This window comes from Lepidochelys olivacea (genome assembly GCF_965140295.1).
Source record: "Lepidochelys olivacea isolate rLepOli2 genome assembly, chromosome: 11".
Classification (NCBI taxonomy): domain Eukaryota; kingdom Metazoa; phylum Chordata; order Testudines; family Cheloniidae; genus Lepidochelys; species Lepidochelys olivacea.
In genome coordinates, this window is record NC_140421.1 from 38,692,734 (window position 1) to 38,803,954 (window position 111,221).

The 111,221-nt window shown below is 41.8% G+C and overlaps 2 protein-coding genes across 7 annotated transcripts; one reads left to right on the forward strand and one right to left on the reverse strand.

Annotated features, from left to right (window-relative positions):
* Window positions 1–4,770: 4,770 nt before the first annotated feature.
* ABCB11 (ATP binding cassette subfamily B member 11) lies at window positions 4,771–79,677 on the reverse strand. 2 transcript variants are annotated; one of them, XM_084643574.1, is made up of 28 exons: window positions 79,588–79,677; window positions 73,421–73,523; window positions 71,209–71,230; window positions 69,195–69,243; window positions 65,882–66,123; window positions 62,283–62,370; window positions 60,769–60,902; window positions 59,036–59,207; window positions 56,536–56,660; window positions 54,359–54,533; window positions 51,084–51,197; window positions 50,058–50,168; window positions 46,743–46,868; window positions 43,831–44,034; window positions 39,922–40,092; window positions 37,411–37,612; window positions 36,600–36,675; window positions 34,738–34,870; window positions 32,044–32,205; window positions 25,969–26,073; window positions 25,693–25,854; window positions 15,511–15,714; window positions 11,905–12,146; window positions 11,635–11,791; window positions 10,658–10,855; window positions 8,218–8,424; window positions 7,546–7,692; window positions 4,771–5,842 (listed from the first exon to the last, which is right to left on the reverse strand). In XM_084643574.1, exons 2-28 carry the CDS (start codon window positions 73,494–73,496, stop codon window positions 5,642–5,644), a joined length of 4,005 nt encoding a protein of 1,334 aa, XP_084499700.1. In that variant the 5' UTR covers window positions 73,497–73,523; window positions 79,588–79,677; the 3' UTR covers window positions 4,771–5,641. The 2 variants fall into 2 exon arrangements, with proteins under 2 accessions (XP_084499700.1, XP_084499699.1); XM_084643573.1 differs by having other exon boundaries at window positions 32,044–32,208.
* A 12,145-nt stretch (window positions 79,678–91,822) lies between these two features.
* DHRS9 (dehydrogenase/reductase 9) lies at window positions 91,823–108,848 on the forward strand. 5 transcript variants are annotated; one of them, XM_084643578.1, is made up of 6 exons: window positions 95,752–95,822; window positions 100,549–100,650; window positions 101,535–101,883; window positions 105,992–106,250; window positions 107,123–107,286; window positions 108,396–108,848. In XM_084643578.1, exons 2-6 carry the CDS (start codon window positions 100,645–100,647, stop codon window positions 108,620–108,622), a joined length of 1,005 nt encoding a protein of 334 aa, XP_084499704.1. In that variant the 5' UTR covers window positions 95,752–95,822; window positions 100,549–100,644; the 3' UTR covers window positions 108,623–108,848. The 5 variants fall into 5 exon arrangements, with proteins under 5 accessions (XP_084499706.1, XP_084499707.1, XP_084499704.1 ...); XM_084643582.1 differs by having other exon boundaries at window positions 107,123–107,272; window positions 108,396–108,623; XM_084643579.1 differs by having other exon boundaries at window positions 95,773–95,822; window positions 100,546–100,650.
* Window positions 108,849–111,221: the final 2,373 nt, after the last annotated feature.

Sequence of the window (111,221 nt, forward strand, 5' to 3'; positions counted from 1 at the left end):
TTTGCATGCTTTGGCAGCTTAGCTATGCCCTGGGTGCATGTATTTGGGATTAGCTTTGCATTAGCCTTGAGCCTTCTAGAAATTTCTCCCTCAGAGTCCTCCCTTATAGGCTCCCACTCCCCAAGGTTGGGGGATGGGGACTAACTGCCAGCGTTTTCTGATTCAAGCTGGGAGAAAGGGAAGGGCTGATTGTGAGCACTGATTCTCTCCCCAGAGCACTTAGGTCCCATTTCAGGATGCGGGCTGGGACCTGGAATCCTGCTAGGGTCTTAGCCATGGGGTCCTGAATTGCCCCCGTGCCAGCCTCATCCTTAGAGCAGCTCTTGGTTCTGCCCTATGTCTCCTGGTTGGGCTTTTCTGTAGTGGAGTCATGGTTTCTCGGGGCGGGTCCCAGCCTGCCTGTCTGCTCCATGCCCAAGCAAGATGAGGGTAGGCAGGATAACTGGCAGGACCTAATTTGCCCTCTGTCGAGCCTGTTAAAGCTACCTAAAAGGTGCTAACTTTTAAGCTTAGCCCGGTTCTTGCATGGCTGCTCTGCCATCCCTGAAAGGGGGCAGAGGCACTCGGCAGGGAGGCATTGCAGAAGGCATTCGGGGTGGCTTCAGCCACATGCTGCTAAATCCCTGGTCTAGGAGGAGGAGAGAACAAAGGCGGGGAAGCAAATGATAGGACGGGAGCAAAGAAAAACGTCTCTGACTGCTGCCATGGAAGCAGAAGATCTGGCAGCAGGCCAGAGGGGAGCATGCCTAGCATAGGCTATGCTATAGCTTTGATCTGCCTCTGGAAGCTGCAGACAGGAGGGGAATAGCCCATACCTAGCATCTCCCACAGTTCTGCTGGGCTGCAGAAGACATAGGTGTTAAAAAGTATTTGTCCATCGTAGCGTTTACTGACGAAATTAAGGTTTAAGTTTTAAGAGTTACAGTAGAATCCTGATTTACCAAACCCCAAATAGCCACCAGTCTAGACTACCTGAATGTTCTCAATAGAACAGGAGGCTGCAGACTTTATTTAGTAACGTTTCTAAGCTCTGCAGAGCTGAGCTAGGCACTTGCAGAGTTCAGGCCCTTCAGCACCCAAAGCCTCCCAATGGATGAAGACTATTGATCTCCAGAGTTTCCCCATATGCAAACTGAATTGGGGTTTTACAAGCAGTAGGGATAATCAAGCTTCAGCTGTGATTCCATAGCATGGCCATTTTAAATCAAAGGCCAGAACCTCAATTAGCATAACTAGATGTATCTTCATTTACTTCAGAATATTGCATGCTTGAGCTTTAACTAGTGCAGTCTTGGCTGATAATGTGTGCAACTAGCACATTATGATGGGTGGCCTACCTCAACCTACTTTGGGCCACAGGTCATGAACTTCCTGTTGTGTTTGTATTAGGAATAAAGAGATTAAAGGACTTGATTAATTCTCTCACGTCTGATAGTGAAAACTAAACAGGAAGTCTGCCCTCTGTGTCTATGGTGTTGCAAATGGGCCAGTGCAATTCAAACAGTTGGTTAGCTAGCTAGGGAACGCCTACCTGCAATGAGATGAACTGTAGTCACAACTGGTAGGGTTATATGGTGCCCTGACTGTAAATTAATGGAGCCCTCCTTGGCATAAGCCCTAGAGGGAGGGTGGCAGTAGTTCCATAGCCAACTCAGCCCCAGGAGTGAATGCTCCTGGACATCATTTAATCTGTTCTTAAAATCAATGGAAACTTATGAACATAAGTGTGATGGTGCCCCACCATAAGGCTTTATGGAAATATTCTTATGAATATATATATAATTGGAATATGTTTTATGCTACATATGCCATGTAACATATCTCTGTGAAGGTTATGAGCTACTGAATCTATTCATCTTATTTGTATGCATGTATCATTTTTGTATTCGAAGTTATGAATATTGGCTGTGGACTTGCTTGATTTCTAAGTAGCCTAGTAAGCATTTGGTCAGCTTCTTGAGAAAGAAATGTGCAAGTTAAATGCCCAATCAAGAAGCACTTAATGAACAATGGATCTTGAAGACGCCAATACACATCTGAGCTTTCCCAGGAATGTGGATTGGCTGGTTAAAAAACTCAGTCATACATGGACATGTGACTTGCCCATGTGACTCCAAAACTCCATGTTGCAGCTGGATTCTACACAGGGGGAGGGAGGGGTGTCCAGCCACAGGAGAAAGTCTATTTAAACCCCTGGGCAACCCCTCCATTTTGTCTTCAGCTGGCTCAAGAGACAGCCTCTCCACCCCCATGGATACCTGAAAGAAACTGGAATAAAGGACAGTAACTACAGGGAGTGTGAGTGATTGCTGGACCTAGACTAGAAGGAGACTAGTCTGTAAAAGAAATCTTACTGGGTGAGGTTTTTTAATCTGTATTCAATTTCTTTGAAATAGACTTGCGTGTTCTATTTTATTTTGCTAGGTAATTCACTTTGTTCTGTCTGTTACTACTTGGAACCACTTAAATCCTGTATATTTACTCATATTTGTGTATTTAATAAAACCACTTTTTACTTATTAATTAACCCAGAGTATGGATTAATACCTGGGGGGCGGGGAACAACTGTGCATATCTCTCTGTCAGTGTTATAGAGGGCGAACAATTTCTGAATTTACCCTGTGTAAGCTTTATACAGGGTAAAACAGATTTATTTGGGGTTTGGACCCCATTGGGAGTTTGGCATCTGAGTGTTAAGGACAGGAACACTTCTTAAGCTGCTTTCAGTTAAGTCTGCAGCTTTGGGGCATGTGGTTCAGACCCTGGGTCTGTGTTGGAGCAGACTGGCGTGTCTGGCTCAGCAAGACAGGGTGCTGGAGTCCCAAGCTGGCAGGGAAAGCAGGGGCAGAAGTAGTCTTGGCACATCAGTTGGCAGCCCTAAGGGGGTTTCTGTGATCCAACCCGTCACAATAGACATTATTATACCACTTCAGGGCAGGGGTCTGTCTAGTCCAGTGTTCTGTCATTGACTCCCATTGGATCAGAGGAATAGAAAAACTACCTTATGAGAGGAGACTCAAGGAGCGTGGCCTAACAAAATGAAGGCTGAATATAGCTAGGGTTGCCAACTTTCTAATTGCACAAAACCGAACACCCCTTCCCCCAGGCCCCACCCCTTGTCCTGCCCCTTCTCTGAGGCCCTGACCCCACTCACTCCAGATCCCACCTCCCTCCATTGCTTGCTCTCCCCCACTCTCATTGGGCTGGGGCAGGGATGCGGGACGGGGTGAGGGCTCTAGCTGGAGGGTGTGGGCAGAAATGAAGAGTTCAAGGTATGGGAGGGGGCTCCAAGCTGGGGGTTGGGGTGTGGGAGGAGGTGAGGGCTCTGGCTGGCGGTGTGGGTGCTGTGGTGGGGCCAGGGCTGAGGGGTTTGGGATGCAGGAAGGGGCTTCAGGCTGGGGCTGAGGGGTTTGGCATGTGGGAGGTGGCTCAGGGGATTGTGGTATGGGAGGGGGGAATGTAGAATCTGTGATGGGGCTCAGGGCTGGGGTAGGGTGTGGGGTGCAGGAGGGCATATGAGGTGCAGTCTCCGGAAGGGAGTTAGGGTATAGGAGGGGGTTCCGACCTGGGGCAGGTGGCTCCCGGTTGGTGATATAGCAGGGCTAAGGCAGGCTCCCTGCCTGCCCTGGCTCTGCACTGCTCCCAGAAGCAGCCAGCATGTCTGGACCTTAGGCAGTGGCACGGCCAGGTGGCTGTGTGCATTGCCTGCATCCGCAGGCACTGCCCCCGTAGCTCCCATTGGCCACAGTTCCTGCCCAATGGGATCTGCGGAGTTGGCGCTGGAGGCAGGGGCAGCAAGCAGAGCTTCCCTGATCACCCCTGCACCTAGGGGCTGGACATGCCGGCCACTTCCAGGGAGCTGTACAGAGCCAGGGCAGACAGGCAGCCTGTCTTAGTCCTGGTGCGCCGCCGACCGGACTTTTAATGATCCAGTCAGCAGTGCTAACCAGGGTCCCTTTTGACTGGGTGTTTTGGTCAAAAACCAAATGCCTGGCAATCCTAAATGTAGCTGCGCTGCTTGGTAATAGTGGCCGCAATGTAATTATGTAGTGGGGAAAGTAACAACGAAACCCACCACAGGAGCAATTTCAGAAAGGGGGATTATACAAAAATGAGACCGCTATTTAAATGGAAATTAAAAGAAACAGTCACAAGAGTGAAAGGTGTGCAAGCTGCATGGAAACTATCTAAAAAAAACATAGTAGAGGCTCAAACTAAATGTATTCCTCAACTGAAAAAGAAAACAGTAAGAGGACCACAAAAAAAAAAAAGCCACCATAGGTAAACAGCAGAATAAATGAGTCGGTGAGAGACAAAAAGGCATCCTGTGGAAGTCAATTTCTACTGCAGAAAATATAAAGGAGCATAAACCCTGCAAGTCAAGTGTAAAAGTATCATTAGGCAGGCCAAAAAAGACATTTTGGAGAAAGGTGTAATAAACCTCATAATGGAAAATTATAGCTTAACCTTCCTCCAGAGGAAGGCTGTTCCCAATCTTCGCTTAGTATTTGGCTTATGCCTTGAAGCATGATATTTTATATGTAAAAAGGTCAATCCAATCTAATCTAACTGTGAACATTCTCCTTGATTAACAGAAATGGAAATCTTTTTTATTCTTTAAGCTTTACAGAATTTTTACGTGCTCTTTAAAAAGAAATGGCATGATATGGTCACCAGTGATGAAAATGGGATATTCTCTATTTATCTAGCACAGTTTCAAGGTAAGAAAGAAATTAAATAACAGTGAAAAATAATTATTGTGTTCCTTGATTTAACTGAGTATTTATTCGTATTCAAATCAGTTAGTTGAGGCCATTTAATAAAGTGGATAACTAAGAATTAATCTTTACCAGCTTCTGTTCCTCTTCTCAATCTCTTTCGTTGTCACAGTGGAGTGAAGCTGACCTTGTAGTTATTATTTTTTATTTATTTCACAAGTAGCATCTAGATCCTCCAATGTAGGTCAGGGCCCCATGGTGCTAGGCACTATACAAACACACAGTAAAAGACAGTCCTTGCCTGAAAAAGCTCACAATCTAAATAGACAAGAGAGACAAATAATGGGGCAAAAAAGATTTCTATAACCACATTGAGAGTATCTATTTTAATTCTGTCTGTAAAACCTTCAAGTTAGGAAATATTTCATCCCGCCACTAAAATAGAATATAGTATCATACTTGGTTTGTGTTTTAGCCCTATAACTTGCCAAAAGAAGCAATCTGACATGCTAATATTCAGGGAGGATTCTTCCTTGACTAACATTTAGTCAAGCAAGTAAGGCACTGTGCAGCCAGACTACAAAGCCATTTTACAAGAGCTCCCCACCCTCGAATAGCTCCACAACTGCCAAATAAAGAGCTGTCTTACCAGGAAATTTCCTTCTTTCCCTTGCACAATAGGCTAGGCTATCTCCTGAACAAACCAGGCTACTCTGTAATCACCTTGTATGATCCTACAAGGCTTGCTTACTCCAGAAGGCGAGATACATTTTAGGCTCGATAATGTCCCATGTAACTTGTCATATGACAGAGCATTTTGTACCAGGTAATAACTCAAAGGGGTACCAACATTGCCAAACCAACTGTAGCATTCTCATTTAGAAAAATATCATCTTCCACGTTTACACAGAGCCTGTGGTAAATCAGCTAATTGGCGCTCCAGTAGTGACAAGTTTGTAATAAGCTCCTTCCCTGGCCATCAGTTCATCATGAGTGCCCTTTTCAATAATAATTCCTTGAGACATGACAGCTATGATATCAGCGTGTTGAATTGTAGACAACCGATGTGCTATGACAATGCAGGTCCGTCCTTCTCTGGCTTTATCCAATGCAGCTTGCACAGTCTACAGACAATAGACAAAGTATCAGAATGAAAATGTGCCAGCTGAAATGGAGGTCAAGATCTGGAAAATCCCTGATTATTCTATTCCAATTCTATTCAATGGCTCAGCAGTTCCAAAATTTACTGTTGGACATTTGAACCAAAACTGAATCAAAGGTGAAGTTATTGATGTGCTTGGCTGACCCATGAATTAAACTGCTAGTATGTAGGAGGGCTTAGCAAATATGAATAACTCTAGAAATTATACGAGTCCTTCCGTTACATCCTGAATGTCATTTTCGTGCTGATGTGGTTTAAAACTGCCAGTGCTACTTTCATCCCAAGGTGCAAGAAAGCCATGCAAATCCTTGCCTGAGTTCTCAGTCCCAGTGCTGTAGTCTTTAATTGAAGTTAAGGAAATTACTGCATGCTCAGGCCCTTTATGCACACAGTAACTCCTCACTTAACGTCGTAGTTATGTTCTTGAAAAATGCAACTTTAAGAGAAACGATGTTAAGTGAATCCAATTTCCCCATAAGAATTAATGTAAATAGGTGTGGTTAGGTTCCAGGGAAATTTTTTTTGCAAGACAAAAGACATTATATACATATACAGTATATGTTTTAAACAATTTTAAACAAACAATGTAATACAGGTATAAGTTTTAAACAATTTTAAACAAAATGTAATACTGTACTCAGCAATGAAGATTGTGAAGTTTGGTTGAGGTGGTGGAGTCAGAGGGTGAAAGAGGGTGGATCATCCGGCTGCTCCGCTTGATGGTCTTTCCAAAGTGCTGGGGGGTGCTCAACCCCCGGCTCTGCCCCAAGCCAGCCCCCCTTCCACCCCCACCTTGCCTCTTCCTGCCCCTGCTCCATCCTCTCTCCCCAGGTGTCCACGTCCTCCCTCCCTCCCCCCAGCCTCCTCAATGCCGTGAAACAGCTGATTGCTGCAGGTGGGAGGCCAAAGCCTCCCCCTTCATCCCCACACCTCCCACCTGCAGCAATCAGCCATTTTGTGGCATTCAGGAGGCTGGTGGGGAGAGGGAGGGTGCGGTGCGCAGCCTCCCCCTTCCTTCTCTGTGTCTCCCGCCCACAGCAATCAGCTGTTTGGGGCATTCGGGGGGGTGGGGGGATGCTGCATGCCGCATCCTCACGCCTTCCCCGTCCCCGAGCCTCCTGAATGGCGCCAAACAGCTGATTGCTGCAGGTGGGAGGCGCAGGGAAGGAGGGGGGAGTTGCTGATCTGAGAGGCCGCTGGCGTGCGGGAGGCATTGGGGGAGGTGGAGGGGCACCGATAGGGGCCTTAGTGACGTAACAACAAAACAGCATTAACTGAGATGACGTTAAGTGAGGAGTTACTGTACCTTTGTTTTAATTTATACTTTGCATGTGAAACTTGGTTATTGAATGCTTTGAAAATGGAACTAGTATGAACTAAGGTAACCTCTGTAAGGTCTAAGTCTAAGAGTAGCTATGGCTGGTTGGTTTTGTATTTTTACATATTAGAACGTCATAAATAGTGTTTTAGGACTGAATGTACTCAAAGAAAAAATACTGTCTGTGATAAGAGGGTATCTCTTTATCTAGTACTTTTCTAAGGTTTCTGTATCAGACAGAAACAAATTAAAATTAAATATTATTATTATTATGGACATTTCTTTTATGACAACACACCTAGATAATTATACTGAACCTCCCTCATTCTCTTTTATTGCACATTTACCTTTTCACTTTCCGTGTCTAAGGCAGATGTTGCTTCATCCAGTAATAAAATTTTAGGATCTCGTATGATGGCCCGAGCTATAGCAATGCGTTGCTTTTGCCCACGAGAAAGCTGGGATCCCTGAGCCCCAACATTAGTTTCATATTTCTGAAAAATATACAATACAGGAAATTTTATTCCTAAATGAGCATGTCGGCAATTACAATAATGGATAAACTGGGACAATATTGTGGTGCCCTGTGGGGAGTGGGCCATGAGTCTCCTTTCTGTTTGGTTATGCTGTTTGCTTCCTCTCCTTTTTGTTTGGTTACACTGGAACCTTTCCTTTCTGTCTCCTATCAGAGTTTGAAATTTTGAAAATATTGCTTTCTGATGGTTATTTAATTTTTAAAGTATTTGCCCAACAGTAGGGGGAAAAAATCAAACCCCAACTCCCCAAAAATAAATCACGACAAAAACAACATTATGCCACTCCTCTCCCCCCAGATCTGTGAAAATAAAATGATCAGTGTTGGCACATGAAAAGGTCCAGTTTGCTTTGGTGAGAAATCTCATTGCAAGGAATACCTTGCCTTTCTCAGCTGTCTTTTGTAGTCCCGCTATTTAGGCCCCATCATAGCATTTGTTTGGTTTTGGTTTTTAGTTTTTTACTGTCCTTGCAAATATACTTACATTTGGAAGGGACATGACAAAGTCATGCAGCTGAGCCTTCTTCGCTGCTTCTATAACTTCTTTCATAGTGATCTCTTTGCTGTTATCACCATATTTGATATTATCAGCAATACTACAGCCAAATAACACAGGCTCCTGAGACACTATTCCAATTTTAGATCTAAGAAATTGTATATTTACTTTCTTGGTATCATGGCCATCTATTAACTACCAGTAAAAAAAGACAAAATACGATATATCATGTCAGACTTGCAACATACAAAGAATGAATAGCTTTTGCTGAAACAAAATAGTCCCAACAACAAGGCTTTAAATATATGCAGCTTTGTAAAATAAAGTCTTCACAACATCACACTACTGTAAGTAACTGGAATAAGAATACTGTTTAGATTTATTTTTAGCAAATCAATATATATTGGGTGTGTCTCTGATCCAGCAAAGGACTTAAACCTATGCTTAACATTAGGCATGTGAATAAACCTGCTGAAGTCAACTGGACTGTTTACACACTGAAAGTTAAGCATGTGCTTGAGTGATTCGCGCAACCAAGAACTCTTTGATTACTCCAATTATTTTTTTTTCAAATGGAGAAGAAAAACAAGCTCAACTGTGCAGTACCTACAAGGGGAGAAGATTTCTGATAGCAGCATGCTCTTTAATCTAGCAGACAAAGGCATCAATAGACCCAATGGCTAGAAGCTGAAGCTAGATGAATTCAGACTAGACATAGATGCATATTTTTAGCAGTGAGGGGAATTAACCATGGGAACAATTTACTTAGGGATGTGGTGGATTCTTAGGCACTCACAATTTTTAAATCAGAATTCATTTTAAGAGAGGTTCTCTAACTCAGACGGAAGTTATGGGCTTGATGCAGGAATTACTGCGTGAAATTCTATGACCTGTGTTACACAGGAGATCAGACTAAATGATCACAAGGGTCCCTTCTGGCCTTGAAATCTATGGAATTATACAAGTCCAAGGAGGTAACAGTATAGTCCACATCCTCTGAGTGGCAAGCAACAGGCACAAAATATTTGTATGCCCATTGTGACCACAGAACTACAGTAGGCCAAATGCTAAAGTCTTTACTCAAGGCCATGTGCATTGACTTGTAAGCAGATTTCACAACTGATAGTATGATACATGGACCTTAATTGCTCAGTTCTTACTCAGGCAAAGCTCCTGCTGATTTCAATGAGGATTTTGCCTGCAAGAAGACTGAGCAAAAACCGAGGTCCAGCTCATTCCAGGAGGATCTTCTTGAAGAGCTAAGTCTGACTTTCCCTCCCTAGCTCTCTCAGATGTCTCTACACTTGGGCTATGTGCAGGGCCGGCTCTAGGATTTTTGCCGCCTCAAGCAAAAAAATTTTTGGCCGCCCCCACTTTTTTTTCGTGCCCCTCCCCGCCCCCGGCTCTGCCCCAACTCCACCCCTTCCCAACCCTTCCCCAAATCCCTGACCCCGCCTTCTCCCCCAGGTGTGCCGCATTTCCCTCCCCGCATTGCTTCCTGTGGCTCCCCCCTGCCCTAGCTCCCCTCCCCTCCACCTGGTTCCCTGAACACACCGCCGCTCCGCTTCTCCCCCCTTCCTCTCAGGCGAGGGAGAGGCAGCACGTTCATGGGAGCAGGCAGAGCAGAGGTGAGCGAGGGTGGGGTGGGGGAGCGCAGGAAGTAACAGGGGGGGTAGAGGAACCGCTCCCCACCTCAGTTCACCTCCACTCCACCACCGCCACCTCCCCCGAGCGTGCCACCATACTCGGCTTTTCCTCCCTCCCTCCCAGGCTTGCCATGCAAAACAGCTGTTTCGTGTGCGGCAAGCCTGGGAGGGAGTGGGGAGAAGCGGGGCAGTGGCAGCGTGCTCAGGGGAGCAGGCGGAGGCGGAGCAGAGGCGAGCTGGAGTGGTGGGGGCACATTTCTAGGGGTGGAATGGCCGGAGCCAGAATGCCACCCCTGGAAATATGCCGCCCTGAGCACCTGCTTGTTTTGCTGGTGCCTAGAACTGGCCCTGGCTATGTGGATTCTGGGGGGCAGCAGGGTGTCAAAAAGGGAAAGTGCTGCTCTCCATGACACCAGTCCCATCTGTGTGCCTGGATTTCTGCATAGAGGTGTACTACCTCCTTCTCGGGGCTCTCTGTGATTGTTACTGAGCGTCAGCAGAGAGAACCAGCCAAGGTTCACCAACTTAGGTTAGATCATTGGAGAACTTTAGACTGTAAATTTGAGGAAAGATCAAGAGAGCTATACCCTGTTGTGGATGGTGTGAAAATCCACTGAAGTGATCCTCAGCTGTGCAAATGTTACTCTTTGGTAAAATCTCCTATGTAACATTGGAGAAGAACTTTGGAGTCTGAAGATTTCTGCAGCTGGCAAGCAGTAAAACTATCCACTCGGACTATCAATACCCGGAGTATCAATATCCAAGTAGTGAAAGCTGCTTACCACACATCCTTTGTCAGGGTCATAAAAGCGCTCCAGAAGCTGGACGCTAGTACTTTTGCCACATCCACTACTTCCAACAAATGCAAGTGTCTGCGCAGGTTTAACAGACACTGAGAGGCCGTTCAAAACTTGGATGTCAGGCCGAGAAGGATAAGTGAACCTGCAGTTGATAAATTCAATGCTTCCCTTGAAATTGTCCTGGTGAAAAAGTGAGAAAGAAAGTGCTGAGAACTGAATTCTAAAGAGTGACAAAACTCCTCACATTAAATATGATTCTTGTTTCCAATATTAGTTTTTGTGAGTGACTTAAGTGCTTGTGAAATAACCCTGGAGACTGAGGAACCCGAAGACTGACTGGCTTGACTGTCCTGTGACAGGAGTCTTCTATTTAGCCAGAGCTATGCTGCTGTATTCATTTTATCAATGCAAGCTTCCCCACACTGCACTGCAAATAGCATAAACATAGAAGGAGACCAACTTTTGAGCTGAGAAGGTAGTTAATTCTCCAACTCCATTCAGAGGTTATGATTGCCCCCAGAGGTCCTATTAACACCAAATTTGATGGTGTTTCTGTGATGTGCTCATACAAGAACCAGAAGATTATAAACATGGTTAGCGACTGAACCCATTTGGATTTAAATCACTGTTGTAGAGGTGGAAGAAAATCTCATTGTCCAGTGAATCCATCCAGCTCCCAACTCTCAGATCAGTTATTAAAATGTATTCACCATTTATTGATACTCCGGGTGAAATTTCTGGTAGACTGGGAATAATTTGACTGCATTTGCATGCTTACATTATAGCACATAGCTCAGTACTTCCCAAAAGGCAAGGATATCTAGCAAGTATTCTGATGTCACCTTACTTTGCTCACAAACAGAGGTGTGTATGGAATAGTCCATAATTACTGGGGTTTCAATACCTATATCACTGGGCTGAATAATGACATTTCCTGCATTGCTCATCTCTACTCTTACCCATTTTTCCCCTCCATCACTATAAATATTGATTTGGGGAACCCGATCCACCAATTGAAAAAAACGTGCAGCAGATATTTTTGCTTTAGCATAGTTTGGAGTATAAGAAGAAGCTCTTCCCAAAGCAGTTCCACTGGTCACAATGGCAGAGATCACCCTGCAGTCAAGGAGGAAAGCGTTTAGCTTGTGGGTTACGTACATTTGTGAATTTTATTGTAAACAACATACTTCTGTAGCAGAGTATGTGGCTGTCTGCAAGTATCTTCTTACCTAAACACATAGCTATAATGAAGTCCTTCATTCTCCACCAAAAAACCCCCATATCGATAAGAGACCGAATTGGCTATGAACACTATACATTGGGCAAAGCCAAAACAGATTCCATAAACATTTGCTTTACTGATTGCAGCTCTGTATGGGATTTCCAGATGTTCTTCATATGCTTCAATAAACTTTCTCTCCTTCCCTATTCCAGCTACAGTCCTAATGTTAGAGAGGGCTTCACTGGAGATCTAAGAAAAAAAATAGGTTATAGGTAAAACACTTAGGAATCACTCTGAAAAAGTGAGACGACCTTCTCTTTATTCCACATTTCAGTGAGAGGGCAATAGGACTGTTTGGCAAATTATAGAAACTAATGATATACAAATTGGTTCAGATGCAATAAGAATGAATGCAAACCTCAAAGAGGACTTTTTCTGAAGTCAACCCTCCTCGGACTAGGCTACTGCAAAACATTCATACTGAAGATGGCCTTGCTTGGGCTCTCACACATGGGTGAATTTCACTTTGCATATGTCATTGGCACCACTATTCCTTAATAATAGAATGTGTCCAACTCCAAACAAAGAGGTATGGTTGTTCTGGCAGACCCCCTCATCAGCTGAAACATGGTCTTCTTCAACTTCCCATGCTGATATTGTGTTGTGCTGGGAGATCTGTGTCCCGCTGAACGTAGGACTAGGGATTTGTAACATATATCTAAGTGTGACCATGGGCTTGTCAATGGCATTTTAGACAGCAATCTCTAGCTAAACTAAGCAACACCGAATATGCCATAATGCTAAATATTTTAAAATATATGGCCTGTGGGAATGTTGGTGTTAATCATAGATAAAAAGTGGTTATTTTCTTGTTTGCACATTTTTAAGAATGTTTTTATTTCAATTGTTTTGTTTCTGTGTTTTTCTTACACCAGTGGTCTTGGAGGAAAGGGTGATAGTCTCCAGTTCTCTTTCTTTGGAGTCAAAATCTTTTATAAATTAAAGGCAGCTGAATTTACTACTTAATCTTTTCCATTGATACCTTGCCAGTTCATGTTCAAGAAAAGTGGCTAGATGGAACATACAGATGAGGGTAAAATCCTGGCTGCACTGAAGCCAATGGGAAAACTCTGATCAACTTCAGTGGAACCAGGATTTCAGCCAGAGGGTAGATATAGAGTAATCCCTTGTCTGTCTGCGTGTAAAATCTATTGTGTAATTGTATAATGCAGTGTAGGAAGCTGGTATCCATTCCGCATTGTCTTTTTCTCTGCTTTGGAAACTTTTTTGAGATGCCTGTTAATTGTAAGGATTAGGATCTAGTTTTGTTGCTTGTAAAGTTTGTCTCAACCCACAGTGGAGCTATATTTTCATCAGTAAAATCAGCATACAGAATTTATGCTATACCAGCTTATTGCTTCATCCCATTTGTCCTGTGTGTTTTAATTCACAGGTTTGTCATGTTTAAATGTACTTGCTGTTTGCCTTGCCATTTGTAATGGCTCAGTCTGTTTTGCCTTCTCTTATCTATAGATATTCCTACTAAATTTTGTTTCATTGCCTATGAAACCTTTCTGCATGCAGCATAGAGGAGGTGACCTGAATATGAATACTTAAAAATGATTTAGGTCAATTTTCCATTACATTTTTTCCAGGCCAGTGTGTAGAATTAGTCCTGGAGCATTAGCATGTACCTTGAAGGAGCGAATAAATAGGCCTTGAGAACTTGAATGTTCAGTCTATGTTTTTCTATATTTTAAAATGGCAGAGAAGCAATTGTAGAAAAGACTTAAACAAACCCTCTTGTATTTGGACGGTTGGCTGCTGAATAAATTAGAAAATATCACCAGACATAATCAGTCATTGAAGCATTGAATGCCCTTTTCTTCCTAGCCTCCGGGTCATTCCATTGAGTAATGGCTGATGCACAGGCCATTTGTCAAGTTCCTATCTCTACATCAATTTCAAGAAGGTATTTTGATTGATCATTTGCTGTAAATAATTTAGCCATTGTGAATGAGAGAACAGTCAGCATTAACTCTTCCTAGACTTTGGGTGTCTTTGTTTGAACTAGTGTTATCAACGCCATGAGATGTTAATTATCTTAATTCATGTTGTATACAGGCATGTGGTTTTTTTTTTAGTTTTCCTAGAATTCTGTTAACATAAGAATAATCTAAATTTGTGGAGCTCATTAATGTCTATAGTTTAACTTATTTAGGCCGCATATCCCTGTTTGTCTGACAAACTGTTTGGCCTCAGTCCCAGAGAAGGAGGAATTGTGCTGTGTAACTGCCAGCAAGCCTACATCTGTGAAAAAAATCATTCCATAATCTCTTTTTCCCTCTGCATAAGGGGTAAAAAGGAAGTCTGCACAATTACTAAATGGGGAGTGTTTCTAATACCATGACCTCCAACTGTCCCCATTTTCTTGAAGCAGATCCACAGTTGTACCAGGTATGTTTTTAAATGGATCCAGTTCTGGCTATTGGCAACATGTGGCTGGCAGCATCAGTGACAGATTTTAAGACAAGGAACCCTATGAGCAGCTGCCCTGTTCACCTCCGTTTCTGTCTAGGAATGGGGAGAAAGCACAGCTGCCATTCCCTGTCTCTTCCCCACCACAACTGCTGCTACATGCACTAGAGGTCTTCCAGCAAATGCAGCTAGTGGCTTTGGCTGAGACACTCTGAGTAACTACTGATCTGATTGAGTGCCTACAACCTCTCCACAGAGAACTCTATTAAGAACCACATGTGGAGCAGCCCCTAGATGTTCATTGCCAAAAGACCATGGAGGTTTGCTAACTGAGAAATAGGAAGAGAATGGGAGTGGGAGCACCTGAGAGAAGGCAGACAGTCAGGGAACACTGCACACACAACTTATTCCTCCCTGTGAAGGCTCTCACTCCTGTGATGGCTTGCTTAACAAACTTGACTTGTATCTATTTCCGTCACACATTTTGGAGAACACATACTGAAGTTGCAATGTATTCTTTGTTTGGTATCAAAATGAGACAGCAGAGGAAGACAGCTGCACGGTACAAAAAGTCAAACCAAAAAAGTTTACATTACTTCTATAAAGGAAAGACTTTACTATGCGATGTTCTAGTTTAGAAAATCCAACTGATGTGGAAACAGTGGGCTCCTAAAATCTAGCCTATCCAGTTGCAGAATACAGCTCACTATAAAGCTGTCTTTAAAATCAGCAGGTACTGTTTTCTGGATTAGTGCTGAATTCTAGAATGCAATGATTTCTTAATGCACATGACCATGGTGTCCTGCTGATAGGCTACAAAGAGCATCAGAGGGTGCCTTCAGATATGCATTTTAAAAGCGATAAGCAATAAAAGAGACTGGAATTAGACACTCACATCTTACTGTCTGAGGTCATAGCCTTTTTGAGGAGGAAGTCGCATTCCAAGTAGTAAGTACTTTTAGAGCTGGGAAAGTCTCCATGAAATTTCAGTGGCCTGAAATACTGCCCCTTGTATGTCTCTGCCACTTCTATAGCATCTGAATCACTGATAATTCCAACTGCCTGAGCTATGACTGACACACACACACCGCCCCAAATGCCTGCTAATCAAAAATTAGTTTTCAAAAAACATTACCTGCCCAGAAATTTCCATAGCTTGCTTGTCCTGTGAGGCAAATCCTGTCAACATTTTAGCCTGCACAGCTCCAGATAAGGCTAAAAAGGGCAGGAAGCACATTATAACTAGACTTAGTTTCCAGCTGAAGTAGAAAGCAATGATAATGGCCACTCCAATGTTGGTTACGGAACTGACAATCATTCCTATCTGAGATCCAGTAGCCTTAAAATAAAACAAAAGTAGATTACTGAATTGTATCCCCACAGTAACATCAATCATCATATATGCTTCAAAAGACAATCAAATACCTTCCCATCAAACTTAGAGCATTCTAGATATTAAAATAACATGGCATGGATTAGTCTGTTTAGATTGACTCCAAAGGTATTAGCCCAGCCTAGCGGTCCTGTTTCCCATTGAAGTCAAATGAGAATTTTTGTCAAAACAAAGACTGGAGGCTCAATCTCTAAATGTTTTCCTGACCCACAGACCTTCCCCAGGACTAGTAAAGAAAAACAGTCCCTAAGGATGGTAATAGATATAAAGATGTAATTAGGGGTGAATTTTTACCATTTAGATGACTCCCTTTGACTTCCATGGAAGCTGCTCATGTGTCTCAGTACACAAAATCTGGCCCAAATATTTATGTGTTTTATGTATTTATTTATCTTTGAATAATAAAGAGGTGCCCATAATACAGTTTGTCAACCTAAACGGAAACAGGTTGACAAGGGGAAGGAACAGACCACATAGATTTAGCTGGCTGTAGTTAACCATCCCAAATGGGTAGGGATATTTAACTCCTAGAAGTAGCACCAAGGATATCAAACACCAGTCTCTTAATAGGTACTGCAGGTAGATTTAAGGTGGACACCGTGCAAGCCACCAAACTGCGGAACTGCATAGAGTCCTTATCCAGTGATATATCAGGTTAAAAATCTGGTTCCATATGCTCCTGCTCAAAGAAAGGAGCTATCACATCATCTTCTTCCTTGGACAGGATTTCAGGCATCATCATCTGCAGTGTCAACAGATCCAAAGGAGTCAGGTCCCAAAGATCTCTGGACTACCAGATCCTGTGTAGATGAAATATAACTTCGCCATCTACATGGAAGATAATTGAAAAATTTCTGAGGTGGCCCTTAATAAGACCACAGGCCCCAGAACTGCCAATTTCTCCAGCAACTGGGGTTTGGGAACATGCCTACAGGAGGCAGATCCCATAGGGTGGTATGAAGTGAACTAGAGGTCTCTGCATTTTCCTCTAACTTTCTTATGATAAGGATCCAGGTCTAGATCTCAGCTAGAGTGCACTGAGGATAACAACAGATCCAGAGGGAGGTATGGAGACCCATCTGTCTGTGGAGACCCTGTAGGGGGTTCCAGGGAAAGACCAGAAACACCTTCCTGTCTTTTCTTCCTAACACGAGATGAGGAAGACCTTGGGATCAGGGAAACATGCCTCCTTTTAGAAACCTTGTGTGACACACTTGGAACAGACACATGAACCAGAGTTGAAAAGTGAATTTGGGCTGACACTGTGACAGACCTCTCTGGAACCAAGGGTTTGACCGGAATCAACAGAGGAACTGACAATGGTTCTGTCAATTTGGACCACACTGGATCCAACATTACACACAAATCCATCTCTCTTCCCTGGAGCTGGAGCTAGAGCCATTTTGAAACTGTAGCAGCCTTGTAAGACCCAATAGCTCTGATCCGTGGGAACTGGCACTGCTAACAGTGGCTGCTCTGTCCCTATGTTCCGTTTTCTTTAGTGCTGCAACAGCTGGAACTGAAGATGCTGATGGCCCCAGTTCTGACATGCTGATCAATTCCATCTTCCTGGATCTGCAAATGGAAGTTGGAACCACAGGGTTCTGTTTGGGCCAGCTAGTTGCAAGGCACAAGCTCTGGCACCAGTGAACTGTCTTTTGATCTCTATTCTGAAACCGGGGTGGTCAGACCCTACCACATAGCCCTCAGTTTGAACATATGTAGCCTCAGGGATTTGACTGAGGGAGCTGGAGGAACCAAATCCAGCCCTGACAAGGTTTGTGGCTTCTTGGATTCTTCAGTTGCTTGGAGCCATTGGCAGTCACAGGGGCTGAGACTGGCCTCTTAGACGTAAGATCCAACACCTGATTGGGTCCAGAGGATCTAGCCTCAAGAGCTTCCTTTAGAAGGAGCTGCAAGGGCATCTCCCTATCCTTGCGGGCTCTAGGAGTATAGGTTCAACACACCAAATACCAAGAAGGCAAGTGTCCTTCTCCCAGACCCTTGAGGCACTGTATGCGGTCACTGGATGCTAGGAAGACAGCCGGGCAAGAAGCACGCTTCTTGAATCTCATCTCCTCAACTTCTTTGGTTGCTCCCTAAATCAGAACTGGGAAAAACACTTATTAATGAACTAATTATACTAATGAGCTAATACTAACTATCTTAACAAGAAAGAAGCTCTGACTCTGAAGAGACTGGGGAGGTTCACATCCGTCCAGACACATGGTTTGAAGGATATGAGGGGGTGAGGGTGATCCGCTCTCTAAATAACCTTGCCCTCAGAATGTCTGTGTGGGGGATGCAAAAGAACTCTAGCTGACACTGCTAGAAGAAAGTTCTACTACAGGGTTGCATAGTGCCCATAAGTGGGACTATGCAGAGCCATCGCAAAGAAATTTGGGTTACTAAAATAAAAGTGATATTGAAAATGTATTATGTTAATCAACTTAAACAGTTTAAAGGACAACCCTCTCCCCAGAAGGAGGAGAAGCCATGGAAAGCAATATGATACGGGCACTGCTCCTATGGATCTGCTTCCCAATGGGTGGCAAAGGAGGTTCGTCTCTCAAGTCTATAAATCTATAGTGGGGGAGGGACAATAAGAAAGAACGTGTCATTACTAGTAATGCATAATATCACAAACATTAAAAATGTTCTGTTACATTTTCTAGGGGACAATGGATTTTGTATTGTTTTTAGCATGGTGTCAGTAATAGCAGCAATAACAATGACAGCATACTACAAAATGCAATGAACAGTGTAAGCAGAAATCAGGTGACCCGAAAATGGTTCCCTGCTAGTTAAGGCCATAACAAAGGAAGACCAAGGGTTTTATAAAATAAGTATTAACGTTTTCTCCAAGGGAAAAAGACCCACAGAACCAGAAACAAAAAGAATTACCCTAAGGGTAGTAGACCCGCTTGCAGCAACTACCACTGCGACAAGCACAGAACCTATATCATGTCCAAAAGTGGAACCAGGACCAAAGAGTGGACTCTCCCCTCTTTCAATATCCAGGACTTTAGTTAATAATGTACAATTTATGCCTAAATCTATGGTTTTAAACTTGTTACATTGGCATATGGCAGAAATGAAACGTGTAAAAATACTGTGTCTAGATTGTCTACTTCTATACCAATTGAAAGATAGGCTGCATATCAATGAGCAAATAAGGGATGCTATTGAGAGTCAGGAAACTCAGTCCTCCTCTGATATTTTTAGGACAGAAGGGTTACAAATAGGGCTGTCAAGTGATTAAAAAAAAATAATCATGATTAATCATGTGATTAAAAAATTAATTGAAGGGTTAAAATCCATTGCTGATGTAATAACCTGGTATATGGATTTGTGTACAGGCCCAAAGTCCAGAGTTTAGTCAAGCGGTCAGAGGCCTAGCAACTAGTAATTAGCTAAGAGAAAGCAAAATAACCAAAAAATAACTTTGTTTTTGCTAAGATATGCCTGGTCAGCAAAACGCCAGATGTTGGGGGCAATAATTGTGTCTTATTCAAAGTTGCAAATAAAACAAAGAAGCCCTGTTTCTGTTGGGTTAGTTTCTTCTGTAGGAAGATGTTCTTCCCACACATCCAGCCTTGAGTTTATAAAAGGTACAAGCATGTCAGTATAAGATATGGCCTCCTCCCACCTCCCTTTCCCAGGAACCAATGCCTGCCTTAAACACAAATAAACAACTTAAAAGACAATCTTTATTGCCATATACTTTAACTGTTTCTTTGCTTTTACCCTTAGATATGTATCTGTTGGACAATCAAAGAAGCTACTTCATTCCTATGAACCCCAAAGCAGAATTCAACATATATATTTTATACTAATACATTTTATTAAAGTACTAATTAAATGTTAAATGTTAATTTGTCAACTTGAGACCATGGGCAGAAACATTATGTAACCTTTAACCATTGGCTACTGTGCTATCATGTCTTGCAGCTAAACTTACCTGGGGGTGTGGGACTGCCTACCCCATCACTTTCCCCTGCCCACCCCATCACTTTCCCCTGCCCATGAAAAATCCATATATTCCATTGTAATCAATTGATTGACAGTGTCTCTGAGCCTAATAAGCAAGGTGACACTCCATCATCACTGTACGTAATAAACTCCTGTGCTTGATCTCTACACGGTGTGGATTTATGTCCTTCATTAATCATGATTGTCAGGGTTCCCTCCCCACTCTGAACTCTAGGGTACAGACATGGGGACCCACATGAAAGACCCCCCCCCAAGCTTATTTCTACCAGCTTAGGTTAAAAACTCCACACACACAAATTCTCCCTTGTACCTTGGGTTTAAGTAATGCTGCCACCACCAAGTGATTTAACAAAGAACCAGGGAAAAGGACCACTTGGAGTTTCCCATCCCCCAGCAATCCCCCCAAGCCCTTACACCCCCTTTCCTGGGGAGGCTTGAGAATAATATCCTAATCAATTGGTTACAAAATGATCAAAGACCCAAACCCCTGGGTCTTGGAACAATGGAAAAATCAGTCAGGTTCTTAAAAGAAGGATTTTATTTAAAGAAAAGGTAAAAGAATCACCTCTGTAAAATCAGGATGGTAAATACTTCACAGGGTAATCAGATTCAAAACACAGATGATTCCCCTCTAGGCAAAACTTTAAAGTTACAAAAAACTGGGATAAACCTCCCTCTAGCAAAGGGAAAATTCACAAGAAAAACAGAAGATAAACTAATCCGCCTTGCCTGGCTTACCTATACTGGTTGCAATATCGGAGACTTGGATTGGGATGGGTTGGAGAAGATGGATTTCTGTCTGGCCCCTCTCAGTCCCAAGAGAGAACCCCAACACAAAACAAAGAGCACAAACAAGACCCTCCCCCCTCCCAAGATTTGAAAGTATCTTCTTCCCCATTGGTCCTGTTGGTCAGGTGCTAACCTGGTTAGCTGAGCTTCTTAACCCCTTACAGGTAAGGAGGAATTCTAGGCTACTCTTAGCTGTATGGTTATGACAATGACTAATCGTGCTGTTAAAAAATAATAGAATACCATTTATTTAAATATTTTTGGATGTTTTCTACATTTTCAAATATATTGATTTCAATTACAACACAGAATATAAAGTGTACAGTGCTCACTTTATATTTATTTTTATTACAAATATTTGCCCTGTAGAAATGTTAAACAAAAGAAATAGTATTTTTCAATTCACCTAATACAAGTACTGTAGTGCAATCTCCTTATCATGAAAGTTGAACTTACAAATGTAGAATTATGTACAAAAAATAACTGCATTCAAAAATAAAACAATGTAAAACTTTAGAGCTGCAAGTCCACTCAGTCCTACTTGTCGTCAGCCAATCACTCAGACAAACAAGTTTGTTTACATTTTCAGAAGATAATGCTGCCTGCTTCTTGTTTACAATGTCACCTGAAAGTGAGAACAAGGATTTGCATGGCAGCATGGTAGCTGGCATTGCAAGGTATTTACGTGCCAGATGCACTAAAGATTCATATGTCACCTTCATGCTTCAACCACCATTCCAGAGGACGTGCATGCATGTGGATGATGGGTTCTGCTAGATAATGATCCAAAGCAGTGTGGACCGATACATGTTCATTTTCATCATCTGAATCAGATGTGACCAGCGTAAGGTCGATTTTCTTTTTTGGTGGCTCAGGTTCTATAGTTTCTACATTGTAGTGTTGCTCTTTTAAAACTTCTGAAAGCATGCTCTACACCTCATCCCTCTCAGATTTTGGAAGGGACTTCAGATTTTTAAACTTTCGGTCAAGTGCCATAGCTATCTTTAAAAATCTCACATTGGTACCTTCTTTGCATTTTGTCAAATCTGCAGTTAAAGTGTTCTTAAAATGAACAACATGTATTGGGTCATCATCTGAGACTGCTATATCATGAAACATATGGCAGAATGCAGGTAAAACACAGAGCAGGGGACATACAATTCTCCTGAAAGGAGTTGCATCACAAATTTAATTAACACATTATTTTTTTTATGAGTGTCATCAACATGGAATCATGTCCTCTAGAATGGTGGCTGAAGCATGAAGGACCATACAAATGTTTAGCATATCTGGCACGTAAATACCTTGCAATGCCAGCTACAAAAGTGCCATGCGTATGCCTGTTCTCACTTTCAGATAACATTGTAAATGAGAAGCGGGCAGCATTATCTCCCAAAAATGTAAACAAAGTTGTTTGTCTTAATGATTGGCTGAACAAGAAGTAGGACTGAGCGGACTCGTAGGCTCTAAAATTTTACATTGTTTTGTTTTTGAGTGCAGTTATGTAATAAAAAAAAATCTGTATATGTAAATTGCACTTTCACAATAAAGAGATTGCCCTAGAGTACTTCTATAAAAAATACTATTTCTTTTGTTTATCATTTTTACAACGCAAATATTTGTAATAAAAAATAATATAAAGTGAGCACTGTACACTTTGTATTCGGTGTTGTAATTGAAATCAATATATTTGAAAATGTAGAAAAAATCCAAAAATATTAATAAATTTCATTTGGTATTTCATTGTTTACCAGTACGATTAAAACTGCAATTAATCACGATTAAAGTTAATCGCATGAGTAAACTGATTAATCGACAGCCCTAGTTACAAAGCAAAAACAAATTAGGCCTTTTAAAATCAAGTATATCAGTTAAAATAGAGCAGATTTTCAAAACATAAAAAAGACATGTCAGCTACATTAAACATCCTGGGGCTAACAGTGTTCCACCAATGACTGATTGATTCGAGGGTCTAGCTAATGAAGACAGGAACACTGTTAAATATGCATGACATTGCTCATTTGTTTAAACAGACAGGCAAAAGAATCAATGAATTGGTTAAAGTTAATAACAAGAAAGCAAAAAACAAAGTGGGAATGAAAATCATTTGTACCGCTTATGGCGGCTATGCATTGGACAGGGTAATCACTACACTAAGAAATGTTGAAGCTGGAAAGGTGCCAAATCTTATTGAGAATAAACACCTAAATAAATGGTATTGTCCCAAATGTACAAAAGGAACTTCTGTGAATTGGCAATATGTTAAAGCATGTAAACAAATTCCTTTTAATACTCTTCAAAATTTGGGCTCTGTGACACCACATCCGAATCAAGGCACATGTTATTCTAAACAATCTTGTTGAGTGTCGGATTCTATGTATACTGTATTTACGGTATCTTTACCAATAGTAAACCCAAACATAAAAATCTTTAATAAATTAGGCACAGTAGAAGGTTACCTAAAAACAGGAATCTACAAAGAACACCTATATCTATGTGGATCTGCTGGTACTTTATTCAGCAACACAAACCTGGTGGGCACTGCCTATGGCTAGTTGCTCCTCAAAAGGGCTATTACTACCTATGTAGGTATGATGTCTTCAACATCGCAACGCCTGTCTGCGGTCATGCCAGCCAGACCCAGCCAAACAAGACAGATGAGCTAGCCACCACTGTCTCCTTTCCTGTGATACTCACCAGGTGGTGACTCCCAGCAGTAAAATGGCCTACCACATTGATGGGCTGTATTATGTAGTAACTAACAATAAAAAAAATATGTACGAAAATCTTGCATGCAATGTCACCAATCCAAATTTTTATTTTGTCCCTCATGCATGTTATATTATTGACCAAACTACAATTATTCCTGTACTAGCCTTTCAGAATGAAACTATTATTCGAAGTGAACCCAACCAATAAAAAAATCTTGAAAATTACATATTATTGATCCACTGACCTTAACTATAAAAGCATTACTAGTTGAAAAAATACCCATGTTGTTCAAATTAGCAATAACATGTATACAGATGTAGAAGATTTAATATATAATGGTGACTTGGACCTAATTATTTCTACTATATGGAGAGAAGTTACCTTTAAAGTATTAATTGTTTTACAAATAGTGTTAGGTTTAGTTGTGTTCATTTTGTATTGTTGCTTGCATATTTTGTTAAAACAAGATAAATCCTTCCTGAATGCATTAACTAGAACCTCATATAAACACCTAATCAAGTAGTTTAGTATTGCCATAATTGGTAATCTAGGTAGAAAAGGTTGGACTGTTAGCAAATGAATCAAACTCCCTGTGAGTCTTTGTATATAAAACCCCATAAGCCTTTGTGCATAAACTTAAGTGTTTTGTATCTATGATTCTAGTTTTTGTACCTATGATTCTAGAGACTCTGTATTTAGGTTAAATTTAGTGTGTGACCAAGTGGAGGAATGTGTATAATATTTTTACCCTGAGCCTGTTGACCTATGAAAAATATGTCCAGATGTCCAGTAGGGGTCCACTTGTAATTGATGAGATAATGTCGCAGTGATTGATGAGATAATGACCCACTGAGAGATGCCTTTAGCTTATTAAGAATTACTTGTTGCCACAGGTGTTTTCTATAATCAGGACAGATAAGCTAAGATACCATAAAAGAACATAAATTACAGATGTCTTTAGCTCATTTATTAGGTAAACTGAAATAGCATAAAAGGATCTCCTCCACTAGATCAAAAAGGGAAAGGATTTTTCCTTGTCTTGAACAAGTTGGTATATAAAGAGCAGAGTTTCTGGGACTTAGGAGTGAATTGAGCTGCAGTAACTTGTCCAGCTTCCAGATTGGTTTGATAACCATAGCTTTCCTTTCTATATTCTGTATTGTGTTGTGTTAATCCTTCACTAATCATCATTGATTAATAAATTCCAGTTGAGCTCCATTATTTGACCTCTTATTAATAACGGAACTGAAACTAAACCCAAGAGTTGGGAAAAGTTTTTGGCTTTGTCATTCACAGCTCTGTTATTTGTGTAGAGTGCAGTAACTGGACTCTTCAGAGAATACTGCTTTAGCCTGGAATAAAGCCTTCTCTTATGCAGCTACTGTAAGGCAGAGTTGGTGTTAAGAAGTCTGTGCATGCAAATTAAAATGGAACCTGTAAGTGTTTGCAACTTAAGGTAACTGTAAGAAGGGGGAGGGAGATGGCTGCTGCTTTCTGAGGTGCTGGGGAAATGCCAACTGCTTGCTGCTGACAGGAAGCCGTAGGCTGCAACTTTTTCTTTTTTCTGTCTCATTCTTATTTTAAATTCCTTAAAACTCCAAGGAGGAAAAAAGTCCAGAAAAACTCCTATAACCAGTTAAATATCAGTAACAAAAAAGTCCATACATTGCTTTTTGTGTTTGTAGAAACAAAATTACTTGCTTTAGAGCCAAGTATCAGAGCTAAGGTTGACCACACACATAACTCAGCAGCACACACCTTCAACCAGTAGGGGGTGCTAGAATACGGTGCTAACAGGCAGCCTTTCCCCCAAAATAAGAGCATTACATCTGCAGTATTAGTCCATGCCAGTCTGAGACTGATCCCAAAATGACATACCATGTAGTAGTAGGGAGTGTTTTTCTGAAGTGGATTGTTAGCATAAATCACAACAGCCACATGTAATAAACTCTACATCAGTCCGAAAATGCTGTTTAATCAATGATATTACTATTGATAAATTTGGGTTGAAAATGACTGTGATATGTTTCAGAAATATGCATTTAGTGATTATGGCAAAATTCCACCTTCAGGAATGAGAAATTAAAGATTATACCCTGAATGCTTCTTTCTGTTATATTAGTGACTTGTGGTAACTTTACTGGCTTTTATGGCATTGATCTGTTTACACTGGTACAATGGACAGCAGGATCTGGCTCTAGTTCTGCATTTAGTTCTTTATATGGAGAGTAACTAATTGCTGTGCCAGTCTATGATAGACAGTGCACACATTGGAAATGGCTTAGCTAGACCAAGTGAAAGTAGAAACCATGAGATTAGATATATATTTATATTACTATTTACACACTATATAATTCTTGTGACATCACATACCATAGTAATGCAGCAATTAGCATGGAGCAAAAGAATTCCTAATATGTGGTTTCTTACCCCTTGAACCTGTGATGCATCTGTTGCAAGTCTTGTAGTCAAGGCACCAGGGCTGTTTCTGTGGTCATCAAACCAACCAGTCTCTTGCCCTAACATAGCTTGGAAACCAATTTTCCTTAACCGTCTTGTAAGCAACTCACCAGATTTTGCAAATGTGTATCCCTGGTATGCATAAGAACAAATACACTTATTATACAAAACACACACATGCACACACGGCCAGACATGAACAGAAAAAGAAACTAGCAAAGCAGAAGTTTAACAAATTGCCATTACCTGCAGGAACTGTGTGAAAAATGATACAGCTCCAACAACAACAAAAAGTAGGCAGATGCCATTGATCAGTGCTCTTTGCTCTTCTTTATCAGGCATAGAAAAGGTCTTTTGAAAAAAAAAGAATGTCATAACATTAGATTGTCAATGGTAGTAGTGTGAACAAGGTGAGCAGAATTTGTCTATGCCAGTGAAATACAGTATAAAGTTTTCACGTCAGCCCCTAAAGATCTCGGTCAGATGAAAACATCATGGGCCATATCTTCAGTTGGTATAAATTCATAAGATTAAGGAATCAAAACACTTATGCTGATTGGTGCCCTGTATATTTAGATTTAAAATTCAACCAGTCTTTACTACTTGATTATTTCACAAACAATTGGAACTACAGTACATCTATATAAATAAACAGAATCAGTCTAAACATACTGGAGAAATTTTAACCAATTGTTTAGAATCTTTTAAAATTTTGAATGGACATGGATTTCATTTCACTGCATTACTCACATTTATATTAATATTCTATTCTATATTAAGGGCTGGGTCCTGGGGTGTGGTCTTGCCTTTAGAAAACCTGAATGGTCTGACTATGAGTTTCTGTGATTTTCACAGAGACCCCCAGGAGAAATCCAGGTGCAAAACACCACAGTTTCAGTAGATGGGTTTCATTTGATTTCTGTTGATTTATATGACAAGCTTAGAGCACAAAACGGCCTTATAAATTTGCTAAATGTTTTAGTTTCTGAGTTAGGTTGCATTTATTTAAAGTCCCAACTTCCCAGTCTCTTATGACAGCTTGCTTGTGAAGAGCCAGACTCTCAAATATAACAAGAGAGAAGCCTGAGGTGTAAGGATAAGATCCAGATCATGGTCTGAAGTAAGTTCTACTTTGGATGTACTTTGTAGAGAGGGATCTCAGCCACAAAGCGTGGATCCAAATCCAGATCTTCTCAAAGATCAAGGGGGTTTGGATCCAATAGTCCAGTTCAGGACCATCTCGCTGTATAATAAAAGCAAAAGTGAATGATCCTTATTGTACTCTTGCAAACTCATAAGTATCAGCCTAAAGCTTGAGGGCATGCTATCGTTTGTACTCTCTCTACAGTTACTACAGTGTGTCCAATGAACAAGAAATTATCCACAAAACCATACACCTCAATTGCTACTGAAAAGCAACAAGCTTCAATGCTGGAAGAAATTTTCCCATGGAATAATTACCCTTTATGTGCGTTTTACACTTTTCTCTGAAGCATCGCATACTGGCCACACTATAAGTGACAGGCTACTGGATGGCATTGTTAAGATTAGTATGGCAGTTCTTATTTTCCTAAACTAAGTCATAGAATTATAGACTCATAGGCCTGGAAGGGACCTCAGGAGGTCATCTAGTCCAGTCCCCTGCACTCATGGCAGGACTATGTATTATCTAGACCATCCGTAACAGGTGTTTGTCTAACCTGCTCTTAAAAATCTCCAATGATGGAGATTCCACAACTGCCCTAGGCAATTTATTCCAGTGCTTAACCACCTTGACAGTTAGAAAGTTAAGCCGATTGCTTCTTGTCCTATCATCAGAGGTTAAGAAGAACAAATTTTCTCCCTCCTTGTCTGGCCTCTTCTTCCTGGTTAAGGCCCTTGCTATAAGGTTAATGAGAATAAAAACAGAGGCAAAAGATATTACGTGCAGTCACGGAGCGTAATACCATTTGCTGCACGTAGCTAATTACATCCAAAACAATTCTCCGCCCGACTCTGGAAAAGGGTAAGGGGGGTGTGATAGTGATCCAGAGAATACTGGCTGAAGTCACAAGGCTGTGGAAAAGATTAGTGGACTCAATTACTCTCTTCTTTCTGTAAAGCAATAATAGAGCAACTCCCTTAACACTCATATAATCTATGACAGCTGTTGGCTCATTGGGAGGTACAAAATCAAGTACTTATATTCCAAGTACATACTTTCAAATCAGGATAATTTTCCCTTTGGTACACATGAACAGCTGTCATTGATTCTGCTAATGGAAGATATAGGCATGTTTCAAAGGGAGAACTCAGGTCCCACGTGTTGTTAAACCAACGTGAAAATAAGTCACTCTCTTCTTAGTGTGGGTTGGGAAGAGAATCCATTAGAAAAAATGTCCAGAGCTCAAATTAGGAATATTTTCCCCTCCCAAATGCTGTTCTTTTATCTCTTCTCTTTATGTCTGATCTTTTTATCTACTGCTATTAAACTGATTGCCAATGAAGTAATGGTCCTAATCTCACTAGTCATCTTTCAGCAGTTCCAGTTCATAGGAGTCACTGTCCGTTGCAATACCTACCAGTTAATTATTTTACTGCTCGTAGGTAGCTTGTGTTTGGACTTCTCTGCTAAAATGACAATAGTTCTAATATTCTAACTGGGGTTCACAAGTCAAATTACTATACATCTGCCAATCCTCCAAGAGAGCAACATGTTTAGCTCTTGGGAGTGGTTAAAAATAGCTTGCAGATTTGACCTTTAAGATTTACATCTGAACTGTCCTAAATTCTTGCAACTAAATAGCTGACAATAGAAAGGGCTGCTGGAATTTTCTTCTTAGTTACAGATGCAACAAATAAAATTCCACAAAATACATTTAAGCCTTCATCTTAAAAGGCCACCCGATGTATTTATAGTTCAGAAGTGGTGTATAAAAATTGTTTGAAAGGAACTGAATAGGAATTGCATAGAGATGGTTATTTTCCACTGGCAAAGCCTCTTCAAAGTAATTTTTAACTTTCAGTATCAGCTCCCTGGCAACAAACTAAACCCTGCAAAATCCAAAATGATGATGCCTGGTTCGCATTTAGTGTTGAGAGATTAAAGTCTGCTCCAAATGTCTGTGCTCTGCCATTACCTTTCAACAGTAAAGCATATGACTTGGCCACACTTAATTTCATTTATTTAAAAAAATAACACCCATTTTTTTATGTAATCTCTTCTCATTAATCCATCATAATAAGAGCATGATATATAAGGGTGCATCTGCTGCACTTCTTGTCCCCTTGATGCAACATAGCTCATTTTATCCTTAATTTGTCAGGCTGTGAGCAATATTCGGAAATATTTGTAATTTATATAGCTGGAAAGATAAACCTTAGGATTTAGCATCTGTTTCTCAATAGGATTTAGTCCCGTTTTACACCTGAGCTGAATGAGACACAAGAAGCTGAAGTCAGTGACTCAAATAAATTATGTCCCACTCTGAACCTAGATTAGAACACAGACCTAATTGCTCTTAGTTCTAGTCTTTTTCTGTAGCCTTGCACCACATGGAATTATAAGCGCATAATATATGTCTAAACTTTATATAAATGGGATGAAAAATGCTTCATAAAAATGGACATTTTGTGCATATAACCAGCACAAAACGCAGCAAGTGTGAGAACAGATCATCCTCACACAGCAGGTGTTAATGTTACAATTGCTCTCGGAACCAGCTTTCTTCATCTGAAATGGTAGAAGCAGAATGTCTATTGAAGGAACAGAAATATAAATTTATAAAACTAACAGTGTGTTATGGATCAGAGTACATGGCTCTGAAACAGGCTAAAGTATACTTTACTTTCCAGAATTAATGAGAGCTCTAAATGAGGGGAAAGAGTTTGAAATTTTCCCAAATGCACAAGAGTGCATTCCTGTAAGTATTTATACTGAAACACGCTATAAATATATTTGAGTTGACTACTTCTGTAGGGCTAGATGATAGGTGACCGCGACCAGAAGTCTGATCCTCCTCCCATTGGAGTCAAAATGACAAATTTTCAATAGGGCAGGATCCAGCCCCAGCTGTGCAAGTGAAAGGAGTGAGTGCAAAGCACCTTCCCTTCCTTAAACTCTGCATCATTTGCCATCCACGCTGGCTAAAGTCATGCCACTGCTTCCCATATTAGTGCAGGTGCAAGCTTCTCCAAAGGCTGCAAGGAAGATGTTCTGAGGGGAGGGTCATAGCCATGCTTCCTTTCCTCACCAGCTGGCAAAGCTAGATGAGCACACAGGAGAATGCAATCTGCTCCCAGTTAAAGGGCTGCAGTGTTACTCCTGCAGCATGCACTCTGCAGGGGCCCAAGGGGGAATGCTGGCAAAGCCAATCACAATTCAATCTGGGGTTCCTGTTACAGGTCCTGATTCCAGAGCAGTCAGTGGGATGTAAGCACATGGATAAGTGCTCTTCTCAACTGAGACTTAAGCACATGCAGAAGGTCTCACCAGAAATGGGACCATAGTGCAGAACCTCTGCACCCCCCTTCTCACAAATTCCACTATGTAGATGCCAGTGCAGCTGGGATGGAAGGGGGGCTATTTGCTCGTGTGTCAGAAGCACTGTTATTATTTGTAATGTAAGTAGAACAAGCCAGCTCTGTGCTTGCAGCAATGGTCTCTGCTGCACTCATGAACTGGCTTCTTTCTAAATATATTGTCTGGCACTTTTATTTTTTATGATTCATTTCTTTTAATCTCAGTCTATTTTTATAGCAACATCTGAGAACTTTCCAAATAACATTTCTCTCTTTCTCCTAGATTTGGCTTCTTCTACTCACAAATGTGTTTTCTCCCCCTTCCCTGAGTTTATTTCTCCTCCAGCACAAGCCAACATGCCTATCACCATCATCAGTGAGGATATTCATACAGCGCTTGGAGAAGGGTGTGTGCTCCATCTATTAGCAGGCTGTCTGCCTGGCCCTGCACTAAAACAGCAAAAACATTTTAGGGCTATGGATAATAAAGCATGGCTGTTGGTTGTTAAAGTATCTCATTTGGGGCCTAATTCTTCAAGGATGCAAAGTGCTGAGCATTTTCAGCTCCCATTGGACCCAATCCTTATAGATGAGGAATTCATCCAGGGAGATCAAGGTGCTCACTACCTTGCAGGAAAAGCTCAGGCCCAGAGCCTTAAGGTATTTTCATATTCTGATGTGTTTTAATTTTGCTCTATATTCTATTACATTTTGACACTTGTGGTCAAAATATAGGCCTGATCCTGAAAACCACTGATTTTCCATGGGAGGAGAACTGTGGAACTACACAGATAAGTACGGTTTAGCAGCGATTGGGCCCCATTTTCCCAGTAATATATTTTCTAGACAGGAATTTGTATTAGCTGTGATCTTCACTGAGTGGATGCTAAGTAAGCCAAGAGTCCTGGGTCCTGTCTCTGTTAGTACATTCATGTAACAGGTGAATTCCTGCTGAGAGTAAAGGACAGATTAAAAAACAATTAAAAAGGGAAATAATATTTTGTTGTAGATATTTTTCTCACATTTTTTTTCATTTTACCTGAAAAAAATGGTATTTGAAACAATTCAATTAACACTAACAGTTTCCACATACAGAGTACTTTACAAACATGAACAAATAAATTAGAGCCTGAATCATCGTCTTATTGAAGTCAATAGCAGGATTTTCATATACTTCAGAAAGACCATGAATCATGCCCTAATTAATTAGGTAAAGCTCATCTGAGCAGGAGATAGAGCTTTCTTGGGGGTCGGTCCAAGGCTGTGGAACAAACTCCTGTAGAAACCATAACAAACCTCACCGTCTCCTGTTCCAAGTGTAAGACACACTTCTCTGACTATGCTACCTCTTATGCGAGCACAGAGCAGAATATACTGATACAAAACACCCCAAGATACCAACACATTATGTTACACTGCACACACACTTTTTTCCCCTTAGGAAGAGGCTGACAGAAAGAAGGCACCACACTTGACAGATATTAGTCACATTGCGTAACATGCTTCTGCAAAGTTGATTAAATACTATGGTGATGGGAGTGGCATACGAAGCTATGTACAATAGACTAGAGCAGGAACAGGTTCTTCCTCATCAGATCACCCTGCTCAGGTAGGTAAGAAGGATTATCCCCACTTGCCTGACTCAGAAGATAAGGCAGAGAGGTTAAAAGACTCGCCCAAGATGACAATGTCAGCACTGAGATTAGCATTTAGTAGTTCCTGTCTCCATTTGTTCATCCACTGTTGCCTGCTATAAGCTCTAAATGTGTAAGAGTAATAACCAACCCTACTGATGAATTTTAAAATATTAGCATGACTTACCGCAAGAATCTGACTGAATAATAGAGCATAGAGTGGATTGACTGCCCCATTCATAGCTGCACCAGCGGATCCAAACAACATATAAGGCCACTCAGGAGCATTGTATTTCAAAATCCTGGTGACTGGTGCAGGCTCCACTTCCTCTTCTTCCTCCTCAAATGTCTGCTAACAAAATATATTTGATTTATGAAGCATAAACATTCCCTCAATGACACCGATCAGAGATTCATCTCCCCACATTAGGGTTCCTTTAGTAAGCTCCACTTCACAGCTCATGTGATCCTGCTCAGACCTGTGCACTGCACATCTGCAGATAATTTCCAGACACTATAGCTTCAGCATGCTACTTCACCATGGTCAGATTTTTTTTTAAATTGTGTTTTTATTAGAGTTGCATCATAGTCGTGTTGCTTCTGAGCAGGCTGACAATCAACACCCCCAAACCATACACAGAGTGTATTTCCCGGGCAATATTTGAGTGGCTGGTGCTGGAATGAAGTGTAGCCCCTATACCCCCTATCACTAAGCCTCCACTCCCAGCCCCAGCCTGCACAGTCCCCATAACCTGTGGAAACCCTGACTCTATGGAGAGTCTTCTGTTCGGGCCTAGAAGGGGAAGGGACAGTGCCAGAGAGGCAGCTCACCTCCTACTACTGTGTAGAAGTTAGTAAGAGCCACACACAGGGGCTCCCATTGTTCTTGGGAGCATAAGTATACTCTCTGTATTCAGATCACCAGATAACTCTCTCTCTCTCTCAGCTACAACTTGTATTATGAGCAAATATGACCGAGCCAGAAGGCCTAGGCAATGGTGGTCCTAGGTTTTCCTAGTTCTGAAAGCAGAGCCAAGAGGGAGGTACAGAAAACCTGTGTGCTCCCAGCTGAGCCATCCACTCATAGATCTGGATTGAAACTTCCACATGGTTTCGTAGGATTCAGTGCTCAAGAGAGGCCTAGGCTTTTTAGAGAAATATCATGATGGAAAGGTTGAAAAACAAGCTGAAATTCTTTTGGGAAGTATTAAAATGAACACAGACACAGACACTTCATTTCTATGGTATACATTTTCTTTCAAACTGGTATTTAATAGGCTTTATAGGAATCTCTCTCTGCCACTCACTGGTAGTAAAATCCTTACTCAATAGTAGAATGTTGGCATGCCTCTTAATTATATAATTGCCACACTTAGGGCTTCAGTGGCCATAAGAAAAAGTGCAGAGAGGGAGCCACTTTCTTTCCATAATCCTTGCACAGGAAACAGCCCTAATAAGAGTGCCTTGTGCTCCCTGGTGGGCCCTGCTGTCACAGGTGTGCCTCAGAACACATTCCCTCCAACATGTCAGGAGACAATGGGACATGGATCCCTGGGGTAACTTCCCTGACTCCAGTGGAGTTACACCCGGGGTCAAGAAGATCTTTACGCTTGCTGCTTCCCTATGCTGGCATTATGCTTCCAGCCACCGCCGTTCAAGCAGTTCACCTTCTCCTCCCTCCAGAACACTAGGGCTGCAAGAGCCATTACAGAGCCCTCAAATTATTTCCTCTCAAGGTGACTTATTGTATTGTTCATGGCAAATTCTTAAGTAGTATTTCAAAACACTGTGGTTGTAGGCATTGAGTAGACACTGTGTGGGGGATGAATAGGCATACATTACAATTAGAACAAAAAGGAGGCCTCAGAGTTATACACTAATTTCACCTCACATTATGTGAATTGTCTGCATGCCAGGTGCAAGAATGCTCATAATTACTCCTAGTAAGTGCAGAAGATTCATCATCAAATGATTCCCTACCTTATTCTTTGATTTAGGAGAGAATGGCTATTACAACACTTACTGTGCTGAGCCCTGCTCATTTATTTCAGCTCAATTTACTGGAAATGGACCTTTTTGCACATCTTTTCACCAGAAATACAAGGGAGGAGGGGTAGACGAATGTTCTATTTTTTCCTTTTTCCTATGGGTTGGTGAAAGCCAAAGTCCTCTGTTTACCCTGGCACGGTGCTGGGAGCAACAGTGCCACTTTCCACACTGCCCTATACAGAGCTGATGAAGTGCTTGGAATTGATGCTGGCAGCTTCAGGGCGGGTTGTAAATTACCACTGTGCATATTCCTGAATAGTTAGTTCTGAACTGGCCATTTTAAGGCATCCTGCCCTGATCTTCCATGCAGCTGAACCACACCAGGAGACCGATCCAATGCCCAGTGATGTCACCAAGACTTTCCCATTTACTTCAGTGGTCTCAGAATGAAGCCCCAGTTACACTGTCTAAGGACTACCACGTGTCCACAGATATTGGGTACTTGCTCCATAATGAACAAACAGTGCAATTTCTACCTCTGAGCAACTGTTATACTCCACAAAATGAGCATTTCCCCTCATGTAACCTGTACCTGCTTTTATATGTTCACTTCAACCTCCCCTACAGCCAGATCGCCAGACTTACTCTGTGTAAGGCTTTGCATGTGGCTATATACGTACTAGGTGCCATCCAATGCAGCACTTACCTCAGAGAGAGTAGAGGCCTGGAGTAATATCTTTGTTTAAATATAAAAAAGGATACATGCAAGATGCTATATCTACCAACAACCACCTATAACAGAAATACTTATCTGTATATTATTATCAGGGCCAAAAGATGTAAAAACATGCTTTATCTATCAGCAATCTAATAATGAATGATGATGTCTGACCTTTTCTGTAGATGTGCCTTCTTCATATTGATACTTTTGATACACAGCGTCTGACTGGTCTGCAGTGATTAATAATGGATGGCTTGGTACTACATTAGAGAGCTGAGACCTGGAACGCTGTCGAACTGAAGCTCTGTGAAACAGAAAGGTGAGAAGGTCTGTTCTTCATGGGCTGAATGACACAATATGTGTTTTGAAGACTGGGTCAGTTTTTATCCTGGCTTATATCAGAGCCTGAAATCAGAGCTTGTTGAAGCAAAGCTGACGACTCCTGCAAACTCTATGACTGCAAAGGCCTAAAATTGCCTTTCATGCTGCCATCTTCCTCAGTCTCCTAAACTATGGGAAGGAGGAATTCCACAACAGACATAGATACTTCTATTCAGGTTCATATACTGCACCTTGTTCTCTTAGATCTAAAACTCCAGCTTGTATTTGTGGGGAAATTAGGGAAATAGTGGTTGGGTGTTTCCTGTTAAACTTGCAATACGTTTGCCAAGGCCACAGAAAAGTGGAGGTATTCTGCGCCCGCAAGGTACTCTAGTCAGTTTCACCACAGGACCCTCAGTCACTACACAGTAGCTGTACTCCACAGGCACAGTACTGGAGCATGAGCACTCAACAGCATACTGTAATTTTCCACCTATCCGTGACAGTAGGGTGCCCCAGTCTACAACTGCTACTTTGGCAGTGTCGTCTGAATCATCCCTGTCTAAAGTAAACAAAATTTGTTGTATAGAAAGAGGATTTGACAGAGACAGAAGTGAGTTGTGAAATCCAAGCAGACCCTGCTGTCATTTTTCATAAATGTTTCGATAGCAATGCAGAAGAGAGGAGTATTGGTTTCTTTGTAATCTATTTCTAAATTATCAGCTGAGTACCCACAACTCCCATTAAGGTGAATGGCATCTGGGGCTGGCTGCTCCACTCAGGATCTGGCCCATTGATTATAATCTTTAATGCTTGATCCTGGGTAGAACTGGTAACAAAAATGCCCTTGTGTGTTAACACTAAGATGTATCTTCTCAGACAGAATGTCAAGATTCCTCAAATGTATCAATACATTCCACAGCAAGTAATTTTTTCCACGTTATTGGACTGATTTAACTAGAGTACGCATATGAATATATGCATGGACATCGTACATAAATATGAAAACATTATGCCAGAATCCTGACTGCCTTCAGTGTGGGATGAAGAGGTACTGGATACCATCTTCCACTACCTATGCAACACAGGGCAGGGTTTGGTCTTATATCTTCAACAGAGTGGCCATCTTCATCAGTCAGTATAGTATAAGATGAATGAGAAGGCTTGTATAGTCAACATAAATGGCTACACAAATTAAAGCCCCCGATCCTGCACTTGCATAAACCAAGGTCTGCTGTATGAGTGCAAGAGAGTAAGCTATTAATGTGAGTAGATGCAAGTGCTAATTCCCAGCCTCATGTACTGTTGTAAAGCAGGAGTAAAACTTGTCTTGCCTGATGGTCATTTTGTGCCTTAGCAGGGAGCCCTGAGAACTATAAGACAATCCACCTCTGGCCACCCCCAGTTTTCACCCAAATCCTACACCCTTTGAGCAGGAGGCCATAAGATTAGAGTGCACATAGAGTGGAGAGAGACTAAATGTAGGAGTCGTTTCATTGACTTCATGGGCTTGGATGTCTTAGTATGCAGTCTATACATTTCCACACCTGCTATGCCTCTATGTGCTTTAGTGAAGGTGTTTGCAGCATTCTCTCACCCTGTTCTGCACCATCCAAGGCAGTGCAGCCTCAGCATCATGTGATTTAGGAAGTCACCAAAGAATACAAACGTCTGGAAATGTATCAAGAGGTGTCAGTGTTTTAAAGGCTTACCGGAAGCTTCCTTGATAGCTCCCACGGCTAAAAGACTGGACTTTCTTAAGGTCTGGCATAGCAAGCAAGTTATTTCCTGCAATTGTAAAATATAATGTTAGAAGCTCCTTAGTTTGTATTAAAATTGAGCTAAACCAATTGTTTATTTGCAAAACAAAAAAATGTCTCCAATTCATAGCTGGAATATTTTGTAGATTACATTAACAAAAGGAATGCAATTCATCTTTGCCACTATGCCTTAGAATACTATACATTTTATATTAATTTATTTGACATAGTAAAGTTAGGTAAATTTAATATGAACCCCATGACAATCGTATTTTGAAACTGTGGGTGTGGCTAGTAAGGGTGTTTCAACATTTTGGTACTACAAGTTGTTAAGTGGCAGGAAATGCTTTCATCCTCAAAGATAATCACAGTCTATTGTTTCATAGCAGTACAACAGGTCATTATATTAGCTTTTTACTTCTGCCTCAGATCACTAGTAAAACAAATAGGGTGGTCTTGGCATACTCCATAATTTGTCTGTTTTTCTAATACAACATGGCCAAACTGTCAATAAAATGCCAGTGTATTGCGGGTCAAAAATGGTATATGCTGACAGATCTGTATGAGGAAGGTTGCTCAGCACAAATGTGCAAAAAACACATTCTGACCAGTGCTATCGATATATCACTTTTATGGACGCTAAAATTCAGCCTTGAGAAAAACCAAAGGAGAACAATCAACTAACACTGATAAAGGAATCTATAGATGCTCTGTGTTCTGTGGGATTTAACTTAACTTCATAAAAACAAAATAAAACACTTGCTTTCCACTGCTGTTTCAGTAAGTGCCTTGTCTCCTTGGCTCTGCAAGGTCACCAGTGTGAAATAAACTCCTTTCCTTTCCAGTAGCTCCTCATGTGTTCCTCTCTCGACTGCCCTTCCATGCTCAAACCCAATGATGACATCAGCGGCTTTGACTGTGGACAGACGATGAGCTATGGAGATTGCAGTGCGCCCAAGGCGAGCCTGAGAGAGGGAGAGAGGAGGAACAATGTTATTATTAGGACAGCAACCTGATATCCCGAGAGATGCTGAGCTGAGCACCTGGAGCATGATCCATAAGTAAAAAACTGACTTAAATAGGCTTTGGATCAAGCCCCTGCTGAGCACCAATCTCTCCCACTGACCTCAGCATGTCTCAGGACATGGCCCTTGGACTGTAAGTACTTCTGAACGTATTATAGAGCACCACATACATTTGCAGTGCTATATAAATAATTATTACCAAAGATACGACATCTAAGGGTAATGGATGCTCATTTGAATGGTAATTAAAAGGTTCAAGGCTTTTAAAGTAAAATTAAGCTGGAGCTGAGGTGCATATGGAAACTGATAAGAACTCTCTGATTTCAAGAATGATCATGCAATCAATGAAAAGGGATCACTTATCAAGGTAACTCATGCTCTGTGAATTTATTGCCTCCTCAGAACCACTCTGTAAGAACCATGTGCCTAGCATACAGTCAATCTACCTGGGTGTGTAAAGGGCTCACATCACCACAATATCTGTGCACCACAAAACTTTTTTAAGCAGTTAGGGGTCACACTCAGCTCCCTAGACCCTTATATTCCACTGATCAAAGATGTAAATAACATGCCTCTTCAACCTGTCCCTCAGTTTCTCTCTAACTCCAGAAGCTTTGGAACGTGAGCTTTGAAGTAGAGAAGAAGAAGAAGGAGTGTCCATGAGGCACTGGAGAACCAGTATAATCAGAGAGCAAGAGTTACCTTGGTGAGCAACCCCTTCACCTTCTTAGACATCAGAGATTAAAGGCAGCCAAAATTGGACAAGAGAATGGATCAAAATATTTGTTTTGGATGAGTTTCTTAAACAGTCTGCTTGGAAACATAATTATTTCCCCTGTGGAGACTTTCTGGACTCTAGCAGCATTGTATTTGCTCTCTGGAAGAAGTGTCATCTTGACCTAGGAGCCCTGGATGTTTGGGTGCACTACCCAATCTCCCTGCTGGGGCAAAAGATCTTGGCTTAGGGGAAGAATGCAAGGTTGTTCCCTGGAAAGAGCCCGCAGAGCTGAAAAGCAAGTTTGCCAGGCTCCTGTCCAAGCAACAGAGTTCACCCTGGCCTTGCACTTAATTGCTAGGGTATTAAACAAAATGAAGAAAAAGGCACAGAGGAAGCCTTAACTCTAGTGTGAAAGAAGCATCTGATAGCATCATAGGTCCTTGCCTGTCATGGACCAAAGTCTCACACAACTGTTAGCTACAAGTTAAAACAAGTCCAAGTCTAGGTAACCTCACTCGGCAGAAATCAGATATGCAATGAGGGCCTGAGTGACTGATCACACTGATCCACCCCTTTCTGACTCAGATCATAGGCAGTAGTATGTTTGGCACTTGACAGATGCTCTGCAGACATGGTTACCTTGCTCTGAATGCACCATTCCCACAGATACATTGTTCCCTGACCTAACAAAGGGAACAGATAACATTTGTTCAGATAATCCATTGCAACCATGTTGTTCGTGAGAAGAAATGCCATCTGATCTGTGAAAAAAAATCCCTAAGTTTATGTGAAGTTTCCTGAGACCTCTATGGGCCATGAACCATTGAGGATATTCAGTGACCCCTTCAGCACAGCAGACCTTGGACATGAAGCAACCAAGTTTGAAAATTTTGGCCTCTGTTTACAAAAAGAGATCACAGTTTGTTCATGGCAAAAGGTTTTTTATATTCATAATGAAAAACAAAATTACTTAAAATCTGAGTTATTTCACTTTGCTACAAATGCTAAGTTAGACCCATTTTGCCAAAATTTTTATCTCATTGCATGAATTTTTCACTCATAAATGGACCCCCCACGATCAAGCTGATTTCTGAGGAAAAAATAGGAGCATTTCTGAGCAAAAGGTTTTTGAAATATAAGCTCAAAATATGAATGTTCACATTTTGATTCCAAAATAGTCAACCATTGAAATCCATAGAAAAGCTACATTGTGGACTTTCATATTGATAGACTGTGCACAATGACTATCAGCTCTCATTTATATAAAATCTTTCTTATTGTGTATAATTTCAAATGCCCATTTTGGAACTTTAATGTAAAGGATTAATAGAACTTTTATCGACAGCTCTACAGATTTTTTTTTAATGTTTCAGCTAGATTGAAAATGTTAACAGCAATTCTCTGTCACTGCTGAGATTCTTTAAAAAAGGTCAAACAATAGTTTATAACAGTACAAAAGTATCTTCCACACAATGCTTTGAAAATGTATTTCTGTCCCGTTAATACTGATTACAGATATAACATAGCAAACCTTATGAAGTGCTTCTTGGACAATAGCTTCACTTTCATTGTCCAATGCTGATGTGGCCATATCTAGTAGCAGGATTTTAGGGTTTCGGACAAGGGCTCGAGCAATAGCTATCCTTTGTTTCTGACCTCCACTCATCTGGCCTCCACCCTCTCCAACAAGGGTGTCAAATTGCTGGGTGAAAGGGAAAAATTGAATAATTAACAAAGAATTCTATTCTGCTCTCATTGATGTCAATAGTAAAAATCTCTCACAGATTTCCATGGGAGCAGGCCCAAAATGAATAACAACCTTTGGAAGACAAGTACAGTGTGGCAGGGTTCTAGATCCTTCATAGAACTGTAGAGCAGACTCCTCCATATTTAACAAATCTTTTCTTCCCAAACTGGGCTTCTCATGTGTACCAGTCCTAAACCAAACTTATATACTCAGATAAAACTTAAGGTTCATTTTGACCCAGCATAATTCAATCAGCAAGAACTGCACCATGGGGGAAAATCACCCATCTCTCCCTCCCCAGTGGGCAGCTCACCAGCTAACATTCCAGAAGTTTGGGCTTGTCTGTAGATGGAAGGGACCCATGTGGCCTTAGATGACTCATGATGATCACTGTAGTGTAGCAATGTCAGGCACACGGGCGCTCTTTAGTCCAGGTCAGGAGTTAGGTGACTGCACAGCTTGTGTGGAGTTAGTTTGGGAGCTAGAGAGCCAGATATGGCCTTGTCTATGTCCTATAGCCCCAGCGTAGAATCTCCATTGTGACAAAGTTCCTGCTTTACCTTGGTGGGTCTTGCGCTTATTGGCAAATTTGCTCCCCTTGGAACTTCACGACAACCCTCAGCTTGGCCGTTTTTCTGAATTCACAGTCCAGGTCAACTCCTCCTGTGTCTGACCAGGAGTTGGGAGGATTTGGGGGGAACCTGGGCCCGCCCTCTACTCCGGGTTCCAGCCCTGGGCCCTGTGGAATGCAGCTGTCTAGAGTGCCTCCTGGAACAGCTGTGCGACAGCTACAACTCCCTGGGCTACTTCCCCATGACCTCCTCCTAACACCTTCTTTATCCTCACCATAGGACTTTCCTACTTGTGTCTGAAATGCTTGTACACCTCAGTTCTCCAACTGTCTGCGTTCTCACTCTCAGCTTCTAGTGCCTCTTGCTCCCAGCTCCTCACACACACACCACAAACTGAAGTGAGCTCCTTTTTAAAACCCAGGTACCCTGATTAGCCTGCCTTAATTGATTCTAGCAGCTTCTTGATTGGCTGCAGGTGTTCTAATCAGCCTGTCTTAATTATCTCCAGAAGGTTCCTGATTGTTCTGGAACCTTCCCTGTTACCTTACCCAAAGAAAAGGGACCTACCTAGCCTGGGGCTACTATATCTGCCTTCTATTACTCTCCTATAGCCATCTGGCCCAACCCTGTCACACCATATATTCACTTATAACCAAATTCTGCCTTTTCTCTACTGCCAAGGACACTGCAAGCTGTGTGTGTATTACACAGTCTTTCTAACGTGGCCTATCTACTTCACCTGGGAACCTAGGAAAGCAGCTTGGGATGATAAAATGTTTGCCTCTGAGCAAATTAGTTGTATTTTAACCCTGGCCAAAAGGAATCTATTTTAACCCTGTCCAGGAATCAGTTTAGGCCAGTCAGATACTTAAATAATATCCGTAGGGACTAATGTGCCAATTAATATGAGCTAGGGGCACAGAGGTTACTGGGCCTGATGAACCAACAGCTCTAGGAGGTTGGGATTAAGGGGCAGAGGAACCTCCATATGACAGATAGTATTAAGATAGGAGGGTGGGGAGCTGGAAGGTTCTTCATAGACTATTCAGAAACACTTTTAGGTGAGTGCGAGGACTGGATCCTAACTAGCTTTTTGCCTGGGCAGAACCAGACCTGGGAAGTGTGAAAATATGCCTTTCCTCTCTTTGATGTATTGATTATTACCACATAGTTCTAGATTTCCCCTGATACTGAATGTTCTGTGTATGTTTCTTGGGGAGTGTATTCATCTTTGCTCCCAAATGTGGCCAAATACATGTAGTACACCTTATTTAGTCACTTCAAAGGAATGTGTGTAACTCTATTATTTTCATTCATTCTATGCTTTCTCCCCATCCATTTGAGTACTCAACAGGTTGCCCATAGAATCACTGAACTGTAGGGCTGGAAGGGTTCTCAAAAGGTCATCTAGTCTATACCCTTTTTCCCCCGATGAGGCAAGACCAACTATAATTAGACCATCCCTTACAGGTGTTTGCCTCATCTGTTCTTAAAAACCTCCAGTTATGGGGATTTCACAACCTCCCTTGGAAGCCTATTCAAGAGCTTAACTATCCTTATAGTTAGAAAGTTTTATTACTATCTAACCTAAATCTCCCTTGCTGCAGATTAAGCCCATCACTTCTTGTACTACCTTCAGTGGACATGGAGAACAATTGATCAGTGTCCTCTTCATAACAGCCCTTAACATATTTGCAGACTTGCTATCAGGTCCCGCCTCAGTCTTCATTTTCTCAAGACTAAACATGCCCAGTGTTTTTAACCTTTCCTCAGAGGTCAGGTTTTCTAAAAAGTTTTTAATTTTCATTGCTTTCCTCTGGACTCTGTCCAATTTGGCCACATCTTTAATAAAACATGGTGCCCATAACTGGATACAGTACTGCTGCTGAGGCCTCACGAGAACTGAGAGTGAGACAGTTGCCTCCCATGTCATACATACAACACTCCTGTTAATACACCCCACAATGATATTAGTCTTTTTTGCAACTGCATCATATTGTTGATTCATATTCAATTTGTGATCCAGTCTAACCCCCAAATCCTTTCAGCACTACTATTGTCTAACCACTTATTCTCCATTTTGTGATTGTGCATTTGATTTTTAATTCTTAAATGTAGTTAGAATCCTAGATGATTAGGGTTGGAAGAGACTTTAGGAGGTCATCTAGTGTAACCCCCTGCTCAAAGCAGGACCAACACCAACTAAATCATCTCAGCCAGGGCTTTGTCAAGCCAGGCCTTAAAAACCTCTAAGGATGGAGATTCCACCCTAGGTACCCCATTCCAGTGCTTCACCACCCTGCTAGTGAAATAGTGTTTCCTAATATCCAACCTAGACCTCCCCCACTGCAACTTGAGACCATTGCTCCTTTGCACTTGTCTATATTGAATTTCATCTAGTTGATTTCAGACCAATTCTCCTATTTGTTAAGGTTGTTTTGAATTCTAATCCTGTCCCTCAAAGTGCTTGCAACCCCTCCCAGCTTGGTGTCATCCACAAATTGTATAAGCATGCTCTCCACTCCATTATCTAAGTTATTCATTAAAATATTGAATAGCACCAGATGCAGGACTGACCCCTGCAGGACCTAACTAAATACCTTTCCCCAGTTTGAGAAGGAACTATTCATAACAACTTTTTAGTATGATCTTTCAACCAGTTTTGCACCCACATGATAGTAATTTTATCCAAACCACATTTCCCTGGATTGCTTATGAGAATGTCATGTGGGACTGTGTCAAAAGCCTTACTAAAAATCAAAATATATCATGTTCACTGCTTGCCCCCCATCCACTATGCCAATAACACTGTCAAAGAAGGAAATTAGGTTGGTTTGGCATGATTTGTTCTTGACAAATCCATCGTTTGCTATTCCTGATAACCCTATTATCCTATAGGTGGTTACAAATTGATTGTTTAATCATTTGTTCCAATCTCTTTCAGGTATCAAAGTTAAGCTGACTGGTCTATAATTCCCTGGGTCCTCTTTTTCCCCTTTTTGAAAGATAGGTAGTATGTTTTCCATTCTCCAGTCCTGATCATGGTTGCAGAGAGAAAGGAAGAGGAATTTTCTCACTATTCATCAAGTTCTGATGAAATACTTTAGCAGGCAAAATTTACCAGTGGCAGATCCATGATAAAGTTGTAGGCATTGGCTTCCTTGGCTGCTTTGATGATGTCTTCCATACTAGCATCATCTTGGCCATAGCGAATGTTCTCTGCAATTGTGGTAGCAAACAGGACTGGTTCTTGCTCAACAATACCAATCAGTGAGCGCAACCACTGAATGTTAAGGGAGCGAATGTCATGGCCATCAAGGGTAACCTACAGAAGAACACCAGTTAAAAGTGAAAAAGCAGCCATAGGTGCCAACTTTTTCCGGTGCTGGTGGGTACTCGCCCCCAACCCCGCCCTGACTCTACCCCTGCCCCGCCCCCTCCCGCCCCTGCCCCCCCATTCCAACCCCTTCCCCAAACTCTGCCCCCTCCCTGCCCCATTGGAGTCCTTCTCCAAACCCCCACCCTGGCCCCGCCTCTTCCCAGAGCGTGCTATGTTCCTGCTCCTCCCAGGGCCGGCTCCAGGCACCAGCGAACCAAGCAGGTGCCTGGGGCGGCAAATGTAAAGGGGCGGCAGGACGTCGGGCTCTGGCAATACGGCGGCCACACCATCACTCCGCCTCTGTGTTCGGCAGGCAGGATTCCACCTTCCCGTTTGGTGGCAAGTGTTGTTTTTTTTTGCCGCTTGGGGAGGTAAAAACGCTGGAGCCGGCCCTGCCTCCTCCCCCTCCCTCCCAGTGCTTGCCACCGTGATACAGCTGTTTCACGGCGGCAAGCGCTGGGAGCTGTGGGGAGAAGCGGGGACACAGCACACTCCGGGGAGGAGGCGGAGGTGGAGAGGAGGTGAGCTGGGGCGGGGCAGGGAGCTGAGTTAATTTTTCCCGGTGGGTGCTCCAGCCACGGCGTCGGCACCTATGAAAGCAGCTGATCTCACACTGCTGTAACTCTACAGCCTCTAATGGAGTTACTCCAGAGTAATTCTGGTACCAGACAGATCAAAACCAGCCTTATTTGGACTTCAGACTATAGATTCAAAAATAAAACTATAAAAAGAAATAATGAGAAAACTGGACTCAACTCGGCAAGAAGACGAGTGCTTCCCACCCCTCAGGGAAGTAAGCAATTACGTTTGCTATATTGTATCATATAAATCTTTAATCAAGATTGGATATTTTGCCAAAAATATGCTCAAACAGGAATTAATTCAGGGAAATCCTATGACCAGACTTTATGATCACAGTGGTCCCCCCGGCTTTATAATCTGTGAATCTATGACAATCAAAAGATTAATCACTTCCCATGAAAAATTTCACATTTGACTTTTCATCCTAATTCAGAATGAATTTTTTTCCCCAAACTGACATTTTAGTTCATTTGCCTCAGTTTCTTATACCTACATCTCAGGGGTTGGTTATGAGAACTAATCAGTGCTTGTAATAGAGCTGGTCGAAATATTTCAATTGATTTGTTTTTGGGATGAGAAATGGACTTTAGAAAATAGAAATTTTTGCAAATAAAAAGGATTTTAAAAAATGTTCTGGGTGTTTTTTTTTCTTTTTTACAAAACCGGAAAATGAAAATTTAGGTTATTTTTGTTTGTTTTTCAGTTCTACATTTTCCTCTCTGCCCCCTGTTCTCTTTCCTGGTTTTCCTTCTCCCCCTCCTTGCTTCACTGGCAAAACAGAAGAAGGAAAAAAAGGGGGAAAGGGAAAGAAAGGGAGGGGGAAAGGAACAATGAAAACGAAAACATTTTGAAAAGGAAAATGTTCAAAACCAGTCATTTTTGATAAAAATGTTCACAAAGATAACTGAACAAACATAAATCCATTCTCTTTTGAAACCAAAGAAATAAAAATTACTTTGAAATTTTCCAGGATTTTTTCCCCGTTTTTCATCCTGCTCCAGTTTGTAAAGCACTTTCAAATCCTCAGATAAAAGGTGTGATATGAGAATAGCATATGCTGATTATTAGCATGACTAGGACATGAGGAAATTATGGAAAGATCACCATAATATGACTGATTTTTATATAAATGGGTTCCAAGTGAGAATTGGTTTATACTTCACTCATCCTTTGACTCTTTTAAGTTCCGTTACAGAGCACCATTTATGTGATTTATACCATGGAGCCAAATGTTAATGAAATAAGAATGTTTATATATTAAACATTTCTTTTGTTGGTAATAACACATAGCCAATCCATTCAGCATATACTGTAACAGTATTATAGGTAAGGCTAAGATTTTTTCCATGGAATCCGTGACTTCCAGTGACTTCCGTGACTTCAGCCTGCAGTGGCTGGGAGCTGCAGGGCATAGGGGGGACCCTGGAGCTCCTGGCCACCACAGGCACCAGGGAACCTCGCAGCGCCGAGCCCCCACGGGTGGAGGGGGCCCCCAGAGCTCCCAGTGGCCCACCGCAGCTGCCTAGCCACTAAGTGGGGACCCAGTAACTTGAGCTCCCCATTTTGCCATGGGTATTTTTAGTAAAAGTCACCAACAGGTAATCGGCTTCCATGAATTTTTCTTTATTGCCCGAGACCTGTCGGTGACTTTTACTAAAAATATCTGTGACAAAAACTTAGCCTTAATTATAGGATAATGATTAAGTGCTCAAGACTAAATTTCTCAGGATTTAAAACTGTTTGTCACTTCTGGATTCCCTAGCCTAAATATGACTTTTATATGCATAAGTGAAGTTCTCATTGAAGCTTAGCATTTAATTCTTATTTTGTAGGGAAACCACTTTTGTCCTCACTAAAAACTTCTTTTCTTTCCCATAAATATTGCTGATTGTATCATTCAGGAGACTCCAGAACAGAACTAAACAAAGCATCCTGCTCGTTTCCTCAGTCACTGTTCTTTGGAATGGATTTTTAAAAAAATCCAGAATCCTGCTTCCCATCTTTGAGTAACAATGATGATACCCTTTAAAGTGAATAAGGTTAGAGAAGCCCTGCTGGAGTAAGACACTCACCATGCCTTCAGTAGGGTCATAGAACCGCTGGATGAGCTGCACTGTGGTGCTTTTCCCAGCTCCACTGGGTCCAACAAAAGCAGTTGTCTCCCCTGATTTAATAACCATGCTAAGGTTATCCAAAATCTGAAAGCACAAGAGAGACCATCTATTGTAACTACAACATTCCTGAAACCAAGCAGATGGACTGGAAATCATCATGTTTTGCTTTCAACTTAAATGAAGACGGGAAAAGAGAACCAAAGGATTTTTAAATAAACTGAAAAGCTTGATTTTACAGTTCGTTAACAGCATTATTTTCCATGAAGGATATACAGACAAATTCTGATCTTTGTTGGTTATGTCTGACTCCCACTGAAATGAAGAGGAGTTGGATACACCCTAGAGGAGAATTTGCTGTATATGCGTTATGAGTACCTGCTAAAATCTACATGTTATGTTTGCACCAAAGATACTGTATAGAATAATATGATACTTAATATGCTGCTCTGTCTAGAAGTGGCTGCATTTATTTGTTTGTCCAATAATACTCTTTTCAAGCAGACTTTGCCACAGCAGCAGTGAAGCAAGAGACATACAGTCAGTGTTCTTTTCCCTCTTCCTAGCACTTTACAGTATAATGCACGGCACTTCCCCAGAACAATGGAAGAATTAAATTATAAAATCTCTTCGCTCATTTTGTTTTACTACCTTCTAGCCTATTTTTGCATAAATTTATAGAACTGTATAATTGATTAAGGAGCTCTGAAAAATAAAAGGAATCCAATAAAAAGTGGAAACATGGACAAAGTGCTAAGGAGAAGTACAAAAGAACAGCACAAGCCTCTAGGGACAAAATCAGAAAGGCTAGGGCAAAAAATGAGTTACACGTAGCAGGGGGCATAAAAGGTAATACGAAGAGATTCTTTAAATACATTAGGAGCAAGACAGCAGGAAGAAGGAAAGTGTAGGTCCTCTGCTTAGCAAGGAAGGAGATCTAATAACTGATGGTGTCAAGACGGTTGAGGTGTTTAAGGCCTATTTTGCTTCAGTTTTCACTAGAAAGCTTAATGATAAACAGATATTCAGCACAATTAATATTAACTATTAATTAATATTAACAACAAGGGGGAAGGATGCAAGACAGAATAGGGAAAGAACAGGTTAAAGACTATTTAGATAAGTTACATATAGATCAGTCAGCAGGGCATGATGAAATTCAACTTCCGTACTTAAACAACTAAGTGAAGCAATCACGGAACCATTAGCAATTATCTTTGAGCACTCATGGACAATGGGTGAGTTCTGGAGAAAGGCACACATAGAGCGACCTTTCAAAAGGGGATAAAGAGGACCTGTGGAATTATTGATCAGCCAGCCTAACTTCAATATTTGGAAAGATAGTGGAACAAATGATTAAACAATCCATTTGTAAGCACCTAGAGGATAATAGGGTTATAAGGAAAAGCCAGCATGGATTTGTCAAGAACAAATCATGCCAAACCTACCTAATTTCCTTCTTTGACCTGTCAAAGAATGGCCTAGTGGATGGGAGGAAGTGGTGGACATGATATATCTTGATTTTTAGTAAAGCTTTTGACACACATGACATTCTCATAAGCAAACTAGGGAAATGTGGTTTAGATTTCCATTCCATAAGGTGGGTGCAAAACTGGCTGAAAGACCATACTTGAAGAGTAGTTATCAATTGTTCACTGTCAAATTGGGGGAGGTATCTTGCAGGGTCCCAGAGGGGTCAGTCCTGGTTCTGGTACTATTCAATATTTTCATGAATGACTTGGATAATGAAGTGGAGACTATGCTTATAAAATTTGTGGATGACACCAAGCTGGGAGGGGTTGCAAGCTTATTGGGGGACAGGATTAGAATTCAAAACAACCTTGACGAATAGGCGAATAGGAGAATTGGTCTAAAATCAGCAAGATGAAATTCAATATAGAGAAGTACAAAGTCTACATTTAGGAAACAAAAATCAAATGCACAAGTACAAGATGGAGAATAACTGTCTTAACAATGGTATTGCGGAAAGGATCTGGGGGTTATATTTGTAAATCACAAATTGAATGTAAATCAATAATAATCAAGATATCAAGAATGTAAATCAATAATAATGAACCCAGATGAATAATCAAGTTGCAAAAAAGGCTAATATCATTGTGGGGTGTATTAATAGGAATGTTGTATGTATGAGACAGGAGGCAACTGTCTTGCTCTACTCAGTTCTGGTGAGGCCTCAGCAACTGTACTGTGTCCAGTTATGGGCACCATGTTTTATTAAAGATGTGGCCAAATTGGACAGAGTCCAGAGGAAAGCAATGAAAATTATAAACATTTTAGAAAACCTAACCTCTGAGGAAAGGTTAAAAACACTGGGCATGTTTAGCCTTGAGAAAAGAAGACTGAGGGGGACCTGCTAGCAAGCCTTTGCCAGAGGATGTTGTGAAGGCGAAGACTATAACAAGGTTCAAAAAAGAACTAGAGAAGTTCATGGAGGATAGGTCCATCAATGGCTATTAGCCAGGATAGGCCGGGATGGTGTCCCCAGCCTCTGTTTGCCAGAAGCTGGGAATGGGCGACAGGGGATGGATCACTTGATGATTACCTGTTCTGTTCATTCCCTTGGGGGCACTTGGCAATTGGCCACTGTGGAAGACGGGATCCTGGGCTAGATGGACCTTTGGTCTGACCCAGTATGGCCATTCTTATGTTTTTATGTCTGCACATATGTTAAGGGCTGTTATGAAGAGGACACTGATCAATTGTTCTCCGTGTCCACTGATGGTAGGACAAGAAGTAATGGGCTTAATCTGCAGCAAGGGAGATTTAGAATAGCTGTTAGGAAAAACTTTCTAACTATAAGGATAGTTTAGCTCTGGAATAAGCTTCCAAGGGAGGTTGTGGAATCCCCATTATTGGCAGTTTTTAAGAACAGGATGAACAAACTGTCAGTGATGGTCTAAATTTCCTTGGTCCTGCTTCAGCATAGGAGGATAGACTAGATGACCTTCTGAGGTCCCTTCCAGACTTACATTTCTATGAATCTATGATTTCAAGGGAAGCAATATGCAGATGAACCCAGATGAATTTTTGTGAGCTCACAGTCTACAAAAAAGAATTCTCATGAATGTACTGGAAAAGAAAACTACACAACTTCTAACACTGTTGATACCAAACTAATTAATTGCCTACTTTTAAACAAAGGGCTTGTGCTTTTGGAAAGTAAGTTATAACATAGGAGTTTATAGATTACTGACATAACAGTATATTCTATTTAGTTACCGTAAATTATTCAAAAGAGGAATGATGAATAATCACCTTTACTTCTGGCCTGGACGGGTAATGGAATGTTACATTGTGGAATTCAATTTCACCTCTTATTTTATCCAGCTTGTAGCCCTCTTCTGACATGCAGTCAATGGTAGGTTTCTAGAGTAGAATTTGTCATGTTATTTATTTGGTGTTAAACAACCGAGACTGCTGCAGTAGATACAGTATTCCTTCCAACACACAAAACAATGACATTTCAGTTTGAAGAGCTCTGGGCTGTACTCCAAAGCAGAACAGATTTTGCTACAGGAGCATAAGACTCTAAGCTAAAATGACAATGTGGTTGTCACTGGTGAGTAAAGTTGGGAAGAGAAATGATGTCTGCATGGGGCACACAGCCATCTCTCTCAGTCTGTTACGTCACTTGGGATAATCCATTAGAAAGGCTGGGTGTGCGTCAAGGCAAAGCATAAGAAATATTGTGGCTTTGTCATTGTAAAAAATTCAAGGAGAAGTCACAGCACACAATGGCATAATTATGAGTAAGTTCACTTTCTGTTAGAATCATGTTAAATAATATATAAAGACAGCATAACAACAATTAAAAACACAAACTTCTGTTCTCATCTAAACACACAGACAGGCTTTGGGAGACAGCACCTCATCTGGTGCAAGTCTGCATAGCCCATTGACATCAATGACGCTATATCCATTTACATCAGCTGGAGATTTGGTGCTGGGTGTTTCCTGGAGCTTGGCTACAGTATGAATATTAAGACCTTCTTCTGTGCCTTTAGCCTTAATTTGTAACTGATCATTAGCTGCACTTACAAGACCTGAGCATGAAATATCAGTGTTTGGTAAAAACTTGAATATTCATAAACAAAACATTTAAAGATGTCGATTCAATGTCCTCTTTATAAACTGCAGCTAGGTCTTTTTCTTGTGCAGGCAGCTGTTTCTTAATTACCCTCATTTCACTCATTTACACTGTTAATAAAAGCCTACCCTGCATGGGGCTTATTTAACTATTTTTCACAGCAGACTGACAGAGCTTAGGAATTCTGTACTTACTTTATCTATCGTCTCAAAGATGTTTGTTGCAGCCCCGCGGCCAGTAGCAAAGGCCTCCAAACAAGGAGAAGCCTGACCAAGACTTAAAGCACCTATTAAGACTCCAAAGAAAACCTGAGAAAACATGGGAAGACATTAACTGCTTTATGTTAATTTTTTCCTTAGAGCTTAGAAAACAACCTGGTACAGAACCTGGGTGGTAACTAGACAAGGCCTAAGTCTTCTGGACATGTTTGGGGCTAGCAAGCAGGATTCATGCTCCAATGTTTGAAAACATATAGGACAGCATGGTGATGTGCCCTCTGTATTTGGAGTTTTAAATGCATTGTGTTGTTTGGTATTATGCTCAATCAGCAGCTTTAAAATACTCTTTGGTTGAAGTACTGTTGTTGTTAATGTGGGACCGATGGCTGTATATGTATCCGACCTGCAAAGCTTGCTACAAAGGCAGGTTCCTGCCACTGAGAGGATTTCCCCTCCCCCCTATGTAAAAGTGAACCACAGCAGTAGTGCCTAATCCATCAGAACCCATACTCCACCTGCCAGTGCTTGAACTGAGTGAGGGTGGGATGGGACAGCGTACAGGCCCTTTTGGTAGAATGCTGTGTCACTTCGTAGCTGCTGTATTTGTGGAAGCCTCAACTCCACTCCTACAGCATACCCACATTCCTCCTCTGGTTTTGCAAATGAATGCTGTTGCAGCAGCTCACCCCAGCCCTACCCAGTGAAAGTGTTCTTCCCCAATCCTAGCTAAGAACCCAAGAAAGGAATCACTTGCTGATCACCCCTTTCCCAGGATCATGTCCTTTTGCGCTAAGTCAGGGTAGCATGAGAGGAGATCTGACATGGGACCTGAAGAAAGGCTGTGTTTCTGGTGCAGCCTCTCTTTCTGAAGGGATCACTAGAGAGCTCAGCCAGCAGGGGCGAACACCGGCAGGCTGAAGACACTGCACTCCAAGAGCCCACCAGGAAGGCAGGGAATCTGGGGAGGAGGCCAGAATGCTGAAAGCATTTGCCAGAACTTGTCTTCATTGGGAGCTTTGAATGCTCAGTCCCTCTGAAAATCAAACCACTTTTATTAAGGTGCATAAATCTACATTTATGTGCTTGACTGTAGGCACCAAAGTCTGAAAGTGTTGGTCATTGTAATCAGGGGCGAGGAACTCAAAGAATAGGATACTGGGGGACAGAGATCATAAGAACGGTCATAATGGGTCAGACCAAAGGCCCATCTAGCCCAGTATCCTGTCTTCTGACAGTGGCCAATGCCAGGTGCCCCAGAGGGAATGAACAGGTAATCATCAAGTGATCCATTCCCTGTTGCTCATTCCCGGCTTCTGGCAAACAGAAGCTAGGGACACCATTCCTGAACATAATGGCTAATAGCCATTGATGGACCTATCCTCCATGAATTTCTCTAGTTCTTTTTTGAACCCTGTTATAGTCTTGGCCTTCACAACATCCTCTGGCAAAGAGTTCCACAGGTTGACTGTGTGTTGTGTGAAGAAATACTTCCTTTTGTTTGTTTTAAACCTGCTGCCTATTAATTTCATGTGGTGACCCCTAGTTCTTGTGTTATGAGGAGGAGTAAATAAAACTTCCTTATTTACTTTCTCCGCACCAGTCACGATTTTATAGACCTCTATCATATTCCCCCTTAGTCGTCTCTTTTCCAGGCTGAAAAGGCCCAGTCTTATTAATCTCGCCTCATACGGAAGCCGTTCCACACCCCTAATAATTTTTGTTGCCCTTTTCTGAACCTTTTCAAGTTCCAATATATCTTTTTTGAGATGGGGTGACCACATCTGCATACAGTATTCAAGATGTAGGTGTACCGTGAATTTATATAGAGGCAATATGATATTTTCTGTCTTATTATCTATCCCTTTCTTAATGATCAGGGAAGAGGGAAGACTTCTTCATTACTTTGCTTCTTTTATTTCAAGGAACTGGGTTGTAATATATTCTATGTAACATTAACCTGGTAATTGCTACAGTACAAATTGCCCTCATTAGAATTAAACTTTTGTTTAGAACTTATTTTGATTTATGCCATCCCTTCTTGGCTATTATCATGGAGGTGGTAGCTTGATGTAGCAGATAATGAATATCTGGCCTATGCCCTTTGATTTTGGCCCATCTTTTTGCTCTGTTATGACTGATCAGCTTGGAAACAAAAAAAAAATGCAAAGAGGATTATGTGTAACCATTTACATTAGTTTGGTGATGTCTGTGGAATTCTGCTAAGAAGCAGTTAAGGACTCAGCTAGCCTTCTGAGAACAGCAGACAGGCATGTGTAAGGAGAGGCTGGCAGGGTGTGGCATGTAAACTCTATTGCCAGGGGAGAATAAAAAATACACAGGGGCAGATTCTCCTCTCATTTACACTATTATAAATCAAGACTGAACTCATCCACTGAACTCATCCAAGCTACACTGCTGTAAAATCAGAGTTAAGCAAGAGGGAACTAGGCCCAGTGGTTTTGGTTATAATAAAGGAAAGCATTGCTTGGTTAACCCTCACTGAATTAATTGGATGGGTGTTCAGCACAACCTCTCTGTGACCCAGAAAGGAATATGTGGAGACTGGGTGTATATGTTTAGAGTGATAAGTAAGAAATTTGATGCAAAAGAAAGATGATTGGCAACTCAGAAAGCAGAGAAAAGAAAGGCAGCACTGGAGATATTCCCTTCCAAAGTTGGCTACAGTTTATCAGCTACAAGATAGTTCCCTGCTGGTTGCCATTTACCAGTTGGGAATGCGGAACTACAGTTATTGGGTGCAAGTCAAGGAAATCTCTGACGGGCTTTATCGCTGCACTGACCTATTAGTGCGAAGTGTAATTTCAGGTTATTCCATATGAGGGCCATCTGCCAGCAGTAGAGAATAATTAAAATATCTAAGGATTCAGATTCCATAACATTTAAACCCTGGTATCTCAAACAGCCATTCTACTTCACCTAACAGCTTCCAGAGCTGCATAAAAGTTGGCACAATGTGCTTCCAGCCACCGCTGCAAGAACCAGAGTTTGAACTTTATAGACAGAAATAGCAGCTGAATCCTGGAGTAGTGGAGAAGAAGGTCCTTCAGGGGAAAATAGGGTGTTTTGCCATTTTATATTTGGTAACTAAATACGAGAGCAAAGAGCAGAGAAGAAAAGCATGGTCAGACAGTATTCACCACTCTGAAAGATAGGTGATAACTAATGTACATATTCAGGGACAGTTCTGAAAAACTATCAGACATGAAAGGGGCAAGTATTATAACCAGTACCTGTAAGAGAGTTCCAGGTGAATACTCATTTTCTTCAAGGACAAGTTTTGAGCCATACCAAAATGCTAATGCATAACACAGGAAGATTATGAACCAGATGTAACCAGTGAAGAATCCTATTATCATCCCTTTTCTAATTCCCCAGCGCTGGGCAAACACTAGGTTTTTATCATATCTAAGGAAAGAATAAAAATGAAAGTGGATGAATTGCATTTACCAGAAAACTTTGATGAGCAAAGACCAATACAATCAGGCTGTTTCATGGAGGGATGTTCCTTCAGTAATACAGTGGATACCATAAAAAATTTAGCATTTACTCCTTTGCAGTAAGGGCCCCATGCTGCTCTCACTGAAATTAACTGCAAAGCTGCTAATGATTCCAATGGGTGTAGTAGCAACCTCAGACAATAAAATTGTAGACTGTCCTATTATAAGTATAGGAAAATATCAGAGTTACTGCAACTACCTGCCCAAAAGAATTTGCGTTGTTCTGACGTAGGAGAAGTTTTGGATAATTTGTGACAGACCTGCAATCATGCTGTATTTTAAATTAGTTTAAAAGAGAATTGCAGTATAATACCATCAACTCACTACATCTAATTACAAAGAGTAAATAATTGAAAAAAATATATAAATGATCAAGTTAATTAAACAGGAATCTGCAGTCTGATGGCACTTGAAATGCAGCTCAGCATCTGAGTGACTAAAACAAGCAGTTGACACCAAGGTTCTATTAATGTTTAGGGTGGTTTGTTGTTGTTATTGTTAAAGAGAATGGTGAGGTTAAAAATCAAACACTTTAAAAAAATGTCTTTACTAGACCTGGTGAATAGTAGGAAAAACTGTTCATGAATATTTTGGCAACTTCTAAATTAAATTTTGTTTTGACTGTGTTCATGCCCCTTTGTATTTACATTCCATAAGCTAAGGCATATTTATGCAGATATTTTCAGAAAGCAAATTTTGGTGGCCAATAACACTTCACATTATTAACATGTAAAACATGTAAAATCTAATTTACTTTTAAGTGTTTATACTGTTCATTTACTATTTGTATTTTTCCCAATTTGGTCAACAAAAATAGGATAGTCAGTTTCACAATTGCTTGTAATCAATTTCCCTTTCCCTTTCTCAGGCTACATAATGCTATATTTGGCTTGCAAGCAATATAAGAAACGTACGTATGTGTTTTCAGATACAGTCCTTACATCATTTGCAACCCACATAGAATTTTTAATAAATCGTAGAAGCACTTCTATTGGGTCTTCAGCAAAAACCTTTATTTTGGAGCACATTGAGCTGAGCCTCCTTGATTTTTTAAAATAATGTCTCATATCTGCTATGGATTATTGCAGTAATTAAAACTTGTTAATTTCTAAACAATAATATAATGTACCGTACAGCACCTCAATCAATCTGCTTCCTTTTTCACAGACTCAAATACTGAGTTTCCAGGCTTTCAAAGAGGCTGCATTTCCTTCAAGTAATTTCTCATTGACAGACATCTATACTACTCCATCTTATGGAGATATTGTAACAGTATTTCTAAAATCTCTTTTGAAAAGCTCATTTTAAAGACATAGATATATTCTTATTTAACAAACAGCTGTCATTAAGTGGGAATGACAACAGGGATAATGGCTGTTGTATTGGCAAAGTGGCTTTTGGTATTTAGAGCAATGTGGATGAAACAGTATAGTATGCATCAATATCTAGCCATTTGGAATGCTAATTCAAAGAAATAAAAGAGACCAGGCTGCTGGAAGGGCATTTTCTGAAAGGGCCCTGTGGCTGGAACTTGCCCCCTGCTGACCTTGATGACTTTCCAGGAACACTGAAAAAGCCACATATTTACCACGGTTTTGGGGAAGGCTGAAAGTATGTTCCTGGAGGTGGTGGGCAGGTGGAAAGGAGTTATTCTGCTGCTGTAATTCACTGGCTGGCTGAGTTATAAGATATTAAAGTTTATGACTGCATGATGCTGCTGGCAGGCTGAGTTTATGGGTTAGCTATGTATGTTTTTTTAATGCTGTTGGGTGGTCATTATTTTGTAGTTGTCAGACTAATTGCCAGGGCCTGGGAGTTTATGATAACCTTTTTTAAAAACAAAAACAAAAAACCACTATTGCTTCAATCTAAAGAAATAAGAAACCTCATAGAAATGTGACTGAACAAACCTTTCAACTTCTTTCCTCTCCCCACCAAAAGCAGCCACTGTTCTGATTGATGACAGCACTTCATCAGCCACAGCACCAGCTTTTGCATATGCCTTTAACTCTAGGCCTGTCAGTTTTGCCACCACCTAAAAAGCCATAAGAAGTATTAGTGGCAAAATATTATCCTGCTCCAGTTTTAGTGCTTACAGTACCGCGTTTAACCAATCAAGCACGATCAGCAAGCACTCCTCATTGTCCACACTACTAGCCAGACTTTATGTCTCCCCAGCGTACTTTAAGCAGAATTTATAGACCACAGATTTTTATTATGCACTTCACCTCCTCCAAATCTTCTGTGTTGTCCTGTTAATGCACAAACCCACACTAGCCTGTGGCCACAATGCATACCTGCACTCTGGGCAGCATGGCCATGCCCCATTGCCAACTGCTCTGCTGATCGTGAGTCACTGGGGAGAGCAACTGGCAATGAGTGGCTTCACATTCTCCTCCTTCATTGCTTCAAGAAGGCCAATGGCATTTTGGGATGTATAAGTAGGGGCATAGCGAGCAGATCGAGGGACGTGATCGTTCCCCTCTATTCGACATTGGTGAGGCCTCATCTGGAGTACTGTGTCCAGTTTTGGGCCCCACACTTCAAGAAGCATGTGGATAAATTGGAGAGAGTCCAGCGAAGGGCAACAAAAATGATTAGGGGACTGGAACACATGAGTTATGAGGAGAGGCTGAGGGAGCTGGGATTGTTTAGCCTGCAGAAGAGAAGAATGAGGGGGGATTTGATAGCTGCTTTCAACTACCTGAAAGGGGGTTCTAGAGGATGGCTCTAGACTGTTCTCAATGGTAGCAGATGACAGAACGAGGAGTAATGGTCTCAAGTTGCAGTGGGGGAGGTTTAGATTGGATATTAGGAAAAACTTTTTCACTAAGAGGGTGGTGAAACACTGGAATGCGTTACCTAGGGAGGTGGTAGAATCTCCTTCCTTAGAGGTTTTTAAGGTCAGGCTTGACAAAGCCCTGGCTGGGATGATTTAACTGGGAATTGGTCCTGCTTTGAGCAGGGGGTTGGACTAGACGACCTTCTGGGGTCCCTTCCAACCCTGATATTCTATGATTCTATGATTCCTGCATGTGTCTAAGCAGCTCTGAGAACGGTTAGGCAGAGTTAAACAGCAAGGGAAGGAGTCACAGAGGATGCCAGCTGGAAGTAGAGGGAGCAGCGGCTGTAAACGCCAGGTGCCGCCCAGTTTCCAGTGCTGACTCACTCTTCAGCTGGGCCGACAATAAGGAGTGGGGAAAAGCAGCAAGCAACTACTTCAGAGTTTCCCACCTGCCTGTGTATCTGTTCCTGTTGCCCATAGGGTAGCCATAGGAGTAGCTCAGCAGTAGAGACCTCAGCACTCCCTCTTTGTTCCCTTGTGGCAGTCCTTAGCAAAGCCACTGGAGACCAGATGCACAAGCAGCAGCAGGCAGGGTGACCAGATAGCAAGTGTGAAAAATCAGGGTGGGGGTTTGGGGTAATAGGTGCGACAAAGCCCTGACTATTGGGACTGTCCCTATAAAATCAGGACATTTGGTCACCCTAGTGACAGGGCAGTTGCAGCGACTCATTTAAGTGTACCCCTTCCACATCCTCTTTTATTCCATGACAGTAATCAGCTGTACAGCTGCCACAGAGCCCTAAAAGCAACTTAGGCTTCTCCACCCAGACACCCCTGATTAACTGGACAACTAAGAGTACAGTGACCCACCAGAGATGAAAAGAATATCCATCAGATAGTGGAGAGATGGAAACACCATGGGACAAGCTGAGAGAAGGTTGCCCAGATATCAGGGAGACCAGGTTTGTGGAGAAAACAGAGAGAAACTGGGGCCAGAAAGAGATGGAGCGAAGGATCCAGGCCATGGGGAGAGACAGTGAGCATATGGAAGAAAAGAGAAATAGGGAGAGACAGAGGAAACATTCAATGGACAGAAGAGCAAAATGACAAATGGATAGGAGGGAAATAGAGCAGCCACCACAAAGAAAACGCAGAGCAAGAATAGCCACACAGAACTTTAAGGGTATTTTTGGATTTATGTTTTCACACTGCCTTTCATTTCCTGGAAGAAAAATGGGGAATTGCAATGAGGAAGATTTCAGAAAAGGAGAAGCTTTCGCTCACTTGCAGTTGGGGTAGTGAAAATGGGGTAGCAGGGAATGGGGCAAACAAGACATGGCACTATTCCAGAACTTCCTCCTTCTCAAACACATGCACAGTTCAAGCCCCTTGTTGAGGAACTCTCTAAAACATAAGGTACTACAGTGAAAGAAAGCTGTGGGTCAGATTCTGATCTCAGCAACAGCAGTGTCAATCCAAAGTCTCTTGAGTCTCGACAGAGTTCAGTGGAAGTATTTACACCAGTGCCACTGTGACCTGAATCTGGCCCCCAGCCCTATGGTATACTACTATCTCGCTCTAAATGGTCATCGCATTAAGACATGAACTGCATTAAAATCTCTTACCAAGCCCAGGATAGATGCTCCTATCCCAAGTAGTGGGCTGATAGCAATAATAACCATGGTCAGTTTCCAGCCACTAGCAAATCCTAACAGGAATCCACAAACAAAGGTGGTGAAGCGCTGGATAAACAGTGCTGCTTGATCAGCAATAGCATCATTGATTTTGTTAACATCACTGTAGAGAACAAGAAAAGCAAAGATAGATGAATCTCATTTCCCCTGCATTATAATTCAGAGCTGAATTGGGGCCCTGTAATTTTCCTTGCCCCTATTCTTCCCCACTATCACCACTTTCAGCAACTCTGGGCTGTAGTGAGAAGGAGTTGGTACAATTCCCCCCACTCCATCCAATGGCAAGAGGTATTTGTGTGTGAAATCTAAAGAAGGACTTGAGATACTGACTTCCCCCAGGGGCTGAGCATCCTGCCCTTTGCCCCTTAAAATAGACTGCATTGCCTCCCTTGGTGTACCAGCCCTTCTCTGTGGGATGATTCGGAGGGAGGACAAGGCCAAGACCACAACTCTTCCCTCTCTCTGCTAGCCCCTCTCCACCGCTCTTCCAGCTTCATGTCCCCTTGGAGGGGGGATAGAATGGAGCAGGAGGGAGCAGGGAGTGTATGGACTGCTATTGTGGGAGGCCCTTGGAAGGCTTCCTTTGCAATCCCTTACCCTTCCTGTGTGGCAGGGCAGTGACTATCACTATCTAGCCCTAGAGCAACTGCACAGTTTTCAGTCACAATGAACACACAGATGCATTTCTGCTGTGTAATGCGCTGTCTCAGTGCAGAAGACATTTCTGTTGGGTCTTAATATGACTCAGTGGTCACACACTTCCGCAGCTCTTGGTTGTCACCTCATGCAAAGCTGTCCACTCGTGTCACCCTTAGAAGCAGAGGGCATGGAGGTTTGGAAGAGCTATAAGAAGCAGAACTGCTAGCCAGTAAGATGTTAAGTTCTCTACCGCAAAAATAATACCGTTTGATTTATGAAACATGTTTACAAGTTTGGAAGGTTTCTCTGGCATGTTTTCATGCTGAGGATTCTCTGGGTGTGTGACACAAAGCGGTGCCAAAGAAGAGAACTGGCTTATATCAGAGTAGTTGGAAATGCAAAGCTATTTACATCATCTTTTTCCCCTGAAATTCTTCTTGCCCACACACAACTGACCTTGGTCCAGAAGTTTACTGGAAGTGACAGGCACCACTATGCAATGGCAAGAGGCAGAAGGGAAAAAAGTTCTGCAGTCACAGGAAAGTGACAATGGCAATAGTTGGAATGTAACTTCCCTGCTCTCTCCGTATGCAGTATTTTTTTATGAATGGGATCCTTGATGTATTGTGTTAGCTCTTTATAAGTTTCAGTTCTCCTGTTTGCCAAATGTGGACTGTAGAACTTACAATAGAATTTAGCTGATTAACTCTCTGACAGTCTATGTATTTATATGGACCCCTGTCACGAGAATATCTATGTTTTAACCTAAGTTAGGAGTCCATAACTGGGGTTTCAAGGTCTCATACAAAGCCCATTGAAGTCAATGAGAGTCTTTCCAAAGACTTGAAGGTGTTTGGATCAGGTCTTTAGAGCCTGATCCAACTTCCAATGAAGTCAATAGGAGATGGAATAGCCCCCAGGGGACTGAGTCTTCTAAAGTCTTTTATGTACTGCTGTATTGTTCACAGCACCTTAGAAACTAAAAAGACATGCACTGTGACATAGGGTTCTTCTAGATTACTTACTCAGAGATTCGTGTATTCAGTTCTCCTACTGATGTACAGTCAAACCAGCCTATATCCATTCTCATTATTTTCCTGAAATATGCTTTCCTGATTTTCTGAATCTGACGAGCTGCAGACATTACCCAAAAGCAGATCTGGGAAGACAGTAATGTGGATACTGACTTACTGTTAAGAAAACCCTTTCCATTCCCGCAACTGCAAAAAAGTAACATGGTTAATGATGAGATAACCATTAACATGGAATATATTCTAACTACATACATGTGACATCTGCTTGATGTACAGCTGCCTGGGAATTTTCATCAGAACCTGGGATGTGAGAGACCCTGCTTCCAGATTCAGAGCAAAGACTTGAACATAGGCCTCCGAACTCTGAGGTGAGTGCCCTAATCATTCAGGAGTGGGTGGGTGGGTCTCTCTCTCTCTCTTCTCCCGCCCCCAGATGTATTTTGTATTTTATTTCAGGTCTCAGTTTTGTCCCAATGCAGAATTGGAAAATTTCTGACACCTCCAAAATATTCATGGGCTGTCAAAACCATTTCCTGCCCAGCTCTAATTTTATGCCTTTTGTTTTACATAAGCTGACATGCTTTACAGGGTCTGGTGCAAGCAGTTGCCTCCATTATAAGAGTTGGAGAGGTAATGCAAGACAACTGACATCGATGGGGTTGCATGGCTGTCCCTGGGGACAAAATCTGGCTATCTATATGTATATGTAATGTTCAGATCACATCACTCACTGCCGAAACAAAGCCAGTGCTAGGGCAGCAACCATTCTGCACCAGCAAAATTCCACGTGCTTTTAGGAGGAAGAGTGAAAAATGGCTTCTCCTGTTGAAAATAATGTGTGGGGTACAGACAAAAAACTCTACTAGAGTATTCTACAGGAACGGTCCAAACCCCAGAGCACATCACACAGGGATAAGCTGTAGTGGTCTGAGCCATTACTTCAGAAAATTCTGGGCCTGATTCTCCTCTTAACCCAATTTTATCCGAGTGTATTTCCATAGGCCTTATTGCAGCTACTCCTGATTTATTCCTATGCAAGTCAGAGGAGAATCAGGTCCTTTATACGGTAGATAGAATGAAATATATATCATATTGTATAGTGATAAAGACTAAAGAAATAACTTGTCCTCACTGACATTTGGCTATGATGCTTTTGATCCTTTGAACTTGGCTATGTTAGTCAATTTTTTGTTTCCCTAACCATTGTGGAGCAAACTTTTCCTGTGGTGCAACAGAACCTGCATGTACTAATCTCACACTGGGTTACATTCACCCCTATGCAATGGACCAACATGGGCTTATGCCCTACAGTTGTCTAGACTCGGGCTGGCCCTCTGCACAGAGGTGAGCTGCATCCCATGAAATTAAAACCTGAAACACTGCAAGGGCAGATGCCTTCGCCATTACATTGTGCAAAAATATACAGTAAATAGGAGCCTTTGTTATGAAACATAACAGTTTAGTGTTTTATATATTGGAAATAACATGGGGAACCAAATACTGACTTGGAGGTATCCTAACACAAGCACCATACACCCGATTCCAGCATAGTAACTTGCAAATCTGATCATTTCACTTTCAATATCCAGGAACCTATAAAGTAAAATAAAATGAGAAGATTAAACAATATTGTTACAAATTTCTGACAGCAAATCTGCTTAATAGTCCACTTACCAGTGATGTTTCAAGGGCATTCCTTGCATTCATTAGTCAGGATAATTTAAAATAAGGGCACTTCGGTAATTGATTTCTAAAGCTGGTGCAACATCACATCTTGGGGGTAAGAAGTGGCAAAAACACTTCTTCTGATATCAGAAATGATGAGGTGTCCCCTAAAATGCTGTTCATTAATAGTCTACTGTTCTCAAGGGCCAGATTGTTTCTGAGCCTAATGCAGATGTGGAGGGGACTGGGAAGTGCAAGGAGTGCTGTAGAGTGGTTTGCAGTGGATGGTTGTGAAACACCACTAGACCTCATGCAATGAAAAGGCGCAGGAAAGGATTGTTTTGGGGAAGAGGTGTCCAACATAGTTTCAGTAGATAGTGACCTTATATAGGACTTGTCTATACGGACAATGAGTGCACAGCAGGCTAGTGTGGGGTAAATTCATACCCCAGCTTGCCATGACCAAAAGTAACTAAAGGCTTGTCTACATGAACATTTAGTTCACCACAAGCTGGGGTGTGAATTTACCCAACACTAGTCTGCTGTGAACTAACTGTCCATGTGGACCCTGCTGATGCGCACTACAAGTTCCATAGCTGCTCCTGGGGGAATTCAGCGCCACTGCATACATGCAGAAACATGTCCCCCACTTTCTCCCCCTCCCCGATTCTCTTTGTTTTCCTGGACCAGCGCTCACTCACTCCTCCCTGGCAGCACGGGTGTGTCTGTTCAGGCACCCACAGAAGCTGCAGGGAGAGGTAACTCAACATGAGGGTTTGGGGGTTGGAAGGGGAGGTCTGGGAATGTCCTGGCCACCCAGGGATGTTAGTTCTGGTGGGGGAGGCGGGGAGGAGGAGGAGAACGGAGATGAAAAAAGTTTAAAAATTTAAAATTCTGCAAAATTCTGCATATTATATTTGTCAGAATAACACAGTAACATAATAAGAATATAATCATACCCTTTTCAATTATTTTGGTAATTTATTTCAAAATACTTGTCAGCAAATAATTGAAAAGAGTGTGATTATATTGTGTTATTTTGACAAATAAAATATGTTGAATTTTAAAATATTGTGCACAGAATTTTTAATTTTTTGGCACAGAATTCCCTCAGGAGTACATAGCATATGTTGATCTATCCCTCTTTGAAACAGGACTAGATAAAAGCACAGTAAGGAACAGTCCACATGGCCAGTTAGTTCGCAACAGGCTAGTGTGGGTTAGAGTCACACCCCAGCTTGCAGTGAACTAAATGTTCATGCAAACAAGTCCTTAGTTACTTTTTACCAATATAGATGCTAACTGGTAGCAAAAATCAAACAATGTTCTATAGACAAGTGTGAGGGGTGGTTGTTGTACATTCAAATATTACATTATGTTATGAAAAAGGTACCCAAATCTGAACTAATAATTTCCTTCAGGTCATGTGGAAATACAAAATTATCCCTAATCTCCATGGTGAACACCAATTTGCTGCTGTTACTTTTGTGTTATTTCAAAATACTTCAGTGGAGCTTCCTGGCTATTTCTCAAGATTTTGATAGGTAACAATGAGAGTTGGGACCAGTCTATTTTCTTAAAAGCTCATCAAACTCAAAATTAGAAGAGCCACAGATTTTAAGGCCACAAGGGACCATTATGATCATGTAGCCTGACCTCCTGCAGAAACTGAGCACTGGAAATATGGAAAAGAAGCCCTTGAGGAATTCCACCATGATTTCAACAATTTCCATCCCAACATCAACCTCAGCCTACACCACTATACTTACCTACATGCCTCCAGCTTCCGTCCAAGGTATACCACACAATCCATTGTCTACAGCCAAACTCTAAGATACAACTGCATTTGCTCCAATTCCTCAGACAGAGACAAACACCTACAAGATCTCTATCAAGCATTGTTAAAACTACAATACCCACCTGCTGAAGTGAAAAAACAGATTGACAGAGCCAGAAGAGTACCCAGAAGTCACCTCCTACAGAACAGGCCCAACAAAGAAAATAATAGAACGCCACTAGCCATCACCTTCAGTCCCCAACTAAAACCTCTCCAGCGCATCATCAAAGATCTACAACCTAGCCTGAGAAATGATTCCTCGCTTTCACAGATCTTGGGAGACAGACCAGTCCTTGCCTACAGACAGCCCCCCAACCTGAAGCAAGTACTCATCAGCAACCACACACCACACAACAGAACCACTAACCCAGGAACCTATCCTTGCAACAAAGCCCAATGCCAACTCTGTCCACATATTTATTCAAGTGACACCATCATAGGACCTAATCACATTAGTCATGCCATCAGGGGCTCATTCACCTGCACATCTACCAATGTGATATATGCCATCATGTGCCAGCAATGCCCCTCTGCCATGCACATTGGCCAAACCGGACAGTCTCTATGCAAAAGAATAAATGGACACAAATCTGACATCAGGAATCATAACATTCAAAAACTGGTAGGAGAACACTTCAACCTCTCTGGCCACTCAGTAACAGATTTAAAGGTGGCAATTTTGCAACAGAAAAGCTTCAAAAACAGACTCCAACGAGAAACTGCTGAGCTTGAATTAATATGCAAACTAGATACCATTAACTTGGGTGTGAATAGAGACTGAGAGTGGCTGGGTCATTACACATATTGAATCTATTTCCCCATGTTAAGTATCCTCACACCTTCGTGTCAACTGTCTAAATGGGCCATCATGATTAGCACTACAAAAGTTTTTTTTCTCCTGCTGATAATACCTCATCTTAATTAATTAGCCTCTTACTCCACCTTTTCATGTTCTCTGTATGTATGTATATATATATCGTCTTATTATATGGTCCATTCTATGCATCCGATGAAGTGGGCTGTAGCCCACGAAAGCTTATGCTCAGATAAATTTGTTAGTCTCTAAGGTGCCACAAGTACTCCTGTTCTTTGTTCATAAAACATCAGAGGCAGTCAGATGAATCATTTTCAATTCAACAAAAGTTGCCGGGAGCCTTGGTGGCTCAGGGAATTGATACCTGGCTACAGAGCCTTTTCTCTTGAAGTGACTAGTTCAAATCTGTTCAGGTAGGCAGAAAATTACCAAAAGTCTTTCCCTTCTAATGGATGTTTAGTTACCTGTGTGAAATACATTAGGGGTCTCAAATTTGTTCCTGGATGAACCAGGCCACCACTAAACAGCCACCACTAAACAGAATCCTTGCTGGCAGTTCTAGCTGAGAGACCAAGGGCTGAATAGGCATGAGATACCCTCCCATCCCTAGATGTGATCCCTCCAGGTGAGACTTGAGGCATAGTAGTAGAACAGAAAGAACACGGGCACGTTTCCTACAGATAGAACATTTAGCTTCTTAGATTGAACTGGGCCCTTTTCTCTAGCAAGAAATTCACTTACAGTGTTTAATAAGAAAGAAAAAGAAACAAACTCCAGGGACCACTTACCCACAACTTTTTGATGTATTTGTTTCATTTTGGTGAAGGGAACTGTTGATCCACACTATGGTGCCATTCACACATGCCTTCTCTGGGTTACTAAGCTCTTGCTTCTCAATGTCATATTGAATAAATGTGTCTGTCATCAGACCAAAGACAAGCAACATGCATGGCTGGGCTGCTCCATGAAGAATGGCACAGAAACTACCAAAAACCATCATTAAAATCTCAGATGATGAAGAGAATCGAAACTAAGAGAGGGAAAAAAAGATTGTCCGAGTGATTTTGGTGTTAGCTATGCATTAATTATTCATTAATCATATGTCCCTGATTGACATTTCAGGAGAGTAATTTCAGCAATGTTTACTAGTGAATATTTGATTCACAATGTAGAACCAATCCTACTCTCATTGTATGGGCATGTAATCCCTCTTGATTACAGTGGGAATTATTCATGAATCTGGGAGCAGAGTTTGACCCTCTGAGTGAACGTATAATCAGACTTGCAGAGAGTAACAAAAAATGAAATCCAAATGATAAAGCATCACTGCAAGGTATCAGTATTCCACACTTTGATTCAAAGGTTGACTGTGAATATGTCCTTGAAATTCACGTTTACTTGTATAGTCTACTTTGCATGGTTTTTTTGAAAAAATTAGGACATTCTACACAACCTGTGAATAAGGTAAATTATTGTGACTTCCTCCTGATGGTTCTGTGGTTATATGGTCGAAATTTGACTAAATAGACTCAGGTTGGGATGTTGCATAGATACACACTACCAATTAATGTACGTAGAGTGTTATGATCAGGTACTATTGGAGAAGTGATCTCTCTTTGCTGCAAGGGGGACTGATATTTATAAGTATGCAGTGTAAAATATAGGTTTACATATTGGAGAGAGGTGGAGTATAGATACAAGTAATACACAGATGCTGTAATGTGTCAAGGGATAAAAAAAGGTAGAGAAATAGAGCAAACATAGAAGACAGAGACATTGTGATGGTGAAAATTAGGGGAAGATATAAGACAGACTAAAGCCTGGTGTACACAAGAAAATTAAGTCGGCTTAACTACGTTGCTCAGAGGTGTAAAAATCCACACCCCTGAACAGCGTAGTTAAGCTGACCAAAACCCCCCAGTGTAGACAGTGATAGACTGACAGAAGAATTCTTCCATCAACCTACCTACTGCCTCTCGGGTAGGTGGATTACCTACACCAGATGGAGAATCCCTCCCATCGGTGTAGGTAATGTCTACAGCAGGGGTAGGCTACTATGGCCTATGGGCCAGATCCGGCTTGCCAGCATTTTTAAGCCAGCCCTCGAGCTCCTGCTGGGGAGCAGCGTTTAGGGCTTGCCCCGCTCTGGCATTCCAGCCAGGGAGCAGGGTTGGGGGCCGCTCCGCGCAGTTCCTGGACGCAGCGGCATGGTCCCCCACTGATTCCTGTGGGGGGGGGCAGCCAGCGGGCTCCGCTCTGCATGCTGCCCCCGTCCCAAGCGCTGCCCCTGGAGCTCCCATTGGCCTGGAACTGCGGATGGGGTTGTAAAAAACAAAAGAAATATTATATTTCAATTCACCTAATACAAGTACTGTAGTGCAATCTCTTCATAATGAAAGTTGAATTTACAAATGTAGAATTATGTAAAAATAATAACTGCATTCAAAAATAAAACAATGTAAAACTTTAGAACCTACAAGTCCACTCAGTCCTACTTCAGCCAATTGCTCAACCAAAGCATAAAGGGGCATATGAATGTTTAGCATATCTGACACATAAATACCTTGCAACGCCGGCTACAAAAGTGCCATGCAAATGCCTGTTCTCACTTTCAGGTGACGTAAATAAGAAGCAGTCAGCAGTATCTCCCTTAAATGTAAACAAACTTGTTTGTCTTAGCAATTGGCTGAACAAGAAGTAGGACTGAGTGGACTTGTAGGCTCTAAAGTTTTACATTGTTTTGTTTTTGAGTGCAGTTATGTAACAAAAAAAATCTACATTTGTAAATTACACTTTCATGATAAAGAGATTGTACTACAGTACTTGTATGAGGTGAATTGAAAAATACTATTTCTTTATCATTTTTACAGTGCAAATATTTGTAATTAAAAAAATAAATAAAGTGAGCACTGTACACTTTGTATTCTGAGTTGTAATAGAAATCAATATATTTGAAAATATAGAAAAACATCCAAAATATTTAATAAATTTCAATTGGTATTCTATTGTTTAACAGTGCGATTAATTTTTTAATTGAGGCTAATTTATTTTAGTTAATTGCGTGAGTTAACTGTGATTAATTGACAGCCCTATTATTTTTGTATTATTTACATTATTTCATGACATGTCAGTATTTATTTTCAATTGTTAGTAATTATTTTATTTTATTTTTAAAATGTTTCAGTTAGTTCTAAATGGTAGCGGACAGGCATTCCATATTCACTGTCAGGGCTGAATCCTGAGCATAAAGTGGTTGGACTTTGTGCAAAATGTCATAATCTTGCAAAGGTTCGCTTTCCTTCAATTGCTCATTCTATTCAAAAGCAGCACTGTGTGCTCTTCAGCTATGTCGCCCGGGAAAATAAAAACACCCCAGCACACCATGCTCTCAGACTGTCCATCAATACACCAAGGAGTGCACACCCTGGCTCTATTTGACGCAAACCGCAGGGCCACCCCAGAGACTCGGGAATTCACAGGACTGAGCCAGATCTGGGAACTTCACTACATGATGCCTGGTGCAATACCAGCAACCATGGTCACTGTGCCTGGAGCAACGGTCCTTAGTAGACTATGTGTGTTTGATGATAAGTGACAGCTGCCCTTCATGATTTTTTAAAGTAAAATAAAAATAGTAATATATTTCAACTTTTAAGTTATGTCATATTAAGCACTACTACTACTGGCATGTCATGAAATAATAAAAACAGCATAAAAATGTAAAAAACAAAATAAAATTCAAAATGAAATTTAAAAATTCTGAAGCAAAATTTCAAAATAGCTTCCCATTGAAATTGTCATATTTTTCAAAATATTTTGTAAAATAAAAAAAGTATCATACAAATATTTCTGATTTGCTCTAATGACAATGTGCCTAGCAGACAATCATGACCCATAGGCAATATACATGTGACATAATGACAAAGGGTGAAATTCTGGCTCTATTGATGCCAGTGACAAAACTCCTATCGACTTCAGTCAGGTCAAGATGTCACCCTAAAGGTTTAACTGAGTCACAACTACATATTGCAACTAAAGATACATTTCAGTGACCCCACAGTATAATATGTGTACAATATTTAAATCCAACACTTTCGTTACCAGTTGAAAGAAGCCAAGTCGAATTTCATTTTCTTTCTTGTTTGATGACCTTCAAGAAAACAAAATGCAGAATTATAAACCTTCAATTTCCACTATCTCATATATTTTCTCTTGCCTAATGATTGCATTTAGAGCTGACTTTAACTCCCTTGTCCCCTTTTTCTTATTCTCTGGAAAAGGTTCTTCATTTGTATAGAAATACCTATAAGCACTTTTAACATGAGCCTTTTCTTTCACTTGATTCTAGAACACTTTAGCCACACAACTTTTCTTCTAAAATCCTATATGATGTAGTTCTCTCTCAGACTTGTTCTAGGGCAGTGATTTGAAGTAGGTTTTTCTGAAAGCTGTAGACATATCACCATTGTAGAACGACTCCAATTCTAAACCTACTTTAAACAGCTTCTTGCTCCTTTCTAGCTCTGCTGATGGAGGGGACTGTTGGCCTGGGTGGATGACATGCAAAAAGGGGGGCTGTGACTCCATCAGAAACTCCCCCATGCTCTGATCCTGCAGAATCTCCTCCACCCAGGAGTACCAGGAAGATGATGCACTGTGCATGAGAGGGGATGGACCAAAGAAGCAGATGCCAATATGCAGCACTCAGATTAGGAACAAAATTCCGTGGTTAAAGAAACATGAAGGCTTACGCTGCTGGGGCCACCACTAATCCCACTTCACAGCACTGTTTGTAACATGAATTAGGAGTTCCTTGAGGTCACAGGGAGGAACAACTGATTTGCAAGAAGGCCAGAGATACACAGGATATAGGCCTGTGTTTCCTGTGAATCTCCAGTGTAAGTGTCCTCTCCTGCTCCCATATCCACCAGTTCTGCTAGCACTGCTGACTGGACAGGACCACACCACACCTGCATGCCTGGAGTGGAATCTCTCTCCCTATCCCATTGCACAGGTTTTCTGCTGGAGAGTATTATTTGACCCTCCAGCAGTGCCCACATTAGTCTGTTACACACAGCAGTAATTTATGAAGCCTAAAGATCCTATCAAGTCGACAGGAATGGGATCTATGTTATACCAAACATTTTTATGCGGTGAGAGCTGTATGAGTAGTGGATTTGGTTTTGAGTTTACATGACATTTAAAATTTTTATAATACATAACAAATAAATTACAGCCATATTTATACTGCACATTCTTCAGAGGCCTGAGCCTCTGACGCTACCACTGAATTTCATGTGTGCTAAATAAGATACATATGTGACATGTGTGTGCCATATAGGACCTATGTGCGTTTCAAGAAACCTCTAGTAATTAGGGCAGGGGCAGCTTAAATTTGGGTCTGGTGTCCTGTGAGTTGCTCTGTTACGAGAAAAACAAAATAAAAAATAAAACAATGCTAGTGACTCCCTGCTCCTGAAACAGCCCTTTGTGGCCATGAAGAATGGCTGCAAATTACAGAAGTTCTCAGGGTGTCTAATCTGGTGTAGAGCAACTCCAGAATCAGGAAAATAGAAGTGTTATGTTCCCCACAAGCACTTGTCAGTCACAGAGAATGATTGGGGTCTCTATGACCTTTCAACCTGTGAATAGTTGGGAATTTATATTTCAATCTCAATTCCTCTCCTGCTGAATGATTTGGACTGAATCTTTTTCACTTCTAGTCTCATATTTCTAAAAATTATGAAGTTTATGTTGAAACTTCCCCCACAATGTTATTCTCCAAACCACGCTGGGTGGTTGGGGTGCATGTTGTGTGTGTGGTGTGAACAGACACAAAATGAATATTAAAGGGGTTTGCTGAAGGAGACCCTGATGTTTTGCAGCCACTACTCTGCATCTTCAATGCTTCACTTCACCTCTTCTGTAAAGACTGCTTTAGCCTGCCTCAGCTGAATCGAATAGTGCAGTTTCAGAAAACAAAGTGCATGTCCGCATCTCAAATACCATAAATACCATACATGCATTAATGACATGTGTTAATAACATTTATTTCACTTGATAGCTCTAGAAACAAATAATGATTGTGTGACCAATGAGCAACTATAGGACTTACTCTGGTTTCTTATGGTTGTTATCTGTTGGGAGAAATAAATACAAACCATAGTTAATCGTTATTGATAAAGTGCAGAGTCTCCAACAGACATGCTCTCGAAATAAACCTTAGGGCCCAAGGTACCCAGCCCGCCCCGGATTCAGGGAGACTCCTCTCACCCATACGCCACCTCAGGCACCAGGTACTAATGTTGGTGAAATAATTCATTGTGCATGTAGGTGCTGGAGGTAGGGGTGTGGTAGCAACCCTCTGGCTTGAAGTAGTTTCCATCATATACAGGGTTTACAGTTTGGTTCAATGGCTCTCAGCACCCCCACTATACAAATTGTTCCAGCAGCCCTGATTGCGCATAATAAATTAATTGCTAATGTTGTCACTCTCCCCTCGAATACTTAACCACAAATACATGCCTGAATATTATTCACTCAATACTTTATTTGGGGCACATTCCCATCAAGTGGCAAATACTTTGATGGTAAATAGTGTTTGCTACTATCCAGCTGGTTCTGTAAGTCACGGTCCTGATGAGTGGCACGGTCTCGCACAGGGTGCCAGTAACTTGAAAGGGGCTGTAGAGGGGAGGGGCTGTGGCTTTGGCAACAGCCCAGACAGTACACAGAAATGAGTACCTACTCCATCCCCTGACAGGAAGGTTGAGCTGACACACAGGTGTTCACTCCTGGGAAGCCCCTGGAGGAACTGTGACTTAGCGAGGCAGAATTCCATCTGGGGACTCCGGCCTCAGTACAACACCTCAGCCTCCATAGCAACTCAGGCCGTGGCCTAACAGCCATGATCTGACCCTTCACATCAAGAGACGCCGTCAAGGATGATGGCCCTAAAATATATCTTGTCTCAACAGTGGTCCCGCTGGGGAGGCCTTACCATGAAGGATCAGTGCTTCAAATGTTTATCACAAGTCACTTTGCGTGACACAGCAGGAAGTGCTAGCCCTCAGCAGCACCACCACCGGGAGCTCAGAGTTGTCTTGAATAGTCATTGGGCACATTCCTGAAGAGTCAGTGCAATTTTCTAGAGTTTTCCAGTGCACTGGCAACCCACTGCCCATTTTTAGGTCCTAACATGGACTGGAATCATGTTTTAGTTTTCAACCAATTCTTGCTGCAGCTTGAATAGAAAATCCCCATCCTCTTACTTTCTCTACCATTCAGCAACACAGCACTTAGCATGGACACTTTCATGCCTATTTGCTCTGCATGGTCACTGCAAAGCTGTGTACCACAATTCAAAGGGTGCAAAGAATTTCCTGCACTTGGGGACTCTGTGGCCTGCTCATCCCACACTTCACAATGAAAGCACAGTATTTCCACTGCATCTTGGGCCTTGCATATGGGCATGGCAGATGTAATGGAGTGTGGGCTTTGTGCTTAAATCCAGAGGTCATGTATGGACATATATTTCCTTATGATGTGCTTTCGCTTTTGCTTGTTGCACCTGTAGTTACTATTTTACCGTGTTAACTTGCTTCCATGTGCAATTTCAATTAAATATAAATATATTGTGTCCCTTTAATTTTCCACCTGCTTTTCCGAAACATATAAGACAGGGTCAATACATTCAGCAGCTTCTCTTCATTTTTCTCCTCCTCATCTTCACCTAACACCCCAAGCCTCCTGCCACCACCTCCTGTTTAATTTGAACAGAGATGCTTGGTGTTTAACAAGTACCTTTAAAAAAAAAGAAGCTTGAAGAGGAGAAACAAAGCAAGAGTGGAAGGAGGAGAGAAAGGAGGCTTTGGAGACGGGTGAGGAAAGCAAGACCTGTTCACACATTTAAAAGAAATTCTAAATATAATAGATCAACCCTAGAAACCTGCAGGGCACAGGTGTTTTCAGCTTTTATTGTGAGTTCTAAAATTTAAAGAGGAATGCCAGAGTCATCCCTGCTGAAAGGCCATTGAAGTCAATGGAATTATTCAGATACCATGGTGATGAGCATGGTATAAAAATCTAGATAGATTAGTTACATTTGGTAGACAGATGATGGGGACATATAGACAGATACTGTGGATAGCTAGGCTGATAAGAAGAGATCATTCACTTACATGGATTGTTGCTTTAGGCTTGTAAACAAAAGTTGTTTTGAATAAAACATGCCCATAATTATGTGAACTGCAATATCTAGTATGGCATGTGTTTTCAACAGGCTATTAAAATTAAAGTAGAAGCTGATTAAAGAGTAAATGTCTTACATGATCCATCTGAGTCATAAATGTAATTATCCTCTTCAAATCTCCTAATACTCCGCAGAACAACAGGATTGGACATGATGATTTGCTCCTTTAATCAGAAACCCTAAAAAGGCAAAAAGTATCACCATAGTAATGCCTTTTAAAATGATAAGACAACATTGTATGGGCCATATTCTGATCTCAGTTACATCCGTGTTATTCCAGTGTAACTCCGCTAAGCACATTGGATTTACACCAGTGTAACTGAGAACAGAATACAGTCCTACAAATCTAGTGACACTACAGATAGTGAAGATAGCTGAAACAAAAGCACATTTAACTATCAGTGACTAAAATGTTAGTCTTTCAAAAGGCGTGAAATATTGCAATACTTGCTGAGCGTGGCTCAGACGCTACGCAGCAAGGGTTTCCCCAACTTGATTATAGCTAGCATGGTTGTAGCACAGTTAGCCTATACAATACAAGCAGGGATTTCTCTTTAACAGTCATGCTAGCAGAAACAATGCTTCAGACTAAGTTACACCTCACAGGTAGTTTATTGCATCAGGTTTTAACATGGTTAAACCCTGAATGGGTTTTGAAGGGTCCTCAGTCTGCCTCATCATCTTATTGGGATTAGTAAACCAATGGCTGGATAGAGCAGGAAAGGTAGCATCCAGGACATATTACATGGCCTGGAAACCATTGGAAAAACACAGGGAGTCCTCCCAGCCTGTCCCTGGAGTCCTCCACTGCTGGTTCATTCTCTTAGGCCTCACCCCTTCAAGAATGGCAGCACACCTCTCCCAAGCTGCGCAGCACCATTGGCTGGTCCTGCACTTGTCTATTCTCTCTCTTTTTCTGAATCCTCCCACACCATCTTGTGCACAGGGCATCTACCCGTTTCTGCCCTTTATTTCGGTCTTATGCTGGTCTGTTCAGGCTTCTGAGTGTCATGTTGATGGCTATGGCTTCCTTCTCTATTGTTCTGTGTATATAGGTTGCCCTCTTACCACTTGCTTATGTGTTCACATGTCTTAGTATTAAAAGGTTTTTGCTTCACACTTCTCCTTTCCACTATGGCTGTTTATCTGCCTAATGCACTGTATGAAATCCATGGAGTGGCAGTTACACAAAAGCAGAAGGAGCTGTGATGCAATTTCTCTCTTAAATTACAGCAAGATGCAAGAAATATAAGGATACCACCCCCCACCCCCGTCAAATCAAGAGTGAGGGATAAATAGGAGATTGATTAATAGATAATTATGTTGAAGTCACTTCCTGTATAAATCCTGCCACTTCCTGTCTAGTCCCTTCCTTTCATTCCCGCCTTTCAGAACCATTCACTCCCATCCTGACTCTTCACCTTCCTGCTACTGGGCTTTCCTTTTGGCCTCTCCTCCTCTGAACCTTGCCCATATCCCATTTTTGGTACTTGTATCCACCTTTCTTAAGTAGAAGAATAGCCAGTGGGATGTTGATGTGTGGAATGGAACTGTTAATCCACTAGCCAATAAACAGTGATACTCCTAGAAACAAAGTGTTGCATCCAACAATCAAGAGAAAAACTAAAATGGGGGGAGGGGAGAAGGAGAATTTGGTGCATAATTGTTTAAAATATGTTTAAGGGATAAAATTAACATTTGTGGGGAAAAGAGATCTGCTAGAATCAAAAATTAATGAAAACACCACAAAAGGCTTATATGTTTTCTTCCTCTAGAATGATTAAAGAGAAGATTTCAAACACCCTAGGGCCCAGCTTCTCACCTGGGGTAAATATGTAAAGCTCCAGTGAAGTTAAAGGAACTGCATCCATTTATACCCCAAAGAACTTAACTCTGTGCATTTAAAATAACCCCTGATAATACGGTGTATTGTGAAGAAAACTCTTCTTTTACACACACTTCACAACTGTAATTTTTAGTCCCCCTGCAAACATGGTAGCTGGGTTGAACAAGGCTGCAGGAGCCAGACACTATGCCTGATTTCAAAGCCACAAGTGAAAACAAAAAATGCTTGTAATGTCACAAGCCTACCCTCCTTTTGTAGACTGTGTCTGATACACCTTTAGGGTAATAAGAGCAGAAAATCACGTATAAAGACTATTTTCTAAAAGGCAAATATAATTCAGAATCCCCCCTGTTCAGAGGGCAGCCAAGGTTTGTGGCGTCAGACGTTGCGTGGGGAAGCAAGCACTTAAGCTTTGTTGCACTTGATTTTAGATTAAAATCACAAGAAGAAAAACCTGCTGCCTGCAACAGGACAAATTTACAGGCCAACAGGAAAAAACTGTAGCCCTGCTGGAAAATGAAAAGTGATCTTAGTTTAAAATGGTCACAAGCTATACATGCAGAAAAAAAGGGGGACAGTATTCTTGGAAGCTTTTGAGAAAACATGTAAAGCCAGGATTTGTCCAACTAAAGGACATGTCACGGGGTTGGGAATTTGCTGTATACAAATTCACCCTCCCCTACATGGGGCCTGATTCAAAGCTTATTGAAGCCACTGGGAGTCTTTCCATTAGTTTCAGATCAGGTGCATGGAAAGAAAATTTTGCAAAAGCCCAGTATTCACGTGAGAATATCTAATTTATTTTTAAATCTATAAAAACATACATGCAATCCTCCCTTCCCCCCTTAAAAAAGAAAACAACTAAGCACAAATTCCTAGCAGTTTAAAATCATTTTGTAGAGCACAACTCACCCACTCCCACAGTGAAAATACACATCAGTTCCTCCGCTAGCAGTTGTGGTGGCTAACTAATGAGTTTAAAACTCTAAAACAAGAGGCCAGCAGAAAGCAGTTTTTCAGACTGTCCCAAAATCCAAAGAAAAGTACGTTCAGAAAAAGTGAGAAGCCGGGAATGGGCGACAGGGGATGGGTCACTTGATGATGACCTGTTCTGTTCATTCCCTCTGAAGCACCTTAAGCCACTGTCGGAAGACAGGATAGTGGGCTAGATGGACCTTCAGTCTGACCCAGTATGGCCGTTCTTATATTCTCTAAACTCCTCAGGGCAGCTGTGTCACTGATCACAGGCTACAGCTATGCTTTGTAACAAAAGCATCTGTTCTAAATTAGTCTGTATCAAACACATATGAAAGGTGTTGATTGGCTTCTGGGGTGGGAGCAAGGCTACGCAGAGAGTACAGACCCTCCTCCATTTAATCAAAGTCCCGATAAACTTGACAGGATTCCTAGAGACATGGGGAAAAGCCAATACAAATAAGCAAACAACCTAAGGTTTGCCTAATTTTCCAACTCTCCCATGCATGTCGGATACACACATGCAAACACACACAAAAGCGGGAGAAATGTATAAGGCCGTAAAGTTTTGTTAATTAGTATAATTTTATCAAAGTTATTAATTCACTGGGTTAAATTAGCCAAAACATTGGTTGCTGTATTAACAACATCTGTAAGAGACAACTTGCAAACTCATTTGACTTATTCTATGAAAAGAAGGTGGTCACTTCTGACAATTCTACTAGGAATTATGCCACTGGAGACCATTGTTTGCATATAAAACATCTACTTCTCTTGCTGTAAGTATAGATAGTATCATTAATGCCCTGACCTGTGGGTCTTAGAAACTGCCTGTATTATCATGTAGGTTTCACAGGGAGTAAGTCTACTACCAACAACTACTTCCTTTGTTTACAGTATGGCAAACAGACTTTGTTCAGACAATGACAATCTATCAGCCTTGTTAGGGTTAGGGTATTAAACTACAAAGAGCAGATATGTTTATTCATTATGATTATTATTTGTAAAGGGTTAGATGTTTCAGATGGGTATAACCAAAATAAATCCTTTGTTTATTAAGTTAAACACATTAAATGGACTAGTTCCTTGGCCTCAGCTCTAATTGCTGTGTATTGTCACTGTGTTTACAGAACAGTAACTGACTGTACAAAGAAGTTTGTTGACTACCCAGTGTTTCCAAAGGCAAACTCGATAATGTTTCTGTAACCTTTACATTCACACAAGTATAATTATAAATGGAACTGCAAAACCGGATTGTGAAAATATATGTTCTGCTATGTAATGATGACTTAATTCCCAAGTTGATTTCCTGCACTGTGTGAGCAAATTCTGCGGAAATGCTCGTACCCTCAATTCTTAAATATTTGAAAACTCACCCGGAAACTGCATTGCGCCAACAAATATGAGACTTTTTAAAATATAAAGCTAAGGGGCTCGATTCACTGGTACATTCCGGCTTCTTTCAACAGTTCTGTGAATGCAAAGGAGCCATGAGCCTGATTTAACTGGATCGGTGGAAAGCAGCCAAAGCAAATGAGTAAATCTGGCCCTATGATGAAAATCTATATGATGAAGCATTTCCACCTCAGAAACATAATGTCATAGCCTGCAGTGAGGGAGCCCGTTCTGAGTTAGGCAAAACTACCTCTCTGTCTCTTTCTCTCTCTGCAACCGTAGTGTTTAACTCTGTAAAATCATTTGAGATGGACCCTGATCCTGTGAACACTTGCTACTGAGCCTGCTGCTTACTGTTGTGTGACAAGTTCCATTGAAGTGCTTGCCAAAATGTTGCATTGTATTGCATTTCCTATGTCAAATAGTGGTCAGCTAAAGATCATTGTGTTAGAATACATGAGATCACAATCATTACATTGTTTTGTGCAAAAGATCTGGTACCTTTCTAAAACAAAGAGCCTGCTTGCTCTGATGCTCACATGCCATCCCAGGTCACTACACTGTGAGCAATGTATGGTTAGTACTTTTATTAGGAAGGGCTTTGTTCTTTAAAACTTTCTGTAGCTGGCTTCCTGCCAGTCAGATTCAGGGCATGCTCCCTCATGTCCTCTGACAAACACCTGCTGACATCATGAATTGCCCCCGTTCTAGTTGGCAATCAGAGAGGTGTGGCTTCACCCTGTAGGGGTATAAGCAAGAGTTCTGTAGTGTCAGTGACCTCAGAATCTTGAACCCATGGATCAAGATTAGATTCAGCCAGTTGATACAAATTCAACTACAGATCATCCTACACAGCTGAAACCTTCCAAACCCAAAATTCTGATGCATAAAGCTTACAGAAGGTTGCTTTAAATTATAAAAAAAAAATTCAACAGGTAAAGCTGAAATGTCATTTTTCTCTCTTGCTACTGGCTTTGGGCAAAGAGTCTCATTGGAGTTTTTGTTAGAACCAGACTTTGTGAAATGATCTGACTTTTCCTGTAACATTGTGAATGATCATAATAAAGAAGGAACTGACTGTTTTAAATAAGCATTTTTACCTTTCTGAAGCTCCTCAAAATACATACTCCTCAGCAAGCATCATTCTGCTGATTACCAGAGACAGATTAATATACCAGACTAACAGGCTGGGCAAGTGCTAGAACAGACTGTCCTTTTAGGGTTGGCTGTCTAGCTTAGGGTGACCAGATGTCCCGATTTTATAGGGACAGTCCCGATTTTTGGGTCTTTTTCTTATATAGGCTCCTATTACTCCCCACTCCATGTCCCTATTTTTCAAATTTGCTGCCTGGTCACCCTAGTCTATCTACAGAACATTTGTAGCACTTTGCAGACTAGAGAAGCTGATATATGGTTTAGGACAGAATTAGATAATAGAAGATATCTGATCATCATATTTCTCCCCACCATGTGCAGAAACAACTAATGGCACAAGATGTATCAGTTATGGCATTAAAGTGAAATGACATTTTGCCATAGCCAAACAGTCTATAAATATTAAACTTCTGATAAGCCAAAATCTCTAAGGAAATAAAAAGGAAAATGAATCCAGGGTCATTAAAAACAAATTGTCACATTAAAATAACAAATGAAAATATGTTCTATACGAAGGAACTTTAGGTTCAAAGTCCAATCTTTCCACTGATTTCAGTAGTTTTGGATCAGGCCCTTTGTCTAGAAATTAGAAAGAAGCCCTGAAAATAGGCATTGAAAAAAATGTCATAGATATCATTCTTTGCTCTTTGCATATGTGAGCCTAGATTGCTCTGAAAGATTAATAGTAGTGTGCATGCCAAATAGTGACTCAACTTCTTGAGTAGTCCCATTGACACCAATATACTCAGATACTATTCATTGGATACTATTCATCAAAGTATTTTGGGGCAAAAATACAAGTCACTTTTAAAATCAGTAAATTGCAGATTATTACTTTCAAATATTCAAAATATGACAGATTTGTTGCTCACCATAGATGTAAGAAAGAACCATAGAAGAAACCGCAAGGATCCAGTTCAGTGCAGTTAGCCAAAGATGTGTACACCTATTTCCAACCACAGTCTGAATCATTCTAACCCATTAACGGGGTCTGAAGCTTTTTAAGTGGGCATTGACTATTTGCACCTTGTGTCAGTAACCTTGCAGTCACCATGCTACAGTTCATTGACATAAAATGGAGAGTTTAAACTTGACTAAAGTGATCACAGCACACAAAGTCAGGGCACTTGGGCAGCAGTCGGCTCTCCTGTGGTTAAAACATACACCTCTTGAAATTATAGGAAGACAATATTATAGCATTACTCGGCAAGCAATGCTGTGGGTCAGAGTAGGTTAGTATCCCCATTGTAAACACCAACCTCAGCCTTAATAATTGGTTCTGTAAAAAAAATTGCTGAGTAATAGACATACTGGTTCAGAGGTTAAGTTTAGAGAGAATAAACATTTGGTCCTTACCCAAAAGCTTGCTTTTCTGCCCATACCCAGGCCTGAGCACATATACTAAAATTGGAACGATACAGAGAAGATTAGCATGGCCCCTGCGCAAGGATGACACGCAAATTCGTGAAGCATTCCCAGGCCTGATCTCTGTTCCCTCCTCTCTGACATGGGCTCAAACCCTTTGTCATCACGGCTAATAGGTTGAGTTTTCTACAGCTAGATAACTAACACGTGACAGTAAAATCATAGTGGAGCCAAGCGCCCTGTAGTTCTTATCACGAGGCAGTGAGGCGAGGTCAGTGCTGTATCCCCCATTGGTCGTTGATCTTGCCTTGTTCACCTTATGGTAAAACTATGGTGGCTCATCTCCGCTAGATCTTTACAGCAAGACAGGCATTATTCAGCCTCAGTAAAACACACCTTTTTTAACAGTAAAGTCAAAGCTTAAGTAGCTAGCTAGCCAATTAGCCTCACTACAACCCGCCCCTCCTGCTGTGACCTTGCTTAGAAAGGCTCAGCAGGCCTCTGTCCTCTTGGTGACCCCCGGCCCCCTCAGCTTTCAAACACTTCTTCACAGGGCCTCATCGTGAAAGAGTCGCTAAGTCACGTTTTGATTTACAACCTTTATTTGTTCTGCTTATTTAGACAATGATTGAAGGGAGTCAGGGATTTGTTCTGCAGTTAGATGTTAACAGATCCTTCTCTGGAGCATCCAATTGGATATGTTTGAATACACAGCAGGCTAAATATATTTTTAAATGTTTAAAACAAAAAGAAAAATGAACCCAGCCTTCAGATAAATTATTTGTTATCTTTAAAAGGAAGCGATTAGGTGGGTAAATAAAAGCATGACTATCTGTGGGGAGACAAACAAGAAATTCCAGGTTGAATGGGTGCTGCCTATGAGCAAAGGAATACATCATGGGGGTAAACACTAGGGAGGGAGAAGAGCTATTTAGCTAATAGACAATGTTTGCACAAGAACAAATGGGTAGAAACTGACCATGAACAGGTTTGCTTGTAATGGGGTAGGGGGGACAGGGCTTGGCATGGGGGGCAGGAGTCCCTTCCGGGTTATGTTTTATGTTTCTAAAATCTCATGCTTCAAGCCTTCAGCTCGTCACCTGCAGGGCTCAGGAAGGAGTTTTCTTCCCAGTGCATTCTGGGGAGTGGGGGGTTAGCTTGGTTGGGTTGATGATTGGTTTTGGTTTTTTGTCTATTTCCTTCGAAGCATCAGAGATGGCCACAGCTGAAGATGGGACACTGGATGGGGAGGACCAGGGCTCAGAGATGGCACCAAGTGTTCTCTCAGGTGTTTGTCTGGCTGGTTCTTGCTCACATGCTCATGGTCTAACTGATTGCCATATTTGGGGGCCTGGAAGGAATTTTCCCCCAGGCCTGATTGACAGATATAGGTTTTTTTCACCTTTGGGGTGTGAGTCACTTGCTAAGACCATGGGCTATATCTCATGGGCTATATATATCAGTTCCTGCCATTTCAGGGGCTTTGAGCATCGGTGCACCTCAGTCTCTTCTGTTCTCTTGTGGGCTATAATATTTTGATTTGGTTGTTGGGACCAATGTGGGGGTTCTGGGTTGTGTAGGAGGTGGAGGAGGAGGAGATATACAGGAAGTCAGATGATGATTTGGTGATCCCTTCTGGCCTTAAAATCTATGACTACGACTATGATTCAAATATTCCCACTTTTTCAGTGCAAGGCAGGCCCTGTTTTGTGCCCAGTCACATCCAGCTTCATGTTTTCCAAACTACTAATAGTGCATCTGCCAAATCTAGCATTTTTCCTGGAACATTACTGCTTTCTGGCACTCTTTAGATGTGCTGGAAAGTGGGAAACCAATCTATTGCTTTCTCTGGGTTCAGTTCAAGTAGCATTTCTGTGTACTAGGTAAGAACCACAGCACTAAAACATGAAAGGCCAGGGCTGGGATTTTCAAAGGCATCTGAGGGAGTTAGCTGCCAAAATCCCATTGAAATTCAGTCCATGGAATGTACGCTACTTTTGCCTGAGGGATTCTTCTTTACCGGGATCTAAGTTAAAAGGAAGCATTTAACTTATTGTGTTGGTCTCAGTTTATTCTAATGTTACTTTGCATGAGCAGAAGAAGGTCAAATTGCAATATGTTTAATGTTTCCTTTTAACCAAAGTATTTATGTCACTGTATATGCAAAATCACCATCTATTCTTCGTATTTCTTCCAACATCCTTCATGAGAGTAAGCTAGTGGGGAAATATCTTCAATATTCATAGACAGATTATTTCTCTCATACATATGTTTGGCTGCCCTTTGGCAAACATTGTTAAGTCTCCTATAGAAGGCACTCCCTAGCTCCAAGATGTGACATAATTGTTTACAATTAACTAAAGGAACTGGTTTTACCACAGTAGATTAGTATATTGTCCAAAAAAAATAACCCCCAAAAATCCCTAGTGGCAGTGATCCAATAAAAAGCTTCAAGCACAAGAGAGTTAGCCACAAACTGTGACTTCCTATTCTGGGTCATAGCTGTAGAGTACTCAGATGATCATATATTTCCAATATGTCACCACACATTAATTCCAGATTGACACACCAGATGACCAAGTTGCGTCCATGCTTTGGGCCAAAGTCTGCTGTCAGGGGTAGTGTTCTGGACTATCTCTGACTGTCAGAGGACTTGGTTCAGAGCAGCACTCAAGTCAGGTTACTCTACACTCCGTCAGGGCCAGGGGCAAGATAACACTGGTCCAAGAGTCAGGAGCCACAATCAGCTGAGAATCTCCCAATAACTCACACACTCAAATTAAATTTTGAGTGGAATTACTCCAGATTCTCAGTTGTGCCCCTGACAGTAAAATCAGTCCTTCATCTGTCAATGTAAGGTACTTCTAGGGAGATCATCATGGTCTCTTCTGAACACTGATGATAACACTTTGTGCTGTTCTAATGCCTTGCGTATGACGATCTCAAAGACTACTCAAACAAATCTTAATAAATTAAGCTGCACTGCAGCCCTGTGAGAAAGGAAGTGTTAATGTCCTGTATTTACATATGAGAACTGAGGCACAGCTTGTTATTTTTGTAGTTTATTTTAATTCCTCCATCTCCAAACGATGGTCACATAAACACCACCCTATACCGGAAACCTTCTGACCGCTATTCCTACCTACATGCCTCCAGCTTTCACTCAGACCACACCACACGGTCTATTGTCTACAGCCAAGCTCTACGATACAACCGCATTTGCTCCAACCCCTCAGACAGAGACAAACACCTACAAGATCTCTATCAAGCATTCTTACAACTACAATACCCACCTGCTGAAGTGAAGAAACAGATTGACAGAGCCAGAAGAGTACCCAGAAGTCACCTACTACAGGATAGGCCTAACAAAGAAAATAACAGAAAGCCACTAGCCGTCACCTTCAGCCCCCAACTAAAACCTCTCCAATGCATTATCAAGGATCTACAACCTATCCTGAAGGATGACCCATCACTCTCACAAATCTTGGGAGACAGGCCAGTCCTTGCCTACAGACAGCCCCCCAACCTGAAGCAAATACTCACCAGCAACCACATACCACACAACAGAACCACTAACCCAGGAACCTATCCTTGCAACAAAGCCCGTTGTCAACTGTGCCCACATATCTATTCAGGGGACACCATCACAGGGCCTAATAACATCAGCCACACTATCAGAGGCTCGTTCACCTGCACATCCACCAATGTGATATATGCCATCATGTGCAAGCAATGCCCCTCTGCCATGTTCATTGGTCAACCTGGACAGTCTCTACGTAAAAGAATAAATGGACACAAATCAGATGTCAAGAATTATAACATTCGTAAACCAGTCGGAGAACACTTCAATCTCTCTGGTCACGCGATTACAGACATGAAAGTTGCGATATTACAACAGAAAAACTTCAAAACCAGACTCCAGCGAGAGACTGCTGAATTGGAATTCATTTGCAAATTGGATACAATTAACTTAGGCTTGAATAGAGACTGGGAGTGGCTAAGTCATTATGCAAGGTAACCTATTTCCCCTTGTTTTTTCCTCCCCCTCCTCCCCCCCCCTGTTCCTCAGACATTCTTGTTAAACCCTGGATTTGTGCTGGAAATGGCCCACCTTGATTATCATACACACTGTAAGGAGAGTGATCACTTTAGATAAGCTATTACCAGCAGGAGAGTGGGGTGGGGGAAGAGAAAACCTTTTGCAGTGATAAACACCCATTTTTTCATGGTCTGTGTGTATAAAAACATCTTCACTATATTTTCCACTTTATGCATCCGATGAAGTGACCTGTAGCTCACGGAAGCTTATGCTCAAATAAATTGGTTAGTCTCTAAGGTGCCACAAGTACTCCTTTTCTTTTTGTGAATACAGACTAACGCGGCTGCTACTCTGAAACATCTCCAAACAGTTATTTCACCTTGTCATTTACAGTGTTAAAGCTGCAGATCGTGAGCCAGTGTAGGGCAAGCCACAATACCACATACTAATACCTCTGCATCCTGCTTCTACTAGCATTTTGAGTAATTGTACTTTATCTTTGTTTAATTGCTAAAAAACCTATTTCCTCCCATTTCAGAGAACTCACATCTCTCAGCTCACCAGACCTTCACTTCTGGACAGCAAGGCTTCGGAAGTAACTTTTTCTGTTTAGCCCCAAATGGTATCATGCTCCCGTGCCCAAATAATACAAAGTCCTAAAAAATAGAGACGCTGAACAACAGTGTGTATAATTGGTTCCAGAATTAACCCAGGAAACAGGATCTATTATTTTTGTTTGCAACTTAAATTATGGAGCAACTGTTTTAAGGAAACGTATGTTTAAATAAATTGGTTAGTCTCGAAGGTGCCACAAGTACTCCTTTTCTTTCTGCGAACACAGACTAACACAGCTGCTACTCTGAAACCTGTTTTAAGGAAGAAATTTAAGTTATCTTCATTTTAAAAGTCTTCATTTTTAATCTTTTCTTGGAGTGTGTGTCATGTACTTTTATTAATTTTCTTAATGCAGTAGAATAATAATAATGAATAATAGATAAAAGACTTTAGAAGAAATAGAAGAGATGAGAAGGGGACAGATAGTTCTATGGTACAAAAGGCTTGGAAGAATTAGCTTTTTATCAGTAATTGTTGATAAAAATCAATTTCATCATACCCACAGAAACCGGAAAAAATATTTCCATCAGTAATCATCAAAATTTACATATTGGCAAACAAGAAAAATTCTGCTTAAGACCTTATTAGATTTTGATTTAAGGATATTTACTTTGTATATTTTGACCTGTAATTTTGGTAATTTGTGTTTTTGTTGGATCATATTAAAGAAGTTCTGTATTAAAATCACAAATGAATTTGATTCCCCATAGTTTAAATTCCAGGGTATTACTAATTAAGAGGTCTCTTGGCTTTCGGTACTCTTTCTCTCCCTCTATGTGTGAAACTTGCAAGCTGCTAATTGCATTAGTACATTCTAAGACAGCTGCAGCGGCACAGGAGCTAGCAAACAGAGCTGTAAACAGGGGAGTTGGAGTGGGAGTTCTGTTGGAGGAGAAGGTATTTGTGTGTGTTTGGTTTTGTATTGTTAGTATCTGTATGTGCAGGGGCTTTGTGCTGGGAGAGGAGCTGAGCCCTTATTAGGGGGCGGGGCTTCCCTGACTAGGGGTCCTATAAAGGTAGCAGCCAGTCAGGCAGCGGCACAGGAGCTAGCAAACAGAGCTGTAAACAGGGGAGTTTGAGTGGGAGTTCTGTTGGAGGAGAAGGTATTTGTGTGTGTTTGGTTTTGTATTGTTAGTATCTGTATGTGCAGGGGCTTTGTGCTGGGAGAGAAGCTGAGCCCTGATTAGGGGGTGGGGCTTCACTGACTAGGGGTCCTATAAAGGTAGCAGCCAGTCAGGCAGTGGCACAGACAGCTGCACAGGCACAGGAGCTAGCAAACAGAGCTGTAAACAGGGGAGTTTGAAAGCGGAGTTTGTCTTGTGGTGCTTGTGTGGGGTTTGGTTTTGCTGTGGGTGGTGGTGTTTTGGTGTGGTTTGTGTTTCCCAGATTAACAGGATTTAGGTGGGAAGGCTATGACAGATTCAGAGGTGGCAGTGAGAGTGACCCATGTAGCAGATGACACAATGAAGATGACTGGATGTGGAAGCTGTGGTATGTACATGATCCTGGAGGGGGCACCTGGTAAGAGTTTTGTCTGCATGAAATGCCGTCTGATAGAGCTGATGGAGGAAAAGATCAGAGGTTTGGAGATGCAGGTGGAAAGTCTGGTAGAGTTTAGGAAGGGGTTTGAGCAGATTATGGAGCAAAGACATGAGGTATCTGAAGGGAAAAGCTCAGACTTGCAGATGGAAGCAGGACTAGGGAATTCTGAGGGGAGACTGGGTGAGGAAAGTGGTCAGTGGAAGCATGTGACTAAAAGAACTAGGCAGAGGAAAAGACGGGCTAGTGAAGGAGAAATAGAGCTTCAGAATAGGTTTGCAGAGTTGGAAAATGAAGAAGGGGCTCAGCAGGTAGTCACTGAAGGTGACAGGGCAAGGAAGAAGAGAAGAGCGGTTAGTCCTATAGGAAAAGGGGAAGAGTTAATGGAGATTACACCAAATATGAGCCCCAGGAGGATACAGGATGGGTTAAAAAGGATTACAAGGGAGAATGGGAATGGAAAAATCTTGCAGCCAGAGGGAACAGGGGATAGACTGGAGAATAGCACCGTCGCTAGGAAAAGGCAGGTCTATGTGATTGGGGACTCTTTATTGAGAAGAATAGATAGGCCTGTAACCAGAGCTGATCCAGAAAATAGGAGGGTGTGCTGTCTTCCAGGTGCTAAGATACGGGATGTAGACCTGAGGTTAAAAAGGATTCTAAAGGGAGCGGGAAAGAATCCCCTAATTATCCTTCATGTGGGAACAAATGATACGGCTAGATTCTCACTGGAAAGTATTAAGGGAGACTATGTTAGGCTGGGGAGGACGCTTAAGGAAATTGAGGCTCAGGTGATCTTTAGTGGGATTCTGCCTCTTCCTAGAGAAGGGCAACAAAGGTGTGACAAGATTATGACTATCAATAGATGGCTTAGGCAGTGGTGCTATAAGGAGGGCTTTGGGATGTATGGCCATTGGGAGGCATTCATGGATAGAGGACAGTTCTCTCGGGATGGACTTCATCTGAGTAGGGAAGGAAATAGACTTCTAGGATGGAGGCTGGCACAACTGATTAAGAGAGCTTTAAACTAGGAATTTGGGGGAGATGGTTGGGAGATGTCCAGGTAATCTCCACGCCAGAATTTAGCATAGAGTGGAAAGAAAATGAAGTAAGAGTGGATACAGCTGTAGGTAGGAGGAAGGGCAGTGTAGATACAAGTCTAATAGGTTATACTGGTAGTAAAATAACCGTGCCTAATAGGGTACAGAATGTGAGTGAGGCCAAACAGCAAAAATTAAGATGTTTGTACACTAATGCAAGGAGCCTAGGTAACAAAATGGAGGAACTAGAGTTACTGGTGCAGGAAGTGAAACCAGATATTATAGGTATAACAGAGACCTGGTGGAATAGTAGTCATGACTGGGCTACAGGTATTGAAGGGTATGTGCTGTTTAGGAAAGACAGAAATAAAGGTAAAGGTGGTGGAGTAGCACTGTATATCAATGATGAGATAGAATGTAAAGAAATAAGAAGCGATGAAATGGATATGACTGAGTCTGTCTGGGCAATAATTAAATTGGGGAAGAAAACTATTAGAGCCTCCCCTGGGATAGTGCTTGGGGTGTGCTATAGACCGCCGGGATCTAATTTGGATATGGATAGAGCCCTTTTTAATGTTTTTAATAAAGTAAATACTAATGGAAACTGTGTGATCATGGGAGACTTTAACTTCCCAGATATAGACTGGAGGATGAGTGCTAGTAATAATAATAGGGCTCAGATTTTCCTAGATGCGATAGCTGATGGATTCCTTCAACAAGTAGTTGCTGAACCGACTAGAGGGGATGCCATTTTAGATTTGGTCTTGGCGAGTAATGAGGATCTCATAGAGGAAATGGTTGTAGGGGATAATCTTGGCTCAAGTGATCATGAGCTAATTCAGTTCAAACTGAATGGAAGGATTAACAAAAATAAATCTGCAACTAGGGTTTTTGATTTCAAAAGGGCTGACTTTCAAAAATTAAGGAAATTAGTTAGGGAAGTGGATTGGACTGAAGAATTTATGGGTTTAAAGGTAGAGGAGGCCTGGGATTATTTTAAATTAAAGCTGCAGAAGCTATCGGAAGCCTGCATCCCAAGAAAGGGGAAAAAATTCATAGGCAGGAGTTGTAGACCAAGCTGGATGAGCAAGCATCTTAGAGAGGTAATTAAGAAAAAGCAGAAAACATATAGGGAGTGGAAGAAGGGAGGGATCAGTAAGGAAAGCTACCTTATTGAGGTCAGAATATGTAGGGATAAAGTGAGACAGGCTAAAAGTCAAGTAGAGTTGGACCTTGCAAAGGGAATTAAAACCAATAGTAAAAGGTTCTATAGTCATATAAATAGGAAGAAAACAAAGAAAGAAGAAGTGGGACCGCTAAAAACTGAGGATGGAGTGGAGGTCAAGGATAATCTAGGCATGGCCCAATATCTAAACAAATACTTTGCCTCAGTCTTTAATAAGACTAAAGAGGATCTTAGGGATAATGGTAGCATGATAAATGGGAATGAGGATATGGAGGTAGACATCACCATATCTGAGGTAGAAGCGAAACTCAAACAGCTTAATGGGGCTAAATCGGGGGGCCCAGATAATCTTCATCCAAGAATATTAAAAGAATTGGCACAAGAAATTGCAAGCCCATTAGCAAGAATTTTTAATGAATCTGTAAATTCAGGGGTTGTACCATATGATTGGAGAATTGCTAACATAGTTCCTATTTTTAAGAAAGGGAAAAAAAGTGATCCAAGTAATTATAGGCCTGTTAGTTTGACATCTGTAGTATGCAAGGTCTTGGAAAAAATTTTGAAGGAGAAGGTAGTTAAGGACATTGAAGTCAATGGTAAATGGGACAAAATACAACATGGTTTTACAAAAGGTAGATCGTGCCAAACCAACCTGATTTCCTTCTTTGAGAGAGTAACAGATTTTTTAGATAAAGGAAACGCAGTGGATCTAATTTATTTAGATTTTAGTAAGGCGTTTGATACTGTGCCACATGGGGAATTATTAGTTAAATTGGATAAGATGGGCATCAATAGGAAAATTGAAAGGTGGATAGGGAATTGGTTAAAGGGGAGACTACAACGGGTCCTACTGAAAGGTGAACTGTCAAGTTGGAGGGAGGTTACCAGTGGAGTTCCTCAAGGATCAGTTTTGGGACCAATCTTATTTAATCTTTTTATTACTGACCTGGGCACAAAAAGTGGGAGTGTGCTAATAAAGTTTGCAGATGATACAAAGCTGGGAGGTATTACCCTACAGGAGGATCTGGATGACCTTGTAAACTGGAGTAATAGGAATAGGATGAAATTTAATAGTGAGAAGTGTAAGGTCATGCATTTAGGGATTAATAACAAGAATTTTAGTTATAAGCTAGGGACGCATCAACTAGAAGTAACGGAGGAGGAAAAGGACCTTGGAGTATTGGTTGATCATAGGATGACTATGAGCTGCCAATGTGATATGGCTGTGAAAAAAGCTAATGTCGTCTTGGGATGCATCAGGAGAGGTATTTCCAGTAGGGATAAGGAGGTTTTAGTACCGTTATATAAGGCACTGGTGAGACCTCACCTGGAATACTGTGTGCAGTTCTGGTCTCCCATGTTTAAGAAGGATGAATTCAAACTGGAACAGGTACAGAGAAGGGCTACTAGGATGATCCGAGGAATGGAAAACTTGTCTTATGAAAGGAGACTCAGGGAGCTTGGCTTATTTAGCCTAACTAAAAGAAGGTTGAGGGGAGATATGATTGCTCTCTATAAATATATCAGAGGGATAAATACCAGAGAGGGAGAGGAATTATTTAAACTCAATACCAATGTGGACACAAGAACAAATGGATATAAACTGGCCACTAGGAAATTTAGATTAGAAATTAGACGAAGGTTTCTAACCATCAGAGGAGTGAAGTTTTGGAATAGCCTTCCGAGGGAAGTAGTGGGGGCAAAAGATCTATCTTGCTTTAAGATTAAACTCGATAAGTTTATGGAGGAGATGGTATGATGGGATAACATGGTTTTGGTAATTAAATATTCATGGTAAATAGGCCCAATGGCCTGTGATGGGTTTTTAGATGGGGTAAGATCCAAGTTACCCGGGAAAGAATTTTCTGTAGTATCTGGCTGATGAATCTTGCCCATATGCTCAGGGTTTAGCTGATCGCCATATTTGGGGTCGGGAAGGAATTTTCCTCCAGGGCAGATTGGAAGGCCCTGGAGGTTTTTCGCCTTCCTCTGTAGCATGGGGCACGGGTCACTTGCTGGAGGATTCTCTGCTCCTTGAGGTCTTCAAACTACAATTTGAGGACTTCAATAGCACAGATATAGGTGTGAGGTCTTTTTTAGGAGTGGTGGGTGAAATTCTGTGGCCTGCATTGTGCAGGAGGTCAGACTAGATGATCATAATGGTCCCTTCTGACCTAAATATCTATGAATCTATGAAAAAGACAGAGTCTGTTCTCAAAGCAATTCACCCAGAGAGATACTCAAAGCAATACTCTGTAACAACAGAAGCAGCACCCAGAGATTCCCTGCCTTTTTGTTGTATTAACAATTGTGATTAAAATAGAGATAGAGGATGTATGTGGATGGATGCTTGGTGTGGATAATAACTGAATGATCAGGGAGGTGCCAGCCTAAGAATCAGTGTCCATTGGCTGAAGAAGGCGTCAAGTGGAAATAACCAGAGGACCCCCTGGAGGGCAGACTGGAATCCACCCAACAGCCTCAAGAATGGGAGAACCAAAGAACAAGATAAAATCTAGCAGTACGGAGCTGTCACAGGAATGTGCTATCTGCTGATTGATTCAGCAACAGCATGACGAAGCAATTCCCATAGACTGGCATAGGAAGAAATTCCTATAAAAATGGACTCTAGAAAGTGAGAACTTTGGGGTCTGATTCTGCAAACCAACTCCCAGGAGCATCAGATGAGCATCTGAAAAGGCCCTGCTCCCTCCTCATGTCCAGGCCACCTGGCCAGTGGCTTGGCATGAGCAACTCTAAGTCTGGTAACGATGATAACAACCTTGCAGAATCTGTGTGTGTGTGTGTGTGTGTGTGTTTGTATGAATGAATGTGTGAATAAATGTGAGATTGAATGGAATGTTATAGCTATAACTAACTGCTTACTATGATTCTTTCTGTATTCACAATAAATGTGGTATTTTGCCTTTTTCCCTTTTATAAGATCCTGCAGGTTTTTAATTTATTGGTATAACATTTTAACGGTTATAAAGCTTTAACTTCTTGAATCTCAAAATCTACTGTCATTAAATAATTATTGTTTGACCCCATGTGATGGGCTCTCAACCCCAGACAGGACTGGAAGCTGTTAAGGTGGCCAGGTAGGCCTATTAGCTCACAGACTCAAACTTTCAGGATGCACCTGAAGAAAGAGCCAGGGAGCAGGGAAGTGATTGCAAGCAGGTCCAGCTGTGTACGAATAAGCGGGGCCTATAAAGCCAAGAAGCTGGTAACAGACAGGGGCAGCTGCTGGGAAAAGGCAGTCACTCCCTGGGAAGAGGGAGGAGGTTTTGGAGGCAGTACACTCAGGGAAAGGAGGGGAGCCAGAGTGATAGGAAGCAGTCCAGGGAATGAGCAGTGAGGGCTGAGAGAGGAAAGCCGAGAACTGCTGGGCTGAATGTCACTGAACTGGAACCCAGAGTAGAGGGTGTGTCTGGGTTCCCCCACCCACCACTGGGGAAGTGGCACAAGCAGGGTAGTGAATGGAAAGACTGCCTGAGTCACTGTGAGAATGGAAGGATTGTACCCGGCAGGGGGAACGTTGAGTGACCTAGCTGGAGGACTGAGTCACTAAGAGGATGCTGCTGTTCCTGGATGAGAGAGGAGCTGCGGACCTGAGAGAGAGGTGCAGCGATACAAAGGGGTGTTGACCTCAAGAGCTAATCCCCAGAGTGACTAGGAGGAGGTGCCAGACAAGTGGTGAGTAGAGCACCCTGTGACATCCCTTCCCCCAATAATTTCCCACAACTGTGAAAATGTAAGTCAATAAAAAATTAAAGTAAAAATAAACATTAATATTATCTATCAAAACTATAAAAAATAAATCAAATTCTGCCAAGCCTAACTCTGACACTGGCAGTAGTAAATATGCAGTGCAAATTAGCATATGTTCATTGTAGCAGGAAAATCCCTGATCAGTTCACTTACACTGCATGGATTGGCGTTTCTTGCAACGGCAGAGTTATAAATAGAGGACAAGGTGGGTGAGGTAATCTCTTTTATTGGACCAACTTCTGTTGGTGAGAGACAAGCTTTTGAGCTTAAACCGTGTTCTTCTTCAGGTAATTTATTTTCTGTGTAAGCTTAAAAGCTCGTCTCTCACTCCAACAGAAGTTGGTCCAATAAAAGATATTACCTCACCCACCTTGCCATGCTTATACACTGTCTTTAGTCAAAAGAGCTATAATACATTTAACATTAGCTAGTACTAGCTTCTAAATGAAATGAAATGAAAAGAACCAACAATCAATCAAAGCTTCCATAAGATGAATGTTAAAAGCATTTATTTTTCTGTGTGTGGCTTCAATGGGATATTGATCATTTCATTACCATGCATGTCAAAATAGCTTATTCTCGTGTTGCCACTTCTGAGAACAACAGTTTATTTCTTCTGGTACTTCAAAAATGCTAAATCTGTGGCCTTGGAAAAAGACTACATACTTTGCTTAGCGTCTGACTTTTCTCACTGGTGTGTTCTCTTCAGTTATTCATCTAGCAATGAAAAGAAATCACCAGGTCACAAATACAGGAACTGCTCCTGAAGGCTGCAGAGCAGACAAAGTTTCCATTTAATGGGAGTCTTTGCTAGTGTTAGCAAAAATTGCAGGAGTGGGTCCAAAAAAAGAAAATTGTGGACAGACCAGCTTAAAGAAAATACATTATTGCGACCTTTCCATTTCTGCATGATAAGAATGAAAGTAAATAAAATAACATGGCTCTATATATGCATAGAGCCCTGCAAATCCATGGATATTTGCTTTTTATCTGCAGATATCCATGGATCATTTTTACCCTATTGTTTTAGGGTAACATTATATACTTTCATATCTTTTAAAAATTTAAATTAAAATCATAAGTTATTTAGAAAAAAGGAACAAGATGGGTACATGACTGAATCGTTTGCAATTGTCTTTTTAATTTACCATGCAGAATAATTTGTCATGTAATTTCGGCAAATAATTCTCAAACATTTCCAATATTCAAAATTAGGTTATGTTGGTTAGTTTTGGTCACATGGTATGATTCTTTTCCTGGATTGCATGAGCAGAACTCTTAGAATCAGAATTCCAATATAACTGTTCAGCTATTAATTCAAAAGGCACTTTCCACAAATATCCTTCAATATATTCTTAACATTTATCATTTTTCTTTCCATTGCTACCAGTAAAATTAATCACTAAAATATTATAGAAAACATACACAAAACAGACAAGAACTCCACTGGATGAGGAAACTACTCTCACCAAAGTCTCACGAACTTCCTAGTTCAGAAACCAGTCTCTATTCTCATCCCGTTTAACCTGTCAGCCACTGTTGGCTTCCATGACCCTATTCTCCCCTGGTTCTCCTCCTATCTCTTTAACTGTGCCATCAGTGTGATCTTCAGAGGATCCTCATCATCATTCCTCCAGCTTTCTGTGGTGGTCCCACAGGGCTCTGCCCTTGATCTCCTCCCCTCTCCCTCTACACTTTATCTCTGGGTAATCTCATCTGCAGACAAATTCAGCTACCATCTCTATGCTGACAACCCACAGATTTCTCTATTCCAGACCAGTCTCCTGTCCAAACTAAAATCTTAGCGTGTCTCTCTGACATCTCCTTGTGGATGTCTAGCCACCAGCTCAAGCTCAACATGGCTAAAACAGAGCTCCAAGCCATTCCCCAACTCTCCCAACCACTTGCTTTCTCAATTGCTGAACACAACACCACCACCCTGCCTGTCGCCCAGAGCTGTAACCTAAGCTTCAACTCAGAACTCTGTCTAGGTCCTCACATCCAGGCTATGTCTAAATCTTGCTGATTCTTTCTGCAAAACATCACTAAGATACAATCATTTCTACCCATCCAAGCAGCTAAAACTCTCATCCAGGCACTCATCATCTCACATCTCAATTACTGCCCATCCTTCTCTCTGGCCTTGACAAACTAATCTTACCTCACTTACATCCATTCAGAATGCTGCTGCAAAGGTCATTCTCCTAGCCTGTTGCTTTGACCATGTCACCCTTCTCTGAGTCCCTCCACTGGAGCCCCTTTCTCTATGACATTAAACATAAGCTGCTTGCATTAATTTTCAAGCTCCTTTATGGTCTATCCCCACCCTACTTGTCATCCCTCATTCACTATCAAGATGTTGACTGTCCCCTCCAATCAGCCCATGGTGTCAGCCTCCATCACCCACCGGTTAAATTCCCTAAAAGCCCCTTTGTGCTTTCTGCCATGCTGGCCCTTGTGCTTGGGAGGATCACCCCATAAACATGTGCAAAATTACCACATTCTCCTCCTTCAAAACCCTCCTTTGCTGTGATACCTACAAAACACCTGACTGCTGGTGTGCTGAGACCTCTGCCTATCGTGCTGACCAATACTGTCTCATTGTTTCCTTGTATTCCCCCATCAAGCTGTCTGTACCCATCTCTTGTTTTTTATCTTATGCTTAGATTGTGTGCCTCTTGGGGCAGGGACCATTTTGTTCTGTGTTTGTACAGCACCTAGCACAATGAGGTCCTGGTCCATGACTGAGGGATCCAGGTGCTATGTTAACACTAATATTAAATGAACAATCCAAGCAAATTCATTTTTAAATGCAAGGAAATGGTCACGGTGAATTCTTTTCATTATCTGCCCCACTCTAGAATCCAGGAGTCAGGGGAAAGACACTTTTGCCCCATCCTCTCCTCAAACCAAGTGGTCTTGCAAGCAGGTGCACAGGGCTGCAGCACCACTGAAGTTTGGCCATGAAGGCTGCTTCACCATGACAGAGAGGCAGCTGGGCCAAACCCAAATGGCAATGCCACTCCACACACCAGGTCACAATGTTCAGAGCAGGGAGCAGGACCCAGCCTCATGGGACACTGTTGCTGCAGGGTACACTGACTCTCTAACCCTTCCTCCCCCCTGTGGTAATTTTTTGGAAGGATGGGAGGGGCTCATTTTCAGATTTTGCCGCACGTCCCCAAAAAGCTCTGTGGCCCTGCTAGAATCAAATCAAAGAACCTCTGAAACCAACGTAGCTGCCTACGCTAACAGTGAAGTTTTGGCTCATTTCGGAGTGCACAGGTGACATATATAATACCCAGCAATGGATCATATAACAAACATGAATAAGGAACAAACATTAATCAAGCTCATCCAACCTTCTAATGATCAAGACAGAGCCGCTGTTTATGACAACTGACTTGTGAAACCGATGTAACCAGTCTTTTCCTGGTTCAGCACTACTTCCTTAAGTAAGCACACACAGAGAACATATCTTCCCTAAACAGAGACAGAAAAACAAGGCAGTGACTACCTTCAAGAGACCATATCTCCCCTAAATCAGTTGTGAGTAAAATTTTTCATGTAAGCATTTTATTTATTTGGCTCTAACCTTAGACATAGAGGGGAAGAAAAGGAAACGCTTTTCTGAATCTGATTCATTTAGAGTTACTGATAAATGTTTCCAGTTCGGTGATACTTTGCCTTTTACAATTGCCAGGGAAATACTTTCATCTGGTTTTGAAATTTTGAACAACAGGGTACTTTTGTCTCTCCCTCTCAAATGAGCTCACTGAGAGGCAGGGACTTAATCTATTTGCTATGTGTGGCCGCGAGGGCCGGCGGGAAGATACCAGCAAAAGGAGGACGCTCAGGCCCAAGAATAGTAAACTATTCTTTATTGAAGGAAGGAAGAACTTGCGCCCCAATCTGCACGGGGAGCCCCTAGGACGCACGGAGCGGCTGCCAGGGACTCTGGCCGTTCGGGACAGCTGACCAGACAGGACTCCGCTGGGGGGCGTCCTCTGCGGCGCTATATTCTCTGCTCTTATCTCAGGGTTACCTGGGGTCAACAGCTGGTTACATTCTTACATGTATTATTTATGCTTATTACATAAACTGACTCGTTTACAGGCAAAAATGCTGAGCTATGCTACAATAGCTTTTGGCAGGGTCTGTCAAAGTTCATTGAAACTGCATGCATCCTCTGCTTACATCCAGTCACGTACTCAGTCCACCACTTAGCTCCTCACCAATCTTCCGCAACCTTGCCCCTACACTATGCTTCTGAAAAAAGTTTGTTCTCAGTTTGAATTAGAAGTATTAACACAAGATTGCCACAAATGCAAGATTCTTGAAGTGTGGCTGTGCACAGAAAGTGCTTCAAAGCTCCTGCTGATTCAGGTATAGTGCCATGAAAATGTGTGTCTTCACTTTTTTCTTGGTGTTCACAGGAAACTTGCTAGAGATATTTAGTATTCACTTTGTCCAACACAGGTTTTACCCTCTACTTTTTTTGAGGTTTTACTGTTCAAAAGCAGAAGTGGCATGTCTGTCCTGTAAGATGCCACTACATAGTTACAATATTTTTCCTTCATCGGTGCATGATTTTGGAGAAGGAAATGAAATACCCCAAGCAGAACTGAAGAAAGTAAATTGACCATTAAGAAAAAGTATGTAATTTGTAACTTTGCCAGTTAGAAGAGAGGAGTTGCCTTTCTGAAAGGTGTTCTTTGCTGATAAGAATCAATTTTCATTTCATTTAATGAAATGAAATTTCTTATTTGTGTGGGGAATAAGTTGAACTGCTAGGTACAGTAGCTATAATACAATGGCTAAATCTGTGTGCTCCTGTCTCCTTCTTGTGGCTGGCTGCCTGCATATAATGTATGTGTCTACTATCACCATCAGCCAGTGGAGTTACTCCTTCAGATCAAGGGGGGGAGGTCTGTGGTTTTGGTCCATAAACATCATAACCTCTATCACAACTGATGACCTTGGTAGGGAGCTCATTACATAAAGCCAGCTTACTTTCTTGTGGTCTCACTCATAGAACTTCACTATACAGAGAAATGTAATTGTACTGACTACAGCTGTTTGAAAATTTGGAATTTTCCTTTCACAGGACATTTTTATAATTCAAAATTACTTTCCATTCCAAACTGGAGCCAAAAGTCAAAATGTCAATTTTTCACAAAAAATGAAGAATTCTGAAAAGTTTCAAATTGGAAATGTCAAAACAGAAAAATTAGGACATTTTCAATCGAAATGAAATGATTTGACATAAAATTATTCTTTCAACTCAATGCTTCAAAAGAAAAAAATTTCATTCCAAAATCTTGATTTCAAAGAAAGCAAAATGATTAGATTGAATTTCAGTCTAAAGGGTTGTTTACACTGTACACTCCTCATGTCAGGGAGCAGAGTACAGAAGCTGCAAACTCCTCCCAGCACAGGCATAAATAGCAGTGTAGATGATGAGACACTGCTTAGGTGAGAAGAGACACACTAGAACCTTAGGGCATGTCTACACTGCAATTAAACACCTGCAGCTGGTCTGTGGGACCTCACCAGGTCCCAAAGCCCAGCTCCAGCCTGAACCTTAACATCTATACCTCAATTAAACAGCCCCGCAGCCTGATCCCCCCCAGAGCAGTGGTTCTTAACCTGGGGTGCACACGCCCCTGGGGGGTGCAAGACGCCCTTTCTGGGGGGTGTGAGACATGCCAGATTTTTTTAGATGGTAAATCATCGAAAACACAAATTAAGCCCAGGCACATAAGTACAACAAACAGTTGTTTCAGAAAATGAAGGAATGACCATCGCAACTCAAGTGACAAAGCATTTGCAACAGTTGAGTGACTCTTTCCAAGGATATTTTTCTACTGTAGATCTTGATGTAGAAAAGAAGTGGATACTGGATCCATTTCTTTTTAACCTGGATTCCATCAACAATAGTGATTTGATGAAAGATCTCATTGAATTACGAGCCAATGGCCGAATCCAAATGGAGTTTGCGAAATGAAGCTTGGAAACTTCTGGTGTCCTCAACTAGCACCGTTTCCACAACTGATGAAGACAGCACTGGAGATCCTTGTGCCATTTGTGACTACCTACTTGTGTGAGGGTTTTCATCACCCTTACACATCAAAACAAAGGCCAGAAACCGCCTAAATGAGAGTGAAGACATGTGTGTGGCTATTTCAAAAAGTTCCTCATTTCTCGAACATCATTGAACAAAAGCAACAGCAGAAGAGTTGGTAAACTTAAAGTGTGTAATTTTTCATGTATTCTTAATTTTACTGTGAAATTAAAATAAATACTGTACATACTTGATCACAAGCCAGTTTGTTTATAAGCTGAGCCCCCCCAAGATGGATAAGGAAAAATGGAAAATTTTTATGACCCAGTCATAAGCTGACCCTATAATTCAGCAGTCAGCAAACTTTGGCAACCGGGCCATCAGGATAAGCCGCTGGCAGGCCGAGATGGTTTGTTTACCTCTAACGTCCACAGGCACAGAGGTAAACCTAAGTAAACAAAGTGTCCCGGCATGCCAGAACTGGTGGGGAAATTTTGGAGGAAGGAAAAGCTGGGGTCAGGGGAGTAACCCCTGTGACCAACTCCAACATGACCCCACCCCTAGCCCGAGACCCCCACACTTTCCCCATCCCACCTTAGCTGGGGCGGGCCAGGGGAGGATGTCTCTGGCCTAGCCAGAGCTGCTCTGGCAGGCTAGGCAGCGTAGTCACAGCCTGCTCCGGCAGGCGGGGCCAGAGCATGCTCTGGTGGGTGGGGTCGGGCGGCGCAGTCGCAGCCTGCCAGCCCCGGAGCTGCAGCTGCTTCGAGGCTGGGGGAAGAGCAGCGTGGCCAGAAGCGGAGAGCCTCTGGCCCCGCCTCTTCCCTCCTGGCTCTTCTGGCTGTGCTGCCTCTCCTTGCCCCCTCTGTTGGGGGGTGGGGCTGCATCCCACCTCTCCCGCTCTCTATACCCGTTCATAAGCCGACCCCCTTCTCTTGTGCTTCCCTTTTTTACTAAAAAAAAATTCAGCTTACAAACGAGTATATATGGTATATAATTCTATCTCTTTCAGTCTATAGTTATGATATATCTAGGTTTAAAGAACTGACCTACTTCAACCATTTTTGATAAGGGGTGCGAGAACATATTTTGAGAACCAAAGGGGTACAGGCTGCAGTAAAGCTTAAGAACCACTGCCCTTGAGAGTCAGCTGACACAGGCCAGCCAGGGGGTGTTTAATTGTGGTGTAGACACACCCTTAGATTGTGTATCCTCTGTGGCTCTCTACACACCCAAGCAGTGCCTCACCCATCTGCACTATGATAAACCGAATTATTTTTCCAAAGAAGCTGATTAAAGGTCACAGAGAAAAGCAACATTCTTTTGTGTATACATAAGTTTACGTACTAGAACTCCTTGTTCTAATGTACAAACAAAATATACTTAACCACACTGGGATCAAGCATTTGTTTATCTAGTTCAGTGACCTCTCCCCACAACTGAAGTCACAGGGGACAGCAAAGTTAAGCAACACAAATTAGTATATGTATGTATCCTGTTCTGCAACACTTATGTGCAACACCTTGCAATGCAAGAGGCTGCACCCACTTCCATCAAAGATATTTACAAGAAGACAAGCATAACATGTAACACAGGCCACTCTAGCTATAGGCAAATGAGGAAACAGCCTAGGGCAGCAGATTTCTGGGCAGCTCTCTAGGGTGGCAGATTTGGTCCAGCCGACCCTCCATCATAACAGAGAATTAGCTGGGCCAAATCTGAGTGGCATTGCAACCCAGGGTGCCCCGTCACAACACCACTCACTTACATTTGCCCTGGCTACTCTTCTGTCATGATGGAGGCGGAACCAGGCCAAATCTACTGCCCTAGGAGGGAGCAAGCACACTGAAGTTTTACCTAGGGCAGCAGATTGTCTTGAGCAGCCTCTGACAAGCAGCCACATTAGCTAGGAAATCAGGCAAAAGATATATGGGTCCTTGTGTTTTAGGGCATAAAGTGATTACATGTGGGGATAAGAAAGGAACACCCCTCCCTCCCACAATACAATACAGGAACATCCCTCCCTCCCACAATACAGAACAACAGGTTAAATGCATGTGCTTTGCTTTTGCACTGTTTGGTTGTTTTTGTCTTCTTCCAGATGGAGAATTTGGCCAGAGTGAATGTAGCAGCAATGACTGCCTGCAGCAGTGAGATAGCAGTGTCTATATGCAGTGTATAAAAATACTAAGTTACCTTCTCTCTGTTTAGCAGGTCTCCCAGATTATTTCATTGTCTTGTTTTCTGTGTCATGGCCCTAGATGAGGAGGCACAACCAATTGTTTTTCACTCAAGTTTTGACTGTAATGAATGCTGGTATGTCCATTGTTAATTATTTATTATTTGCTCATTATTCTTATTATTGCAGTCGATCCCAAAATGTGGTAGACTCTTACCAAACACAAAAGGCAACACAGGGTTGAATGGTCAGATTCACTTCTAAAGGAGCAGGGATGCAAATTGCACCCTCCTGAACTCATGGGACGAATGTACTAGAGGAGAAATTTACTCCCTGAGGGGGACAAGTGCCACCATCCTCCTCTGGGACTCTGTCTGGGAAAGACAGTCTTAGATTCCAGTTGGGAGGAGCTCTGCTAGTGGACTGTCCCCCAGAAATGCATAATCCCAGTAATCAGCATATTTGTGATTATAATCTATTTTTACCTGTATTACCATAGCACCTAGGAGCTGTAGTCCTGGATCAGGACCCCATTGTGCGATGTGCTGTGCTGGTCTGCTCCCTTCCACGATGGCCCTACCCACATTTTTGGGGTGCTGCAAAGAGGAAGGTTGGGGGTGGCTTGTGCAGCTGGACCCCTGCTCCTCATAGACCTTGCACTGCCAGTTGCTTTATTGTGCTAGTACAAATCAAGGAGTGAGTGCAGCCCAGTCTTGTCAGTCTCCTTCTATACAGCCTTCATTTTTGCTGCCCTGCTCTAAACTCTTTACATCTCAACTATGTCTCCTTTGGAGCTGAGGCTCTGAAAAGGGGATGCAGTGTTCAAGGGTCCTTTTATTCTGTAAAATCCCATCATAAAATTTTTGCCATGTTAGCTTTTGTCCTCATTTTAATCAAGCAATAATCCTATAGGTGCAGAACACTGAGGAAGTCACTTCAAGGAGCTGTGTCCTCTCCTGTTTAAATGAACTCAGAACAAAAGTGGGGGAAAGCCTCCCTTCATTGGTTCTTTCTGTTTCAGGAGAAAAGGGACCAGAAGTCTTTAGTGAAAATGTTTTTCCACATCCTCATCTTTCTGGCCGTCTTCTATTTGTGGTGGAGATGGAAGGCACAAGATGGGCAGAAGATTAGAGATCTCACAGACAAATATATATTCATCACTGGATGTGACTCGGGATTTGGAAATCTGGCAGCAAGGACTTTTGATAAGAAAGGATTTCGAGTTCTTGCCAGTTGTCTGACTGAAGCGGGAGCAGTGGAGCTAAAAGCAGCAACCTCAGAGCAGCTCCAAACAGTGTTGCTGGATGTGACAGATCCAGACAATGTTAGGAAGGTGGCTGAGTGGATTAAAGCTGAAGTGGGGTCAGCAGGTGAGTGACAGAAGATCTGGATTATTTCCTATGTAGCCCCTCCCTAAGGTGTGGCTCATACCTCCTCCTTTATGCTGGCTTCTCCCCTCTCCTGAGCTCTCTTTAGTGATGCTGGTGTCTCCACCCAAGATGACTCCTTGCTGTGCCTGTGACACAAGGTTGCTGTCCCTGGAGAACATTAATACTACCATTGCTAGCAAGAAGTATAAAACCCAGCACATGCAAAACAATTAAATACATCAACATAAACCCCAGTAAAGAAATGACACATCCAAAAATAACAATATAACAGCAGTGACCTTTACTGGGAGCAGGACTATAGGTTCTGGGGAAGGAAAAGGTTAGGGTTAACTAATAAGTACTAAAACATGAATAAATCAACCAATTCCCCACCTCTCAACATGCACAACACCTTCCAGCCCACAGCTGGCACATCGCAGGTAGGTGATATGGTGGGGGTGAGTTTGGAGATGAGTGTTGTAGCACTGTTGGCCAACTAAAATAAAAACAAAATGGTCCTCTTACAGTGTCTTTACCCTTAGGTGGGCAAAGTCTTGTCATGGCTCTCTGGTTGGGAGTCCAATGGAGGTCTTGGTGGGTTGGATCTCTATCACTGTGGACACTGGTCTCTGCAGAGCTGGAACTGCCTGACCCATGCACTAGATTCCACAGCAATTCAAAGATTCTCCTTTGTAGGGAGGGGAAGTTAATCAAAGATCCCCTGAGTTGGTCTGCTTCTCGCTCCGCTCCCAAACTCAAAACTGAAACAAAAACTGGTCCCTTTGTCTCTGAGTCAGGACAAAGCCCCATCGAGGGGCTGAGCAGCCCCGGCTCATCACTGGCCCAGTAAACTGCTTGTCCATATCACCTCATCCACAAACCACCCTATTGACCTCAGCAAGGGTTTCTAAACCATTCTATCTCCACCCCTGGCTCCAAGCATGCTTGGAAATGGTGTCAGAGGGCTCTGGTAGCCGTTATTATTATAGTCCAGAGGGTAGGAATCCCGGGAAGCTCAGTCGAGAGCTCTAGGAGCTGAGCAAACTCCAATGAGAGGTTACACTTACGTGAATTGCAACTGTTTAAGAGGCATGGATAAAAACTGCAAAATAGATCCCTCGGGATATTTGTTTGAAATTTGTATTTGGCTGTGTTGTCTCTTTTATATCGCTTTCCACAAATATTCTAATGGATGACTTCACTGGAAGGAATCTTTATGGATTCAGTTAATTTTAGGTGAATATTGGAGAACATTGTTGGAAAGTAGACAAATATTCACAATGGAAACTGAATTTTATTGACTTTGATGGGACTGTTTATGTGTTTCAAGCTGAGCACATCCTTAAGTGCATTGCTGGATCAGTGCCAGAGTGATCAGCACTTTGCAGAACGAAGTCCCCTGTTAGAGAGCAAAGCAGCTGAGAAAAAAGATGACTACAGGGCATAGGCACCAACTTCCCTGCTTTCCACTGGGTGCTCGACCCCCCCCACTCTGCCCCTGGCCCTGCCCCCCCACTCCACCCCTTCAATGTGGCCCCGCCCCTGCCCAACCCCCATTCCAACCCCTTCCCCAAACTCCTCATCCCAACTCTGCCACCTCCCTGCCCCTATTCCAACCCCTTCCCCAAATGCCCACCCCGGCCCTGCCTCTTCCCCGACTCCTCCCCTGAGCACTCCACATTCCTGCTCTTCCCCCTCCCTCCCAGCACACCGCCAAACAGCTGTTTGGCAGCAGCTGGGGGGAAGTGCTGGGAGGTAGGCAGAGGAGCAGGGACGTGGCATGCTCAGCGAGGAGGAGGAGGTGGGGGGGGTGAGGGGAGCTTGGCGGCCAGTGGGTGCAGAGCACCCACTAATTTTTTCCCCATGGGTGCTCCAGCCCCGGAGCACCCACGGAGTCAGCATCTACACTAAAAGGGGGATATGAGTAAGGTCTATAAAATCATGAATGGTGCAGAGAAAGTGAATAGGGAAGAGTTGTTCACCCATTCACATTACACAAGAACCAGGAGTCCCCAATGAAATTAATAGGCAGCAGGTTTAAAACGAACAAAAGGAAGTACTTCTTCACACAGCACACAGTCAACCAGTAGAACTCTTTGCCAGGGGATGTTGTGAAGGCCAAAAGTATAACTGAGTTCAAAAACAGTTTAATGGAGAATAGTTCCATCAACATGGCTATTATTCAAAATGGTCAGGGATGCAACCCCCAAGTTCTGGGTATCCCTAAGCCTCTGACTGCCAGAAGGTGGGCATGAATGACAGGGAATGGATCACTCGATAATTGCCCTGTTCATTTCCTCTGAAGCATTTGACACTGGCAACTGTCAGAAGACAGGATTCAGAACTAGCTATATAGCATTGGTCTGAACCAGGGTGGCCATTCTTTTGCTCTTTAAGTATACCGTGAGAGCTATGTACAGAGTTAAAAGATTTTTAATATTGAATACTCTCAACAAACTGCTCATGAACAATAGACAGACTCATTATTATTTATAGAACTTTATTTAGTGGATCATTTTGAATATTAAATGCATTTTTTTGAAAATTGGGCTCTGAGTGCAGATCATTTTCAAATAGGAAAAGAGACAAAATTCATTGAACAAATTATTCATTTACATATTAATCACCTCAATCAGTTATTTATCCAGCCATAAAATATTTCCTATGCAATCCCATATTAACTATCCAGAGGCTACCTTCATAGGACCCAATTCTGATACTGTTACTCATGTTAATTGATTGATTGCTTTGATTTCAATGGGGCTACTGGTGGAATAAAAGCACTGCTCAGAGGTAAGATGAAACAGAATCTGGCCCGTTGAACCATGCAGCTTGGAACTTGCAACATGCAACTTCCAGACTAACCTCCCTCGCTCCCTTTTTAATTGCTTATAACTTGCTCAAACAAGTTGTTTTGCGGTTGAAATTTTCAACATTTGGTCTAAACCTAAAGGTGATTTTTGCTGTAATGTTGGAGGATTATCCGTTCAATTCTTTTTTGAGTTTTGTGATTATAAGAAAAATTCACTTTCCTATGTCAATGTCAACACTAATGATGGAAGAACAAAACTTCAGATTTATCTTGTTTGAAAGGCTTCACTGAAATGTAAAAAATCCAAGTTTGAAAATATCAGTTCAGGATTTTTAAAGTTATGAATCTTTAAAGCTGGCAGTTTTACACATGTGTAATAGAAGAATTTTTTGGACACATTTCCAAAGATAAGAGGGCAGAGAAACCTGAGCTCAGCTCTTGGAAACTCAGTCTAAGGGCAGCTGAGTTAAGAAAGCACTTAGCTTCCGAAGGCAAATAACTACAAATCTGTTATGCCAATGTTAATACCAACACCTTTGTTAAGTGGTCCTTCACCATACTACATTGCTGTGACTAAAGAGAAGCCAGGATATGGGAGCTCCTTTGGGGAATAAATATTTTCTGGATGGAGCACCCATACAAAAAAAGATGCCTAATACAGTCCTGCAATTCAACTTTAACTGCTCTGTTAATACAGAAAGAGATAGAAGAGAAGCCATGAGAAGAGAGTCTACAGAATGACTCTGAGATTATTGTAACTAGGAGATGCAAGCCTTCCACTGCAATCGTATATTGAGTGGAGGGAGACATGATATTGATTATTGTGCTCTTAGCTGTTTTCAAAAAGATTGACTTCAATTTTGGTTGCAAGTCTAGGTCTCTTATATTATCCAGACCATCTTACCCCACCCTGATATTCTGGATATTTTACTTTTAGCTGTGTCAAAAATATTATAGCTCTTTGTTTCTAACTCCTCACTGTCCCACTGACTTCCAAAGCCCCCAGACTTCCCACCCACCCACACACCTTCAAAGGTCATCAAAGGAAAATGTTAATACAGGTTGTGAAGTGGTTTGGAAAGAGTGGTGGTGAAATGCAAGCCTCAGGTAAAATGGTGAAGGCTGCAGGAGATATAGAGGTATCTTATGTATGAGTCCCTGCCCATCTTGTAATCCATCTGGCTCTCAGACAGTTCTTGATGAGTTCTCAGTCGGTTTGGCTCCTCTTTATATTACATAGAGGTGAATATTTGCTTCCTAAATCACTACTTTAATTTTTTGTTTGTTTCTGTGCAGGTCTGTGGGGGCTGGTCAACAATGCAGGGATTATGGGACCATCAGCGCCGACAGACTGGTTGAATATTGAGCACTTCAGAGCACCAATTGAAACTAATTTAATTGGCCTCATAAATGTTACATTACATTTGCTTCCCTTGGTAAAAAAGGCCAGAGGGAGACTAGTAAACATATCCAGCACTGGAGGTCGCCTGGCAGTCTGGGGGGGTGGCTATGTTCCTTCCAAGTTTGGGGTGGAAGGATTTAATGACAGTTTAAGGTACAGTAATGTTAATTTTGAGGAAATAATACATTTTTGATAATGCTGAGAGACTTGATAGTGAGTTAGTACCCAGCAGAGGGGTAACTAATGCTAGTTGGGGAATCTAAGAATTAAGAGGCCTTATTGGGTCTGATTCTCATTTACACAGAGTCTAGATGACTGCAGTATGCACTGCAATTGGCATAATTTAAAATGCAAGGTCACTTATAAAGTCCCAGAAGCGCTATCCTGAGGAAATACCTGCCAGATAGTCGTGTGTTATAGTTAAAATTATCCTAACAAAGTTGGGCTGTAACTATTGCTTTTTCCTCAAGCCTCTTCAACTGAGTACATGGGCTTTTCTCAGCCTTTTAACCCTAATTTTTTTGCAGGTAGGAGTTTTTTTCCTGGGGGAGGGTGTTTTTTGTGATTGTTTTTTAAACAGCGCACAGCAAGATATTCCAGAATGCTTGGACTAAGAGCAGAACTTCATGTAATAGACAGGCAGTCTTATGGATGGGTGAACCAACTCAGATAAAAAAAGCAATGACCCATATTTTAGTTTAAAACTACAACAAAAGGCAACTTTTGAAGTTTAAAGTGTGTGTGTGTGTGTATATATATATATATATATAGTCTTGTATGTACAGGCCCCTTTGTGTATCATTGCAAAGGACATCAAATAAATAAAAACAGTGGCTGCTTCCCTGAGCTGGCTACACACTGGCTCACCACTAGATAACACTTACTTACAGTTTGATCTTGGCCTTACCAATACGCACAATGAGCTACAGAGACAGGAAAAGAAAATTCGTGCAGATATAAATACATCAGCTATTAACAATGCTGTCTAAAATAGCAATGACATCATTAACTTGCTGTTTCTGCAGACGGGACATGAAAGCTTTTGGAGTTAAGGTTTCTTGCATTGAACCTGGGCTGTTCAAAACTGGACTATCCAATCGAAAAAAGGTCATCGAAGAAAGGGAGGCCATTTGGAATCAACTTCCTCCTGCCATTAGAAAACAATATGGAGAGGGGTATGTACAGAAAGGTGAGACGTTACTTGATTAGTTTGTATTGAAGGGACCATGGCATTTTCAGCTTCAGGATCCTTGGAAAATGGCCCAGACTTTTCTGATTTACAGTGAACCTCTTTCTTCTGAAATTGGATGTAAAAATGGAAGCTTAAAATGCTAGACGTCGTAAAATGACTATGCACAAAATAATCATTATTTTGTTCCTTCTGCCCCTTCCGATTTCATCTGAGTTTTGAATGGTCAGCTTGGCATGTGACCCTTAAACAAACAAATATGCATATGCACATACCTTTGACCCAAAGATGCAAGCAGAAAACAATGAGAGGGTAGGAGAGAGATGTGTGTGTCTTCCCCACTACTACCAGTTTTCGGCAATTCAAGGACAAACCTTCTTTGCTCCTATTAGATACTATGGTGATGGAACCCATGGAAAAAACCTAAGGCCACATTCTGGCAATAGGCTCTGCATAGACAGATCCCTGCACCTGCAGAAAGCTCACTGCAGGATCAGCTCCTCTGACAGAGAGATTATTGCTGAATCCAGCTTGAAATGGGATCTGCTTATCCGATAACCCTTGGAAATTCCCTATACCCTCCTCCCCTAGTGTCTTTCTCCACAGCTGCCTTTTGTATCTTCTCCCATCCCAGTGAGCCAGATTCACTGCTGGCATCAGCAGGTAGACTCCACTGAAGTCAATGAAGTTGCACCCATTTACACCAGCACTGAACCTGGCACCAGAAATGTCTATGTCCCCTTCAATTCTACTTCTGTCTCTTCCTTCTTCTGAGCAAACGACTGACTGACTTTCCACAGACGTCATGAGCCAGGCTTTGCCACCCTTGCTCAGTTTAAGTAGTACCCCACTCCACAAGTGAAATCAATAGGAATATTCAGGGAGCAAATTACTACTTAGCTTGAGTAAAAATGACCAGACTTGGCCCTTAATATGGACCGCTTTTCCTCCTTGTCTTGGGGAGAACAGCAACTGCCATTTGGCTCTGCCATGCCAGAACTGAAAATCAAAGTAACCATCACAAATGCACGCTGAGGAAATGGGATAGAATTAGCTGTCCTTTCCTTTAGGTCCTGCCACTGAAGTGAAGTCCTCCTTGATTTTTGCAGATGCAGCAAGGAAAGAAAAACTGGTTCAGAGGCTTCAGAACACAAACCTCTCACTGGTTGTGCAATGTATGGAGCATGCGCTAACGAGCATTAATCCTCGCTCACGTTACTCCCCGGGCTGGGATGCGAAGCTTCTTTGGATCCCCCTTTCCAGCATGCCTGCAGCACTACAGGACTTTGTACTCCTGAGAAACAAAGCAGAGCTTGCTGACCCCACTGCGGGGTGAATTCTCCTCCTTTATTTACACTTTCCCATTGAACGGGGGAGGGGGGGAGGCCCTGCTCTCTGAGTCAATGAGAACCGGCCCGTTCTTTTAGCCCTCTGCCTGCTGATCCAAACTGAGCCCGACACCTATTTTTTTTTATATTTCGAAAGGCTTTTAGAGTGCCTGTTTCTCAAATCTGTGATACATATTGTAGCCAGATTTTTAATCTTATGTATAAGCCAGGCCACATTTATCAAAGAATCAATAAAAAAGGAAATGTTGCAAAGAAGTGACCAATCCTTCATGTGTCATCCAGCTTTAAGCACATAAAGTGTTATAAAGTGGGCCAAAAATCACCAGCTACAAACCTTACAATATTTCGTGTTGGATTTTTCTTTAGTCTGAAAAATATGAATTAGAGAGGTCAAAATGACCAGTGATTTCGGGGGCTTACCTTGTGAAACCTAAAAGATGCCAGGTTTGCAGTCCGTGCTGAGCACCCACACTCAGATTGGGCACTTCCCAATCATAAAACACTACAAACATGAACGGTCTGTTACTCACTCAGGGGCTGAAAATGGGAATGAGAAATATTAACCTTGATCAGTGACAAGGATACTGGCAACCTGCAGGGCAATTTGGTCTCCGCTCTGAGTTTTTTGGGGGGGAGGGGTCTGTGATTTAATCTTCTGCTGGTTTTAATCCTAGGAATTTGAGGACTCTCATTCTGTAATCAGATTTAATTGGTACTTCTTAGCCTCACGTTTTGACCGGCACCCAAGATGTGACTAATCTTTCACTAGTCATGTGGGGCTCTCTGCTAGGACATCTGCTGGTGCTACCTACCCCAACGGGAGCAGGAAGGTGTGGAGTGAAAGTGAGACCCAGGCCTCCTTCAACATTAACCTCCACACCCATGCTAAAAATGTACCATTCATTCCTCTTTTCCCTTCTCCCGACAGTACTTAATCCATGACAGACCTTTACCTCTCACAGAGTAACTACTTAGTGTAATTTCCTCAATAGCCTCTTGTGAGGGACTTTAACAAAGTCATTTTGAAAGTCCAGATCAATTGTGTTGACCAGTTCTCCTTTATGCACTATTTAGTTGACTCCGCCAAAGAATTCTAGTAGACTAGAAAGACAATTTTCCTTCCCATATCATATCAGTTTGTAATTATTTTTTAGCTTATTAACCTGACACTGAAGTACGACTCACTGATCTGTTATTCCCACAATCACCACCTTTTTCACATTGACTACTTTTCAGTTATCTGATTTAGTGACTGATTTTAATGAACTTGAAGGTACTTTAATAATATTTTGTACTCCTATAACATCTTTCAAGCTACATCTCTCAAAGTGCTTTATAAACCTAGATTAATTAAGACCATAAAACCCCTTCAGGCAGGTAAATCCTTAAATGTCCATTTTACAGATCAGAAATCTGAGGCACAGAGAGATGACAGGACTTGCTCAGGTCATACCGCAAATAAAAGTAGCTCAGGGGTAGGGTTGCCAATTGTGGTTAGATGTTTTCCTGGAGATTTCATCATGTGATAATCTTTAATTCCTGGAGACTCCAGGTCAATCCTGGAGGGTTGGCAATCCTATTTGGTCCTGACTCCCACTTCCCTATTCTAGCCAACATACCACACTCCCTGTCATTATAACCATGGTGTACGAAACATACACCTTAAAAATGTTCTTGTGTCTAGCATGAAGAATGTTGGATTCTTCTTTGCGCCTGGGGATTTGTACATCTCATTTCCTTTCCCAATGCCAGCCTTCAAGCACTGTCATTTTTCCATGTATTTTCTCAGACCTAGAGATTCGATTACGAAATAAGCCTATGGAAGTGATGAGAAATGCCAGCTTTCAAGTACGGCGTTCTGTAGATGACAAGCTGTCTTGGGCCAGGCTTTACACTCTCTCAGAATGTCACAACCCGAGCTCACATTTTGCCTAAGTAATTTCCATTCTGTTGTGTTCTCTCATATCTTGTGTTCTGAGAGTGCTCAGGAGACTGACAAATTATCTCTGTCACAGGTGAAAAAGCTACCTGTGTGGAAGAGTGCCATTTAGTCACTGGTTTGGGGAAGATAAGCAGGACCTTTAAACCCCTCCAAAAAGTTTTCACACAGTTCAGAACCCAGGATTCTCAGCATAAACAGGGAGTACTTAGTCTCCCTTTAGATTTTTTTTTCTACTACACCTGTTTTCAGTCAGGGAAGGCCTGTGACATCTCAAAATAGGGATGCAACCTGACAGCAAAAAGACCTAGAGGAATGCTCCTCCAGGAATAACCTGGGACTTCTGATGGAGAATAGTGCAGTGGGGGGTCATTTTAACTATGTTTTGCATTATATGCTGAATATCCTGACAATGTTAAATCATATGTGACAGACATTTTGAATCTTTGGGCAGGTCCAGACTGCCAGGCATGTACTGGGGAGCCGTACATCAGTCGCCTTTATAGAGAGAGAGAGGTGGAGTCAGAAAGAAGCAGCAGGAGAGACAGACTATGACAAAGAGAAGAAGAAAAGGTACAATTGGAGAAAGAAATAAAAAGGGAGGAATGTCAATGAGGATTGTCCTGCAAAACAAGTGAAAATATCTC

Excerpts from the sequence above, each read along its gene's own strand:
- ABCB11 (XM_084643573.1), bottom strand. The coding sequence starts at position 73,496 with ATGTCCAATCCTGTTGTTCTGCGGAGTATTAGGAGATTTGAAGAGGAT. Across the intron at positions 50,169-51,083 it reads TCTTTGAGACGATAGATAAA|AAACCTACCATTGACTGCAT; the intron begins GTAAGTACAGAA and ends ATTCTACTCTAG. Across the intron at positions 25,855-25,968 it reads TTTTCACACAGTTCCTGCAG|GGATACACATTTGCAAAATC; the intron begins GTAATGGCAATT and ends TATGCATACCAG.
- DHRS9 (XM_084643578.1), top strand. Across the intron at positions 101,884-105,991 it reads AGCTGAAGTGGGGTCAGCAG|GTCTGTGGGGGCTGGTCAAC; the intron begins GTGAGTGACAGA and ends GTTTCTGTGCAG. Across the intron at positions 107,287-108,395 it reads AGAGGGGTATGTACAGAAAG|ATGCAGCAAGGAAAGAAAAA; the intron begins GTGAGACGTTAC and ends TGATTTTTGCAG.